This window comes from Esox lucius, chromosome 13 (genome assembly GCF_011004845.1).
Source record: "Esox lucius isolate fEsoLuc1 chromosome 13, fEsoLuc1.pri, whole genome shotgun sequence".
Classification (NCBI taxonomy): Eukaryota; Metazoa; Chordata; class Actinopteri; order Esociformes; family Esocidae; genus Esox; species Esox lucius.
This window is the reverse complement of record NC_047581.1, coordinates 27,912,831-28,051,766: the sequence shown is the minus strand read 5'-3', so window position 1 is coordinate 28,051,766 and position 138,936 is coordinate 27,912,831. Positions and strand designations below refer to the sequence as shown.

At 41.4% G+C, this 138,936-nt stretch overlaps 6 protein-coding genes and 1 pseudogene across 9 annotated transcripts; 3 read left to right on the top strand and 4 right to left on the bottom strand.

Annotated features, from left to right (window-relative positions):
• Window positions 1-32,255: 32,255 nt before the first annotated feature.
• Window positions 32,256-64,285, bottom strand: cemip2 (cell migration inducing hyaluronidase 2). 2 transcript variants are annotated; one of them, XM_010876877.4, is made up of 24 exons: window positions 64,099-64,285; window positions 61,089-61,438; window positions 59,844-59,984; window positions 59,107-59,674; window positions 53,964-54,133; window positions 52,630-52,818; window positions 48,828-48,997; window positions 47,386-47,595; window positions 46,984-47,189; window positions 46,351-46,420; window positions 45,971-46,099; window positions 44,685-44,773; window positions 43,440-43,571; window positions 42,904-42,939; window positions 42,635-42,790; window positions 41,299-41,476; window positions 39,997-40,212; window positions 39,665-39,876; window positions 39,319-39,501; window positions 38,890-39,112; window positions 38,690-38,791; window positions 36,067-36,212; window positions 35,610-35,716; window positions 32,256-35,018 (listed from the first exon to the last, which is right to left on the bottom strand). In XM_010876877.4, the coding sequence occupies exons 2-24, from the start codon at window positions 61,417-61,419 to the stop codon at window positions 34,825-34,827; spliced, it is 4,158 nt and encodes a 1,385-aa protein (XP_010875179.2). In that variant the 5' UTR covers window positions 61,420-61,438; window positions 64,099-64,285; the 3' UTR covers window positions 32,256-34,824. The 2 variants fall into 2 exon arrangements, with proteins under 2 accessions (XP_010875179.2, XP_010875180.2); XM_010876878.4 differs by having other exon boundaries at window positions 61,089-61,435.
• On the bottom strand, window positions 64,236-75,515 carry LOC114840684 (annotated as a pseudogene).
• Window positions 75,516-76,855: 1,340 nt separating this feature from the next.
• Window positions 76,856-90,713, bottom strand: abhd17b (abhydrolase domain containing 17B, depalmitoylase). 2 transcript variants are annotated; one of them, XM_010876875.4, is made up of 4 exons: window positions 90,303-90,713; window positions 88,184-88,663; window positions 83,207-83,386; window positions 76,856-79,166 (listed from the first exon to the last, which is right to left on the bottom strand). In XM_010876875.4, exons 2-4 carry the CDS (start codon window positions 88,648-88,650, stop codon window positions 78,941-78,943), a joined length of 873 nt encoding a protein of 290 aa, XP_010875177.3. In that variant the 5' UTR covers window positions 88,651-88,663; window positions 90,303-90,713; the 3' UTR covers window positions 76,856-78,940. The 2 variants fall into 2 exon arrangements, with proteins under 2 accessions (XP_010875177.3, XP_010875178.3); XM_010876876.4 differs by having other exon boundaries at window positions 88,184-88,660.
• A 3,234-nt stretch (window positions 90,714-93,947) lies between these two features.
• Window positions 93,948-98,525, top strand: c13h9orf85 (chromosome 13 C9orf85 homolog). Its single transcript, XM_010876874.5, has 4 exons — window positions 93,948-94,638; window positions 94,856-94,962; window positions 95,506-95,619; window positions 98,150-98,525. The coding sequence occupies exons 1-4, from the start codon at window positions 94,537-94,539 to the stop codon at window positions 98,364-98,366; spliced, it is 540 nt and encodes a 179-aa protein (XP_010875176.1). The 5' UTR covers window positions 93,948-94,536; the 3' UTR covers window positions 98,367-98,525.
• A 4,790-nt stretch (window positions 98,526-103,315) lies between these two features.
• On the top strand, window positions 103,316-117,762 carry gda (guanine deaminase). The gene is made up of 14 exons (XM_010876869.5): window positions 103,316-103,505; window positions 104,999-105,087; window positions 105,210-105,381; window positions 105,984-106,071; window positions 107,001-107,106; window positions 110,124-110,151; window positions 111,246-111,353; window positions 111,539-111,646; window positions 112,232-112,329; window positions 113,786-113,853; window positions 114,317-114,463; window positions 114,951-115,072; window positions 115,533-115,560; window positions 115,709-117,762. The coding sequence occupies exons 1-14, from the start codon at window positions 103,377-103,379 to the stop codon at window positions 115,777-115,779; spliced, it is 1,362 nt and encodes a 453-aa protein (XP_010875171.1). The 5' UTR covers window positions 103,316-103,376; the 3' UTR covers window positions 115,780-117,762.
• Window positions 117,763-118,191: 429 nt separating this feature from the next.
• si:ch211-214j8.12 (uncharacterized protein LOC100000539 homolog) lies at window positions 118,192-122,994 on the top strand. The gene is made up of 5 exons (XM_010876870.5): window positions 118,192-118,445; window positions 119,060-119,380; window positions 119,671-119,837; window positions 119,925-121,051; window positions 121,354-122,994. Exons 2-5 carry the CDS (start codon window positions 119,158-119,160, stop codon window positions 121,748-121,750), a joined length of 1,914 nt encoding a protein of 637 aa, XP_010875172.2. The 5' UTR covers window positions 118,192-118,445; window positions 119,060-119,157; the 3' UTR covers window positions 121,751-122,994.
• A 3,607-nt stretch (window positions 122,995-126,601) lies between these two features.
• On the bottom strand, window positions 126,602-131,962 carry zfand5a (zinc finger, AN1-type domain 5a). 2 transcript variants are annotated; one of them, XM_010876868.5, is made up of 6 exons: window positions 131,740-131,962; window positions 129,381-129,545; window positions 129,108-129,210; window positions 128,915-129,000; window positions 128,617-128,730; window positions 126,602-128,176 (listed from the first exon to the last, which is right to left on the bottom strand). In XM_010876868.5, the coding sequence occupies exons 2-6, from the start codon at window positions 129,541-129,543 to the stop codon at window positions 128,028-128,030; spliced, it is 615 nt and encodes a 204-aa protein (XP_010875170.1). In that variant the 5' UTR covers window positions 129,544-129,545; window positions 131,740-131,962; the 3' UTR covers window positions 126,602-128,027. The 2 variants fall into 2 exon arrangements, with proteins under 2 accessions (XP_010875170.1, XP_010875169.1); XM_010876867.5 differs by lacking the exon at window positions 131,740-131,962 and adding an exon at window positions 131,629-131,733.
• Window positions 131,963-138,936: the final 6,974 nt, after the last annotated feature.

Genomic DNA, 138,936 nt, shown 5'->3' with positions numbered 1-138,936 from the left:
GGTCAGTTAGACCAAGAAAGATTTCAGCCAAAACTGCTAGAAGAATTCTTCGAGATACAAAGAAAAACCCACAGGTAACCTCAGGAGAAATGCTGGCAGCTCTGGAAAAAGACAGCGTGGTTGTTTCAAGGAGCACAATACAATGATACTTGAACAAAAATGAGCTGCATGGTCGAGTTGCCAGAAAGAAGCCTTTACTGCGCCAATGCCACAAAAAAGCCTGGTTACAATATGCACAACAACACCTTGACACGCCTCACAGCTTCTGGCACACTGTAATTTGGAGTGATGAGAGCAAAAAATGAGCTTCATGGTCACAACAATGAGTGCTATTTTTTAGAGCGGGGTCAACAAGGCCTATTGTGAACAGAATTCCATCCCCACTGTGAAGCATTGTAGTGGCTCACTGATGTTTTGGGGGGGGGTGTGAGCTCTACAGGCACGGGGAATCTTTTGAAAATGTATTACAAGGTGAATGGAGCATATTATCAGAAAATACTGGCAGACAATTTGCATTCTTTCACATGAAAGCTGCGCATGGGACGCTCTTGGACTTTCCAGCACAACAATGACCCTAAGCACAAGGCCAAGTTGACCCTCCAGTGGTTACAGCAGAAAAAGGTGAAGGTTCTGGAGTGGCCATCACAATCTCCTGACCTAAATATCATCGAGTCACTTTGGGGAGATCTCAAACGTGCGGTTCATGCAAGACGACCAAAGTCTTTGCATGACCTGGAGGCATTTTGCCAAGACGAATGGGCAGCTATACCACCTGCAAGAATTCGGGGCCTCATAGAAAACTATTACAAAAGACTGCATGCTGTCATTGATGCTAAAGAGGGCAATACACAGTATTAAGAACTAAGGGTATGCAGACTTTTCAATAAGAGTAATTTCATTATTTTCTTTGTTGCCATGTTTTGTTTTATGATTGTGCCATTCTGTTATGACCTACAATTGAATGCGAATCCCATAAGAAATAAAAGACGTGTTTTGACTACTCATTCATGTTTTCTTTACAAATGGTACATATATTACCAATTCTTCAAGGGTATGCAAACATTTGAGCACAACTCTATAAGGGCTTTGTCGACATAATGTCAGAAACACCATTACATGAATGCCATGACTAGTATTTTCATTGGCTAAAATTAAAAGACGACAAATACTTTACTCTGTAAGATCACACCCATTGAGTTTTATGTCACTACTTGAAAGGCCAACTTGTTGTCATTCAGGTCATATGCAATAGCCTGGGGAGAAGGTTACTACTCCACAGACTTTAGGAAAACATTGCATTTTAACAAGTTAGCCGGAGTCTTTCGGGCAGTGTACAAAAGGAACTGTGAATGCAGTCAGGTGGAATTGGGTGAGACCTTGGTATCAATTATGAGGGAATGATGAAGAGATTAGATGAAGATGGCCTGGGGGGGGGGGGTTGATTTTCTTCCACCACCACCACTATCATCCCACTGTGAGACTTAATGATTATCATTAAAGTCAAGCACCATCAGAGAATATGTATGTGCTGCCAGCGAGGAATCTGACATTACAATCACTAACAGTAACCAAGGGAGATTCCGCACTACAAACACATCCCACAGACACAAAGGCACGAACACACAAACACACACACACACAGACATTAAAACCCAACAATGAACACACTGTTTTTTTCAAGTAGAAAGAAACCACGGTATAGTTAGGATCTAATGTGCTGAGCAGAAGGCAACTGCGCCACACAGATGGTTGAATGAACTGCAGGGCATTTTCAACGAGATGACACAAAACTGAACAGACACATTTATCATAAACCCTAATGATGTGAGGTCCCCGAGCTGAAGTAGCAGAGCTTTGAGAGAATCACTATGTGGCCCATATCCTGGCAACACATTCCTCTGGGGCTCACACACCTACAGTAACATCTGAAGGAGCTAATGTGAAAGGTGGCGGTGCAGTGTTTTTTACCACCGCTCCCATTCTTATGCTTCTCTGTAGGCCAATCTATCCCTGTCCTGTGAAATGGACTGAGGCTGTTGCCAGATATCAGATAGCCCTGTAGGCTACCTAGATGATTTTCTGATGACCTCAATTTGAACAACATCAACACATTTCAAAAATAGAACGGAGGGCCCAACCCCAGAACCGGATCAGTCTTTCTGGTAGACCGGAACGCTCATGGAGCCGAACCATACACACTCGGACAAACACACAGGGTGAACGTGCCTTTTTCACAGAATGAATGTTTATAACATCCTTATTTTATTATCGTTTAAACTACTACTAATGATGGATGTACAGTAGCTTTCTGCTTTCCCATTCATAGTCACACAGGATAGCAAACTCAAACTTCACATTTCACCAGTAACAATTACTTATTGTAAGAAAGAATATCAAAAAAATGCATGCAAAATGATCAGTTTTTGTTTGCAAAGCAGATATCACAGTGGCAAAAGATATGGTGAGCTTAACTGATATCCTCAGCCCATATTATTCTCTTTCAAACTAGGCCAATCACTACAGTAATCCCTAACTAACTAGCACATAGACCATACATATCCTCTTTCCATACAGCAGATTCTACAAACTAACGCCCATTCTTCCACCCTGGGATCCATCTAATGAATAATCTTTTGGTGCCCATATTGATTGAGCTCAGAAATGTTTGGTGGCTCAATATGGCTTCTGTAAGTCTTACCGGTGGCTGCTGGGAGTTAAGCGGACCCCTCTTTGTGGAGCCCCCCCTGGAGCTAAGCCTTTTCCAGGACTCAGAGAAGCGCCCTCTGGTGGTGGGACGTCCCGTCCCTGCTGAGGATTCGTCCCGTGTGGAAAATGTCTGGTTCCTTCGAATGCCATCTCTCCGACTTTCACCCCACTTCTTCGTAGAAGACATAAAGAAGACTCCAAAAACCAATCACCCAGAAGAAGCTATAGCCGCAGGTCTGAGAGAGACTCAAACTGTTAGCTGCTCGGCAACCAAGACTCTTAAACCTGCTACAGGTGTCAGGTCATCTCCTTTCTGTTATCTTCTTAATTTGTGGTCTTCTTTTGTCTTTTTCTCTTGGAGAGGGGACAGTTAGCTGTCTGCACCCTGTTGCATGTGCTGCTGATATCTCTGTTCTTGCTGTTTCTCCGCCCGGAGAGGTAAAGATCGAGATAATGGAGGGAGAGAGAGAGGCAGGGAGAGAGACAGCTTTCTTAAACTGTGTGGCTTCTTCTTTTGGCGCGCGGCTCCTCCTGTTCAGGGGAGTGCAGCGCTGGTTCTTGTGACAGGCAAACGCTGCATTCAGTAAGTCACTCTCTCGCTCTGAACGCCTCCTTGTTCGCCCATTCACTCACCCCTCTCTACCTCCCTTATCCACACACCCCTCTCTACCTCCCTTATCCACACACCCCTCTCTACCTCCCCCATTCACTCACCCCTCCTCTACCTCCCTTATTCACACACCCCTCCCTACCTCCCCCATTCACTCACCCCTCTCTACCTCCCCCATTCACTCACCCCTCCTCTACCTACCTCATTCACTCACCCCTCCTCTGCCTCCCTCATTCACTCACCCCTCTCTACCTCCCTTATTCACTCACCCCTCTCTACCTCCCCCATTCACTCACCCCTCTCTACCTCCCCCATTCACACACCCCTCCTCTACCTACCTCATTCACTCACCCCTCCTCTGCCTCCCTTATTCACCCACCCCTCTCTACCTCCTTTATTCACACACCCCTTTCTACCTGCCCCATTCACTCACCCCCCTCTCTACCTCCCCCATTCCTTCTACAGTCCACACCACATCCCTTTTACTGCTTTGGTTCACAGCTTCGGCTGACGCTCCATCTCCATTGTTTCAGAAAATGACGGTGTTACATTAAACAAGGCTAATTGTTTCGCAGTTTTCCTCTATCTCACTTTCCATTTCCTAATTTCCCTAATTATTTTAATGGACTACTATTCAGAAACACAGGGACCCATGAGAACCTGAAGCTCAGCGGCAGTACATTAAGACCAAAGCAAACCCATTAACTCCCTAGTAGGGTCGAAACCTTGGACGAAACCTAGAGAAGAACTAGACTCTGAATGTTGGCCTGTCCTGACTGTGTCGACTGTAACAGTATCACCTTTTTGGGCAACATGTTCAGATCATACAGGTGTGTTGTGTCCAGAGATTTTAGGCTAAATCCAGATCAGACAGGGTGGGTATTCAGATGCACTGTGGCATCCTAGTGACATAGTAGCTACGATCATTTAATGTCTCTGTCTGTCTGGCTTAGTCTGTCTGTTTCATCTGTCCATCCGGCCTTTCGATTCAGGCAGCCTTGTCTTTTAGTTTGGAGCCTCACTGTGGAGATTCAGAGGGCACAGGTCACTAATGGTAACCAGCCACCACACCTGCACCCGGCGTGTAGCAATCTTTATATTACCTCAGGACAGTGATTCTACATGCTACACCATAAACTTAAACAAAGCGTGCAGTAGAAGCTAGTAGATGATCTCTTCTGGAGGGATCCATCAACGACCGGGCATGTAGGGGTATTTGTATGGACTTAAATGATTGAACTGGTTGACCTGTACATTGTGGGCGAAAACAGGTCGGCTAATCTATTGATTTTGTTCACAAAACATGGTCCTTCAAGGATACATTATTATGTTTCTCTTTCTTTTACCTTGGATTAACCATCCATCAATCTTTTGTGGATGTATGTGGATCAAAGAAAAACAGTCAAACTGTTTTCTTGCTGTTCTACATTTCCCTATTCACACATGTGCCGATGTAGTAATTACTAATGACTACTGGAGGAGTCTTTCCATTCCGTATTGCACAAGTCACCCAGACGGGGATTTATCAGTGCATAATGAAGCACCTAGCTAGATGAGACAGAGAGAGACAACAGTCTCACATAAAATATCAACCTGTTTGTCTAACTAAATGAATAATAAATAATAGTCAGCACATGTTGCTTTGGCAATTCAATTAGTTACTACTCTCAATTTCATTCTAATAGATTATTTTGAATGTTACTGAATTGACAGCCAGATGAGGGAGAAAAATGGAAAAAGAAACAGAGAGAAGAAAGGGAGAGTTTTGACATTGGCCAACAAGCAAAGCACCATCTTGGATGTTATTTTGAAGGAACACCCACAACGGGAGATCTCCGTGAACTGACGGCTTATAAAAGACATTCAAAAAACGCAAAATGACACTTAAGAGTCACAAACACACTTGTGTTAACATCACACACACAAAACTTATTGGAAAATGATCATCACCGCACAGGAATGTAAATGGGGTATAAAGTAACTGAAAGGCTCACTTGATTCAGTGAAACCCTTAGTGTGAAAGTTAGTCTCAGTTAGGTGGTGTTTCAGTCCCTCCTATGTATTCCCAGGAAGCCCTCTCCCCTTATCACTCCCCATGTACCCCCATTTAGGATCCGCCCACTCAGGGCCATGTTGTTGCCATGGTTACTTCCAAGAAAACTTTGATCTTGCATCTTCAATGCTTTCACCACAGAGGAAACGCACAAATGTGCACGCACTCACACGCACACACGCACACACACACACGCACCATATTAATAATCTTGTCACTACCTGGCACCAAGAAAAATATAGCAAGTAAGATATACAGTTTATCCCGCAACTATACTCCCTTGGTAGGCATCATGTCTGTACAGGAAATATCCTCAAAACCAAGCGACTTCTAGTGTATCATACCACACACCTGTCGACTAGTGGATCTTTTATCTTGTAAAGGCTGAAGAGACAAAAGGAACAATAAATTGGTGAGTCCATAAAGCTAAATGAAATCTCCACTTGCTTTTGGAAAAGAATGATTTACAATCCCCAGAATATATTGCTTTGAAATGTAATTGAAATCACCTGTAATATTTTACTAATATCATTAAAAAAAAGTATCTGTCAAAGAAAATCGTCAGTCTTCCAATGAAGCTGCTGTAGGTTGTCAACCACAGGCTGCATGATGCAACCGCGTACTGGATGCAGAAGTGCAGTGGAGAAGCACTGAACACAGAGTATTGGTGGAACTGTGTTCTGAGCTATTTGTTGGGAATGCAAGCAAATGCTTTCATCTTCACCATGAATGAGTACAGAAATACAATTGAAGTACAACAACAGACTTTTTCTGATTAATTGGTCACTGAAACATAACTTCCTGAAGCTGGATTTCAAATGTTTACAGAGGATGTAACATACTGCCTTTTAGGAGTTGTTGATAGCATTCAATCAGAGCTCCTCACCTTCCTGAAATTCTACACTGAGATCATTACTTTTTTCCATTTTGAGTGTTGATTTCACTTAGCAACAAGCATCTATTAACATCATCAGTAACATGAAACGACAGCGCAGTTCCCATATCCAATAACATTCCAATGACATTATCATGCAGGTACATTTTAAATTATACAAAGTTTAAATAAATCAAATTCTGGAACATTAACCATCAGGCCAGTGAAATGCATAATCAACTAGCTAAAATGCCACAGATTTCCATATTGTGAAATTCTTTAATTCTGTTTTCTACCATATTAATCTGTAATATTTTAACCTGAATATGTTTACCCTAAATTTGTCTTAAACCTTTAGGGCTGGTTTCGCAGAAAAGTAAACTACACCTCAGGATTTAGCAGATAACTTAACATGACTAAAAAACGAATATGTTTACTTTTATTTATTTATTTAAGCGATTGGCTATAGCAATTATTCATGAGTGGGGGTTGAATATTTACAAGCAACACATTTCAGTTTTCCTGACAATATGACTTAAAACGAATGGATTTTAAGTTTCAACGTTTTCCAATAAAATGTAAAACAGAACAAAATGTCAATGTAAAGATGAGTTTCAGTAATAAACGAAAATGTATCAGTGGTTTACAACCAAAACAAAATCCAACCCACATCTTCAAGGGTAGCAACAGGACTTAGGGAAGTTGTCCACCAGATCTAACTGACACGCCTAAAGCAGATCTTAATCATGTTAAGAGGAGACCTTCCCTAGCAAGATGTGGTCCAAATTCATAAATCAAGTCAAACCTGGACCATAAAGCAAAAAGTGCCAGCCCGCCACCAGTATATACCTTCCAGATTCAGACAAGATCTGGGTTCTAATACGAGCTGTGATTCCAGATCTGGCCACCATTTTCTGAAGAGTGCGATTGCTGCAAACCCAACAGATCATTGGATCATTCTTACGACAGCCTGTCATCAGAACGGTTGCTATCTGGGAGGGAAATACACAGCAGAAACAGGGAGGGGGTTCCTACCTTCATCTCTGCACACAGTGGCGTCAGAACTCTTCTGCTGTGGGCTTTTCTCGTCATGTCTCTCTGAAAGAAGGACAACTACAGATGTGATCAGAAGCCAGGGTAGACATGTACAGTAGCTACTGCATTTACAGAGAAAGCATTTGTGTCTAAAGACATGAATAAACATAATCAACAATCAAACATTTGCCAGTTTTTCCTCACACCCTTTTTCGAAATAGATTTTTAAAATAAACCATGTGTTTACTTATTTTTCAAAAAAGCCCTTGTCTTAACGATATTCACCATTTTGATCTCTTTAGGTCAGGGCTGCCCAAAACGGTTCTTGGAGATCTACTGACCTGTAGGTTCTCTTTAACCCCATTTGTGAACCAATTGAGCTTTTCATCCATCTTATTTAAGAATCAGGTGAGCTCAATTAGAGTTGGAGAGGAAATGTACAGGACAGCAGATCTCCAAGAACAGGGTTGGGCAGCCCTGGTTTAGGTCTTTCAAAACTTGAAAACACAATGCTTCACAGGCATCATACTTACATTCTAAAGAAAAAAACGATAATCTGTGTGTGACTGATTGTGTCTGCTGTGGGGGGGGGGGGGTTGTCTGCTGTGGGAGAGAGTGTGTCTGCTGTGAGGGGGAGTGTGTCTGCTGTGGGGGGGGGGTCTGCTGTGGGAGGGCGTGTGTCTGCTGTGAGGGGGAGTGTGTCTGCTGTGGGGGGAGTGTGTCTGCTGTGGGAGGGAGTGTGTCTGCTGTGGGAGTGAGTGTGTCTGCTGTGAGGGGGAGTGTGTCTGCTGTGGGAGGGAGTGTGTCTGCTGTGGGAGTGAGTGTGTCTGCTGTGAGGGGGAGTGTGTCTGCTGTGGGGGGGAGTGTGTATGCTGTGGGGGGGAGTGTGTCTGCTCTGTGTCAGCTGTATGTGTGTGTGTGTCTGCTGTATGTGTGTGTGTTTGCTGTATGTGTGTGTGTTTGCTGTATGTGTGCGTGTGTCAGCTGTATGTGTGTGTGTGTCTGCTGTATGTGTGTGTGTGTCTGCTGTATGTGTGCGTGTGTCAGCTGTATGTGTGTGTGTGTCTGCTGTATGTGTGTGTGTGTGTCTGCTGTATGTGTGCGTGTGTCAGCTGTATGTGTGTGTGTGTCTGCCTTGGCAGTGAAGCTTCCCCACTTGACCTGAAAGTGATCCAATCCTAACTTCCCTCGATGATGACACTGAATGAATTTTATTGTATCCCTGATCTTATTACGTGTGTTTGGCTTTTCCGCCACCGTAGATTTTGCTGCCAGGCCTCTGATTATTGGGCACTGACAAGTAAATGTGTTTGGTTGGAAGAGAAAGATCACTCAAGCAAAACAAAGGGGGAAAAATATGAAAATGTTTGTATGTCTGAGGCTGTCTGATAAGGGACTCAAATTAAAAGATGCCCGATCTTTTCACTCTGGTCTTCTGACCTCAGCATTCATGAGCCAAGCCCATAGAAAAGAAGAGAAAGAGAAGAAGAGAGAGAAGGAGATAAGAAAAGAAAAAAAAGAAAGCCATGAAGCAGGCAGGAAAAATGACAGAGGGTTAGGAGAGAAGGAAAGAGAGTGGGAAAAGTAAAGGTGTAGAAATGAGTAACAGGGGAAATAAAGAGGACTGCTTAACAGATAGTTAGTAATAATATTACAAGGGAAACAATGAGTGGTGAAGCTAGAGGGGCACTTTAAGTAGTCCCATGCAATCAGATGTGCAGGTCCAGCTAAATGCTGGAGACGTTGGGACGCTGCGTAAAATGCTAATAAAAACAAAATGCAATGATGTGCAAATCATTTATCTCTATATTAAATTGAAAATAGCACAAAGACAGCATATCAAATGTTGAAACTGGGGTCAGGGTTAGACGTTTATTGTTGTTGGAAAAAAAACATGCTCATTTTGAATTTGATGCCAGCAACATGTTTCAAAGAAACTGGGACAGGGTCATGTTTACCACTGTGTTGCATCACCTCTCCTTTTAGCAATACTCTGTAAGCGTTTGGGAACTGAGGAGACCACTTGCTGTAGTATTCTAAGTGAAATGTTTCCCATTCATGCTTGATACAGGTTTGCAGCCGCTCAACATTTCGGGGTCTTCATTGCCGTATTTCACGTTTCATAATGCGCCAAATGTTTTCAATCGGTGACAGGTCTGGACTGCAGGCAGGCCAGTTTAGCACCCGGACTCTCACACTAGAGCCATACCGTAGATGGCGCTGTAGCGAATGTGAATTGCACATAAGGCAAGAAAACCGCCATTTTGTAAGATAGGAATCCCACGTTCTAGTAATGCGAAAACTGGATTATTTTAGTGATTTGGTTCGTTAAGTCTAGTTCAGGAAAAGGAACAACTCTTTTTCGAAGGGTGTAAGATATAAGCTATATGCTCAGAATTGGACAATACAACATGTGGATTATGACATTGAACTCCCTACAATTTGAACAATTTGAACAAACGAAGATTATGAAAATGTAAAATTATTTAACGCTGAGTCACGTACATAGCTATGGTGAGTTCTGTTGTTAGGTTACTGAGTAAGAACGTAATGACTGTTTTGTATGAAACAATGACTGTTTGCAATATTATATTAACATTCAAATTCTTTAGTCAAGTTACTGGTAGCTGGATGCAAGTTCTAAACCATTGATGGGAAAACAAGTTATAGAAACTGAGCTTGAACAAAACAGCGTTGGCTTGAAATGATATACCCACAGTAACCCCTATGTTTCTTTGTGTGTCCACAAGTTTGGTTGCTTAATATTTTTTGTTTCTTTGTTTATCCTCAAGTTCGGATGTTTTGTGCTTCTTCGCGTATCAACAGTTGAACAGATATGGTAACATCGTTAGCTAACTTGTCTAAATCATGTGTTTCTTAGTGTTTCAACAAGTTATAATGTTATAAAATATGTGCTTATTCCTTGTAACTTTTATCAACTGATACATAACACTAGCTAAATCGTGTTTCTTTGTGTAACATTATCCACATCATGTTGATAACGTTTCTCTTGGCAGTAACATTTAGCTAGACTAGCTAAACCTGCACTTGTTACAGTTCCGTTACTGAGGTGTCGTGTGTCTTTGTGTATCCACAATGTTCTTAGCTAGCCTGTGTGTGTCTTAAGCTGCCGTTTTTTTAAACCTCTTTTCTAAACATTGCTTTAGGTGATGATGTTTCCTGTAGTTTTGTTCCCGGAGGAGGATGACTGTGTGGCAGTAGTTCCACACCTGTGGCTCCAAGGGGGACTTTGATACTGGCCACCACACAGCATCACCAGCAGGAAATCCTTTATTTTTAGGATGGACCAAGCACAGTACTCCAAGACACCAGAGAGGTACTCCACGCTACCATGTGCAGGACTGCTATATAGGTATGTGTGGGTTCATTCACTTAACCCATATGCTTAACTTGTTATTAAAGCATGTTGCTTCCTATTTTATTTGTCAATTATTTTTTAGGGCAAGAAGTCAGAGGTTGGGGGATGTTTTGGCTCTGCACATGAAGGGAAGAATGAATGTTTTGGCGGACACTGCGATTTGAGTTCTGATTGTAAAATAATCAGATATTTAGGACTGAATAATTAACTGTCTGTCTTTACTTTCAAAACATTTGGAGAAGATCAAGCGGCTGAATTAAGAGAAGGTCGAGCTGAGGGCACAGCTCTACACTCAGATAAAAATAAGACTATAGTTGAGCTAGCATGTTGTCTTAATGAAACATTTCATTTGTCTTGAATGTCATGCAAAATCATGTCAGACCATTTAAGTACAATATCTGATTACTGTATTACAGGAGCCATAAGCAAGACTCCTTCCAGCCGGGATGTCACTGACGAGGCTGTCCAGAACCAGGTCCCCAGGTACCAGAATGGGGCAGCTGACCATGTATGTGGGAGAAGACGTTTTGGCGGTACAAGGGACCTGCCGTGAATATGAATGACATCTCCAGCACAACCAATATTGCTGCTAATCTACAGTTTTGGTTACTCGTCGGCCTGTCTCGTCTGTTCCATTGTGAACGGTGGCAGCCCATTCATCAGTTCGCTTTCGCATTTTCTGGATATTCTCCTTGAAACGGGTGAGCGCACTACTAATCCCAGATGCATCGATGGTCCGTTTTGGCAGAGTGTTATAAAAAATATCAACATCTGGTATAAGGAAGAAAAAAATTACAGCAGCTGCAGAAAGGCTCGGCACCAGAGTTTTTTTGACAGGCTGTATTCTTCACTTGAATTGGCCTCATCCCATCCTGGTTGTGTGCGTATGTTCTCCATACACAGGAGCAGCGCAGCGCGGTTTTCCCAAACTGCATTGACAGTTCTACTTTTAAAGTTCCATCGTACAGCGGGTGGCCATGGAATGCATCTCTGTGTTGCATCAGCAAGTGGCGCAATATGTTTTGGAGCGCCAGAGAAAAAGGTGGCAAAAGTAGTTAAATCTGCAAAAAACACCTTCAGGATGCTCATCCTTGCTGAACAAATTTAAAACTTTAAAAAAATACATATATACTTTTACCAGCAGTTTGAGTGATGACAATATCTCGTGGCTGATGGGCACCAAGTCACTTTACTTAAAGTTTCTACTCCAAATGAAGAGTTTCAAACCGGTGCTCGAGTATGAAATCCACTTTATTCATTTTCTCAAGTTATCTGGCGTTTGTCTTTGCTAACAAGCTAGCTAAGACAATCTACCCTCCTCGCTCTTCTTGGCGACTAATGTTGGCGCCAGACAGACGGACAGCCAATCAGGTCTGAAATACGAAATGATGCTGTAGTGGGGCTACCGGCTGTCAGCCCCACTTTGTATCAAATTCTAACATTCTGAACATGCGTATTAATATTTTCACACGTACAATGTGCATTTCATTGTGAGAGAGGGGCTAGCCCCACATTCACGCTTAGACTATGGCCTACTATAGCGAACTTGAATCGGCAGAACGCAGTCTGAAGCAGAAAGGCAAGAACCAATGAACATGAAATAAAATCCTAACACAAATTATATGCAATTTAGGAAGATTCTATATTCATAGATATTAAATTAGGAAGTAATCTTTGGGAAATAAAAATAACATAATTTTGTTGCAGTTCTTTCTAATTACCAGTCGCCCCTGCGAATCAGAGCCAAACAAACAACTGCATAGAACTGCGTAGCAAAGCAACAATTCTCCTCAAACCTAAAAGCGCCTCCCACTCCACCAAACACAAGCACGCATAATGACCAATATGCATGCATAAGCGCATACATGTGCTCGTGCATTAACGTCCCGGTTTGGGGGTTTGAAAATGTTGTCACCCTAGGCTCCCTTTTGCCCCCGTTTGGCCCCAGGCCTGCATGTCTTCCAGCATATCTTTCTAGCTACAGTACATATGCATCTTCCGACCATGTCTTCCTGTATGTCTTCATGTAGGTTCTCCTGTAGGTCTTCATGCAGGTCTTCCTATGTCTTCATGTAGGTCTTCCTATGTCTTCATGTAGGTTTTCCTATATGTTTTCCTGTATGTCTTTATGTAGGTCTTCATGTATGTCTTCCTGTGTGTTTTCCCTCCATTGCTGTGTAATGTATCCTAAGAGGACCTTAGGGTTAAATCTTCTTTAGCTGTAAGTGACTTCATAGCAGGACTGAAATAATGCCCCTCAACTATTGTTTGCAAATACCTGTGCCATGAATTCAGAAGCATGTTCCATTCATTGCATTGTGTTAAATGCTTCTATATCATTCCAATGAGATTCCTTTTATGTGGTCTATTTCACTCAATTTCAGCTCTTTTGTTTCACATGGTTCTTCACCTTATCTTTTATCCACTCCAGCTGTCTCACACTCCCTATTTTATTTGACAATTGTCCTCTTTCTCCCGTTTCTAAATCCAAACAAAAGCAGTGGACGGTGACTCTCATTGTCATTCCTGTCATCCGTCTTGGGTAGCAGTTAACCAAGAGAGAAAAAGACAATCTAGAGGAATTATGGACTTCATTGCCCTTTGACCATGTGTGCAGTGCTCTAAGTCTCTCAGGGAGTGTTGTTCAGTAGCAGGACTTGTGTATTTATACAAGGATATTAACTGTCGGTCTCCGCTCATACACCAGCACTAATTGGCACTTGATAGAAAGGTTGTGGCTGCATTTTAAAGTAGGCTGTAACCATCAATAATTCACACAAAGAATCGACAGACAACAGACATGTATGTGTGTGTGTGTGTGTGTGTGTGCGCATAAACAAATGTTGAAATTAAAATGTTTTGTAATTTCCAAAAATAAGGTGGAAACAGAGGAAAAGGCAATAACTCGGCTTCCCGGGTTTCCTAAAGCTCACAGACAGATCACTTCTCTTTGTCTGTCAAGATGCCATTCAGGTACTGAAACTTCTCTCATCCGCCTATTCTTTTGAAAGTAACCTTTTCTGAGGAAATGTAGCATCACAATAGAAGGGAGAGGTTCAGGCGATGAACTACTGCCCTATTCATTTCACTGTGATGAGCTAATAGCCATCTAGCTGTCACACTGCAACCTGATGAGACACATACACAGCACCCCACTCTGAGAAGCCACCCGTGTATTTCTACAGGTGAAACTATTCTGTCATCCTTCAGCAAAGCCATGTGAAATTCTATCAAACCAGTAATGCATCTCTTTTTTTCAATGGTCCAATTAACCAGCTGGAAACATTTTGTCGCACCCCCTCCCCAATTTGGCTCAGTTGAGTTAACATGTGATTAAGAAATCACAGTTGATTACTAGAGCACCCCGAATTGAGCCAGTAGGTGTATTGCAATTATTCACAATCAATTTCAAGCCAGTTAAAGTTCTAGCCTTTTGCCCTAGCCTTTTGGTGGCCCTAAGTGAAATTTGATTGCGGTTGGGGGCTCCCTAACAGTTGGGGCCCCCTGGTTGTCGGGGCCCCCTAGTTGTCGGGATTCCTAAGTGACTGATTACATCGGGCCCAGTGGTATCTTTGAAATGTCATGGTATAACTACACTCATTCCCCTGAATATATTAGCCAAATGTCATCACTCTGGGCCACATGGCTCAACAAATACAACCTGTGCCTGTTATAGCAACAAGATGTGGTTAATATGAATGTTCTTTCATGAGTCGTGACTGTGCTTGCAACATTTGTACTCAATCTTGTTGCAATGCAGGTATCCTTGACTGATTTATATGCACTAAATTAATGAGATGTAAAAACAGTTGATTAATTATCTGGAAAATATTGAGCCAAGAGAATTCCCGTTTTGTGCAGATTGCTTAATCCAGGGATATTCAGCTCTTTCCCTCTGAGGTCCAGAGCCTGGTGGTTTTACCTCATCATTAATTGCCCCCACCTGGTGTCCCAAAAATCTACAAAAAAACAGAGTAAAACTGTCTTCAAGGCCCTGAGTTGAACACCCCTGGCTCTTTCGGTTTGCACAGTGGTATTGGTTTTATTTGTATATTTCATCAAACATCTATCTTGGAAGACAAGGGCATCATGAACATTGGTATTGTTGTCTGTAATGTAATGTTTTGTAATGTAATTTTTTTGGCATACAATCTACACACAATACCCCATAATAATGACAAAGCAAAGACACATATTTATAAATGTGCGCTAATTTAGTGAAAATATAAACATTAACATTAATATTCAGATCCTTTATTCAGTACTTTGTAGAAGTGCCTTAGGCAATGATTACCGCTTCAAGTATTCTTGGGTATGCCTCTACCAACCCTACACACCTGGATTTTGGCATTTTCTCTCATTCTTCCTTGTAGATCCTCTCAAGATTTGGTGGGCTGTGTCGGTTAACTGCTATCATCAAGTCACCCCACAGATTTTCAATCACTCAAGAACATTCACAGGCTTCCGTTGTATCCAGCATTGGGCTAATTCGACAGGCGTAGCACTTGGTATTCCTGTCTCATGGTTTGATTTTGTCTCATCAGACCAGAGAATATTTTTCCTCTGAGTCCTACAAGCGACATATCATTTATGCCTTTTACTCAGGAGTGACTTCGTTCTAGCCAATTTACCATAAAGGCCTGATTGATGTAGTTTTGCAGAGACAGTTATCATTCTGGCAGTTTCTTCTGTCTTTGCAGAGAAACTCTGAAGCTCTCTTAGAATGGCCATTGGCTACTTGGTCATCTCCTATACCAAGGCCCTTCATGTATGGCTATTTAGTTTTGCTGGACAGGCAGCTCTAGGAAGTCATGATAGTTCTGAACGTTTTACAATGCTGGAGCCCACTGTGCTCCTGGGAAATTCCACTGTTTCAGCGTTTTTTGTAGCCTTCCATTTCTGAGGTCCCTGGAGAGTTTCTTACACTTCATGGTTTGTTTTTTGTGCTGCCATGCACTGTGAAATATGGGACCTTATACAGATGTGTGCCTTTCTAAATCATGTCCAACCAATTCAATCTAAGACTCCAAACTCTAGACTCCAAACACGTTCTCCAAATATCTTAAAAGATGATAGGAGGACACAGGATGTCCCTGGGTTCAATGTATATTTTTGTACATTGAATATTTCGTTTTTTACATTAAATATAAAAATTGGCGCAAATTTCAATTTTTGTTTTTGCTTTGTCATTATAGGCTATTGTGTGGAAAGAAGGCAAACAAAATAAAAAATAATATACAGTGGATATAAAAAGTCTACACACCCCTTTTAAAATGCCAGGTTTATTTGATGTAATAGAATGAGATAAAGATAAATAATGTCATAACTTTTTCCACTCTTAATGTGACCTACATTGGGGAGAACAAGTATTTGATACACTGACGATTTTGCAGGTTTTCCTACTTACAAAGCATGTAGAAGTCTATAATTCTATCATAGGTACACTTCAACTGTGAGAGATGGAATCGAAAACAAAAATCGAAAATCACATTGTATGATTTTTAAATAATTAATTAGCATTTTATTGCATGACATAAGTATTTGATCACCTACCAACCAGTAAGAATTCCGGCTCTCACAGACCTGTTAGTTTTTCTTTAAGAAGCCCTCCTGTTCTCCACTCATTACCTGTAATAACTATACCTGTTTGAACTCGTAACCTGTATAAAAGACACCTGTCCACACTCAATCAAACAGACTCCAACCTCTCCACAATGGCCAAGACCAGAGAGCTGTGTAAGGACATCAGGGATAAAATTGTATACCTGCACAAGGCTGGGATGGGCTACAGGACAATAGGCAAGCAGCTTGGTGAGAAGGCAACAACTGTTGCTCAACTGGGGCTCCATGCAAGATAACACCTCGTGGGGCATCAATGATCATGAGGAAGGTGAGGGATCAGCCCAGAACTACACGGCAGGACCTGGTCAATGACCTGAAGAGAGCTGGGACCACAGTCTCAAAGAAAACCATTAGTAACACACTACGCCGTCATGGATTAAAATCCTGCAGCGCACGCAAGATCCCCCTGCTCAAGCCAGCGCATGTCCAGGCCTGTCTGAAGTTTGCCAATGACCATCTGGATGATACAGAGGAGGAATGGGAGAAGCTCATGTGGTCTGATGAGACAAAAATAGAGCTTCTTGGTCTAAACTCGACTCGCTGTGTTTGGAGGAAGAAGAAGGATGAGTACAACCCCAAGAACACCATCCCAACCGGGAAGCATGGAGATGGAAACATCATTCTTTGGGGATGCTTTTCTGCAAAGGGGACAGGATGACTGCACCTTATTGAGAGGAGGATGGATGGGGCCAAGTATCGCGAGATCTTGGCCAACAACCTCCTTCCCTCAATAAGAGCATTGAAGATGGGTCATGGCTGGGTCTTCCAGCATGACAACAACCCGAAACACACAGCCAGGGCAACCAAGAAGTGGCTCCGTAAGAAGCATCTCAAGGTCCTGGAGTGGCCTAGCCAGTCTCCAGACCTGAACCCAATAGAAAATCTTTGGAGGGAGCTGAAAGTCTATATTGCCCAGCGACAGCCCCGAAACCTGAAGGATCTGGAGAAGGTCTGTATGGAGGAGTGGGCCAAAATCCCTGCTGCAGTGTGTGCAAACCTGGTCAAGAACTACAGGAAACATATGATCTCTGTAATTGCAAACAAAGGTTTCTGTACCAAATATTAAGTTCTGCTTAACTTAGTTGCATCTCAGAGCAAAAGAGCAAGAGGCCTACAGCAACATTAAAGTAACTGCAGGAATGTCTGGCAAGTACTGTCTGTGTGCTACATGTGACAACAATCTCCTGTATTCTTCTATAAATGGGCTATAGGGTAGGTTGGCAAGACAGAAGCCTTTTCTTACAAATAAAAACATCCAAGCCCGGCTGAAGTATGCAAAAACAAACATCAAGTCCCCCAAAAGCACGTGGGAAAATGTGTTATGGTCTGATGAAACCAAGGTTGAACTTTTTGGCCAAAAACATCACTGCACATCAACCAAAGAACACCATAACCACAGTGAAGCATGGTGGTGACAGCATCATGCTTCAGGGCTGTTTTTCTTGAGCTGGACTTTAGTCAGGGTGGAGGGAATTATGAACAGTTCCAAATACCAGGCAATTTTGGCACAGAACCTTCAGGCATCCATTAGAAAGCTGAAGCTGAAAAGGAAGTTCACCTTTCAGCACGACAACGACCCAAAGCATACATCCAAATCTACAAAGCATGGCTTCACCAGAAGAAGATTAATATTTTGGAATGGCCCACCTAGAGCCCAGACCTGAATCCAATTGAACATCTGTGGGGTGATCTGAAGAGGGCTGTGCACAGGAGATGTCCTCGCAATCTGACAGATTTGGAGCGCTTTTGCAAAGAAGAGTGGGCAAATATTGCCACGTCAAGATGTGCCATGTTAATAGACTCCTACCCAAAAAGACTGAGTGCTGTAATAAAATCACAAGGTGCTTCAACAAAGTATTAGCTTACGGATGTGCACACTTATGCAACCAGGTTATTGTGAGTTTTTTATTTTTCCCCCTCAAAGATTTCAGTTTGTTTTTCAATTGAATTGTTCACGTTTTAGGTCACATTAAAGGTGGAAAAGTTCTGACATTATTTATTTTTGTCTCATTCTTTTACATCACAAGAACCTGCCATTTTAACAGGGGTATGTAGACTTTTTATATCCACTGTATATATGGGAACATGATGTATATTTCAGACTGCATGTACATTGCTATGCTGGATTTGAATTAATCCCAGCCTCGGTCTCTGCTTGACAAAATCTCTAATTACAGCAAGCTAATAACACAATGAGTAGAACTGAAAGATGTCCGTGCATGTCCAACAAATTTCAAGTTTATTTATCACATGTACCAAATAACACAGCATCATCCTTCACAATGAAATTCTTATGACATGACACCAGACATCTACGTAGTGAGAACCTACCATCACAAGGACAGACAAGGGAAAGCTTGGTGGTCAGTGTTAAGCAGCCAGATACACACACCCAAACTTATTGCTAAGGCAGCAAAGGTAATGAGATATTATACATTAAGGACAGACAGGGTCATGTATCAGTATCAAATGCGCTTTAATCAAATACATTTTCAATTATTATTTGTTGGAATACATCATAGACACACGTGTTAAAAGGGATGGGCGGTATTTATGATACATGTATTTAAAATACATATTTCAAATATAAAATAGGATTTAGTCATTTGCATTTGATGGGATTGATGAAAATGGCTTCATATTTTGTATCAAAATACTTATTGTATTTAGTTTTTTACATACTGATACTTACTGTTTTGTACAGTTTTGTGTTTTGTTGTTTAAAAATACTGTAAAATACTTTGTGAGAAGTCTACTTGATGACATCCTAAAAATGCTGCCTCTGATTGGTGCCTACTCAGTAATTTGCCCAGTCTTGTTGAGATCAGAACAGAAAATGTATCCATACCCAAAGATGGTCAACGTGAAAAACGTGTAGGTTTCCAGATTTCTGTAGATTTTCAGAATGAATTGCTACAGTTTTTCACAGTTCATGTACCATTTTGGTGTTTCATTTGAGTAGCCTATGCTAAATCGTTTACCAATTTTTGTAATGTTCTGGCTAACCATTTGACCGGAGTTGCAGCTCTCACAGTTAACGTTAGCTTGCTACTTTCAGCCTATGTTATGTTACTGTTGGTTGTACACGAAGATATGAGATAGGTTATGAGATAGTACCCTAACTGAAGTAGCTGTTTAGTAGGATCATGATTTTGTATACCATTGCATGAATGACTGCCTGACACAATTTATTATTATATTCATGATTAACAATCAAATGATTAATTACTTAGAAACTAGTTTCTATATATAAAGGTGCCATCAGTTGTCTTCTTATGAATTACTTGTTTGTCATTGAGTCAGTGTTGCTGATGAAAGTAGGCCCTTCATGACCAAGTAACTGAATTAGGATACAGTGATTCGTCAGTGTCCTGGTGAAGGGATAGATCAAATAGGCCGATAGATGGAAGGATTACAACGGGATTTCATGCTCCCTTGTAAAAGTATTTTTAGTATTTTTAAAATACTAAATATTTTGATATATGGTGTGGCTGCTGTATTTTGTCATTTATTTTGATACACTTAAAATGAAGGTATTTGGTATCTTATTTTTAAATACATTTGTATGTGTCTTTGCCCATCTCTGTGTGTGAAGTAATCAGACGCTGCAGAGCCGATATACCTAAGTAGTGAAAAAGTCAAATGTTGAGGGAAGAAGAAACGATTATTGTGGTTCTTTTCAAAAAAGCACTTATTAGCTTGTTATAGAACATAAGAAAATGAAAAAGACAGTGAGAGAGATAAAGATAGAGATCGAGAGAGGATTGTCAATGATTTATGAAGAGCATATTATAGAGCATATGGTACATCCAACAGCCAACAGATGGAAATTGAGATGAACCTATAATTTATTAACCACACCAGTAGTCCCACTATGTCCAACCATGACCTGTTTGGCATCGTTGGCATTGTAGATGTGTCATGATACAACAGGAGGCGTTAGATATCGAGCAGCATTAAATCCAGTGCTTTGGACACATTTTGGGCATGTTAGAAGATTTCGGAATAGGAACAGTAGGGGACAATTGGACCATGGACTCCTCCTAACTTGCTAAGAGAAAGCTAAAGCTCTTCATTTTCTGATGCTCCTTCAACCTCATCCCTTGACAGGTATGGACCCAGAACGTAAGCCAACACCTGACAAATTACACAAGACTTTAGTTCTGGGTCAACCAGAATCCAAAATCCTATCGCTGTTATGTGAACTTCATTAACTGTGAACATTTTAACCACAAACTACAGCACAGCTAAATACGTACAGTGATCATTTAACAGACCATCATATCCACTAAGGAGAGTTTGTAGGGGAGTTTTCAGCATCAGTTAATCATGTCCACATACCATCTGGACTTAAAAATCCAATATAATAGCCCCAGCAAGTTAGCCACCTGCACATAGAGTGTGGCTAACCACTGTCCTTGAATTACTGTCAGTCCAAGCAACCAAGATTCAGCTTCCAGCATGACCTGCTAAACTGCCAGAATAGCCATTCATACATGGCTCAATAGTGAATGACATTCCCTAATAAATTAATTGATTTTTTTTTACAAATAAATATAAACATTTTATCATCTGAAGTGATCAGTAGACTTATGTTTGACCACTTTGTTGTCAGTCAAAATGAAGCATTCTTACCTTTTAAATGGTCTGCGAATGACTGATTACTTTTCTCCTTGCTTGTTGGGAGTGGCCTTAAAATATTATCACAGAACAATATGTTACTTGGCCTCCAAGAAGAATGCCACTACACTTTCAGCAGAGAGAGAGAGTGGGTCAGTGAGAAGATGTCTTTGTCCAAGAGCCATAGGTGAGTAGTCCCACGATATCCACTCTTCTACTGGGAATGAGCTGGAAAACCATGCATGCTGTGTGTAAAACAGCCACACGGGTTTCCCTGGACGTCAGTGTATCCCCTCCTTCAGGGTCACAAAAACTCGCCAAAAACCAGTGCACACCTCTCCACGAAAAACCGGTCCTCAGTTCTCCTCAACACTGGCAATCTCATTAAAGAAAAACAAAGCCCAAGAGAATGATAGTGAGGACGACACTGATTATGCTGATCCTGTCACTCTTTCTCAGATGATACCATAAGTCTGTACACCCTCATCCATCAGGTGTAACCTCTTGGATAAAGTGACGCAGGCCAAAGAACTCAGCTTAAAGAAAGAGTAAAGAAGGGAGAAAGAGATCACTTTTCGTGTCTGTATATCAGCGTCTGCTGGCGTCGGACATTACTAGCCTGTGACACGCAGAACGTCACCTGAGTCACCAGCCGTGGCACCACCCTGTTCTGGGGAGGGCTGAGCAGGGTGGAGACGGAGGTGGGGGTGATGGGATGTGAAGGCCAGAAGGGTCCGGATCCTACGAGTGTCTCCCCAGTGCAGGTTGCTAGGTGAGGGAGTTCTAAAGCTCCCCATGATTGGGGGGGGGTAATGATGGCAAATAAAATAAAGTCAACAGTAGGAGGCTAACGAGCGCTAATTTAACCTGCGTTCCATTATGAATTAATGACGAGATCCCAATGACGCCAAGGGCAACATGGGGATAGGTGGTCTGCTGTGGAGACCGAGGGGCCCAGGCAATCACTTTAGTGCCAGGGTAGAGCTCTGTTGTCGGGATACTCAGGAATGATGCCCCCCTCTCCTCTCCATAAGACAATACAGAGGATATCTTCCCTCAACAATGTCCCCCATCGCTCTTGATTTCTGCGCTCTCTTCTACTGGATGTAACATATTCAGTTACTTCTCATGCTGCAACAGGTGAATCATCCTGTCATTTGTATTAGGTCTCTTCTTCAACCTTCATCCACAACCCAGTCATTCTGTCTGGCTCCCACCTCCCTCATCCCATTGTCACAGGCTGTCGGCTCTCTGGCAGGTCCACTGCAGACTGATTTGAACGCCTGTTAGCTGTCACAACTGGAACTCAGCGTTAGGCCGATTCACTGTCCCGCTACGCCTTTAGAGCCATTAATCATCCTCAAGTGCAACAAATGCCACAACTTAAGAACTACAGAACTGAGACCTTAACTAAATAACCGAGTCCCCACTCGCCTTCACACAAGTAGATAATAGATACAATTTAGCAAGGTGTGTCTGTGTGTGTGTTTGTGTGTGTGTGTGTGGGTGTGTGTGTGTGTGTGGGGGGGGGGGGTTGGTGTAGAGAACAGATATAAAAATCTCTCCCTAATTGATGTCTTAACTTGCTGACGAGGTCAGTTATTCACCGGAGAACCACAGAAACATGAAGAGATTTTAAGGAACAGATGACACCACCTTTAAGTGTAACAATATACAATCCAAGTATGTGGCAACAGTGAGGGGGTGGACGTCGTGATCACAGCTTCATCCATGTTATACGGGGAATGAGGATGAGAATCATTACACAACCCACCATTTAACATCCACGTCCTTCCACTATATTTAGTACAATATTAAAATAGTCCACTAAATACATTCTGTTTGGTTCAAATGCAATATTTGGTGTCCACTCGTCCAATGTATCTAGACATGCCATGTATTCGTCTTAATGGTATGTTTTGGTTTGGATTTTGAGAAAATGAATTATGTTACAAATACAGTTAATGGATTATACATTTCAGAATGAAACTGGTAAAGAGCATACAGTAGTATGCATACAGTAGTCTCCGCTTGCCTGGATGTTGTTATACCTCATAGCATGGGTTTTGTCAATTTATATACCAATAATTATTCAGGTCAAATCGTCTAACAAGAATTCACTTAACTTATTCACGAGAAATAAAAAAACAAAATGGCAACCCATTAGAAATGTTGCAGTGTACACTTTGGGGAATGAAACATTTTACTTATAGAAATAAAACAAATTATACTAACAGTGTCAGGTCGCTCAGCACCACCTAGGCTGGAAGGATGTTGGACAGGGCTGCCTTGTCTTGTTGTGCTCTAGTGACTCCTTGAGGTAGGCTGGGCAACTGCAAGCTCAACTCTAGTTGTTGACTCGATGATGTGCTTTCCTCTAATCACATATGTACCGGCAAATACTTCCTGGTTGAGTAAGCTGTTTAATAAGAAGCAAAACATTTGATCTTTGACATTCCTACACCTGCTGGTTTTTGCAACCAGGCAATGCCAAGAACATGAATTTTACATCAAGAAATTGGGATGAGAGGAAACAAAACTACGACTGTGGTTGCAAAAACTCCCCAGACATTCTATGACTGCAGACAGTCGTGTAATCCAGTGTAGTTCAATGTACTGTAGATAGATCCAGTTTATAAGTGAGATAAGTGTTGTATACATTACTATAGACTGTACTTTCAGAAAGCATTCCTTACTGCAGAACCCTTCCACCCAGCTCACAGTTATGGGAAATAAAGAAAATAGAGTGTTATCTCTAAGTTCTACATACATCTTCTTTGTAATAAATATCAGATGGCCTACAGATCAGTGTGCTCCCTTTTTCTTTTTTTCCCAGGATAGTAGCCTGTTAAAGAGTCCTTTGGTAAGTAAGGTTGTTTGAATCATCAGGTTGATCATGGCCATGGGAAGATGTTTTGATCAGGGAGTGCTGTAAACGGTTTATCAGCAGTCCTACTTCCCGCGGCTATGCCGTTGATCACCAGATTTTCTTATTGTTATCTTTCTGCCATTGTATTCCTTTCGTCTTTGGATCAATTCATGCATAACTTCCTATACTCCTTTCAGTCATCAACACGAAAAAGTAGTCTTAATATATCCAGGGTTGTATGGCGAGAAGCTGGCCCATTGTGGCTTTGTGAATAAGAATCATCTCCTGCCCATTATCCAAAATGGGGTTGTGATGTTTGGAATAATGATGATACAAAGGCCAGAATGTCTTTACTCTGGGAGCTGATTGGTGCTTCAGGAAGGAGAGGGACCTATATGGGACCTATATGCTCTCTCCACTATTTCTGAGACTCATCTAAAGCTGGAGAAAATCTATATCTAATCTAGAACAGGTTTGATGATGGACTTCACTGAGGCCTATCACCAGAATTGCCCCCCCAATCACCATTGTTGGGTTGTCATAGCAACTGCCCCCACTTAGGCAATCACTTGCATGGCATCACAAGGCAGTGGATCATGAAACTCACTATCACATTTTCACTGATATGATCACATTTTCAGCTTGGGTTTGGGATGAACATACTTCAGCTTGTAGTGGTCTTGGGTTTGGGATGAACATACATCAGTTTATAGTGGTCTTGGGTTTGGGATGAACATACTTCAGTTTATAGTGGTCTTGGGTTTGGGATGAACATACTTGAGTTTATAGTGGTCTTAGGTTTGGGATGAACATACTTGAGTTTATAGTGGTCTTGGGTTTGGGATGAACATGCTTCAGCTTATAGTGGTCTTAGGTTTGAGATGAACATACTTCAGTTTATAGTGGTCTTCGGTTTTGGATAAACATACTTCAGTTTATAGTGGTCTTAGGTTTGGAATGAACATACTTCAGCTTATAGTGGTCTTAGGTTTGGGATGAACATACTTCAGTTTATAGTGGTCTTAGGTTTGGGATAAAAATACTTCAGCTGAGGTGGCTATTAAAAATTTCAGATTGGATTTACAGTTATGATGTTTTGGAATTGGAAGAAGGCATTAATCACACAAGTGACATAATATCTTAGATTTCTCATAGAAGAAAAAAAATTTATGTCAACAAACAGTGGTGTCAAATAACAAAATGTTTATTAAGTCACTTCTGGCCCTATGTGATTTCATCTTGTTTAAGAACAGGGTAAAGAATTTACACACTGAGCCTTTTTCATTTTCAATGGCTGTGCTATACGTGTCTAATGCCTTTCCATCAGCAGGTAGATAAGGTTAATGTACTGGCTAATGGGTTGGGAGACCTGAAGCATTTGAAGTTAAAGGGTAATTGAGTAGCCCTGTCACTCTCTCTCGCACAAATAATTAGTAAACAGAATAATAGATCGTAATTTAGCCTATTGAGTTCTTTTTAAATACTTAATCAATTACATTCATTTTATTAAGCTATTCATACATCAGCAGTGTGAAGAATGATTCAAAGGAGACTTGTCCTTGGAAATCATTTTAAGTGACAAGGTTTTAACCATTCCTCACATTGCATGTTTGCAAATATCTCAGTTGACTAAATTATAATTTATTATACTGTTTATAAATTTTTTGATTTGAGCAAAGATAGTTAGATAAGTGATCCACTCTGACATTAAGCAGAGAAGAGATTTACATTACCCCTTAGTGTGGCATGCCCACGGGTGAGGGGATACCATGGAAACGCACCCCTGTGTTGCTGTCAGAATCGTTCAATTATTCAGGCCCTAACACATCAGCTATAAAACTCAAAAACCACTGCATTGCTGACAATAACAAATATGATAACAGAATAACAACAATCTGACAACAAATACACCCACTACTAACCTATGGTATAGAAATAGCTTAGATGTGAATACCACCACAGGTGTGGCAATATATCAGTGTATCAGTAATAAGGAGCTTATCTGCAATAAAAAAAAAAAATCACTTCTACTCTATGTCCAAAAAAATACTAAGCATTCATTGAATGTATGGCAAAAAGGTTTTTTATTGTCTGACCCAGCCTCACAGTCAGCGGTGTCGTTGTGAGACCAGGGCTCTAATTCTGATTGTGGGTAAGTCCAAGGGGGTCCCATAGATCGTGATAAAATTGACAAGCAATGCCGACATTAAGTCACTAAATACAGTTGCCTTTCCTTTTTGCGCTCTAGCAACTTCTTGTGGCAGCTTGGGCTCCTGTGACTATTATCAAGGTTTGTTAACAACAAGGGTGTTAGATAACAATTGTTGCATCCCAAATAGGTATTTTGCTAAATTAACAGCGAAACGTAGTTTTAGCCAGGGATGGGCAGTATTTATGATAAAAGTATTTAAAATATGTATTTCTAATACAAAAATAGTATTTTGTAATTTGTATTTGATTGGGTTGATGAAAATGGCTTTGTATTTTGTATCAATCAAAAAGGATTTTGCGGCATCCATTACATGAATGAATGCCTGATACATAATACATTTTTATATTTATGATTGTGGTGTAAAAGAATGAGACAAAGATAAATCATGTCAGAACTTTCCACTTTTAACGTGACCTATAATGTGAACAATTCAATTGAAAAACAAACTGAAATCTTCAAGGGGGGAAAATAAAAACCTTAGAATAACCTGGTTGCATAAGTGTGTACACCCTCTTATAACTGGGGATGTGGCTGTGTTCAGAATTAACCAATCACATTCAAACTCATGTTAAATAGAAGTCATTTGGAGCAAAAGCCATGGTCTGCAGAGAGCTTCCAAAGCATCAGAGGGATCTCATTGTTGAAAGATATCAGTCAGGAGAAGGGTACAAAAGAATTCCCAAAGCATTAGATATACCATGGAACACTTTTCTTTTCTTATGAAGAAAAACATCCAAGCCTGGCTGGTTTGCAAAAACAAACATCAAGTCCCCCAAAAGCATGTGGAAAAATGTGTTATGGTCTGATGAAACCAAAGTTGGACTTTTTGGACATAATTCTAAAAGGTATGTTTGGACAACAACACTGCACATCACCCAAAGAACACCATACCCACAGTGAAGCATGGTGGTGGCAACATTATGATTTGGGGCTGTTTTTCTTCAGCTTTAGTCAGGGTGGAGGGAATTATGAACAGTTCCAAATACCAGGCAATTTTGGCACAAAACCTTCAGATGTCCGTTAGAAAGCTGAAGATGAAGTTTACCTTTCAGCATGACAACGACCCAAAGTCCACATCCAAATCCACAAAAGCATGGCTTCACCAGATAAAGATTAACATTTTGGAATGGCCCAGCCAGAGCCCAGACCTGAATCCAATTGAACATCTGAGGGGTGATCTGAAGAGGGCTGTGCACAGGAGATGTCCTCGCAATATGTCAGATTTGGAGCACTTTTGCAAAGAAGAGTGGGAAAATATTGCCACATCAAGACTCCGCCATGTTAATAGACTGCTACCCAAAAAGACTGAGTGCTGTAATAAAATCAAAAGGTGCTTCAACAAAGTATTATTTTAAGGGTGTGTCTTTCATTTTCCCCCTCAAAGATTTCAGTTTGTTTTTCAATTGAATTGTTCACGGTATAGGTCACATTAAAGGTGGAAATGTTCTGACATGATTTATCTTTGTCTCATTCTTTTACATCACAAGAACATGGCATTTTAACAGGGGTGTGTAGACTTTTTACATCCACAATATGTCAGATTTATCACATGACAAGTTAGGCAGAGAAAAGCGCAGTAAAGTACAGTAAAGATTTTGATCTGTTATAGATTTCGTCCATCGAGACCCGTTCTGTGATTTAAGTGTTCCCTTCATTTTTTGGAGCAGTGCATGATCTAGTTATGTGTGTGAACTAACCCTTTAAGCTTGTTTTAAAGGAATACGGATAATTAAAGCATTCTAATTTGAACCTTAGCAACTGCAAATTCACAAATAGGAGGACAATTAGACTACAGATGAATGAGATCAGTTTAATCTACCCCTTGTCTAAGCATCGGGCTGTTACCATGGTTACCACATGGATAATCAGTCTGAAACATGTTGCTTGAGAAAATACATAATTATCTCTAGCCAGAATGTTGAATACAATTATTTTGTAAATGTACTATAACGGTTCTCTGACCATTTTGTCTTTTGGCCGATAGGAAGGGAAGATTAACTATACCAAAGTAGTAGTAACTGACATTTATGGGCCCCTGGTCTGTATAGTGGTCCATCTCTCTCAGCTTTGGGTTGAATTTGCAAACTCAAGACGTGATGCAGGAGATGCTTTGATACACAATATGTAAACAATTAGCTGAAAACTAGTAACAAAGCTCCTGAACACAAATGAAGTTCCTGGAAACAAGTGACAAACACAGGTGATCAAGTTCCCAAACACAGGTGATCAAGTTCCCGAACACAAGTGATTGCGTTCCTGAAAACAAGTGACCAAGTTCCTTTACACAAGTGACAAAGTAAAGGAAAGTGAACAAAAGAAACAAACTTACACAATCTGATGTAGGCCTACTGTTGCTCACAATAAAAATTGGGAAAATCATAATAGTTTAAACATACAGTGTTGCATTGCTCCATCGCTGCTCTCAACATCATAATTGGTTCTCCCTTCAGCAGGAACATCAGCAGAAACACTCCCCGCCTCTCCCCTTGTCACTGAGGGGTCGGCTGGTAGTTCTGCTGAATCATTCAAATCCCTTGAGACCACCATATCCCACAGTCTCTAGCTCAATCTCAGGCACACCAGTGAGTGCATTCAGAAAGTATTCAGACCCCTTCCCTTTTTTCACATTTTGTTACGTTACAGCCTTATTCTAAAATGGATTTAAATGTTGTTGTTTTTTGCAATTTGCAAAGATTTCTAAAAACCTATTTTTGCTTGGACATTATGGGACATTGTGTGTAGACTGATGTGGAACATTTACTTATGTTTTAGAATAAGCTTTTAGAATAGGCTGTAACATAAGAAAATGTGGAAAAAGTCCAGGTTTCTGAATACTTCTCAAATACACTGTATGCTCACAGCCATTGTATGGGTGTGTGAACACACTGTGTATATTATTGTCAACTTTGTGTAGATTGTGTTTTCTATCCTTGTGTGTTGACTACCACTAGTGGCACCTTTAGACAATGTACAATTTTATGTGTAAATGTGCATAGCATTAAAGTGATTCTAGTAATAGCAGCCTGCTCCATCTCCTCCCCCTTAGCATACTAGTAGACAATAAAAAAGTGCAGTTCAATTAAATGGGTATAATTCATAAGCACAAACGGAGTGATAAATGAGTAAGATTGGGCAAAATGTGTGTAGTAGAAAACACAACCATGGCAATATTATACATTTGCCTGATCACTAAATCTTTGCCTGGTTATCCAACTTCCTTTTTTCAACAAAAAACGATGCTACACCCATCAAAGTTCTCAGCGGGGACTCGGTGTCTGAACACTTCCTGGGAACATTTGATTGGTTCTAGAAACCAATGAGTTGTTTAAGATCCTAATTAGTCCCACAAACCATTCTAAGGTTAAACAATAGTTGCTTGAACAGCTGGGCTACAACCTTGGGTCAAGATGATGACTGATCTGTTTTGTTTTCAGTTTTCCCACTCCTTGTTACAGTGAGTGCTTTGTGTCACTCCCTTGTGACATCTGTTCTCAGAACCCACATATTTAAGACTGTCTCTTTACCCAGAAGTGATTTTCCATTTCCTTTGATTACAATGACTCTGCTTGCTTCACATTTGAATGAGCACTTGACTGATAGTGATTCCCTGGAACAATAACAGTACAGTTTTCTCTCTGTTTTAAGTGCATATGATTGACACCAGGTTACCTGGCTTCAACTGTTTTTAATATATACTCGTTACATAGCTTGTAGCACCTGAGTCAATCAACAATCTCAGTGAAAGTCACCGAACACAAAGGTAATCTGATAAATTAAAGTAATTATAATTAATGCCAAATGCAAAGTTACATCAGTCTTCAACATTTATCCACCCTGTCAATTGGAGCCCCTTGTGTGACACACCTTTGGGAAATGGTCCATTCCATTTAATTTGTGACACGTCTGCCCCCATGGGGATTACTTGGGTGTGACCTATGTGACCACAGCTGTGACACTGTTTCATTCCATTTTTGCTGTTTCAGGTCAAATTTATTGTTCTGAGGGAGACAACAGAAGAGTCGGTCAGACAAAGAAAACTAGCGTGTATTGGAAAGGAAAGACAAAGGATGAGGGATTGTGGTCTGTAGTTTTCTATACCTTAGGAGTGTAGGTTGTGTTGGTTTCTGAGGGAGGGGAACATCTCGGCTCATCCTGAAGACAAAGGGCATGCAGTCAGTGGTCAGGAATGAGTTGAAGAGGGAAGAAGTGGAGAATGTGACCTGAGACGATATGGGAAAGGGAAGGGGGGGGGGGCGAGGAGGCACGGTTGTCAGGCGACTGTTACTAGTTGCAGGATTTCAGGGAGTGGAGAAAAAGCTGTTAATGCACAGGCAGGTTTGACGTGTGAGGGGCCAGGACTGAGTGAAAATGGTGCAAATGTCACCAAGCAAGGCATATACACCTGGAGTAAACATTGTGTGTTGTTTAAACCCCAACACTCAACACCACCTTTCAGTGGCACTCTGCTCAGGAGAGCAATAGGAAGACACAACCTTCATCACGAGGTGTGTAACACAGTGTCCGTTCCCTCAGAGAGGAAGACATGAAATCAACAAAATCCCCTTTCAAGATACTTTGAATTAATAGTAGGTCACACAGCGTCTTCACCCAGCTTGAAACCTTGTGTGGGTTAGCAGTAGACACATTTTCACCAAGAATTAGCTCAGGCTTAATCTTAATTGAAATACAGCTCAGACTTCTTTTGTGCACCTGTCTGTACTTCTTTATCCTTTCTTTGGTCATGTTCAGTTTTCACTAAACGATTCCTTATTATGGAGCAGCGTGTAACCATGAAAATAATTATCTTATATATTGCTAATGAATGCCTGTGCAGGTTTACACTGATCACCGGACTTTCTTGTTCAAAGTGATAAAACATCATACACCAATTTTTAATGGCATTTGCATAGATGTTTGTTCAAGCCAATGTCATGTTGTTGTGTTTTTGGGTACCAGTTCTGTGTTTAGCCAATATTTCACTCCTTGGCCTTCCTGTTAAATCGAAAGAGTCTGGATTTCTGGCTAACTTGGCAGTAAGGAGTAGGAAAACACTGTTGCATAGCAAAGCCTAATTATAGTGCTGAAAATATATTTGTAAAAACATGACGTGTGCCAGTCCAAATATCAGTGACACCAGTATCATTGTGAATATGCCTCGACTACAGTCACAAGACACACCAATCAGAAATGAAGCCTGTTAACGATTTAATGAGGGACTGGCAGCCATGAGAGATCTCTTCAGCCAGAGATCACACATCTGTCTTAATTTATTCTCTGTGTAACACCTTGTTGGCAAAGTGGCTGTGATATAAAGCGATACAGTAGTAGTTCAGCTGGTTTTCAATGAATTTTATAGGTCTAGTAGTGTCCCTGGATGAAGACTGTACCAATCACTGTATTTCCGGGCAACAGGGGCTCGAGCTTCATCTTGGTCTCTGACCTCCCTGTGCCCTTCTCGCCATGTTTTCTCCTCTCTTCCTTCCTAGTGTCCGAACATTAAAATACAAACATGAAATGATCAGCAAAAGGACTACGTGTCTTCTAAGTTTCAGTATACTGCTTTGAACAATGAGCGATCTCACCTTAAGTCTATATGCGAGTTCACTTAGTACTTTTGTATCAGAAGCATGAAAACTCCTGTTACAGAAAAACAGCGTGTCTTAGAGCTATAGAAGACAAGCCTGCCACCGTATGGTAGATTTGTCAAGTAGCAATACATCTTTCCAGAAATCACGCGTGGACTCCTATGTCAACTTGGCCATCAAGCTGTCCTATTAATCACCAACTAATTCTGAGAACACTTCCTTAATTCACACAACATTGGAGGAGAATTTGACTTGTTCAAATTGATGTTAGATGGTTTCTCACTACAGGCCAAGAAACTGTCATCTATGGTCCATATTCCTTGAAGTGAGCTTTGCCATTGTTAGAAGATAATAAATGGCATCGATGTGTGATCATGCTTTTTTGGGGATCCTGAAATGAACCCCAATATTTGTTACTTATTTAAATGAGATTTTGCCGTTAAAGAAATACACATGTTCAAAGACACCCATTACATTACTGTGCAAAAGTCTTAGGCACCTGAAAGTCAAACTAGTCATTTATTTGCATGTTAAGTGTTTAAATAATAATAAAGTGTTACAAATAAACATTTACAATCCAAATAAATAACTTTAGTTTGACTTTCATGTGCCTTTTGCACAGTACTGTACAAGAAATACAATTTGGGAAATTTCAACAATACGTGAGCTAAAATAACGAGAAGACAACAATAAAAGGACACCTTTTATCACAAAGTATAAATGGCTATCAACACTGCAATTTCATAAGAGCACTGAGGATGTATGAAATGTAAATATAAACATTAGATTAAACAAAAGCTCATGAGCAATGATTTAACATCGCATACTCACTCCATATTGAAAGGCAGTCGTACACACAAACACCATTAACAGACTCTCAATATATTCATCCACACCACCAACATTCTTGGAAAACTCATTCCTATTAAAAAAGCTCAAATCTTGGTTTGTGCATCCTGAAGGTACTGAGGGATAAAAACTAGCATAACAAAAAAAAAGGTCTTATTTACAACAGTACAGTGGTTAAAAAGCAGGTACGTCTCCATGCAGGATATCTCACAATAGTTGCATTCGACTACGTTTGCCCGGAGCAACGCATTTGCAGAGTTGGCAAATGTTTGACCATTGCTTTGGACCTCACATGGCGAGTTACAATGAATACACATAGTCAAGTCCAAAGTTACTAATCACCAGCACAGTTGGGGAGCCCTGCACAAACCACCAACAAGGCCTCAGAGGTACAGTAAGACTTGGGTTTGGTATGGACTATCAGTTTGCATTTGATGAACGGCAATATTACCTCATTAAAAGCCAGCCTGACTCTTGTAAAACGCATACTTTTGGCATTGATACCTTTTGGCATTTGTTAACAATTCAAAGGTGTGATAATGCAAAGAACAGAAGAATAAAAAGCTATCTTGGCTGTGGGCATAGACAGCACACAGGGTGAAGTGACACTGTGTAGCTATCAAATAAATATGTAACAAAAGCAGACATCTTTGGAAAAGAGGTTTGCTGAAAATACACGCTCAACGGTATCCCATATAAAGTATTTTCAGTAAAATACAGCTGCACTTAGATAACTTATGAAGTAAAACCCAGTTGTAACAGATCTAGTGGCTGAACAACATGCCACCAGGGACGTGCAAAAACTGCTTAGAAAAGGAGCATGGGAACAGACAGAAAACAAGAACATATGTAAGTGTTTTTCTTTGGTTTGCTTCACCAATCTTCTTATTGTTTTCCCATCTTTAATGTGGTGAGCAGCAGACTGGTCAAACTCTGGCCTGAGACAAAACATCATCAGGGGGAACTGAATAATTGCAGCCAAATATACAGACCCTCTTGATGATTGAAATAAAATCTGAATTTTATTTCAATCTGCATTTTATTTCAATCATTAAAAAAAGTATTAATGTGTTTATTAATTTGTAAAATTTGTTTTTGTTGTAGTTTTTTTCAAGACAAATGAGAGACAAAACGATGGACATCTGGGAGCTTTAACTGGGTGCACAGACTATGGCCAAAATAACTGAATAAATTCTTCTTGCAGCCTCAAAAGAGGTTGTTGCACCTTTCTCCTGGCAACCTGGTTGACATTAACAGCAAAACGATCCGATTCTTCAATGCCTAAGGGGGGCCGTCCACTGTATGCGTTTTTTCAGTGATTGCCATGAGAATTTTTTATGAACCATCCCAGGGTGCTTTAAATGATGTTGTCCTGCTGAAAGATAGAAAACCTCCAACAGGCATTTTCTTGGGACACTGGGTTGCACGTTGCACTAATTCAACAGCCCAGATCAAGAGTCATCCAACCAACACCACTGTATTGTTGCGCTTTCAGTGTAAGTTATTACGGACAGGGTTTCCTTTTCTTTGGACAATTAATTTGGTCGATGGTAAACATAGGAACTTTAATATTGGGTAGTAGCTGTGGGGTTTCTGTTACAGTACTGGGGGGCCCTGAATGTGTGCAAGGCCTTGTGAAATATTAATAAGAGTCCTAGGTCCATAAATGGTTAAGAAGAATTATTGAACTGCTCCAAAGTGGGCAATGATGGGTTCCAGAATCAGATTCATAATATACTGTAAGGACAAAGCTGAAAGCAGCATGTGGAGTGGGACACTGAAGAATGTTAGCGTAGAAAGTATGACAAGCAGTGATGGCCACAAAAAAAATATCAGCATGCAGTTACAATTGCTTAAGGCTGTGTAAACAAGTATTAGGTTCTGCAGTGCTGAAAACACAATATAAAAAATAAGGTAATTATATAACCAAGTTTTAATTAAAAATTGCATGTATTTGGTAACAAATTGTGTTTAAAAAAATTATATATATATATATATATTTGGCTGCATTTATACTTCCCCATTGATTTCCAGTTCCAAGTCAGTTTCATTTTAATATGGCTAATGTGTAGGGTCTTTGTATTGGTTTTCTCTGATATACATGGGCTGTACTGTTTATGAATCCATTGCTCTGTGAGATGAATGGCTGATATGGCAAATTATTTGCGTTTAGGAAAGTGCATCTTTTCGTGGCTCTACAAACCCTCCCCAAGACACACACATTCGACACTCGACACACACACACCCGCACACTCACACACGAAAACACACACACACATACACGCAGGCACCCTCTCTCTTCCCACCCAATTAGTAAACACCTTTGCCAAAACAATAATAAATAGAAGTTTAGTAGTTCACATTCATTCGCTGGTTGGTTGTGTTGTGGGTTAAGTCGTTTTCACATTGGTCACTGTGGTTTGGTGGTGCTCTTGAGTAGCTCCAGGTCTCTGCGCGTGCTGAGCTGCGTGCAGCCGTAGGCCTCCAGACTGAGGGGAAGGTAACGCTCCAGGGTTCCCAGCTGTACTTCACCTTTCCCAGCCAGGATGGAGGCCCATGGAAGGGGAGCCGAGCCACCCTGAAACCCCCAAAACGCCAGGCTCTCTGCATGACAAAAACACAGTGTCAGGGCAAACTCACTGTGATCAGGTGAGCAGGGAAAGAAGTGAAAGTACATTTTGCAGAGACCGGGCAGGAGGCGGAGAGCCGAGCGATGCTGGCCCATGGGGTACATTTTTGTTTATGGTCAATTGTCTTGTGAACTCTATTTTAATATGGTCAGTCTACAGGTCAACCCTCTTACAGACAACCTATAATTTTAGACCTTGTTTAACTTTTTGAGACGTTGGATGTCAACCCAAACAATGGCAGTCATGGAAATCTGCGGCTGTTATTTGTATGTCTACATGTTTCTGTATGCTAGGTAAACAACCAGCTTATACAATGCATCCAAATCGGACTTGAGTCCCTACATTGTGTGTTACCGTAAATTCATTGGAATGAACCAAAAGCCACTTGTTTGACCAGGTCATTTGACTCTGTGTCAGTGACAACGACCTTCCTTTACCCCCCCGGTCTGTGTTCCACTGACCTCTTTACAAAACCCAAAAGGATCGAATTTTGTGGAACAACCCAGGATAGAAAAACCAGACCTTGTATAATTGAAATGCACCTGTGAGAAGGAACCACACTAACCTTTACCCTGCAGATCGGCTGCTTTGGTCATGCCCAGGGGCACCAGATACTGTGCTACACCTTCCAAACCATGAGGTTTTCCTCGTGTTCCCAGAAGCACTATTGACCTATGCATGGGGGTATTAAACAAATGATTAATTAAAACAACAAAAATAAATCTACTAGACTAAGAAATGAATTCTTAGAAGCCTAGAATTGTCTTACATAGACCATTTTGCAACTGAGCAATTCCTATATACACAAACCTTTTTAAATGCTTCATAAATGATCATGTCCAAATGTACCATATGCTGCCTTGAAAAGAATCAAGCCCCACCCAGCTGGCACTCTGAAGGGCTAACCATAAACTCAAGTATGTGAAAGATGTAACAGACTGTAATTGTATTTGATGCCAGGTCAGCAACAGACCAGTCAAGTTCTAACTCCATCCAGCAAGGACCTTAACCCTCCCTGTCACCTTTTTGGTATTCCAGTCTTAAGATGCTGCTCCATTTTGGTGTCCATTTTGGAGAAAGAAGACTTCTTGGTCACTTTTCCAGAGCAGGCATCAACAGAAACCAGGAAGAAGCCTGGCTGTGTGAAGGACAATGTCTCACCGTTCACCTGAGAAAATGATATATTGCGGAGAGGTGGGTGGGAAACTTCCTGGCACACGACAACTACCAAATAATGGCCGGCACTTTCACATTGAAAAATACTATGCAATTTCTTATCAATAAATGGGTATTCCATCCATAAGCATCCATAAACCTTTTCATGGACCTTTCTAAAGAAACATATGTCGCGTTGAGGACAGAAAGAAACAAATTGTCAACACACAAACAACACTCCCTTTGTACACCAACAATGCAGCGACGGGACCTGTGAGAAAGTCTGAGGTAAATATATCACACATTTTGACTATAATGTGAGATCAAATGCAAAACCTCTGTAAACTTAAAGGGAATTTGTCTCCTGGCCCCTAAAATGGGAAAACTGCCATTTTTTTTCTTGATATGGAGGAAGATATCCTCAAATTAAAGTTGACAACTAGTCTTCAACCACAGACGCTCTTTTATTTCATATTGCTGCAGTACAGATCCAAAACAACAAAACCTTCTCATTAAATGTAGCACATACTGAACATCACAGTAACTAGAGCATGTGTGAAAACCTATCTGGGCAAATAGCTCAAAACTTCTTATTCTTTTCACAGATTCTTGCGTGGGTTTGAATCCCTTATGGGATGTTTACTTTCATCTTTGAAATGTTGAATTATTTGCGTAGGTGAGAAGGGAATTCAACAGCGGAGAAGCGAATTGCAGTCAACGCCAGAATTCATGTAAAAAGGCGCTATACGTTTTAATAGCGTGGTAGGAAAACACACTGCTAGAGGCATAGTAATTATATACAGTACGTGAAAATTTCATTTATAATCATCTAATCTGTCATAGACATTATTTGACTTATTATTTGCCCAGACATGTTATTTCTCCAAGTAGAAAACATTGCCATGGCATTTATATTACTCTGGGCCTAAGCTTTGCTGTCTGTGGCAGTCAAAAAAATATAATAATAATAAAAGGTCCCCATAAAAAAAACATATAATAGTGTATAATGTAGTCATGAACATACAGTGGTTCTCAGATGTATTCACCCCCTTGGACTTTTCAACATTTGATTGTGTTGCAACCTGGTTGCAACATGAAATTAATATTGATTAAATTAGGTGTTTTTGCCACTGATTGACACGAAATAAGTCCATAATATCAAAATGCTAAATTTAAGTTAATAACAAATATGAAACAGAAAACCATTTATTTATTCTTGTGTTAGTCAGTGACAATGATCTTCTAAATAAATCAATGTTGACTTGATCTTGTAAAAATTTGCAAATGTCCAAGGTGGGTAACTACATTTGATAGGCACTGTATTGTAATAAATACTTTATTATTCTGTAATACCTTACAGTTCACAAAATAAAATGTTGAGGTTTGAACCCTCCCTCTGGTGGCCAAGTCGATCTAATTAACAGACTGGATGTGGCACTCCCATGAAAGGTCTGTGACAGGCTGAATCTTTATTCGGTTAACAGATGTATGCACTCAGTTGGACCAAAGACCTAAACATTGGGACTAAGCAAAGGCTTGTGACTTAGTTCCTTTAAAGGGGAACTGTAGCCTTCCACAAGTTAGTTTACTTAAAATCAATAGTTCCATTAGATATTGTACCAATTTATTTTCGTAATAAAATGCAACTTTGATCAATGCTTATTTCTGACTGGGCACCACCATTAAAGTTGCCATGGTAACAAACCAGAAAAATACCAATATTATACTAGATCCCAGTGCTGCTCTACCCTTAAAAGGCTGAAAAATGTCCACTTTTCAATAATTCCCAGCCTGCCCAGAATTTTCCAGACTTTTGCAGAAATAATTAGGAAGCACCTGAGTATTTTGTATAGAGTATCGTAATCATACATCTCTAGGGTCACTGTATTCAGAAACACACAACGAAACCCTGTGTTGCATATTTTATCTTTATATCTGTGGTAGGAGCGAAAATCTGATATCAAGTTTTGAGGGCACAATTACATCGCATGAGCAATTTTAGATTTTTTTCTCATGAGCAATTTTTGAGGGGGACACCAGAAGTAGTGTTGTAATACTGTTTTAGTTTGCACCATTGGTTTGCTTGCAAATGTAGCTCTGAAAATGCAGCTATTGTGTGTGAACCCTACCAACATAAAACACATTTACTGGATCAGCCTCACGTTAGCTACATGAACACTGTCACCTTGCCAGCTAAGGAGCACTACATACACTGCAAGCTTCTCATATTGACTCAAATTCAAACAGCTGCAAAAGCTGGTTGATGTCACTGTAGCTTGCTAGCAAATATCTGCTAACCGCTAGCTAACATAACCAGTGACCTGTAATTCAATGCAGAGAAAATGAAGGCCGGTGACGGTTAGAAATTGCATAGTTATGTTTACATTTATAAATTGGGGGGGACCAATCATTGTTTTCCCCAGGATGGCGGGGGGGGTCATGTCCCCCCGTCCCCCCCGGGAAGTCCCGCCTATGACCTGTGGTACTCACATTGATAAATGACAGTGTGTCTCCGCTCTGCTGCTCCTTGTTGCTGAGCGACTTGATCTGAGTTTGGAGATAGGAGTTCCACGGGTCACTGGAGAACACCAGCTGAAAGAGAACGCATGGTCAATGTGGGGCCTGCTACAACATCATCACATCCCTTTTCTCAGCGGCATCGCAGTGGAACGGCAACAGCGTTGGCTGACCTGAGAGGCCCCACAGTCGCGACACGGTTGGGTGTTGAGGGTCGGCATGGGGACTGCTGCAGAGGGAGTCTTGGTGTATTTGGGGTAGGCTTTGGCTGTGCAGTTACACGTCAGCTTGGAGGAAGACGTGGTGGCCGTCACCTTCACTCGCTCGCAGCCTTTCACCGAGCAGTAGCTGTGGCCATGGCGCCCATGCCTCGCCCGCAAATACAGCCACAGCAAACTGTCACAGAGGAGAGGTCAGGGGCGTCGTCGGGTAGAGCCGTGAGGTTCGAGAGACGGGGAATGGCGAGTTAGGGCAAACTGTCACTTAATGCATTAAACCCATGCCCACGGCTTTCCATGCGTGACTATGTACATACTGTAGATGGGGAGAGGTACAGTGAGCTTAGTAGGTACAGATACATATGTTAGCATGGTGACTCTCACCCAACACTGCGGTCAAAGAAATACTTCCTCTCCAGGAGCTTCTTCTCTAGCTCGGTAAGGGAAGCCACCGTCCCATAGTCGGTGATGTTGTCGAAGGTGTTTTTCTGCCGGTCATTGATGTCAGCCATTACCTGGAAGGTGGTGTCGGTGGGGTAGCAGAGACCCACCAGCACCCAGTCACCTCTGGAGAGAGGAGGAGGAGCCAACAAGGGGTTAGAGATCCGTCTTCCGCCTCGACAGACAAACACAAACCTCACCTCTCATTGCACACACGTGACGAGGGCGGTTTCCATGGGGACAAACCAGGCCTGGTTCTAGACCAAGACCCATGCGGTGTTTCACTCACTGGTTGAAGTTGATGAGCGAGAGGACGATCTCCCGGGGAGCCGGCCCATTCCAGTGCAGGGTGTAGCTCTTGCTCATCATGAGGACAGGCTGGTACTGCTGTGACAGCGCCCCCTGGCTGTTGATGCCCCTCAGCAACAGCGGAGCCTCAGGGTACTCATCTCTGCTGATGGATAGAGTGCGGTTGGGGGCCCCCTGGGTCTGGATGTACACCTGTGGGGGGGGGGGGGGGGGGGGGGGCACACGTTGTGACTCAGGGTTTGATGACTACGCCGTTTTGGATTGTGAGCAGTGAATGGCGTCCGTGGTGACGGGCTGGAGGGGAACTGTGACCTGGGAGTAGCTGCCGCTGCAGATCACGGCACCCCACTGGGTGGCGTTGGCACAGTCAGGGTGACGGATCAGGTAGTTGTCCGCTCTGCCAACATACGTGTCCCTGTAGCCCGACACGGAGCCGTCCACGTCGTGGAAGATTGAGTTCTTGTCCCCGTCCAGATCATTGTCTTCGAACCACTGGCCCGGACGGCCAAAGAACGCCTTCAGAGTCACCTGTGACGGACAATGGGTTTCATAATGCAGAAACAACAACAAACTGCCTTTGATGCGTAGAAAATGTTTACTAACTTTGATAATGTAAGTCTACGGTCTTTAATGTACGTTCGGGAAATATTCATGAACGCACATTGTAGCAAAACAAATTCTGGGTATTCCAGCTTTCAAAAGTCCTTTCCAAGACATTTAAAAAAAAAAAAAAGCTAAGTTCGAAGTTAAAGGAATAGTTAAATAGTTAAAAGACCTAGATTCATATTTCAGAGAAATAATGCTTACCTTGAGTTGTCGAAGTCCCATGGAGTCATTTTTCACAACAATCCATTATTCCCCTCTCTCCCAGCTTGGAATTAGCATTATTAGCATCGTCCAAATTCATGAATTGAAATTGTGCGTCCCGATCAACCAAAGCTGCATTGCAAAAAACCTACTCCTAAACACTTCCAATTAAGAGTAGTGGTGTTCCCTTAGTTGGAACATCAAAGATGTGTGTAGTGACTAAAGAAAAAAGGTTTGAAGACACCAAATTCTTCCAGCTGTGCCATCGGTATGCTAGCACGACAGACCTTTTTTCTTTACTTAGTTCCCGCTCGCAATGCAGCTTTTGCTGCTCAGGGGACACAGTTTCAATTAATGAATTCGAACAGTGCTGATCATGCAACAGCCAGGCTGGGACAGATTTGAGTAACAGCTTGTTTTGAAATATAACTCCATGGGCCTTCAAGAATAACTCAGGGTACGTGTTATTTCACCCAAATATGAATCTAGGTTGAACAATCACTATAAGTCAACCTTGAAAAGTTTAGTTGAGGTTTGCATCACATCCCTGCGCCACCAGAGGGCACTCCAAATGTAAATGTAAGCATAAATGACACTAAAACTAAACAAGTGAATGTGCAAACACGTACATAAAAGTTACATATGGTTATTTTGCCGATTACACTGTAATATTTTTGTCAGTGACTATTTTTATTCACTATTCTGAAACTAGGGGTAGAACCCGAGAAAAAAAGGAAGTGGCTCTTCCTGGAATGAAAGAATGCACACTTCTAGGATTAAAGGAGAAGGGAATTGCTAGTTACTCACCGTGGGCTGAAAGCTGAGCTTGGACAGGTTGTTGCGTGGTGTCAGTTGCCAGGTGTTCTTCAGGTTGAAGCCCACAGCACTGGTGAAGCGCTCTGTCGTTGGTACATAGTTTCGGAACGTGCTCTGGGTCAGCTGCACTGGACCATCGTAGATTTGGAAGCCACGGATCGGGAAGGTCCTTTGAAAAATAAGCCATGACACAACATCCAGTCACTTCCAAATGGAACCTTTGAAGTACATGGCTGTATAAACAAAGCAGGTGTATGTCCCTGTGAAACAGTGTCCTTAAGGCTGAGAACGAAAAAACCTGGATTTATTTTGTAAGAATCCTTAGGGGTGCCAATCATTTTGAAACCTAGCTTTTCAAGAAAGACAAATGTATTCTCATAGAAACAGTATAATTCTGCCAATGCCAAGCTAAAACCAAAAACACATTCAGAAATGTCTTTGTCTTTGAGAACGGATCAGCTGAACACACAAGGAATGTACAGATATTAATAAATTGAAATGACAAGGTCAGCTGCTGCAGTTATCAGCTCTGTGTGTTATCAGTGGGAAAAATCTGCTGTTGCGGTCTAATTAGATGACAGAAATATCTAAATGGGAACAATGTTGTGTCTTGCTGTGGCATAAAACTTGTGGAATCGAAGGTAACAACCACTGCTTTAACAATGTGGTCAGAAAGTGGTTAAAAGAGCTGTCATGAATGAGGGCGTAGACAATGAGTACAGGGCCTGCAGCAATTGGTGGATCCTGTTTTTTGTTTTATGGCAGGGGTTGGGAACAGCCAGCCCTTGGCTGAATCTGGTCTGCTATAATCTTTTTGGCCCACTTCTGATATCTTTTTGGTAAAAAAAACAATACTATTTTGTTTTTCAGCCACTCAGCAGAACGTAGTTGCCAACCCTTGTTTAATGGCCTGCAGAGGGGGGGCGGTCACAGCCACGGATACCCAGAGGAACCATAAACCCCCCTGGCAATGGGGAGATGACATGTTGGGCTTTGCACCAGATGGTTGGACCTTTTGATGTCAGCATTTATATAGCATGTAGTATTTAGGCAGTGTTTACAATAGATTGCTATGTAGTTGTAGCTGAGGTCAAAGGCTGACCAATGCCTTTTTTTTTATTCCTAATGAAACATATTTGAAAAATGTATCTAATCCTCCGTTTGGTCAAAAAAGGCATGAAGGAAATAGGAAACAGAAGTGACACTACAAAACCATGAATCATATTAGAGGAAGTAGTATTTCCTCTCTAAGAGCAACACACGTCCATCTTTACAACATTATAATTTTCACTAATACACACATACACACACACACACACACACACACTTGTTCCTGGGCAGTGTCCTCATCTTGCCATCTGCTCCTCCCTGTCCCCAGTACTTATTTTGGCCCCCGTTGGAACCACGGTTCCGGCTTTCACCCACAAACAGCGACTGGGTCACCTCCTGACTGGAGCCCTCGTCCTTAGGGTAGCTACCATCACTGAGGGAGGAACAGGATGTGGATAAGCGAGTGTGTGTGTGCGTGGTTGGACATGTTGTGAATTTACAGACACACGCCAATATTGAAACAGACAGAGCAGCCTTGATACAGACCTGGCAAAGGAGAGTCCCACCCCATTGTCTGCAAATCTAGAGGCAAAATAAATAATTGTATCAGTCATAATGCCCTCTTCTACATAGAGCACATCTACCAGGAGGAATTTCAAACCTTGCATTTTTCGGATTTACAATAGGGGCAGCAGGGTGGGCTATGGAAAAAAGTTAAACAAATATCTCCTTTTGTCTCTGAGAAAGCAGGTTAGCCAAAATTCCTCCCAGGTCGTTGCTGAAAATAAGAAAGGATTCTTAGCATACCGAACTGGTAAAATAATAGCAAAAAAAGTCAACCTGAGTCATTTACATATTAAGGTTGAACTGTTTTCAGGGGCATAAGAAAACAGGAACATGAACCACATAGGTTTGGCAACCCCTGTGCTGCACTATTTCCTCAGTTACTTATCAGATCTATGGGAATCACACAGAAATAAGAGTGGACCCTTGCTATATCATTACTGAACAGCCCATTGCTGAACACTCAAAGAGGAACCACATTCATCACGGGCTCAATGGGATGACTTCACAGCACTCACCCAGAGTTTTTCACAGTGATGTCACCGCCCCGTATCCAGGCGCCAAGGTCGTTGTTCTTGAATGCAATGAGTGTGTCGATGAGAGCCGCCACCCGCGGACGGTTTGGGTCTGCATTCTCATGTGGACGGAATCTGAAGCAGACCCAAGGGTTCTCCACATTTGAATATATTCTTGATGGGCTTTATTTTTTATTCATGTTTTCTACATTTCTTTATTCCACATTTAGCAGGGAATAAGTGCTCTGAATATGAATAGCAATGATAATCATTATAATTGTAATAATTATTTTTACAATAATAGAAGACAAACATCAATGTATCTCTCAGACAGATGCCATGGGTAGAAAATACCCAAAGACAAATGTGACATAAAAACACCCACCCACCCACCCTCTCTAAAAGACAAAAAGCACTCTCAGAAAAAAAACATCAACATACACCGCAGCATTCTTAGAAAATACCCACAGAAAACTCCACATACACACACACACACACACTCAGTGGGCAATAGTCTCAGGAGGGCCTAAGTTATTTTCCATCTGTTGAAGCTAAGGTTTGTATTCACTTCAGTGTGGAAACCTATCTGGGTAGCCTTGTTTTCTCTGTCAACACAACCCTCCCAAACACGACAAGCAACATACTACTGTACAACAACATCATCATGTATCATACAACTACAGTGCAGTCCAGTACAGACCCTACAACTACAGTACAGACCATACATCTACAGTACAGACCATACAACTAAAGTACAGATCAGTACAGACCTTACAACTACAGTACAGATCAGTACAGACCATACATCTACAGTACAGACCAGTACAGACCATACATCTACAGTACAGACCATACATCTACAGGACAGATCAGTACAGACCATACATCTACAGTACAACTACAGTACAGACCATACATCTACAGTACAGATCAGTACAGACCATACATCTACAGTACAGATCAGTACAGACCATACATCTACAGTACAGATCATACAACTACAGTACAGATCAGTAAAGACCAACCAACTACAGTAGAGACCAAAACCTGAAACATCAACCAGCTAACATAGGAATCAAGTAGCTAGATTAAGGTTGAGGCAAAACACCTGAGGATGGCATGTCTCCAGAATTAGGGCTGAAGAGACATGGCATACGCCATCTAAAGGTACATGTACCCAGAACAGAACAAATGACCCCTTGTTAACATTGGTTATGCATTCTAAACTCTAGTTTAAGGTGAGCTTACCGGGCATTGTTGTCCAGACACAGGTACTCCCGAGGGTCAGAAGCGCTGGCATTGGTGGTCTTCACACGTTTATCAATAAAGAGCCCAGCCTGGGTAAAACAAACAGGTATGAAAATTACACAATCCTTCATTGCCTTTCTAGTTTGACAACTGGCAGCATCGGAGTCCTGCTGCTCACTCCAAATTCTGACTCAGCACTTGTGGGGCCAGGCGAGGTTTCTCCACTCCTCAGTTGTGTAGTGTTGGGGATGGCCTGCCCACTGGGGACGCTTCATCTTTTTTAGCTGAGAGGAGGTGAAAACTGGTGTGGCCGCCGGCTATAATAGCTAAAGGCCAAAGAGTTGGGCATCCGGAGATGCCGTACAGCACAGCATCCTCATTATTACTACGACTGAACCTGTTAGCTTTCGTAATTCATGCCGTTCTCCCTCAGACCTCAAACTAGATATATCTAGGCTTTGTCTGAGATACCAGAACCAGCTTGCCTGGCATAGACAATCATACCACACTTAGAGACGCTTAGGTCACCTGCTTCGCCCAGTCTAACATTCAATGAAATGGTAACTAAATGCCTCAATGGCGGTCTTGTCTTTTTACATCAAGCCAAAGACATGTGACTCACCAACTGTTGCAGCAATCCGCTTTTGTGGACCTAATAAACTGGCTACTGGACCGATGTCTTGAGAATAAGTACATTTCTTATGTGAGGGGCACTTGCGGTTGAAGTGGACAAAGGACTCCCAGTTCACCTGACCTAATTCCTCTACAGAGTTGGAGAAACAGAAGCCTATTGTAAAGGCTACGAGTGCCGGCTGGTATCGGAGCTGTGTGTTTCTTAATGACAGCTAGCACACCGTCTGTGGGAGAAAGCCCTCTACACTAACATGTGTATTGGATCCCTGCTGTGCTCTTAAAATGAAACCAAAGTGGGTCAAATTTCCACATCAATATGAGAGACTGATTGAACATCTACAGAAAGCATTTGGGTGCACGAATTGCACACAAACAGATATTAAGTGCAAGGGGCACTCGTGTGGAAACATGATTTGTTGTAGCAAACCATAAGTTATTTGTTCACTACAGCTCCCTCCACTTAATATAAGGTTTTGGGTTAAAAATCGCATTTAGTGGCAAAAACATAAAAAAATCGGATTTTGCTAAAAGTGCCCTTATTTCACACCAAGTGCTTGGCATAGCTGGCACCACATCTGACCAGCAGAAATACAAACTTTTCCAAACAGTACCTCAGTGTGTTTGAACACCTCAGTGCTGCCAGGGAGCGGTACCTTAAAGTTGGAGTGCACACGGTTGTTGTAGAAGATCCCCAGTGGTGTCAGCTCTGCCCGGGTCTCAGGAACCAACCCATGGGAATCCCCTGTGGATGAGCTATGGAAGACATACCATATCCCAGCATCCTATGTGGAGAGGAAGGCGGGGGGTAATGATAATGTGGTAAACATTGGACTGAAAGCAATTATCCCAGAGTAATACATCTGTCATTAAATATGCACATGTGCCTAAGACAGAACACAACATCTCCCCAGAACTATGAGGTCATCAGCTGAGATGAACAGGTAATCCCCACACTTAAATCTTATGAGTGGCTAAACCGTAAAGCTGAAGTTGGTTATACATAGTAGCCAGAGATGCATATTAAGGCTTTTACCTGAGATCCAGCAGCTGCGTTGCTTATGAGGTTGTTATTGGGGTTGGCAATCCAGAACGTAGACACTGCCCTATGTCAAACACAGCAGATTATAGAGCGTTACAGCACATCTCCTTCCGAACCGCCTGTTACTATCAGCTGCTAGGAATTTAATAACAAGCAGAAACAGAGCAATAATTCTTGTTATCTACGGAATGATCCACGTCTCCCACATACATCCGGAACCGGGACATGTCTGCCAACAAAAACGCACGTACACCTCCCGAAGCCAGCATCGGGGCGCTCCACACAAACCTTCCTTTCAACATCTTCCAGAAACAAAACAGATCCCGTGCAGCGGGTGGTTGTTATTGTATGGATGAAACCAGCTACCACGGCCCTCTACTCTCACAGCAGACATTAAACCCAATAAAGCCACACACACGCGCTCACCATGTCTTACTCACATGATCACACACACACACACACACACCACATCTACACATTAGGAGGCTTGATGCTGCATTATTTATTTATTTTCCTCTGTCCATCCATCGCCAAACCCTTTCCCTCTGTGTCACTCAAAACAAAACACACACACACACACAACCCAATGTCATCATGGGCAAACACCCGGTCATGGTTTTGTCTTACTTGCACTCCATGCTGGGTGAAGGAGTGTAGTTCTTGAAGACTTTGTCACGAATGCTGGTACACATGGTGTCGTTGCGGTCAGTGGGCAGGAGGGTTCCCGGTCGGGTCACCAAACCCAGATTGTGGAAGAACGTGTTTCTCTGCTCAATCCCATCCTCCAGGAAAAAACAGTGTCCCAGGGTGTCATAGCCCACGGTGTCTTTTACCTGGGGACGGAAAAAGGCTGCCATTAGAACGACGACACTCAAAGACATCATTATCCAACATACATGCACCGCGCACACAAGCGCCACACACACAAGCACCGCGCACACAAGCACCGCGCACACAAGCACCGCGCACACAAGCACCGCGCACACAAGCACCGCGCACACAAGCACCGCGCACACACGCGCCACCCACCAGCAGGCCGTTGGTGGCGTGCACGCTAATGCAGCGGGAAAAGGAGTGGTGGATGGAAAGGCCATCCACGTAAGCTGGTTCCCGGTAGCCCCCGCGCCAGTCAACGTCCCCACAGCGATGGAAGTGGAGCGGGTAGCGGCCCTTCTCCTGCTGGCCCATGTTCCTTAGCTCCACATGAGACAGGTGCACTGAGGTGAAGTTACCAAAGATCTGAGGAAAAATGGTGTAAAGAGTTGAGCGGGCCAAGAGTAAATAATGTTGGGTGTTTCAAATTAGGCAAGTATTAACTGGAAGAAGAAAAAAACACATAAGTTAAAAAACTGAAGTTAGGAAGATAGTCTTGAATCGGGTGAGAAAACGTTGCTTGTAACTGAACAGTGACGTTTCATTACGGTACTCTAATTTAGACACGAGAACACATCTGAACAAGCCTTATATTTTTGTTTTGAGGCTTACACAACTAATTCTAAGAATTAAGTTGTGCCTGAATTAAGACTTTTTCACTCGCTTTCAGAATTGTTTGTCGTATGCCAAATTCTCACCCCATTCACAGATAATCTTTTTCTTTTGAGGAAGCAGATCAGCGTTCATGATACTGATTTTTAAGACAGACAGAGTAAAATAAGGGAAGTCTGTCTTGGGCTCGGCCTTATCCACAGGTCTCGTTTTCATACTGACCATCCCTCAAGCTAACTGTGTCACACACACACAGACACACACAAATATCTGAACAGAACTCTTTACAGTGAAAGAACAAGGGCTTTTTAAAATGTTCCCATGAAGGGTTGCTTAGTGCATAGGGCGGCTTACACAAGACAAGAGGAATGTTATTCTTCTCCATCAGGATAGAGTGTGTATGGAACATTATACAGGGCAGATATTTGTATATGACTGACACAGACAATGTGTGAGTGAGAGGTCTGCGTGTGAATGTTAGTCTGATTAAAGCTTCCAGAGAGTGACTATTGTGTGAGGTTTCTGTGTGCTCGGGGGGTGCTATAAACAGAGAAAAATAAATGAAGTACCCCCTACTGAACACAAACCATTAGGACCAGGGAGTGTTGTTTTTCCACGCTTCTCAGAGGGGCACCTGGGTTGCGTTCATCAGGGCGTGCGACAGAAAACCATTCGCAATAGAAAAATGTACATTTCTTACTGGAAAAGGCCCGCAAGTCCCTTCCTGTTTCAGTCCGTTTCGCCCCGATTTGCTGCCTAGTTACCATTACACACGTTGTTAAAACCCGTGTGAATGCTGAATGCCCTCACTCATTCAGAGCCATATGCATGCCATACTGACCCTCCGCAGCAAAACGGGCACTCTCGACATAATTCCACCATTAAATAAACTCCAGCCGAAACACGCACGGTCGTCTGGCCGCAGGTTCAACTCGTCTCCAACACAACCCCACAGGCAGACAGACAGGAAGCAGCCCCCCCCACACCTTGATGTGTCCGCCGTACGTGTCGTGACCAAAGAACTGGCACCAGTTGTCCCCGTAGCAGGCGCTTTGCATCTCCCCGTAGACCAGTACGTTCCTACTGAGCAGCGCCACCTCGGCCCGCATGTCCACCCCGTCCACGATCTCCCCGATGTGACCAAACTGGGGTCTCCCTGGGGAGGAAAAACAAATACATTTCTCATACTTGTCTCCCAATATGACCAGACAGCTGCCGCCCGGGGGGGCAACAGGAAATGTGCTTCAAGCGCGCACTCGCACACATTGAGACTGAAGGGGAAATAGAGAGACACACAGAGCTGTTTCCATGTAAAGAGACCATTGTGTACAAAATGTAAACTTCAAAAGGAGGACGTCATATTGGGAGTGAAAAGTTATGTTTTTTTTTTAACAGTAAGTCATTAATACATTTTTCATCCACTTTCCATCTTAAAATATAGGTATTAGTAAAGCTTTGATTTGTGGTCTAACAGATCAGAGGCTGTCTATGACAACATCTCCCAGATAGGTTCTTAAATAGGAAGTGTATCAGAAATGCATCCAATAACAGCAACACCTACACTTACTTTGGGAGAGATAATTTCCCTTCTTTCAGAAACATTGCCTTGTGCATTGTTATTCCATTACCAAAAACCCACATATGTTTAAGATCTTTTCTGAGGAGGATAATAACATTTCACAGGGTTAAGTGAAGGGCGACCTACCAATTAGTTAAAGCGATTTTACTGAAAACATTTAAACCCTTTTCTTTTTGGTCCTTCTCAAGGAAGGTATGAGAAGCAAGGCAGTCAGAGACTGCTTTCTCCCTCCCATTACTGAAACTGACTTGGGACAGGCTCCGCCACTGGATACAAGTAAACATTTGAATACATAGTGCCCTCCAGAATTATTAGAACCCTAGGTAAATATGAAAAAAAAAGTGGTTATCGTAAAACAAATACTTATATGAATCTAACCTTTTATAGAGCTATAAAAAAATAATTATAAAAAAGGAATTATTAAATTATTAAATTACAAGGAATGATTATATTCTTGGAAGACATGGGTGCTGCAATTATTGGCACCACTTCAATATCATATGAACAAAATATTTTCATTACGAACTTTTAAATGATCCATGACATCCTGTTTCAAAGGTTATGAATATGAAGTGACAAGCGGAACTCCGTTAGTCATCCATCAACATGGGAAAGGCCAGAAAACACACAAATGAAACAGGACAAAAGGTTATTGACCTTCACAAATCTGGCAATGGTTGTTCAAAGATGGCTACATTGGTGCAATAATTAAGAAAAGCACTGGCGCTGTGATAGACCTGCCTGGAAGAGGATGAATGTGTATTTTAGGCCCAAACTTGTCTGTCTCTGCCAGGACAGTCCACAAGCTAGGACCAAGAACTCTGGATGATCTGGAGAGTATCTGTATAGATGAATAGTGTATTTAGATGTATTTATAAAGCCCTTTTTACAACAGCAGTTGTCACAAAGTGCTTTTACGGAGACACCCGGCCTTAAACCCCAAACAACAGCAAACAACAGTAGTGTTGAATTTCAGTGGCTAGGAAAACCCCCTAAGAAGGCAGAATTTTAGGAAGAAACCTAGAGAGGACCCAGGCTCAGAGGGGTGACCAGTCCTCTTCTGGCTGTGCCGGGTGAGATTTTAAAAGTCCAATTGGAATAATTAATAAATGCATGTGGGCTAAATCCAGAGTCTATTTAAATTTAGACTAGGTCAGAAGTATGACCAGATGGAAATACCCTTCTGGTTTGTCAGAAGGGACAAACCAGGTACTCCGCAGGTGTGGACTAGGACCTCATGTCCTCCTAAAGTTTAAAATGGGAGGAGACTGGGAAAATTCAGAAAATGCATTTCTCATATCAACAACGATTTATGGTAGAGAAGGAGAACTTAGTGGGGAAGGAGAACTGACTCAATCCCCCAGCACAATAGTATAGCAGCGGAAGACCTTGGAACCCTAGGTCTTATGCTGGGTTTGATCCCTTCCTATATGTTTTCCCACCTAATCAAACATTATTGGGGATGGCTATGTTATGCCGGCAAAGAAGGGTGCATAAACTACTAAATGGAGGGGTGCCAATAATTTGAAGTTTGTAAAGTTGAAGTTTGTAAATATGAACAATAAACTGTTTGCCAAGGTAAGAACAACAATTACAATTAAAGCTTTGATAGATTTCTATGATTATTTATTGTGCCTAGTCCAATGCTTAAACACCATTAAAAAATGATCTGCTTATAATGTTACAAAGAACTGTTTTTTTTGTTTTGTTTTTTTTCAGCAGTAGGTCTCTTCCTTTTTCTTCTTAGCCCAGAAAACTGTGGTGACAATTGGCATAAAGAAATTACTTATATTGATAAATCATATATAACCAAATGTTTAACCGAATGTAGGATATGTCTGCATACCGTGGAATACCAACCTACCTACCGGGATGACCCCAATACAAAAAACTAAATAAGGCCATGTCGGGCCAGTGGGGGAACCAGTGTGAAGACTCCAGAACCTCTTTCCATTTACCGAATCCTCATCATACACTGAGCACCAATCAACATTACATTATCTGTGACTGTTCAAAAGTAGTTGAGATTTAGTTTCCCTGGATTTAACTTTACTTTTAAAACTCACTGCAGGCATGCACAGAATATGTACAGTATCTCACAAAAGTGAGTACACCCCTCACATTTTTGTAAATATTAGATTATATCTTTTCATGTGACAACACTGAAGAAATTACACTTTGCTACAATGTAAATTAGTGAGTGTACAGCTTCTATAAGTGTACATTTGCTGTCCCCTCAAAATAACACAACACACAGCCATTAATGTCTAAACCGCTGGCAACAAAGGTGAGTACACCCCTAAGTGAAAATGTCCAAATTGGGCCCAATTAGCCATTTTCCCTCCCTGGTGTCATGTGACTCATTAGTGTTACAAGGTCTCAGGTGTGACTGGGAAACAGGTGTGTTAAATTTGGTGTTATTGCTCTCACACTCCCTCATACTGTTCACTGGAAGTTCAACATAGCACCTCATGGCAAAGAACTGAACACAACAATATTAATTTTGTTTCCTTTTCTGTGTTCAATATTTATCTCTTTGATATTATAACAGTATTTTGTTCATTTGTAACCAAAGTTTGCAGTTACACACTTCTTCCCCCCTGAATGTATACTTCTTCCCCCTGTAAAATGTTAAATAGAAACTGAATAATTCACCTTGTGTATAGGGTTGTATGGTGTGTTAAGCTTCAGTGTGGAATACATTTTAAAGTGAAAACGAATGGGCAAAGCGTTATTCAGTTACCATGGAATTACCCCTAAGTAAAAGTAGGGATTCAAGCAGAAGGTTTACATCGGAGCAGTTGGCCAAAAGAAGTGTTGACAAACTGGGGGCTTTACAGGTTTGCAATACCAGGCCAGAATGTCACATGGCTTCACACACCCTCTCAATGTACTGTACTGTTGCCCTGACACAATTCCAATGCAGTGTTGTTGGACTTTCTACTACAACCACACATAGGAATTACAAATCTCACAAACTCTGTCTACTGTTAAAACTGAGATAAACGCCTGGCAATCAAATGGAGAAAAAAGTTGAAAAAACCCTAACTACCCCAGTCGCTTCTCAATGGATATTTACAGAGGTTGTGCAATAAAAGGCTATGACTAAGAATTTAGAAGAAATTCATCATACTTCTTTCTATACACCCTTCAAGTTAAAACATACAGCCCACATTAATATATAAAGACTCATAATTGTTTTAACTCACCTTGAATTCTAACCTGCCTGCTGGTGCAGTGGGGGCATGGGAGGAGGGTGAACTCCTCTGCCTGATGCATGGAGTAGTCAGTACTGGCAACCACAATCCGGTTCCCAGGTTGCCAGGTGTGCACATCATCCTGAAGGTTGAGGACTACCTGATCCACAGCGTCGATCTGGAAACCAGAAATGGGAAAACCTGGACGAGCAGAAATAAGATCGGTTGCATTATCCATTTTGTAGAGTTTATCAAACAGCTAATGGTGACACCGGATGTAGTCACCACTCTACGTAATAAACATAAATACTGTACTTTATTGGGCATATAATATATTTACATGAAACTGAGCCTTATATTTTTGTTAGAGTGAATAAAACAATAGATCTTTGTTGTAGTGTCAACTGTCTGTTTGACATTTCTCCCCCAAAAAATTATCTTGGATCCTTTGAGGACATAATTGTAGCTATTTTGTAGATTTTGGGTTGTTTTGAGAATCAGTAAAAAGGGAGTGAGTTCAGGTTGGAAATCCTGCTAAATCTCTGTAACCCAATTCCTGTCGTTAAACCTTAAATGGGAATCATACCGAACAGCCGACATTCAAGGCAAATCTGGACCAAAAACAATAAACTTCCATAGTGTCTCCCGCCATTGTAGCTCAGCGACGTCTGACTATGGTTGTATGAGCAGAAGCATCCCAGCTTCCGAACGTCCTACTGGGCATGTGCAACTGAACCCCACCCACACATGCTCAGGAATGTTCAGTCCATCTAAATGAGCCTGTCAACATTTACCACATCAACCCTACACACACCTTCCAGGTAGAACTGAAGGATGTGAGAGCCTGAGTCTATGTTTTGTTATGAGGGCAACTTTTCTTCCTGGGTCCCTGCTTTTCTTTTCAACTGTTTCATATTGTTTGCTCTGTGACGTTTCAGGCAGGTTAGGCACTTTGTCACAGATGCTGGTGTGAAAAAGGATTAATAAAATGCATTTAAATCAAAATGAATATGAAATGCAAACAAACGCCTAAAATCATGCTGCTCTCCTCAGACCAGAGATACCAAATCCTACCCTATGAGGTCTGGAGCTTGCTGGTTAGAGGGGTGTAATGACTAAATGGAACTGGCTTTGAGGTCCAGATTTGAATACCACTGCCTCAGACAATACCATGTGATATTAGGTTACTAACGTGCCAACACTGCTTGAGTAATGCACTCTAATGGGATTACAGTAATGTAGATACATTGGAGACATAACTATAAGCCATATAATATGACTTACAGGTTTTAAACAATCAGCAGGCATTGGATGAAATGTGAGCCAAAGATGTAATCCAGACTCACCATTCCTCCATTCACTGTAAGCTGTGACAGAGAAGCCGACCCCATCCACAGTGGTGAAGTTCTGCCGGGCCAGCGCCTTTCCCCCTGTGTCATGGTTCTCATGTTCCCGCACGTCCTCGGAACACGAGCCATTGCCTCCACCAATCACAGATACCAGGGCCCAGGCCTGCCTATCAACAGAAAAACAGAGAGCGTGAGAGACCTTGGTGGTAGTTAAGAGATGAAGGTTAGACTTTAAGCATCCGGGCAGATACTGCGTCATACCATGAGCTAATCAGGTATCAGCAGTTGTGTCATCGTGTATCAACACTCCTTATGAGATGGATAGAGGACATTATAAAATAGTAACACAGTACATACAGATTATATAATAATATAATCATAATACACTATTCACAGATAATACATTTTGCAGATGCTTGATCCAAAGAGAAAGTAAACTAGCATTCTTTAAGTACAGTTTTACTCAAAATGGCTCCATTACATGATTCATGTCATTTACAAATACAGCGGGACAGTTGAAACAGCCAAAAGTGCCCAGTTTAACCAGTGTGGCAGTTTTCACATGTTTATCTCATCAGTGTTCACCACTGGCAGCTTATCCCTCACTCATCACTCACTAACCGTTGGCCCCAACTTTCCCCTCAAGGCTTGGCAATCTTTGCTGTACTTGCTTTTTTGGCAGTGAGAGGGTAAAACCAACCAATAAGTCAGACCGTCCCGTCCAGGTATCATCACACAAAGCAAGGTGATTGACAGTCCAGTTTAGAAAAACCTCCACTGTTCCAGGGGGCCTTGTCGAATAAGACAACATCTTACTAATGTTATTTAGGTAGCGGGCGCAGTTCTGGAGAAGTTCCACTGGAGAAAAAGTCATCAACAGGAAATTCACGTCATTCCTGGCAGATGTATAAGGGCTAGTCAAATGAAGGGTGCGACTGAAGATGAGGACAGCGCACAGCGTTTGTGTGTGCGAGTCGTACAGACTGTCAATCCCCTTGTTGTAGGTCTGGGTCTGGGTGTGGAGCAGCAGTCACGACCAGGTTAGAGGTCAGTCAGTTTGTCAGCATCAGCACAGCCTCAAAACAATGGCAAAACGTCAACAACGTTGGAGAGACCGTTTTATGTTGACAGTTAAATCAGCGTTATCTTGCGTCATCAGGCGACCTTCTGAAGAATTCACAATCACACAATCTTAAATCCTCACATAAACTCCTCTGGACAGATAGTCTTTTAATACAGTTTGCCTGGTGTTGATGGACGGCTTGAATGTCAGCTATCTGTGGAGGCTGGTCCTAATGACACAACTGAGGACAAACATGCCTTTCAGGAGATCAAAGGGTCTACCATCTACACGCTGAAATAAAAAACAGGAACCATCTGTCAAATCACCCTGCATTCCCAGCAGCCATAAATCAATGTGTGTGTCTGTGTGCGTGTTTACACAAAATGGTAAAAACGAAATGTCCTTTTTGTATTTCCTGTTGCTGCCATACACTGTGTCCTCTCCTGGCCTCCAACCAGGGTCAAGTCCATTAGAAACCAAAAGGAAGGCAACAGAATGAAACCAAAGGCTACCTGGACTCCAAATAGGTTTTGTTTAAATTTTTTTGGTTAAAGAACACAAGACCTGCCTAGTACTTTGAGTCAAGCCTTCCTCACAGAGTGCTAGAAATTAGACAGATAGCAGTAAGAGTGCAATGAACTGACTCAACATGGTGAAAATAGCCTATACCCGCTAGCTAGCTCCCACCTACAGAAGGACACTGACACACACTAAGACACACGAACACACACACACACACACAATGCACAAACAAAACAAAGACACTAACAGATACTACCCACAAATGAAATCAGTCGGTAATCAGAAAGCATAAAAGCCTCTGTTTATGGTGCCTGCCAGAATCTGACTGGTGATCCTTCTAGGACGTCGTCACGCTACAGATCTGGGGCTGGAGGCCACAGCGTTGCCTTGGCGACAACTCCACGTGAAACGTGACACTGTGTAGTGGTGTAGTTTGGGCTTGAAAGCAGCGGCCCAGGCCAGCCGTGCTAACCCCTCAGAAAGAAAACCCAAGACTTTACATTGGTGTATGTACGCATGCCAAGCATGCATGTGTGCAATAGTGTTTATGTGTGTGTGTGTGTGTGTGTGTGTGTGGCAGGAACAATAATGTTTCCTGAGCCATACATCTAAAACATTGCAATGTGCAAACTAGCCAACATGAGTAGTTTAACAGCAATAAAAGACTATTTGGTATAGTAAATTGTAGCCAAGTCACTGGCATTGGTAAAGGTCTTTACTCAAACTGGCATGATGAGAGTCCATTGCTGTTCAAAGGACACAGTGGGTTTTTACATCTGTCCGGAGACTCAATGCAAAGGTACAAGTATCGAAGCAAATATATTTGCACAAATCCAGGAAGAACATCTGATTAAAACTCCGGCTGTGTGCTTCCTGCTTGAATAAAAACTACGGAAATTTGGAAATGCCTCAGAATGTTTCACTTGGAGGGGCAGAATGAGATGAGACTGATGGCAACAATTTTGAAAAAGGGGCGTTTCATTGAGATGTGGAAGATCAGGCATGACATTGAAGGATGGAGAAGAACACCCCCTCAGTCACCTCCACTGCGGTGTAAACAGGTAGACTGCTCCAGAGGCTGACACGTGTGCACGGAACAGGTAGTGCTGTTGACACCAACAAAATCTGATTTCACAAAATGTATATGTTACATTCAATCACCTGAGAGCTCTGTCTAAATAACTAGAATATTTAAGGTCTGTAACAGCACATATTCATGACAGTAGGTCGGGGGCTCTTTACGGATAGTTTTTTTTGCATTCGTTAAAATGTGTTAACATTATTCGTTAGGCTAAAAATCTATTACATTTCTTGCAATTAAGTTAACGAACATCTCTCTAAAGTTCTCGTTAGATGTTTATTCATGTTACCGTATAAAGTATACGTGAGACTTGCGGCTACACAAACCTAAACTACATCGCTTTAATAAAATGTCATAAATAGCCAAGAATACCCTACTGCACATGCCCAGCTGGTTCACGCGTAGTTGGCCCACAGAATGATAGCCAGGGTTGGTTAGGTTACTTTTTAAATGTAATGCGTTACAGTTAAAAGTTACCTGTCCACATTTGTAATCAGTAACGTACATTTTTGCTATTACTTTTTTATTACTCAAACTCAGTAACGTAATCTGATTACTTTGAATGACTTTTAGATTACTTTCATATTAAGAGGCATTGGAAAATAAAATATGAATAGCCTTTAACCAACTGAACACCTTTTGCGGGATCAATCAATGTTAGAGTTTACGTAGCTGGCAAAAAACAGAATTCGGATTTTACCTTATGAGTTATGTAGGCTACAGGGCCTTTGGAAATTGGTTTCTAAACCATTGCTTTTTACTTGGGCTACATCTCTACAGGAGGTCTGTCAGATATTCAGTCATTCCAATTAATCCAATAAACCTCGATCTTCCAGAATCTGACTTTCGATCTGAACATAACCCAAAATCTAATTATGCTTAAGCCTGTTCTGCTATTTGTTTTTTATTCATGTTTTTAATTGCTTCAAAACATTGTTGAAAAATTAATGGCAATTACTCGAATTTGTTCTATAACATTGACATTGTTGTATATAAAAATTAAGATATCCACAGCTTTTCGCGCAGAAACAAAATCTGCAGTATTCTGATGATCTGCTCCACAACCAACATTGTCAAAATGTTGCAGTTACCCCCGGCACGCGAATGCACGTTTGCAATCGTGAACACCCGCATAGAAATAAGATTTACCCGCGCAAATGTAACCTGCGATTATTATGACAACCAGTGATGGATTTTCAAAACGCAAATTAAAGAAACAAACTCTGATTATAAACCTGCACTCTTAACTTAAAGTAAATGATGTCAGCAGCCAATGATAACCAATGAACACAATTTTCAGAGATACAAAGCAAGCAGAATCACATGGCCTACCTGTACGGATGGAGTTGATGTGGCCGTGTCAAATGCAAATAATCATCCTTTGGCTGAGTGCTTCTCAACACACATTTTCTCCTCAAATGTCGTGGTAAATTCCATATAAGCCTAATGTTTTATTTTGAAGGCAGCGCCATGTTACAGCTATCTAACAAATAGTTGCCTAATCTATTAAACAATTCCTGTAAAAGTTATTCGGTGCAGCTCGTCCTGGCTGTGTTGTTCAGTGCATTTGACAAATATACCTTGAAACTTGGAAAATATATAACACCAGGTAGGCCTATTGCCTATCATTGTTCTGAGAATTATGCGTCGGGTAGATAACTAAATACATTTTTATATGACTTGGCTAATATTATCGAAGATATACTCTGTTTTAACCAGCCATCCAACCAACCAAAATCGGAGAAATATTAACTAGCGCTTCCTCCGTCACTAAACTGGTTGTGCGCGTCCACCTTTGCCCGCATGATGATCACACACACAACTGAGGCACGCTATTCATATTTTGGTTAAAATAACAATGTTTTCATAACATGAAATAATAAACTCAAACATACAACGTGTCATAATTATTTCGCGCACCTATTCTTTTTCAAATGAAGTAATCCAAAAGTAATTAAAAACAATTCTAAAGTATCTGTAATCCGATTACAATATTTTTGTTGGTAACGTAACGGATTACAGTTTGTTTTTTTGTTTTTTGATGACAGAACAAACCACTTGTGGACCCGCCTGTACATTTCATTCCTTACTATTTGCATTCTGCTTCTGCAACATAAATTTGCTCAAAAGTTTGATCCAAAATCATTACAGTATCAGAGCATTTTTTTAAGCCACTTGGTGTAAATAAATATTGTCCTTGACATCACACACACCCAGAGTATTGATTAATGATCATACTGAAACAGGAGAGAAGCCAATCTGGATGACATAGCGATATTGCATATATTCAGCAGTTACATATTACCTCACGCTATCCATATAAATCATTTATTATAACTTACCAGTTTCTCACAATTTTTCAGGAAAAGGAGAGAGTTTAGGGGGCAATCCCGCGTATCCCCCCCACAAAAAAAAAACGTATACTACACAAAATTCTATCGCTTATATTTTTGTCATATTCATTTGACCATTACCTGTATTTCAGGTCACAGACATAGGTACTGGCCAGCAGACTCTGAATGGTTTTCTTGGTCTCGTCCAGCAGGTTCTTGACAGCTGAGTCTCCCACAGCCAGAGTGACGATGCGCCCCGCCGGCAGCGAACGGAGCAACTGCGAGAGTCTGCGGCTGTCGTTCTGCGACTCGTGGGTGTCATAGCGCTCGTAGAACAGCAACTCTGCCGTGTCCTGGTCGACGACGCGCAGGTTGATGCCACGGCTGAAGTTGCGCTGAAAGGCGTAGCCCCCGCTGGCTAGTCCTGAGGGGGGAACTGTGCGGGTCAGGAGGGTCCAGGACAGTCTCTCGGTCCCGTGGAGCTCGAGCGTTGCACCCCCACGCACCCCGATGAACTTGCGCCCCAGTTCGGGTACCTCAGCTACAGACTTGTCGTCGGAGCGGCCCACCAGGGCGATGGTGGCCCGGGAGCGGTAGCGGCATTGTGGGGCGCCAATGTGCAGCGCGCCCCCGTCTTCAATCAGCACATGGCGCGTTTTAACCGTGATGTTTTTGGAGCCCTCCTTATTATCGGCAAAGACCACTAGGCCTGTGGGGAGATATAGGTCAAAACATGACAACCAGGCACCTAAGGGTAATCATTCCCAACATCCTCTTTAAACCCAGAGTCACATGTTGTCATATACTTCCAGCGTGGACGTGTGTCAATCTGAACTAACCAAAAACAGCCTTCAGATCAGTGAAAGAATCTAGCCTACCTCCGGACTGAATGGTTAGGGAGTAAAATGTGGCAGAAGAGTCCAGTCGAAACAGATCTCCCCTCCGGACCACCATGGCCTTCTCTGGGTTGTGTCCTGGGTTCCAGCTTCTCAGTAAGGTGTTGTGGTCTGGACAGTTCTCTGTGAAGTCAGACACCAACCATGAAAGAGAGCATGACACCGCTGACAACACACACAATGTAGAAACAACAGGTAATTATTGTTTGAACAACATGAGAAATTCTCGTAACTTTTTATTGTATTACTGTGTATTTATTCTAGTGTTATATAGTGTTTTCATAAGCAAATACACATATATATATTAGGAAATGCATATACATACATATATACACACAAGTCCGCTTCTCTAACCACTACGCTATTTACCAAGGGATAGTCATTCACTCACTCACTCAGTCAGTAAGAAACATTCACTCCTCCACTTACGCGGTCCGGCAAAAATATAAACATCCCTGTGAGAAGTCTTGGTCAACCTAAGAATTTCTTTTAAAGCTATAAGCTAAAGTGGAGAGTTCCTTGGACTTCGTGGCTTAATTTTTGCTTGGACATGCACTGTTGTGTGATACTAGTAAGCCTATTACTGGCTAATAAGCTGTTAAAATGGCCAGTGGCAAAAGCAATACAGTTCATAGACGCTATGGTGGAGGTAAACTTAATAAGACGTGACGTAGTGGTTAAAGACAGTGCCTCTCGTGTGGAAGACCAAAGTTCGAATCTATTAAAAGCAATGTCATTTATTAATTATTTCTGGTAGATTCCACGATTCTCTCGTCTTTTCACTTGATGAAAAAGTTATTGTCGCCTTTATTGATAGTTACTGTGTAAATGTAATTCAGGAATGAAAGAAAAAAGTATGTTGTTTTGCCATGAAAGAAAAAAATACGTTCTTATGCTATGAAACATTAGTCAGTTTAACTGTATCAATGTAATTTACCAATGGCCAATTAACTATTAAATCGGCCAGGGGCAAAAGAGGATTTGTTCAGGATATACAGATGCCGAGTGTCAGTATAGACAAGAGGCTATAGTGACACCCAGCAAATGCACAGCTCTGTGGTGTAGTGGTTAACAACACAGCCTTTCATGTGGGTGACCCAGGTTTGAATCTTGCGATGGCAACACTTTCTATTGCTCTTTCAATATTTTTGGGAGTTACAAACACTGTGTCAAAATGAATTTTGGGGGACACAGCTATCGGCTCATAACATGCAAACCCACACTCACCATCCAACACTTCTCCACTGCTGAGGCTGAGGACGAGGATTAGGGTCAAGAAGAATGCCCCCAGGGAGCATCCAAAGCAGATGAAGGTGTTCCTCCTCTTCTCCAGGCTCTGAGCACGCTCCCGGCGCTGGCTCTCCTCTGACAGGCAAAAATTTGGCCGACGGTCAGGAGGTGGGCCAATGGGCTTCAAAGGGGGAGGGGGTGGGGACTTGGCTGGAGGTGGGGAGCGGACGGGTACGACTCTGCCGTGGACGTATCCTGGCGATCGGTGGTTACCATTGGGCGGGGCCACAAAGACAGGCCCACGACTTGGGCCAACACTCATCTGCATGGTATCTGTCTGCTACCTACTGAGAGAGAGAGGTGAGGGGGCAGGAAGACCAAAGAAAAGTGGAGAAAGAATGTGATTGTAACCTAAGAGAAGGCAATGAGCCAGGCTTTTAGTGTTTACCCTGGGGAAAGCCATGGGGAGTTTATCTGAAATTGACTATTAATCTGTCCGTCCAGGACAATCCCCTGGGATTGTTTCTGTGAAGAGAGTAACCTTGGCTGTCCTTTTTCAGAATTATTGACAATGTGATGGACATCTGTACTCTGAAGCCACATTAAATAGCACACAGATGGCACCAATTAGAGTACCAGAGAAAAATGCTCCCTTGCAGACACACAGAGGAGAAAATAACACTGTAAAAAACAAGTCTGCAGTCCAAAACTAAATTTTTGACACACCTGAAAAGCCATGATGTAGCTTAGATGTCGGTCGAAGCCTACTTCAGCACCAGTCCCTACATGAGTATCCAATTGTCTTTTTTCAATTGAGAATAACATATTAACTATGAGGACTCTATGTGCTTCATACAATCCATTCCTCAAATCAGAAATGAATTGTCAGACCACCCACTTAGTATGACCACCACAGATGATTTATGAGACTTGGGTACAAAGAAGACAGTAATGGTCTGAAGTTAACACGTGCAGGCAAATCTCTCTGTGACACTGTTCTGACCTTGTAGCCTTGCTAGTTCGGCTGAAGTGGTCAGAGCGGCACAGTGACTCAGCCTTTCAGTACTTTAGAATAAGGCTGGTAAACCACACACTAAAGTGAAGATATACAGCTCCGGCAAAAATTAAGAGACCACTGCACCTTTTTCTTTCCTTTACAAAAAAGTTGAAAAGGCAACTTTTGCGTGAGGAACATAAGCGTTCCATTTGCAGTGGTCTCTTAATTTTAACCCTTCTGTTCCCCACTCAAAACCTTTTTTGGAAAGAAAAAGGTGCAGTGGTCTCTTAATTTTTTCCTGGAGCTGTAGCTTTGAGCTCATTTTGTGAAGTTATGCATTGTGTTTGTTTACATTCCTGTTTTGTTTTTATAAAACATTTAAGAGGTAATGAAACCATTAAGTTTTTGGGGTGTATGAAGATAACACTTACACATTCTTTTACAAAGGATTCCCAAACCCCAGACTGTAGCTTCAGTCACAATAGTTATCAAGGGAACGAACCCTCTTGGCCAATCAGTGTTAACTGCAAGATCTAAAAAAAATTATAATAAAAAACTTGATCCAAATTGTGTCAAAGTTGTGCAAGTGGTGTCTGAAACATTGCATTGCAAAACAAGACTTGTGTCCTTGACTATGTAAGATACATTTCATAGCTCTGATTCCAAAAGATCAAGAGATAATTATGAGTCTGTTAAAGTGCCACAGCATATCAATATCCTTGCAGCATGTTTACTACATTTTATTTTACAACTGGAATATCTGTGAATGATTTGTATGCATTTATGTGAAAGACCATACCATTCTGCATGTGTATTGATCAACTACTGCCCTTTTGCTTCAGGTACTAATCGGGTACAAATTTTGCCAAATGGTAAAGAGAAAACTGATTTTGCAGCTTGACTGCGATTATAAATGTAATAAGAACAACAACATAAGAACAATTGGAAGATGTAATCAAATCTCAATTACCCTTATGCCTTAAGCTGTTGAGTAACGCTGTTAACTGCACCACAAAGCAGAATATCTGTTAGGCAATGGCATAAAAGCAGTCTGAAAAGCTACTGGGTGTGGCTTTTGATCCAACGCTTCCCAAACAATCAGTTTATCAAGGTGTAGCTTAGAAGTTTTGTTTCAAAAATGTTAAAACCTGTGGCTCTCCTGGAGGATGGTTGACCACCCCTGAATTGTAAACATTGCAAACTGACAACCAATTTAGAAAAGTATTCAAGCATTCAATGAATCAAAGACCAAATGGGTGTTGTACATTTAGACAAAAAAAAAACGTTAAATAAAGTAAGCAGGTTTTCTTCAGGACATGCACCTTTTCCAGGTGAGTCATAAGAGTTAAGCCCACTATGCAGGTTGAAAATGTCCTACACAGTGGATCCCCAAATAACTTGAATGTTGTGCAGCCACTGTTGTTCAAATAAAGGCTACATCTAAGTGTTCCCTAGGCTTACTGTTCGCGATTCACATAATTATTATTTTGATTCGCATAACTCGGATCACTGCAATTTAATGAGATTATGTATGTCATGGTTTTGCAGTAAATAAAGCGAACCTTCTGCTAACACAGATAGATGGTAGAGAAGACACGTAGCATCACTGAATAGGGGGCGAATTTCATATTTACTAACTTTTGAACAAGACGCACATTTTTGAACAGCGTGAAACTTTTAAAGATCACGAATTGCGAAGTTTTAAAAGAAAGAATTAGTCGTTTTGCAAAGAACACAAGACAGCACTAGGTACCCGGTTTTATTGTAATCAAAAATTATTTTCTGTTAAATCGATCGGTATAAGCTCCGGAACACAAGCTGGCGAGTCTGTTAAGATATCAGGCTGTTGTTATTGAGTCTACCTAACTACTCAATGTCCAGTCTTGACAAACTACATAGCCCGTATAGGCTACGGACACACTGTTTGCTAATACTTTATGGACATCTTCAGTGATCACTGGGCAGATAGACGTAGCTTCGGAAGATTCTGAACAATGTGATGTATCCTACCTTTCACACCAGATTACTATATATCTTCAATGGCCATTCGCTTTGGTCCAAATAGCAATAGTTGTCCCGACAAATGGACTGACGGAACGGACAGTCAGGGAAAACAATAGATTGCGTTCAGTGTCCTTTTTATACTTTTACATTGTCTTTTCTTTCGGGGCTGTAGACCACCAGCCCCTGTCCCAGGCGCGGCTTGAAGAGAGGAAGTGACAGAGGAAGGGGGAGTGCACTGACTCGTGGGTGGGGCTAGAGTGACTCGCGCTGCCGCCGCCTGCTGTTGCACGAGACAAAAAGGACGCCGCACGGGGCAAACACAGGCCAGCTGTAGGGGTCCATGCACCTGGCTTTCATCTGATAACATACTCTCTATTTTATTGAAGTAAACCTGGCTTATCCTATAAAAATGTCTTTCCAAACCTTTTTAATATCCTTATGTACCAAGTGTTTGTGTTGTCCAAAAATCTATTGGCATTTTTCTCACATTATTGCAGGCGGCAGCCAGCCCTGAAACCCACCAGGTTTAACAATAAATATTGGCTGCATTTATTCAGACCACAGACTACTTTTACTTAATTGGCTATTTCATGCATGATCCTATAAGGGCATACAGCAGAGGGCAGTGCAAGATGGAAGAGTAGGACTAGGGCTGCTAAGTCTTGTCATTCTCTAACAACTACTTGTGGTAGTTTGGCGCCTGCATGCAAAAATGTCTGTTGATGCCAACAAAATACTTCCTGGTTGATGGTTTAAGAAATGCATTCTATTGTTTGTTCTATTGATGATCAATTCAAGTGCCAATCTGACACCATTCTGGACTGGGGACATTAAATAGTTTGAGTCATAATCCCCCAAAAACCTGGATTAGTGTCTCTTTTGGTTCTTACACCATTCATTTCTTCCATGGGGATTTTTAGATCCACTTCTAATAAGGTCTGTGTTTTGTGCAGTATGTTTTCAAACAACAAATAACACCTTTTCCTAACAAGATTTACACGGTTGCCAAAACACAGAGCCAGGGTGTTTGTAGATTTCTATAAAATGTTGTAAACTTGTAAGTAGCGAGTCACAAATACATACAATGAGTCTATAAGAAATATATAAGCATAGCTTGTAGTTTCACAAACATATGTCAAAATCCGAAAATCCAATTATGACTCATTCACAATAACAAAGGATGATTAGCAAATACATGTAAGACCGTTTTTTATATTGAAACTGTTACAGCATTTGTTACAACATTTGTCACCTGCATTTTATAGATTTGTGACTTGCATTACACTTGTAAGTTGCCTTACATATGTCTGAGTTGCTACAAATATTTGTGATTTATGTTTACACATTTTACAATTCAGCATAATTTTAAGCTGTATGTTGTTGATTTCTACAGCTCACCAGCATTGTGTGTAATTTTGAAACAATCATGGCAAACATTAACTTTGAACATTGGCGGATGGAAGTCATTGCAGGTGACTTTCAAGTTTCCATCACCTACTCAATCAGGTCACCTAAAAGACAATATAATCTGTAGTAGCCTATATTGTAGTATATTATACTGTATATTATAGTTATAGATATTAAGATAATAATAGTATTGTTGTATCTGTTCTATATGTATGTACTCTAGTCTGACCCGGAAGCAATCTAGTGACCCAACTTGATAAACTGTTCCAGTCAAGGCTGAAAACTCTAGGAGGACTGATTGAACAGAGAAGGTGCTTGTCTGCTCAAAGAAGAGCACTGCTCTGACCTGCTGTTTTGGTCACACATAATAGCGGTCTCCTGCATGCATACTGTTTTCGGCTGTTTCTGTCAACATAACCCTATACGTATAGTAGTTAATGGTTCACTTGTTTCTTTTCAATAAACATTTATTCAATCAGACTTACATTTTAGTACCAATCAAAGATGTTGTGTGATAAGAAGCAGAATTTCTTGGCTAGATGTGCATCAGAGGACAGACACTTCTCAATCTTTGATTCTCCCGAATATGCCGGATGATTTGCAGTGAGGCAACTATGAGGCAAAGCCATAATCGAATTGGACATCATGAAATAGTGAGGAGATATAGACAGCAAAAAAAAAACAGCTAATGTACAACTACATTTCTGATATTCCACTCAATTAACTCTCAAACTGACTGAATAAATAAACATGTGGTTGACTGATACTAATATTGTGTTTGACCCCCTTTTGCCCTCAGAACTGCCTTAATTCTACTTGGCATTGATTCAACAAGGGGCTGAAAGCATTCTTTAGAAATGTTGGCCCATATTGATAGGATAGCATCTTGCAGTTGATGGAGATTTGTGGGATGCAAATCCAGGGCACGAAGCTCCCGTTCCACCACATCCCAAAGATGCTCTATTGCGTTGAGATCTGGTGACTGTGGGGGCCATTTCAGTACAGTGAACTCAATGTCATGTTCAAGAAACCAATTTGAAATGATTCGAGCTTTGTGACATGGTGCATTATCCTGCTGGAAGTAGCCATCAGAGGATGGGTACATGGTGGTCATAAAGGGATGGACATGGTCAGAAACAATCCTCAGGTAGGCCGTGGCATTTAAATGATGCCCAATTGGCACTAAGGGGCCTAAAGTGTGCCAAGAAAACATCCCTCACACCATTACACCACCACCACCAGCCTGCACAGTGGTAACAAGCGATGATGGATCCATGTTCTCATTCTGTTTACGCCAAATTCTGAGTCTACCATCTGAATGTCTCAACAGAAATCGAGACTCATCAGACCAGGCAACATTCTTCCAGTCTTCAACTGTCCAATTTTGGTGAGCTTGTGCAAATTGTAGCCTCTTTTTCCTATTTTTAGTGGAGATGAGTGGTACCCGGTGGGGTCTTCTGCTGTTGTAGCCCATCTGCCTCAAGGTTGTGCGTTTTGTGGCTTCAAAAATGCTTTGCTGCATACCTCGGTTGTAACGAGTGGTTATTTCAGTCAAAGTTGCTCTTCTATCAGCTTGAATCAGTCGGCCCATTCTCCTCTGACCTCTAGCATGAACAAGGCATTTTCGCCCACATTTCGCATACTGGATGTTTTTCCCTTTTCACACCATTCTTTGTAAACCCTAGAAATGGTTATGTGTGAAAATCCCAGTAACTGAGCAGATTGTGAAATACTCAGACCGGCCCGTCTGGCACCAACAACCATGCCACACTCAAAATTGCTTAAATCACCTTTCTTTCCCATTCTGAAATTCAGTTTGGAGTTCAGGAGATTGTCTTGACCAGGACCACACCCCTAAATGCATTGTAGCAACTGCCATGTGATTGGTTGATTAGATAATTGCATTAATGAGAAATTGAACAGGTGTTCCTAATAATCCTTTAGGTGAGTGTATGGGCAACAAATACTGAGGCCTTTGTTCATCCCTGACATAAACAATGTTCCAAGAAGACTATATAATATTGTTATATCTTAGAGTTTGTGCTGCCAAACAGTGCCAAATAAAGCATAAAATAAATTATTAATGCTATCACCTCACTCCAAATCAAAACCAAACTCATTGTGGCACATAACAGATCAATGAGATTTTCATTCCCTTACAGATTTCTAATTATTGGATATAGCCAGGTTGACAGACCCACAAAAGGAGAGTACCAAGAAAGTTGGACTCCTAACCCAGGTATTATCAGTCCAACCCATAAGTTAATACACCCTATCCAACCCATGTCTAAAATCAAACTCAAGGCCGAACTTCATTTACAACTATAACCTTCTCCCATGTCAACCCATTCCTCCGCTGTCCAGTTCAGTTCAAGTACGCATCCACTACAAGAGCATGGTGCTTGCCTACAGAGCAGCTACGAGAACTGAACAATACTTTAAGGAAAATGTTTAACGCTCATATCCCTACTCAATCTCTTTGTTCGGCAACTGGTTCCTCATACATTTGGCAACAGCTGTAAAGCAAATAACTACACTCCTGAAAATGCCAATCTCCACTATTTGGAATACAATTAAGAAATCTATATCAAGTAGAGCTGTGATGAACCTGGCTGGAAGAGGACATAAGTGTATATTGCCCCGATGCATAGTAAGGGGAATGGATTTGTAGGAGCGGAGGGGTGTCCTTTGTTGTAGTTAGGGGGACAAATAATGTCAGTTACATGTATATTTATGATATTACTGTCACTATCCCAGAGGCAAGGGTGTAGGAGCCGGGGGGGACGGAGGGCACATGCCCCCCCCCCCCCTCCCCATATTAGAAATGGGTTAAAGTCTCCCCCCCCTCCCCCCCCCCCCCCCCCCCCCCCCCCCCCCAATAATGTTGTTTTGAGTAATACTTTTATTTTGAAAAAGAATGACGCTTTGGAAATTGTCACGTCTCTGTTGCGACCGAATCCAACATTCTCCTTCATTCGTTCATGACGAGCAGTGTGTGTAGGCTGGCTAAATGGATGACTAAGTTTTTTTTCACAGTAAGTACAACGTGTATAAACGATAGTACATTTTCATAGCTATAGAACAAACTAACGTGATAAAATCTTTCTACTGGCTAAAAAAATTGTTACGATGTAGTTAGCCAGCTATCTTTATTTTCAAGTTTAATCCAACAAACGTTACAGTAGCTTGCTTGCTAGATAACACTGAGTAGTTCATATGGCTGTGTGAAAAATTAATAGTGAATGATTTGAAAGGAATAATGCCGGCTAAAATGTTTTGCACAATCTCTGTCTTAGTCTTCATTGGAAAATTGAAAGCTGGACTAATATGCCTGACTGAGATGTTACCTACATCATTGTAGTATAGTCATTTTTGAAATTCCCTCTGGTTACATTATCATCTACCTGAAATGCCTTTCCAACTGACAAGTCCCACCATCTCCTCTGGTTACATTATCATCTACATGAAATGCCTTTCCAGCTGAAAAGTCCCACCATACAAAAAAGTCACACAAGGTATAATTTACCAGTGCTAGTTAGGACTACTTAATGTTCAGAAACCACTACTTTCTAAAAGTTAAACTGGAATTTTCACCCTGAACGCTTGAGTCCTATCAACAATCAAGGCATCGGTACAGAAAGCATACTGAGTAGACAACATAGTTTGGGGTAACTATCCATTTGCTAAAACCTTTCCAGACATAATGAGTATTGCAAGTCAGCGTTGTGGAAACAATTATTGCCCCCAGTATTTTCAACCAGACTACCTCTGAGCAAAACTGTTTCAGGTGCACTGGTCCTATTCACACTTCAATGGTAAATAATGCCAACGCCTTTTTTTAACCAGATCGTTTTTATATCAAACGTAGTCATGGACAAAGGGAATCAAACTAGAAGTGGATTCTAGTAGTGGAAAAACACACACATTCACACAAATGTTCTCTCTCTCTGCTGATTCCCACCATCTAACAATTGAGGTAGCTGGTGTTATAAAGCAACATCCCAGGATGGTCGTGTCTAGCAACTTATCCGTCTCCATGGAAATGGAGGAACAGACAAGCAGACAAACAACATGACATTTGATAGTCTTTTTTGCTCATTACCAAGAGGGACAAAGTAAGTAATAAAGTGTTACTAATTAAGTAATACAGGCCAGAATTGTTCTGTTTCAATATCATAAAAAACTATTTTGAAATGTATGAATGTTCTTTTCTGAGGACTGCCAACTGCCTCAAAGGCCTGAAAATCACATGAATTTCAGATTTTCTTTTCAATTTGTAATTTTTGCACTTTCCCCTTGGTTTCTTTTCACTGACCCATGGTTTCACTATCTTCTGCTACCTAAACAAGCATCTTTTTCATACTGTTTATGACTCTCAGAAACAGTAAACATTAATAGCCTATGGCTGCTGCGTTTTTCTGTGGGTTTTATTTGGATAAGTTTGAGCAATTTCCTGATGCACTGATTCCCTAATCTTGCCAACATAATGAGTAGCTGTATTAGGGTGTAAGGTGATAAAAAAAGTGGTTGTATTCTATTCTGCAATATAGACCAAATGTATGTCATAAGGAAGGGTTCTCTGCTCAGACATTGCTGCCAAACAGATCCTGCTTAGGGCCCCAAAAAGGAAAGAGGCGATGTTGTGCTTAAGATTCTTCACTGCATCTTCAACACAACCCTGTTGATTATTGTTCACTTTGCATTTAAATGGTCCAGAAAGCATTTTCGATTTTTGTTTAAACCTTCATGAATAATGTATTGTGCAAAATATTCATATTAACATTATATAACCCTGAAGTAAACACAAAGTAACATTACTCCAATAAGTGGTAAGTAAGAAAAACACTTAAAAGTTGCAGTCAGGCAACAGTGTACTTCTCACCAATTCTTGTTCTGATATACTGGTGTCTTAGTGAACCAAAATGATCCCACATGATTTAAAAATCAAGTGCCATGGATGCGTAACCTTAGGTGCTGACCATGACGTGATTAAACAGATATTTTTAGCTGTGCTGCAGCTCCCTCTATTGTAGTTTCAGGACCCAAACGTTTTACGTCGACGGGACGGATGAATGTAACGAGCATCACCACAGTAGGGCTCAAGTCGTCTGTCTCAACAAGGCATGCGTCACTACTGCGGATGGGCACGCTTCGACCTTTTGTCAGGCACAATGGCTACGCGTCGTCAGTCCGTTTATTCATAGCACCGCATCTTCAAAAGATCTTCCCGTGGCTATGTCCTGGACTGGGTACGGCTATCAATTAACATGTAAACAGCGGTATCACTAGAGTTAATCAGTGTAATTTTCCCGTAGAAAAAAATAAACTTGGAAAACATTATGGAATTAAGCAAAGAATCTGATGAGAAAATATTGCTTGTAACAAGACAGAATATTCGGGAAAAACAAGCTACATAGTCAAATTCAGACGCAATGACAAATCTGAACAAACCTAATATTCTGGTTTTCAGACTTTACAAATGTTTTATTGCATGACTCAAGTCTCGTTACAATAAAAAAAAATCTCACCCCATTGGCATTTTTGCAGTGTGTTATTTTGTGGCACATTTAGGTAATGTACCATGACCCGAAAACAACATTTCAATGTTGTGTTACGCTTATGCTACCGCATCATATGGCTATGTAGTTCATACATTGTGGTATTCTGTGGTATTCTGAGTGGTATTCTGCCAGGGGTCCTAAAGGAGATAATACAGGAGACCTTGAGCTTAAACTTGAAAATGGAGAACCTGAAAAAAATGATTATTAATCTATGTGTAGAGAGAGAGATTTGTGCTGAAATAACTTCCTGATTGGTTTAAAAAGAACATTGTTTATTTGGCATGACTGAAAATGCCAAATAAACAATGGAGATTCAGAGATAATTATGGTTTTAATTATCTCTGAATCTCTACTTTTAGAGAAGCGTGTTACATAATGAATAACCATTTTTGGTGAGGATCTCGAAAAATAGCAGAAACTGCAATCTTTGGACAGGGATTTCGTAGGTGAAAAACTCACTAATTGAACATGTGTTGTAGAATTAGGCTAGTGTTGTAGGGAAATGGCAAAGGATAATATTTTTATTTATTTTTTATTCTGATATATTTTTATGGCATTTATGCTTTATTGACAGCAACGTTGGACAGAGGACAGTTTTGTTGAAAGCGCTATGATTCAAACCCACACTGCAACAGAACATGTGCAGTTGAGGCAGCGTCCCAGACCACTGGATAGTTCTAGGCCGCATACATTTTTCTAAACTTAAAGAATTCAGCTGAGACTGTCCCTGAAGATTATTAACAAATGCATACATGCATCGCCAGTAGAGGGTGGTGCGTTCTGTTTCACTGTCTTTGAATCATCGCGTTGCTAAAAGCAGGGCTAACTTTCATACAATCAGTCACAGTTGCACTCATCAAACCTGTGATTTTCCGAGTGATAAGTGACCCAAACATACATCCAGCTACCTGGTGTGTAGTCTTTCATGGTATAATGCCAAACGTCTATTTCCTGAGAGGGGTTCTAAGCACCTGCTTGGAGGAGTTAATGACTGGGAGTTCCAGACCATTCAACTTCCACTTCCTACGCAAAGATTATGTCATCATTCTACAGAGCCAAGGGCTCATGGCGGATAGAAAAGGCTACTTATTTTTTTAAATGTGTGTTTATTGTTCACTGCATATCACAGGACAATGTGTCACTGTGGCCATGGTCCCGCTGAAATTAACCTGGAAATAAAGGGGTTAAATCAAATTAACCTGGAAATAAACAGTTTAAATAAAATGTCTATGTGACCCCAAACATTTGAACGTTAGTGTATGCATTACAAAGTTTTTGACTGTGTTGTTATTGCATGAATTCGTGCTTGGCTATCCTGGTTTCAGTCGGGAAACCTTACCCCACATGTGGCTGCATGTGTGAAAACACCACAGTTGTTCGAGTAGCAATATGTGACATGCACACACATTTACATGGCAGAAAAGAATTGTCTTCCCTCCTGATGTGGATTATTGAACTGAAAACGGAAGCCAATTGTCACAGCAGGGTGTAAGCAGGACACGAGGCACAGAGCTAATAAACATATTTTTAATTGTGCAAACAGAAAACAACAGAAGGAGCGATACAGACCTTAAACTGAAGAGCAGAACAACAACACACTTACTCCAAACAATGACAGACAACTAGTGATGGGACGCGTGAAGCCTAGTCTCTGGGGCTTGCTTCGAAATTTCAACACAGTTTGCTCAAAGTGAAAAGGCCGAGGCTTGCTTCGGAGCAAAACAAATACCACGTGATTGTTTTAAAAGACAATGCACTTTCCAACTTGTAGGGCATTCCAAGCCTTTTCGGCGAGCATGGTCATTGTAGGAGACGGGAGCCAAACAAATTTACATTAAGTGCAGCAATTTCATTGGGCTACGGTCAGTCTCATTTTGAAACTCAATTTGCAGACATTTTCATAATACAGCTGCTGTCCAATGATCAGTATGAATGTGTGTGCATGTTTCAAGGTGAATTTGTGTGTGCATGTTTTAAGGTGAATTTGTGTGTGCATGTTTTAAGGTGAATTTGTGTGTGCATGTTTCAAGGTGCCACGAGTGTTCATTGGTGAGGAGTGTGTTGGCGGGGGCAGTGACGTTTCAGCACTGGACAAGAGTGGGAAGCTGGAGGGAATGCTTAAGTCAATCGGAGCGCTACAGTAAACTTCAGGTTGGCTACTGTGATAAAACATTATTTCACACAGTTATGTACAGTGCTTTTGTATTGTAACTGTATGGATATCACTGGTGGCTCTCTTTCCACACAGCTTTCCTCTTCACCACTCTGCATTTAAGGCCACATACACTTATATCTGCATCATTTGGAAGACCCCTTACCTGTCTGCTGAACTTAAACTGAGATACCAAACATTGTGCATACCTACAACAATGATGTCCTTGTTGAAGTTAAAGGAAGTCTTCTGTCCCATGTCTTCATGACAGTATATCTTTTCCCTCAATGTCTTCTGAGATGTTGGCATCAAAACATCAACTAAAATAATTATATGTTTAAAAAACCCTGTTCTTTTAAAAGGCTTGGTGGCATAAAATCTTTACAGTTGTGAGTACCTATTGCCGCGTTTCCACTGGGTCTTTACCCCGGTACCTGGGCTACACCAGTGATTTATGCTAATGTTGGCTCTAGACTTTTCTGTTTCCATTATACATTTGGTACCAAGGTGTGACGCATGCTGGTACCCTGGATGTGCGTTTGTGTTTTTCCCCTCCTGCCGTTTCCCCAGGTGTCCCTTATGTTCCTGATTGTGCTCCTTGGTGAAAAGGGGGTTCTTAGCAAGTCGCCTATGGGCATACACAACCCGTAGGAAAACGTTGTCTAAAAACAGTAGTTAGAACTGAGGGGACCACCCGCTGTATTTTTGTATTGGTTACTAAGCGGTTAATAATAATTGGGAATAATGTAACTGTACAAAAATAGAGCATCATCAGATTTTTTATTTTTTTATTTGAACATAAGGGGACAATTATACAGCTGCCCTGGAGAATACATAAATATCTTAACCAGATTATGCTTTGAGCTGATGATAGGGAAGCTTTGTGTTTTGTCTTGAAATAGTCCTGTAGCTCCCTTATAACATTCCCAAATGCTAAAGAACAAATTACCAGAACAAATTTTACCCTCCAGACAGTCACCTTTGTGTCATTTTTTATTCTTAGGTTGGGCCATATTCATAGTGGTCCTGTATCTCAGTCTGGTAGAAGTCAGAGTCAATGGGATCTGGCGAGTCATTGATGGTGAGATACACATTTTTGTTGACTTCTGTGACCTTGTGAACCCTCTGTTTGACCCCTTTCGATCGCCAGGTTTGTTTGGGGGGTGTAGCCGAGGGGTTCACCGCCTGGTACAGCCCCTCGCCTTCCGCCAGGGTAATCTTGTACTTGTGCCACGGACACACAATGCAAATCCGCCCGTCAAACTCCTGGTCACATCAGAGTTAACTCATCATAATAAACAAAAGAAACACAGAAATAGTGGACATTAGTGTTTACATCTACATTTTAGTAACTTAAAAGACATGCTTAGATATGAGAAAGGGATGAAATGAGTTGGGTTCTCTATGTCAACTCTTTTTTCCTTTTAAAAACGCAATGCTGAATAATGTCCTTAGACTGCGGTCTGACATTATCCACCACAGTGTTTTTGCTGAGGCAGTAGTTAGTGTAGTTATTGAGAGTTGGAGACAAATAGCAGCCAAAGCAGTGCAAGGCAGCTTAGTTAAGATCATTCAGATACAGTTTGTCCATCACAGACTCAACAGTCACATAATAGCAATCAGCAGGGGAGAGGGAAATCCAGATAATTCACCCTCACCTCCATATCTCCCTCTTGCAGTGGCCCACCGGAATCTGTCCAGACAGGATGAATAGAACCTCAATATACTACAGCATCACTGGTGGTTTTTAATGTCTGGCACAGAAATGGTTCTATAACAAATCCTCTATTATTTATTTCAAATTGCTTTGACAGGTCTTACAAGTATGCTGTCCATTGTATGACAAAGGTAGTGGTAGTTCGAGGTGTGGAATCCTCTAGTCCCAATTTGTTGTTCCCCAACATTCACTACACACAACCTACATATATTTTTGTCCCAATCCTTACGGCAGCAGCGCATGTCCGTGGCGTGGAGCTGGCCCTTGTGGCAGAGGACCAGCACATCCCTTCCACCGACCAACCTGGTAACATGCTTGGCCAGGACCAAGTATTCTGCTCTGGCATAGAATGTTAGATTGACAGTCTACCACTCGTTTTTATTCCATTTGTTTATGGTTGGGTAGGAAAATGCCTTTTATTTAGACAAAAGTGTTCAGTCATGTTAGAAATCAACCAACATTTTCTACTTTATGAGGAAGCGGTCTGCACACAGGTAGCAGACAAACAAGCAGCGTCAATGCAGGAGATTGTGACTGACAGTTTGGGTTGCCTAGTGACATGTTCGTCCAACGTCAAATCCAGCATTTCTTTATTGACAATGATAATAACGACACGGTGCCAGTTAGAAACCATCTCCAGAGGGAGTTTTGCTTTCCCCGGAGCAAACAAAGGTTTAATGCCAGTTTGCTGTATTTTGATTTGCTAAATTCAAAAGATGACGAATACTTTACTCCAATAGACTGATATGTTAGTAGATACTAGTAAGCCTATTACTGGCTAATAAGCTGTTAAAACTGCCAGTGGCAAAAGCCATAGTTCATAGACACACGTGGCTCACCTATTTCAATCCAGTCTGCTGGAGGCGAATGGGCGGAGGCTTGTATCCGAGCAACAATATCACCTGATTGATGACGTTTGGGTTTTTTTAAAGACATGGTGCTTTCCAACTATGCTTTGAAACATGAAACTACATTAGTCTACAGCCTAGTTATCAAGAACTAATGAAATACATAAGCTGGTGAATGTCAAAACATTTATACTACACATCATTCGTTATCACTAACACACGGGTAGGCCCAATACCTATTGTTAGTATTGTCTTGTAATTTCGGTAGGGCCATCACCTGGCCGGTGGCTCAACGTGTAGAACTGTGGAATATGGCTATGCAGTTAGTTAAGAAAGCCCGGTTTGAGTCCCAATGATTACTTTCTCTTGTGTAATTCCCACATCAGGAATCTTTGCTCATCAGTTTTTAATATCACATCTTAAATCAAGCATTGGATCCACCATATTTTATGAATGTTTTAACTCCAGCATTTCTCTAATAGAGATGTATCATCAGATGTATGATCACGATTAATGAGGTCCGACGCTTTGATCTCTACTGACAGCATTTACAAGTGCTTCTCATATATTGGATAGCTAGTATCCTATGTAAAGTAGGTAATTAGATAATAAGGTGACTTCACTGTCACAGTGTTGAATCCAGTTTTAGTTTAGGTTTTATGTGCCAGCACACTTATTGAAATTATTTTTAAAAATGTGTATGAATTACGTTCATATTTTCTCTTCCGCAGCCTCCATAATACCAAGGACGCAAACCGAGACTCGTTTGATCACATGCTTTTTCCAAAGCCGATTTGTAAAATGAAGCTATGGCTTCTGTGGTAATTTTGTTCAGTGTTGCCCGATACCAAGTACACACCCTTTAAGATGTGTTAAATGACTTTATTGAAACTTTTCCTTAATTACCACAACCAGTGTACCATGCGCCTTAATCAGCGAATCATTACTTCAAATCAGTGGTTCATTATGAATTAATACTCAACACGGCATGACTGTACAGAAGTGTAATCAGTCCGGTCATCATTGTGCTCTGGGTCAACATCCCATTCACCCCATCGGCATTAAAATCAGACATAAATTAAATACAGTTTTTATTGTCTATAGCATTTTATTAGAACTATTATCAAGATCATATTTTATAATTTCCTTCAATAATGAAACATATCTTAGAAAACAATAAACGACATCGGTCTGCATGACCAGACTGAGTTCAACAGTCATCGGAATAATTCACAACAGATGGATGCCTAATTCTAATGTTAACAGTTAACTTGGTAATAACTTAAGAATAACAACAGACATATTAGGTTTGTAAAAGAAATATCTAGTGGAAACATTATTTACAAAGTAAAAGTGTGAAAGCATTATCAGAAATAAAAGCAGTACAGAAGTTAAGTACCACAGACAGTTAAATGACACGGTACCTAACAACAGGTACAGCCAATCCTAACAATTCTTGATTAATCTATTAACAGCAACAACCAATCCTAAAATGTCGTTTTTTAAGAACGTACCAATCAGACCTTGAGGCTTTTGGTAGCATCCACAGGCTAGACCTAGCCTAAATGCAAAAAAAATACAAAAAACATTAGCCTATCATGGCTTGAATAAGCACTATAATATCAGATTCTATAGACTTAGTGTTATTAATATAAACCTGGTTCAGCATAAGTCTCTCTACCAGAAAAAAAGGCTTTGAAATACCATGCAGTCAGTCTGATACTGATAAAGGTTAAGACAAAAGCTTCTGTATTTTTTTTTTTTTAATTGTGCAAATAATTAAAAAAATGTCCAGATGCATTATCAGTAAAACCAAGTGGTCTTTCAAACATCTCCCAGTCACACAATGACGTTTTTTCAACACCTTATGGCATTAGTGGAATCGGTCCTTCAGATGCAATCTAGGACTATCGAAAATAAGCTTTTCTTAACCCTCCCATTTTTGGCTGGATGTATAATATTGCACACATATGTGCACAGTTTATGTAGAATCACCATCATACCTCAGTTAACCATGAAAATACACGTTTGAAAGCGAGCGATTTGGATGACATGGGGCACACTCGCAATTTTCTGAACTTTCTTTGGCTGGATAGTGCCACTTTTACAACCAAAAGTTCCAGAATGCATTTTTAACTGAACAATGTATTAAAACAACTACCAGAGGTACAGGCAGTTTGTATACAAAAGAAATCTAGAAATATTATTTCCTGTAAATTGGTAAATAAGCTTTAATATTACAGTTACACGTACATTATATATTTAAATATGAACCATCTAGCGTTTCATTGTGGTCTGAAAAACAGTACAATGATGGCTTTGTAGTAGAGCTGGGACAATAGCAGATTTGTGATATGTGTTAATGTTGTGGAAAGGAGACAAAGTGAATTTAAAATACTTAGGGGGGGAAGGGATGACCCTAATGTGACCCCAGACCCCATTTAAATCCTTTACCAACTAGAATATCTGTAACATTTAAATCCTTTACCAACCAGAATATCTGAAATATATAATGCAGGTTATAATAAAGCAGTTTTTTTTGGTGTATGCCTTTTTGCCATGGATAAAAACTGCAACCCTGGCATTGTCACAGTTCCACTACAAAGTTGCTTTAATGAAAGAATACATGAAACATAACATAGTAAAAACACATTTAAAAGTTGAATATAACCGGAGATGTTTCAAGGATGTTTTTCTTACAATATTGTTGCATGCTGAACATTTTTTTTGGCAACACTGGCTCTATATTAAAATGTCAGAGTTTTGTCTCATACAGTTCTCAGTCACGTGATACATGCAAATGGAATACCATATAAAAATAAACAAATACACAACTGAATATCCATGTTGACCACAATGAAACAGACTTGGCTCCTGAGTCAAGACAGACTAGGATGAGTGTCGGTCCAGTATTCCATCCAACAAGGCTGATCCACAGGAACCTCTCAGATATGCTAACAGCTCCTTCGAATGGACAAACCTCCTGAAAGGCATCAACAAAAATGACACGCGCACACTCCTCAGCATATCAGATCAGTTATCCCTCCGCATCACTCTCACAGACAAGTCACCATACTGTGCAGTTTTAAACTAGACATAAAAAAAACAAAAAACAACAGTCTGAAGTTCACAGTTGGAGCAGGTGGGTGACTGTGAGGTGAAGTCAAGCTGATAAGTTGACGAGCTCGTGGGCCACAAACTGTTTCAAGCGCTCCAGGTACTGTCCGTACAGCTCCACATCATTGTGGCCGGCACCCTCCACCCACAAAGGCTCCACTGGCCTCTGGCAGCGCTCGTATAGTGCCAGGCCATGGGAGAAGTCGATCACCTCATCCTCTGTTCCGTGGATCACCAGTACTGGGGAAGTCACTTTGGAGATCTTGTCAATGCTGGGGGCAGAGTTAAGAGAGATGTAGAGACAACACAAAACCGAGGAAGGGAAGTCAGGCAAGTTCAACTTCCAAATTGATGAAACAGTTTAAAATGAACCAAAGCAGCCCCCATTTATCCACTGCCTATAGTAAGTCTCCATGACCTGGCGGAAACCAGTAACCTCCAGTAACCACTAGATGGAGCTTCTGAGTCAGGATTGACTACAACATGACCGCTTTTAAGACATGTGTTTGACATTACGTGATGAAACATGGTGCCAGAACTTCATGGAGAAAAAATGCTTTTATGGTAGGCTTAGGGATTAAGATTTAAGGTTAGGCAAAAAGGTTAAGATAAAAGGAAGGGTGAGAGCAAATTAATGAACATTTCGGTCCCCAAAGTAAACCAAGCCCACCTAGCATTTTATGCTCTCTCACCTAATGAAAGCCCAGTGAAAACACTGTGTGAAAGCTGGTTCAAAATAAATTTTTATTGCAAATACTCAATGTATTTTGCTGTGTATAATATTTTTTAAAACATAGCCCAAAACAATTGACTGAGTATTTGAATGTTTTTTTTGGGGGGGTGGTAACAATTAGAATGTAAAATCTTATTTTCAAGACATGTTGAATATATTGCTGGAACACAATTTAAGACCCACTTTATATACTCACAGAATGATTTTAAATACCTAGCATTCTTCTCTAAAAGCTGTCCCAATGTACAAGTCTAACCACATTTAAGTGTTCAATTAATAAATCATAAAAGTTACATTAAAAGATGCAATCACCTCTCCTGGGTTTCTGTAAAACACTGGAGCTAGTAAACTGCTACCACTCATGAATCCTATTCAGAGCTGTGGATGGAAGTTAAAAAAACTAAACAAAGAGAAAGCCAATTCAGACCCAAGGAATACTTAAAAATAGATTAAATCAAGAAGCTTAAGTAAATGACCATATAAGGATGTTGGGCATCATGTGTTAGGTTGGATCCAATCAATTTACAGAACGGGTAGAGTCAGTGCCAAATAAGGGGACTGAGCTCAGCTGACAGTGAGGAACCAAAAGAGATAACGGAATATAAAAGCGTCCTGCCTCAGCAATTTTGTTGTATTTTTATTAGAATAACAGATTTATATCTGCATTGACTTTGGACCACTGCTTGTCTGAGATGTGACACACTGCCATTTTTCTTGTTTACAGGTTGAAGGGACTGTTGATGGCATCACCAGTTTGCCCTAACAACAACAATAAGATTCCCATAAAAGCCAAACTATAAATATGTTGGATAGAAATTCCATATATTGCACAGAATGTTTTTTCAAAACACTGTTTAAAGACACCCTTCATATAGTATTCAAACCCTTACACATCCTCCACATTTTGTTGTGTTACAGACATCATTTATAATGATCACGTTGGTAATTTATGGTGGCTGGGCAGTTAAAAGAAAAACTGAATTGCGTTCCTCTTTGCCAGGTCAGTGCCTTCTTAAAGGTAAGGAAACGTTATTAGGAACTTTTTTTTACTTTGTGTGTTGTAGTTTCTTCCAAATCCTTAAAAATATTTGCTGATTATTTAGCATAATCAGCTCAGTAACCAGCAACTGAAACAAAAAGTACAACAGCCTTGGTAGGTTAGCAAGATGCCAAATGAATGCCTTCAGAGCACCACATTCATTTGGGATCTTGATCATCAAAACTGGATTAAGGCTGTGTTTGATTATATGAAAAATTATAATAATCCACCCTGTAACCAAATTTCAGCAAACATAATATATCAATACTCATGAGTTTGCATGGAACAATGTAGACTGTGGATAGAGCTCATGGATTTTAATCAAACCCACAAATTGATTATTTCCCTCTTCTCTTTATAGAGATTGTACCCAAATGTAATTTCTGTGCCATTAGTGAAGCAATACAATGTTTCTGGCCAAACTGCTACCTACTAGTACTTGGTTGATCTTCATTGAAATGATACATTTGGCTACTTCCTACAGGATAGGAATTTAAACAGTGTTTTGCTGGCATGTTAAGTTCAAAGGCCCCATATTGGAGAACACACTGCCAGTACAAACAAAGACCTTGGATCTCTTTAAAAGGGGAAGGTCTGAACTAAAAATTGTTCCTTCGGTTGTCAAAACTGATAAAGTTAACGCTTCACACCAAGCTATGTAAGCCAAACCAGATACTAGCCCTATCAGCCTTGGTCTTCTAGACTTACCTCAAACTGACATGGCACAAAAATACCAAAAAGGCTACCCTGCCAACATCCACGACACTGTCAAAACTCATCACAGGAATTCCCCAAGTGTGTTTCAACCCAACAAATGTCCTTTTGGGCACACTGGATTCATGGACCATGTACTGCTGCATGTACCAAGAATGACATGAGGATTACTTCATCCCCCCAATTCTTCCACCTACTGCTGATCCTCTAAAATGTGGAAAACAGTTAAGACATAAATCACCCTGATTGTTACTGCTGAGCACCTCACCTACATGTCCCATCATTCTCTGAAGTGGTAAAATAACTGCTGAGATTGGCTGAGACTATTACCTTCTGAAACTATTACCTTCTTTTTGGCATCTTGTCTAATGGCCCGAGGCCACGCAATGAATGAATCATTGCATCTTGTCTTATCTGATGAGACACTAATGTAAATTATGAGCTGCACACTCTAGGTAGAAGTGAAATATTCTACATGTAATATTTTGTTTCTCTTTTCAAAGAGTATTTAAAATTATTTTGAAATCAGTCTGTTCTGACACTTCAAAAGACACCACAGTTATTCTACTGAGATTTCAATATCACACACAGATGATATTTTTCTTAACACAAAATACGGGTTTCAGGCCTGATGTCCATCATGGTATGACAATTTTACTGTATGTCACTTCTCTGGACCAGACCGATCACAATCACAAGACCTTTCTCCAGCAGTGGTTTAGAGCAATACTCATTGCCAAATTGGTTCAGCTTCCTCAGTTACTCACAAAAATCCTAACCTCTTTCTTCAAGCCCTTAAACTTGAAGGTATTGTGATTTTCTAAAGACATAGCAAGTACGAAAATTATTCATGAAATCATATTGACTAGTAATATTCAGGCAAACATAATAAATTGTAATAAATTGTGTGGTGAATAATGAAAGTCTTTGTCAGACCAAACCAGGGGATATTAAACACTAATTTGGGTATGCACAACATTGCTGATGACCGGTCGAAACATGCAACTTTTTGGTCCTGAACAAATACGTAGACTGTGTATTTATTTTATACATATTTTACAGACAGCCTAATAAAGCTATAGGCATGGCACAACAACACCCTGTCCTGTAAGTGTTGGGTCAACGCACCCAGGCGAACCCCCTGGCCCCGGGCTGCAAAACAGGGCACTCAAACAAAGCAGAGCTGCCACCCCCTGACGAGGCAAACCTGCAGTCATTGGAGGATAAAAGGGCCCCAGAATAGCAACCCAAGGACGCAGAGGAATAACCGGAACACGTGATGTACCTGCAGAACGGCAGTTGCGAGGCTCTCCAGATGACACCGGTCTCACCACCCCTTTTTGGTGCTTAACTTTTATATTGTCTGCTATTTTTGTCTGTTAAAAACATCCACCAAGGGACAGAACACTGGCACTGTGTCCGTTTCATGTATGTCTCCCTGTTACAGCAGCTCACTCAATTATGTATGAACATTAAATCATACATTAATCCACACTTGAGAGAAGGACCCTCCCACCAGCCTAAAAGTATAGACTGAGACCCAGGTAGGCCCAGGGCAATGCCAAACACAAGACAACTGCTGCAAAACACATTGGTGTCAATGACCACTGATTAAATGGGGGCGTCTCGATTTGAAATATACAGAATATACTTAATACGATATGTTTAATCAATAGATAAACATAAACTTTAGGAATAAACATATTCCTAAAGTTTCCAAATACATTTCAAACATTTAAATACCATTTGAAAGTGTAGTATTTTGAACCCAGGTGTGCGCACGCCGCACGTGTGTGTGTGTGTGTGTATATATATATGAGACTCACTTGGGGAAGGCGTCAAAGCAGTAGGTCTTCTTGGTGTCTGGGAAGGCCACTCTCATGCCAGAGGTGAGGGGGGAGTGCAAGACGACGGCAGCGCTCTCGTAGCGTGCCGCCAGGTCCACGGAAGGGACGGTACCGATACTCTGACCGTACACAATCACCGTCTCAGGCCTAATACCGTACCTGGGGACAGAGACAAAGACCACAGGATCAGCTGCAAAGCATCACTTTCCGGTTACTAAGACAAAAATAAATAAAAGGCAGGATTATGAAGTAGCCACAGTCACTAGCCATGATTTAGTCACAGCACTAAATGTTAACTGTATACACCATTCTGTATATCAGTCATTCCCTGAGACTAGCCCAATCTCTAATACACTACATCTTAGGCTTTGTGGCCCAGGTCTATTTTCTTTAGGTAGTGACTGGACTCCTACAGTGAGTTCCTATACTGACCCCTGCAGTACAGATGAAGACAACACTCCTGCTCACTGAAGGGAAGAGTGTTTAAAAAAGTGTTCCAACATGAAATGTTAAGTTAGTCCAGCGACAGTGTTCTTTTGTTTTGGGGTCTAATGAACACAGCGGCCCAGGTCAACATTCTTCGTGCCACCTGGGAGGAGAGTTGCGTTAGTTTACAGGAATCCACCTGGATGTTACCCATTTGGCAGAAAGAAAGACAGAGAAGAGAGAGAGAGAGAAGAACAGAAACACTGACAGACGATGTCAATAAAAAGGAAGCAGTTATTCTATAAGGTAACAGGAGTCTTGGGTGCTTGGTGTTCTGCAGTCATATTTTTAACTGAAGGGAAACCGCTGCAACATACATTAGGCTCATAGTAGCCCTGGCCTTTCAGCGCCCGGATATACTGGTCAATGGGAAATAAAGATTGAGTGGCTAAACTCACTCTGAGGACAGGACCTCCATTGCATGCAGGGCATTATCATCCTACACCAAATGAAACCGCAGGTTTAGAAACCGGTCGACGTCCCCGGACACTCTTTGGCCACTCAAACGTGGAGCTCTAGGCTACAATTTTGTTTTGTGCTGCCTGCTGAGGAGACACTAATTTCATTCCCAATCAATATTATCAATGAGGAAGTTTTTTTGTTATCACGGCATAGGGCAGAGGCTGTTGTCATGGTTGTAGCTCACGTACAAGTCTGAAACCCTGATTGGAAATCGGTTGCTAGGCTACAAGTCAATATTAGACTTGGGAGGATTGACTGCTGGAGAAGCTCCAAGTAAGAGAAAATTATACAGCACTGTTCTATTGGAGTAGACATCCCAAAGCCACAGCAGGCTCAGACTGAGAACACAAAATCCCAACCCCTCTGGTTCCAAACACAGTCCCTGTCCCTCTCTATCCTACTGACACACAACTTGCACACACAGAATACTCTTTGATTTTCAACATGTGCAGTCATCTGTCCCATCATGCCTTTCTGCTTTTCGATGTCCCCCCGCCATCGCTCTCTGGGTAGTGAGGAGAGCAGATGGTGTTTCTGGTCACACTCCGGTCAGGATCCTCGATGCAATAACACTGAAATATTGGCTTCACTCCCTTCTATTCCCTGACGACATATATGCATAAATAAACAGGTCTGTGTGTGTGTGTGTGTGTGTGTGTGTGTTAGTGAAACACCCTGATGACAGTGTGGAACACCCCTACTGACTCATGACTTAGTCACCTGACCACACAGGTAAGACAAGGCCTCACCCTGAACTAGTACAAACAGGGTGAAAACACACATACACACACCCCACTGTTTGTCACAGTATCTACTGGCCTCTTTCAACAAACAATCCCCTACAGCTGACAGCTCAGGGTGAAGGGCAGAGCCCCGGACAGCCTTCCGATATGAGGAACAGAAACAAGATCATTTCAGTCAGTCAGTTAACCCGCCTCTTTCCTTCACACAAACACATCATCTCAGATAGCAGGCCGTGACCTGTAATCAACCAAAGGCCACTTACATAGTCAGACGGGTTTTTGTTTTTTGTGAATCATACCAGCCTCCGGGCATTCCCGCTGCCCCGGTACTTCAGTTGGTTCTATGACTGACTGTGAAGCGATCAGGAGACAACATGTCTCTGTAAGTGAAACCCGGGACAGTGAAGCACGAGACCTAGCTGAGCCATGTGACTTAACAGGTCAGGGCTCCCATCAGAATGGAGAATAGCATCACATGCCAGGCAAACACTTTGTAATGGTAGAGGCTTGGGTCAAAGGCTGCAGGGTTTAGGTAGAAGTATCCCCATGGCTGTAATTGAAGGTGTCTTTCAGCCCCCCTTAGTTGGTTAGGAAACAAAATGTGTGACACAGTTGGGGTAATCTTAGATCTGCCATTAGGGGCCACTTCTACCATGAGGGTGTCACACAGCCAGTTATGGGCCAATACTGACAGGGATCTTTGGATTACTGGGGAAAGAATGGCACAATACCTGGCACAGAGTGTGTAACACAATGTGAAGATGGAAACAGCAAGGCCTGGGGTGGCTGAAAACAAGGTTTGAAGCACCCAAATCCAGAACAGCGCTAGGCTACACTAAGCCATGGGCCCAATTAAAAGTAGCACAGTTTCGTCTGGCCTGAAAGAGGAAACTAGGCTGCTGTCAATCAACACCAACCCAAACATGCGTTCTGCTGCCTCACAGTTCTCCCCTCTGGTTCCGGTCAATTGGAGCCCACGCTGGTATACGGTCCGGCCAATGACTGACTGTTGATGCTGCTTTCTTCTGCATACATAATGAGGGTATGGAATTGTTAATGCAAAGAGGAGGTCTGTCCCACAGTTGAGTGTGAACATAAGCTTCCCTGTTGCCGTGACGTAAGCATCCCTGTTGCCGTGACGTAAGCATTAAGGCAGGAGAACTGGAAACAGGCTGCGACTCCACGGCGTTCCTTACTCACATGCAGTTCACTACACCAGATAGAAAGTCCTGTTGATCAGTGTCACAAGAGCCAAACATTGACAAGTTCTATTCAATACTGGCCTAAATCTTCTCATTGGGCGTCAATAAAGCTACACTGAAGACAGACATGTGGAAAGAAATGTTGCAATCACAAATCCCCCTAATAGATAATGGAGGTTCACCGTTTCCATGTGCAATAGTCTAACACGTTTCAAATTGAGGTATGGAGTTTTAGACTGTAACTACTCTCAAATACATAAAATAGATTTAATATAATATGAAAATTGAGTGACTTCTAGGCCTACTGGTCCCATTACAGTACGGAATCACAATCACCATCTCATCATTCACAAGGATGAAACCACCCACCAAAACCTAGAGTCAGAAAAGATGCTTTTTCTTCCAGTCCAATGCAATGTTTGAAAGGGTAACCAATATGGATATATGCGGTTTTACAGTAGGGAAATAAGTGACGTTATCCAGACAGTTTACATAAATTATTATAATAATAATAATAATAAACCCAAGACACATGATAATATCCTGACAATACTGACAGCAAGTTCTTATGTGTTGAAAATCACAAGGCCTACTAGTGGCATTAGCACCCAATATCTTCGGCTAATATTGGTGCAACAGTATATCGGCCGGGACACCAAATCCGCAGTATAAATCTGACCCCCCGAAACAGCATAGCAGAAAAAGGCAGCCTCAAAAAGATATCACTGAGCAGCATATTAATCAGATTTCAAAAGCAGCAGAAAATCAGGTCAGTGTGTTCAAGAAAAAACGAAAAGAAAAAAACAACTGTTGGCCAGCAAAGGATTTGTTGATTTATGATCCAACGCTGCTCGAAGATGTTAATGTTTTGACTCCTCAATCACTCCAAAGCCCCACACCCACTGACAGCGTGCATTCTATATTGGAGGATAATTCAATCAAGGCTGATTATGCTGTGCTCTGACAAAATTACATTTTAAAGCTGATTTGATGAGCCCCGGTCACGGGGGGTGTGTGCGTGCGCGCAAATGCCACAAAGCACAGGCGAGCAGCCTCCACATCCACAACAGCAATGTGTGTAGGAGGGAGCCCAGGAACATAAGAGAAAGGTTCCAGTTGGCTGGACAACCACACATGCAGTCAGACAGGTTCCTCTGGCCAGGCTACAAAACATCCTGCTCTGTGTGGTATCGGTACGGCAACCCTGCTGAACTAAGGTCACAAAGGGGACAAAAATGTGTGGCCTTTGATTCTACCTGGCACTTTATTGCAGTCTGTTGTAAAACAGTGAAGTCTGAATCAGCCACATATTTGAAGATTTAAAACCTAATGTGTGTCAGCCCTCCGGGACCAGACCTGCTGTATGATAATTGTTTCCTGTTCAAATTTACTCTCAGACATCCTCCATAGGGGCCAGAGGTGCATAAATGAATGCCACTGATTCAATGTTAAATCCATTGCCATAGGCAACTTGTGGCACTGCGTTAGTCATTCAAATCGGTTCCTCTCCTTGTTGTTTCGGCTGTTGCTTGACTCCTTTGTTTGCTGCTTTGTTGTGTCAGTCAAACAGAATCTGCAGTCAGAACATTTTGTAAACGCACACACCCAGACTAACAACTCAACTGAGCCTGAGGAAGGATGGGGGGGGACACGTCAACCCTGTCCAAATGATCCACTCAAACCACAGAGGGAACCTGTGTAGGATCCCCCCCCCACACCTGGGACCCAGAGCACAGCTGCCAGTAGAAGTCAGAGACAGAGAACAGACTCGAGGGGGAGGGAAGGTCAGAGAGGACAACAGGAGGAAGGAGAGGACGGAAAGAGAGGCGTGTCGGAGGCTAGCAGCAACATGGGGATTTATGTACTGATAGAAGGCGGTCCAAACGGAACACGAGAGGAACCGATGAACAGAACACACGAACAAGAGTCCATGGGCGACCAGGCACGGTCCACCAGCCTACATGCATGTCGGACCCGTCAGTCAACGCAGCCTTTCCCGTTTCACCTAAGGGCGTCCAGGCAACGCGTTAGCCCCGCCCGCCGGCCCTTCGGTCGGTCCTTACCGTGTCCTGAGGGCCTGCCAGGCGGCGTCCACGTCGGCGTACAGGTTCTTCTCCGAGGGCTTCCCGGAGCTGGCCCCGTAGCCCGAGTAGTCGTAGGAGAACACGTTGCAGTTGATGCGAGAGCCGAGGCCGATGTAGAAGCTGCTCATCTGGCCCAGGTCCACCGCGTTGCCGTGCGAGAAGAGGAGCGTGTAGCGGGCGCTGGGCGAGCATCGCACAAACATGCAGGCGATGCGGTTGCCGCGCGCCGTGCGCGTCATGAAGCACTCGATGGCGTCCTTCTCGCGGGCCGAGTACTGCCAGTCGGCGCGCTCGGACAGGTGCAGGGTCCAGCGGCTTCCGCTCTCGTCACACATGAGGGTGTAGGTGGGCTCCGGGGGCAGGAAGGCCAGCTTGGAGGCAATCTTGCTGGGGCACGGAGGGCAACAGAACAGGCAGCATAGCTCACTCAGGGACAGGTGGTTCATCCTCAAAACACTGCTGCGGGGGAGAGGAGACATTACCATCCACTGTTATTAAAGGCTTATTAAGGGGCGTGTGGTGTCGGTGAGTTTAGGCAACTGTACACTTCATTTCCAGCCCAGAGCGGAGCACAAGCACAGCCAAGGTATTGATGGCATCTTGAAAATATGCTCAGACACACACCACTTGGACTGAAACTCCTGATCAAAACTCCAAATGTCTGCTTCTGCAAACACTGGGAATCAAGTTGAAATCTAAATCCATTAAATAGTCTAACTGAATTAGGCTACTAGGCTGTTGTGCACCGATAATCAAAGTGCAGCCTGCCAGAAATCTTGGTAAGTGGGAAATGCACTTCATCGCCCATTGGCATACACAGAACAGAGCTGGCTTTATATGCACTATTGATTCTTCTGCATGCATGGCCTTCCTTGGCTCTAGGATTCTTTCACAGCTATGGCACAGATACGGCTTACTTCAAATTTCCTCAAAGTTCTTGCTACGTTATGTGCCAAGATGAGCTTTTCCTTCCTGGTTCCAAGCTTTCATTCAGGTTCAATTTCTGGTTGGTAAGTAAAATAACTTGGGACAAAGTAATAAGCTACTGGTTAGTTAGGCAATACCCTGTTGCTCGGGGTCTACGCAACGTCTGCCCGCTAGTTTCAATGATATCATCCTAATTTCCCCGAGATGACACCCTAGCTATTTTACAAATGTCTTCCGTGAACCAATATGCCCCAGATTACACGTTGATATAATTTATATTCTATCCCATCTCAGTAACGGTGTTTCCGTCCAACCACATAACGTGGATGAATTACCTGCAGCATACATTTTTTATGACCGGGCTGGTTCTCATCCATAGAATTATATAATACTGTAGCATATACCGCGCTGGGGCACGTGCCGTTCAACAGTTAACAAAACTATCCATATAGTAGAAAATGCCATGAAAACATACGTTGTTCGATTTGTATTCAGGGAAGGAACAATTATTGTAATTTATACAAAACAAATTGGAACTAAAACATTCATATTAACTGTCGCCAATTGCATGAAAACTTAACTGGCAATTGAGTTCAATCTTATTGACATAAGCCATTCCTCGCGCATAAGAGAATGGGACATCGCGTTTAAGTCCCTACCAAAGGTTTAAGATAACGTAAATGTAAGAATGTTGTACTTACAAAATACTAACATTACAACACACAATATTGTATTGTGTATTGTTGAGTGTAAAGTGGCGTAAATATTAAACGTGTCTAAACTAATCTCACGTAAAAACAGTGAGTCTACTTCAGACATGGCATTCCATCCATAACCTATTTTCATATGGTAAATACTATGGGCAGACACGAATCATGCTAAAATATACTATACCGTAGTCGTTTTGATTGATATTAGCTAGCAGGTTCAACTTGAGATTTGTCAATCCCTATCGAGAGATGCTTACCAGAATTGCATTTTATCGATTTACTGTAATGTATCGGCATGTAAGACTATGACCATTAAAAAGCAAAAGGTAAAGCTAATGTATCTACTATAGTTAGTAACTAACGTTACGACCACTCAACAGAAAACCATTTGATAGTACTGTACTCTAGCTAGCTAGCTTGCTAACAATAGTTAGGCGACCCCAAGCCAGGATCACACGTACCTGGTAATGACGTTGCGGCTTGCAGCTAGCTAGTATTTCGGTGATTCAAGCGAGAAATGGAACCAGTTGAATGTAAACAAATAGCTAGCTAACGTTAACCGGGCAGGTTGATTCGAATATCCCTTCGCTTATCTTCCCTTAGTCCAGGCACTATGGGGCACCCCACATAGTCTCTATGTAGAAGGGTAGCTATGATCGTCTTGGCGTTTGCACGACTACCCAAACCAAGCTCCGACTGCTTGCGACTCAATCTTGTCAACATGTGGTCCGGATAATAACAAAATTGCCTCCACACGACTGATGTAGAACAAATATGTTATAATGTTTATAATAGCCTCTAAACACTGCAGACCCACTAGCCGTCTCCGTTTCAATGCAACCAAGTAACGTAACAAATAAAAAGAAACCGCAGAGAAGAGGTGATGATTGGATTGGCTTATAAGAAAACCAATTAGAAACTACTATTTTCTTACCATTGACCAATCAGATTGTTCAAGGCGTTGCCAGAGCTTTAGGAACACAGGGCCACATTCAATTACACACGGTTGCACAACGTTCTCAAAATGCACAAATAGAGCAGATGTGATTCCTAATTAAACCTGTCGAATAGACATGTTTAATCTATATGCAATTATTCTATCTGAGCGTCCCTGAACGTAAATACACAGCTCTAAATTAGTACTGGAACCGAGACCCCTGGAAAACACGACCCCATTATTGTTTTATTAAGAGGTTGAGTGTTGCTGCTTTCTGGAACTAATGAACAAGCCATACACAAAGCGCTCTTGAACTTAGAATGTTTTCTCCACTTCAGTGGATGTGACAAGGTGTGGCTTGAACAAACGTGTGACGTTTTCAAAGAACAGTGGCCAAGTTTAAATCACTCCCAAAGCACAACCCAAAAGTTTCCCATTTTTGAACTGGTTTTTCATGTAGAAGTGAGTATAGCGAGAGCTCTGTAAGGGATGAGTTGGTTTGAATGCGAGCTGGTGCTAACTTCCACAAGGTGGGAACAAATACGAGTTATCACCTTGAAATTTGCATTTTTAGTGAGGGTTTCATAACAGTGCCAATGATGTTATTAAAATAATTAATGTAATTTCACATGAAATCCCCTTAAATATATATGAGAAAAAAAATATTTATATGACATTGCAACGTTTAAAGTCAGTGAGCTCTTCTGTGTAATTGTACTGGTAATGTTTGTTTATTTAGATTTCATGGCTATGTGCTGGATGTTGTGCACCTGTGAGCAATGGGTGTGGCTGAAACACCTGAACTGAGTAAATAGTAAAGGTGTATACTTTTGGCCATATAGTGTGTGTGTGTGTATATATATATATATATATATCCATAAAAAATGTAAGAGACCACTGCACCTTTTTCTTTCCTTTCCAAAAAAGGTGAAAAGGAAAGTTTTGAGTGAGGAACAGAAGGGTTAAAATTAAGAGACCACCGCAAATTTAACGCTTCTGTTCCTTACTCAAAACTTTCCTTTTCGACTTTTTTGGAAAGGAAAGAAAAAGGTGCAATGGTCACTTATTTTTTTCCGGAGCTGTATATATATATATATATATATATATATATATATATATATATATGTATATATATATAGATATAGATATAGATATAGATATACAGTATATACAGTGGGGAGAACAAGTATTTGATACACTGCCGAGTTTGCAGGTTTTCCTACTTACAAAGCATGTAGAGGTCTGTAATTTTTATCATAGGTACACTTCGACCCGATACCGGATAAGCGGATGGGGATGAGATGAGACACTTCAACTGTGAGAGACGGAATCTAAAACTAAAATTTTTTTATAATTTATTTGCATTTTATTGCATGACTTAAGTATTTGATCACCTACCAACCAGTAAGAATTCCGGCTCTCACAGAACTGTTAGTTTTTCTTTAAGAAGCCCTCCTGTTCTCCACTCATTACCTGTATTAACGGCACCTGTTTGAACTTGTTACCTGTATAAAAGACTCAATCAAACAGACTCCAACCTCTCCACAATAGCCAAGACCAGAGAGCTGTGTAAAGCATATCAGGGATAAAATTGTAGACCTGCACAAGGCTGGGATGGGCTACAGGACAATAGGTAAGCAGCTTGGTGAGAAGGCAACAACTGTTGGCGCAATTATTAGAAAATGGAAGAAGTTAAAGATGACGGTCAATCTCCCTCGGTCTGGGGCTCCATGCAAGATCTCACCTCATGGGGCATCAATGATCATGAGGAAGGTGAGGGATCAGCCCAGAACTACAAGGTCCCCCTGCTCAAGCCAGCGCATGTCCAGGCCCGTATGAAGTTTGCCAGTGACCATCTGGATGATCCAGTAGAGGAATTTGAGAAGGCCATGTGGTCTGATGAGACAAAAATATAGCTTTTTGGTCTAAACTCCACTCGCCATGTTTGGAGGAAGAAGAAGGATGAGTACAACCCCAAGAACACCATCCCAACCGTGAAGCATTGAGGTGGAAACATCATTCTTTGGGGATGCTTTTCTGCCAAGGGGACAGGACGACTGCACCGTATTGAGTGGAGGATGGGGCCATGTATCGCGAGATCTTGGCCAACAACCTCCTTCCCTCAGTAAGAGCATTGAAGATGGGTCGTGGCTGGGTCTTCCAGTATGACAACGACCCGAAACACACAGCCAGGGCAACTAAGGAGTGGCTCCGTAAGAAGCATCTCAAGGTCCTGGAGTGGCCTAAGCCAGTCTCCAGACCTGAACCCAATAGAAAATCTTTGGAGGGAGCTGAAAGTCTATATTGCCCAGCGACAGCCCCGAAACCTGAAGGATCTGGAGAAGGTCTGTATGGAGGAGTGGGCCAAAATCCCTGCTACAGTGTGTGCAAACCTGGTCAAGAACTACAGGAAACGTATGATCTCTGTAATTGCAAACAAAGGTCTCTGTACCAAATATTAAGTTCTGCTTTTCTGATGTATCAAATACTTATGTCATGCAATAAAATGCAAATGAATTACTTAAAAATCCTACAATGTGATTTTCTGGATTTTTGTTTTAGATTCCGTCACTCACAGTTGAAGAATACCTATGATAAAAATGACAGACATTCTTTGTAAGTGGGAAAACCTGCAAAATCGGCAGTGTATCAAATACTTGTTCTTCCCACTGTAGGTGTGTGTGTGTGTGTGTGTGTGTGTGTGTTTACTACTGTTCATTCTTGGGAATATCTACATAAGCATACAGAGGCCCATTATCAGTGACCATCAGTCCTGTGTTCCAAAGGTATGTTGTGTTTGCTAATCCTTGTTTATCATTTGAAAAGGCTAACTGATCATTAGAAAACCAGTGTACTATTTGCGTGTACTATTCATTAAATAGTACACGCAAAACACCAGTCTCAACGTCAACAGTGAAAAGGCGACTCCGGGATGTTGACCTTCTAGGCAGTTGCAAAGAAGAAGCCATAACTCGGACTGGCCAATAAAAACCCAAAGCACAGCTCCAAACTACGCAAATAACAATTATGGGAGAAGCAGTCAGCTGATGTTTGGAAATATACAGTGGGGCAAAAAAGTATTTAGTCAGCCACCAATTGTGCAAGTTCTCCCACTTAAAAAGAGGAGATAGGCCTGTAATTTTCATCATAGGTACACTTCAACTATGAGAGACAGAATGAGAAAAAATCACATTGTAGGATTTTTTATGAATTTATTGTTAAATTATGGTGGTCAAACCACCCGGTTAATAATTAGAGAGTAATTCTCAGGTCACATACTTTGTAAGGATTATTATCACATTCCTTTTGGGGATTATTGCTGTTGATTTTTTGTTGCACATAAGGAGTGGTTTAGAGACGGGAGGAGGCTTAGACCAGAATTTGCCTCCAAATCACTAGTCTCTAATGGGGGAATGTTTAAAATACAGTCTTACTGTATTCTGTAAAGCCATTATAACCGTTAATTTATCTGGTGTGATGTATGTTTTTCTTTAGCAATAAATGTCATTCATGTAGCCTAGTGATTAGAGCCTGTGACCAACTGAAAAGTTGCAAGATTGATTTATTGAGCTGGACTGGCGGATTTGTTGTGTATAAAACGGTTATACCATTGATTTAATAAAATTACTTTTTATCCAACGTCACTAACGACGAGACCATATTCTTCCGGGTTATTTTGTCTTTAGTGCCATGTGTTTAGCGGTACGGATATAATCTGAATTCATTATAGATCTCTAGCTAGCTATGTTTACATCAAAATGAGTTCTCAAAAAGGCAACGCATCTCGCTCGAGAAAACAAAAGCACCAAAATACGATTGCATACAAGAATGACAAATATGGAGCGAGTGTTCAAGTAAAGGTAAGTCCTTAATGTTAGCTAGCTAGCATCATGCCAACTAAATGAACACAATAAAGGACTATAGCTACTTAGCCAAACATTTCTCTAGCTATCAAAACATTTGTAATAGTTGGCAGTTAATTCTACCATCCGTATGGAGAATGCTGTACTGAGATTGTATCTCTACTAAGGTTTTAGTATTTTCTGTTAAAATCTAGTGCTGGTGTTATTGTTGCAGATAGCAAACTCGAAGGTCCACGATGGGTTGTGCAAACGCTGCAAGGATGTTATTGAGTGGAAAGTTAAGTACAACAAATACAAATCCTTAACCCAACCTCGAACTTGGTAAGTGTATGAACGCACACACTTGTTGTTCCATCCTTACAGGGGCCAGAAATCTGATTTCCTATTTCCTAGTGTAACCTAACCCCGATACGAAAACTTAATACAAATCCCGAATTTGAACACTAACCCCAATTGCCTTTTTCTTTGTGGGGACATTGGGATTCTTCTAGATGTGACTTTTTCTTTGTGGGGACATTGGGATTCTCCTAGATGTGACTTTAGTTGTATCTGGGCATCATTCTACAATGCAAACTGCATTCTGAATTAATCAAACCCAAACATGGGTAATATCCTTCAATGTGGAAAAAGCATAAACAGGAAAAACAGTTTGGTAAATAACCCATTAGGCAGAGCAAAATTGCAGTTTCACTCAGTGTAGTACCTGGTCTTCTCGCTTATACACTTAATTCTTTGCATGCTATTTAAATTGTGTTCCTGCAGGAATGCCATGTGAAGCATTTCTTGATTTGGGCAAATATTTTGACTACAGAAAGGGTGTGAGAAAAAGTCACTGGTATTTTTGGGTGGTTCTTTTTATTTCAGTGTGAAATGTTCTCAGAAGACTGTAAAGGATGCATATCACGTCATTTGTAAACCCTGCGCCCTGATGCTGGAGCTTTGTGCCAAGTGTGGGAAGAAAGAGGACATCGTAATTCCGTGAGTGTTCCTACTTCTCTCTCTCTCTCTCTCTCTCTCTGTGTGTGTGTGTGTGTGTGTGTGTGTGTGTGTGTGTGTGTGTGTGTGTGTGTGTGTGTGTCTGAAGCTCACACACATAGTAGGCTAAACTGGCAGAATAGTTGCTTAGGAACAGATGCTGTGCAGCATAATCTTAGCTTTTCAAAGGCTGCCATCTACTGGGTGAAAACAAATAGACCCCATTTACCAATGTAAACAAGGGTTTCCAAAACCTCTTTTCAAGGCCCCCAAAGACATTTGACATTATTATTTTTAAACAAACTTCCCGTTTAGGTCTGGATATGTAAATGTTATTTATGTGTGTAATCGATAAGTACAATGATTATTGAACCTCTACGACAAATTATTTTTATTACAAGGTGGACATATTGGCACATGGCTATATGGAAAATCATAATGAAAATCCTCCTTCATCCATATTTGCATTTGTTCATGTCTCCCATTTGCACAATTGTCCAAAAGATGGGAAAGCTAAAACTGTCAAGGGTTTTGTGGTTTATTAGACCCTGCTGTTGCCCTTTCTGGCAAATGTTCAATAATTTAGCCTGCATGAGGTGGATTCCCTTAAAACAAGTTATTTTTGAGCTTGTATAGGTTTGCCTAATAATGACATGTGCATTTGTTTGTCTGATTTCATGAGAGAAACATGTAAATGAAATATTCAATTGTTAATGAAGTACAGTTGTAAATATGTGTTCCTTGCTCATTTTATTAATTAAAATTAGACTATGACTTGTTTTATTTAAATCAGGAGTGTGCCCTAAAGTTGTCAGCTACTTGGCACTCTGAACAAGGATTTAAGGCATAGGAGTTGGATTTGGACTTGCAGAGTGTACAACATTTTTAGGAATGTTTTTTTGGCTCAACAGTGCCATTTCTACAACCAGTGGCCTAAAATTGCAGTGAGCATCTTCAATATACGCTGATCAGCCATAACATTATGACCACTGACAGGTGAAGTGAATAACACTGATAATCTCATTATCATGGCACCTGTCTGGGTGGGATATATTGTGCAGCAAGTGAACATTCTGTCCTCAAAGTTGATGTGTTAGAATCAGGAAAAATGGGCAAGCATAAGGATCTGAGCGACATTGACAAGGGCCAAATTGTGTTGGCTAGATGACTGGGTCAGAGCATCTCCAAAACTGCTGCCCTTGTGGGGTGTTCCCAGAACATTTGGTCAATTTTCTGCTAGGAATCCTTGGGTCCTGACATTCATGTGGATCTTTCTTTGACCACCAACCAAAAGCATTGTTGCAGACCATGTGCACCCATTCATGGCAACGGTATTCCCTGATGGCATTGGCCTCTTTCAGCAGGATAATGCGCCCTGCCACAAAGCAAAAATGGTTCAGGAATGGTTTGGGGAACACAACAAGTTCAAGGTGTTGACTGTCCTCCAGATTCCTCAGATCTCAATCCAGTCAAGCATCTGTGGAATGTGCTGGACAAACATGTCCGATCCATAGAGGCCCCACTTCGCAACTTGCAGGACTTAAACATCTAATATCTTGATGCCAGATACCACAGCACACCTTCAGAGGTCTAGTGGAGTCCATGCCTCGACCGATCAGGGCTGTTTTGGCAGCAAAAGGGGGACCTACACAATATTAGGCAGGTGGTCATAATGTTATGGCTGATCAGTGTATGCATCATACGTTGACTGACTAATATAGCTGTGCAAGTTTAGGGTTTTAAAATTAATGAAAATATGAAAAGCTTGGCAAGCCAAAAGGGGCTTAGGGAAACCCTGTTTTTAATTAAATATGTACTATATTTTTACAAGAGAGCCTAGTGGTTAGAGCATCTGACCAGTAACTGAAAGGTTTCTAGATCAAAACTCCCAAAGCCGGCAAGATGCAAATCTGTTTTGCTGCCCCTGAGCAAGGCAGTTCATCTCAATTGCTCCCATGTTGTGGAACAACAGCAAGGATCAATTTGTCTTAGTTCATAAATGGCTTGAAATAATTGATTGACCGTCTGTAATCTCCAGATCTCTCTCTGAAGGAGAGCCACATTGAGCTAGCATTAGAGCAGCGTTAGAAGGGTGTATCCCCTTCATTCCACTAAAGCAATTTGAAAGAAAATTTTGAAGTAACAATTATCTACATGAAAAGAAGTGGAGAAAATTAAGAGGTTCTCCATTGAGTTAGATGTTTTTTTTTTTTTTGTCCGCGACTAGGATGAACCTGTGTCCGTCAAACCGGACCATAGAGATTTAGATGCCAGCTTTGTTATTATTATATCTCAGGGAATACATGAACCAAGCATGTGATGCTTAAAGTCAATATCTATTTACCAAATTAGCCAACCAGACCATTAACGATTTCAAAGTTGATGGTTCTCTGATTTTAGTTCTGAAATAACCCTTACATACAGACCACACCTCCAGCATATGTACTATATGAGGCACCAGTCATTTCAGCCTGTGAAAATATCCAGGTAAGATATATGTCAATTTATTTTTCTATTCCACTTCCTCCTATAGGGTTAACTCTCCGACGCAGGTAGACGAGAAGGAAGAAGACTCCGATCAGAAGAAGACAAGACACAGTCGGAGGAAGAAGGACCTGGATGGGTTTGACAGTGATGATGAATTTGGTGACTTGGGCAGTGACGATGATTTTGCTAGTAGCTCGGGTCCTGAGCAGGGGGGAAGCAAGGCCCCAGGCCATGACGAGGCACATGTTAGTTTCAAAGACTGAAGACGGCTTATCCAGGAACACTCAAAATGTACGTGTCATGCATTCATTTTGTGTTATTAATCTACTACTAATCTACTCCACTGTAGATTTATTCATACAATAGGCCTGTTTGTTTTTTTGCGTTGGGTCATTAAATGAAAAAAAACAAAACAATTACAATGAACTGTTTTGTACTAAATCTAGTGAGTCATACATTTTGTCATGCTTTGATGGGAAGTATTATCGTATGGTGTTGTTGAAGCGCATTTAAGAAGATTTAGATGTTATATTGGGGGGGGGGGGGGGGGGGGGGGGGGGGGGGGGGGGGGGGGGGGGGGGGGGGGTGGGGGGGGGGGGGGGGGTGGGGGGGGGGGGGGTGGGTGTGTGTGTGTGTGTGTGTGTGTTGAAGTTGGAAGGTATCTTAAACCATTCCTCCATACAGAATATATCCAGCTCTTTGAGATTTATTGGTCTACACTTTTTATTACTTGGGTAATTATGCTAAGAATATTTTCTAAAATTGCAATAGCTTATTACTTGTTTGTTATATGCAGCCTTTTTGCAAATCTTTATTAAGGGTTCCATTGGTTTGAGTCGTTCTATTCCAGGGATTGTAATTTTGGGTATGCTGTTGCCAGACTTCAAAGATCTCATCCCTGGTTTTATTTAGTGATTTTCTTCATGCTCACATGGGTTTGTTCTGCTTATTTAAATACACATGATCGAAAGTACTGTGACCTGCTCAGTGCCCTGTTAAACTAAAGGGAACCGTGTACTAAAGTATCTCAGCTATGTTTCTAACTAAGCCATTATTGAAAGCGTAGTTTGATATTTAAACATGTAATACTTTAAGACAGCGATATGGAAGGAGATGCTTTGAAGGCTGTACTAGTGTCAACTGAAGCTTTCCCATTGGAATATTTTAAATGAAACCAGCACATTTCTGAATGGTAGCTTTTTTTTCATTTTTAATGTCAATTGTATTTATATACAATATTAATTGTATTTGACCTATTTTAAAAATTGTATTTCATGAGAGCAAGGCAAAATATCAGAAAGCAGCTTTACCCAGTTTTGAATAAGGCTGGGTATCTCCAGTAATAACTGGTCTTGAGCGTGTTTGGTAACTTGTTCTTCTAACAAATGTTCATGGTATGACAGGCAGTTTTGTTCTTGACACCTTAGATAAAATCATCAACCATTGTCTCGCCCTTCTAGAGGTCAGGGGGTCCCAGCCATACAATATATAATGGACAGTGAGGTGTGCAAAAAGGAGTGATAGATATTATCCAGAGATCCAGAAGCATGCGCATATACACCTATGAGCCAAAACATTGTGACCACTCACAGGTGAAGCAAATAACATTGATCATCTCCTAACAAGGGCTCTTGTCAAGGTCTTGGTAGATCAGATGGTAAGTGAACAATCAGTTCTTGTAGTCAACGTGTAGGATGCAGGAGAAATGGGCAGGAGTAAAAACCTGAGTGACTTTGAAGGGCCAGATTGGGTCAGAGCATTGCTGAAACAACAAGGCTTGGGAGGATTTACGGTCAGCGGTGATGAGTACCTACCAATAGTGGTTCCGAAAAGGGACAAACCACAAACCAGCGACAGGGTGTTGGGTGCCCAAGGCTCATCGATGCGCAAGGGTAGCGATGTCTATCCGGTCTGGTCGGAACCAACAGAAGGTCTACTGTGGAACAAGTAACAGAAAATGTTAATGATGGTTTCAGGAGGAATGTGTCACAACACAGTGCATCCCCCCCTGCAGTGTATGGGGCTGGGTAGCAGCAGTCTGGTCAGAGTGCCCATGATGACCGCTGTTCACTGTCAAAAGCGCCTATGATGGGCACCTTGGAGTAGTGGTAGAAGGTGGTCTGGTACGATGAGTACTGTTTTCTTTTCCATCACGTGGACCGCAGTGTACAGTATGAGTGCTAGGAGTGTCACGATATACCGGTATTGATGATAACCGTGATATTTAAAAAATGAAATGGACATCATGTTAATAATACACATGCTAATATCGTATTCACTAGGTGAAACTGAAGTTGTGTTGTTCCAAAAAACCCTCTCGGTTTCTCGCTACCTTATGTCACTTATAGACTAACAATGCATGTGCTAATACAAGGAGACTGGACCTACGCGCTGGCGTTGAAATCAACTCATTAGCCCCACTAGAACCCCCGGGAGGGATCCGCAAAGACGCGCCATTCAAGTAGCCTATTCACATGGAAAAAAGGATGTTGTATTTTTGCAAATACTCTTGGTTTCTCCTATAGAACAAACAATGCATGTGCTTAAGCTATGAATATTTTTCCTAAAACTCCTCTAGGTGTAAGGCCTTATGGATTGTTTGTTTATCAGCTCATCTGGTTACCTTTTTAATATCCATTAAGTGTAATTGTTCTTTTTGTAAGCTTGTATTTTTTTAAATTGTACAGTTATGGTTACAGACTATCTCCACCTCCATAGACTCCATAGACTTGAGTGTAAATCATTTGCCAAAAAAGAGAAAAAAAACACATTAAACAAAGTTGAAGATGAATTTGACAGACTTTCCTTCACATTTTCTATAGATACTATATTTTGGCCACGATAATCAAAATCTGATATTGTGACAGCCCTGACGTGTGCACTATTTACCTGGGAAAGTGATGGCACCAGGATTCACTTTGGGAAGACAACAAGCCAGTGGTGGGAATGTGATGCTCTGGGCAATATACTGCTGGGAAACCCTGGGATGTCAATTTGACACGTGCCACCTACCTAAACATTGTTACAGAACAGGTACACCCCTTCATGGCAATGGTATTCCCTGATGGCAGTGGCCTCTTTCAGCAGGATAATGTGCCATGCCACACCATGCAAACATTATTCGGGAATGATTTGAGGAACTTGAGGAAGAGTTCAAGGTATTGCCCTGGCCTGCAAATTCCCCAGATCTCAATCCAATCAAGCATCTGTGTGATGTGTTGGACCAACAAGTCCGATCCACGGCGGCTCCACTTAACAATTTTCAGGACTTAAAGGATCTGCTGCTGAGGTCTTGGTCCCAGATACCACAGGACACATTCAGGGTTCTTGTAGAGTCCATGCCTCAGCGGGTCGGCACTGTTTTGGCAGCACACGGAAGTCCAACAGCATTTCAGGCAGACGGTCATAATGTTTTGGCTCATCAGTGAACTGTATAGCATACCACCATAATCTAGCAGGGACAAGAAACTTGTTTGAACAATATATTTTATGTTGACACAAAAAAAACTAATTATAATCTGTTGCTTGTTCACAAACTCAGTAATGTGTGTTTTAAGACACATTTTAATTTTACCAAATCCCAGTCTGAAAGAAAGTTCTATAAAAGGAACGTTTAGTGTAGGAATTTTAGGGTCATACAAAACTAGTTTCAGTGATCTAGAAAATAGTATGTACTTAGTTTTATTTGCATGTATGACTAACTCATAATTTTTGGAAATCAGTTGGAAATGAGACTGCAGATGTGTAACAGCCTGTGCAAAAGCTAGAGCCTTAGTGTTCCGTTCCGCAGCATCAGCATCAACATGGAATGTACCATTTCTTACAGAGTTACTGATTTCATATACAGAGTGAACAATATTGGATCCAAAATCCCATCCTGTGAAACTCCTTTGTGGACTAGAAGAAATTCAAATGTAATGTCCTTATTTTCAATTGCCTGGATTCTGTCGCTAAGGTAATTTTGAAAAAAGGGGTAAGTGTCTTTGGCCATTCCCAACAATGACGGCTTTTTCAATAAGATAATGCAATCTACTGTATTGAACGCCTTTGAAAGGTGAACCCGATTTAAATCTGTTCAAAATGCTATTTTCAGCTATAAAGGAATGTAACTTTATAAACCAATGATTCCAGGGTTTTTACAAAGGGATGACATTTTAGAGATAGTGTCGGTCAATAGGGCCACTGGAGTTCCCAGCCATGCTGGGAACTTCAGGGATAAAGCAATTATAACTTCAGGGATAAAGCAATTATTATTATTATTAATACACTGCCCTGCATAACCCCTCTATTGTTTAGTTGACCCTTTTTGGGGTTCTCTGAGCTCATGATCCTCCAAAAAAATATACTATTTGCCAGCTCTGCAAGGGCTATGTCAAAATAAGTTTTTTATTCACCACAATATGGAGTTGTGTATTAAAGAAATATACAAAATAAAAACTGTATCTTGTTTATGTCAAAGGTATCACCTTCAATAAAAACACTAGTAATATCATGCACAGGTCAACTTATAGCAGCTGTAGAATATGCCCAATGATGATGGACAGTGTATATATTTTTAGGACCCAATTTGGAAGATCCATAAAAATCCTGTTCTCTCCCTTAGGTACTGAGGTGATAATGCTGGTTAACCTAATTACGCTTTTAAAACAGAGGTGGGGTATATTATTCATGACATTCATATGTCCCCCTTACATTTGTTTCTTACCTGAGTCCACACGAGGTGTGGGAGGCGACTTCACCTGTCACGACGTCTACGCAGTCATTCTAAAGAATGTAAACATGTCTTTCGCCTACGTCAAACACTGTAGCGGGTGAGGAGTGTATTTCGCGCCTATGACAAATATGAATGTGCTATTTCTGATAATTGAGTTGTTGCTGTATAGCCTACTCTTTAAAACAACTGATATTAACAAATAAATACAGCAAAGTTTTATGATTTTGTTTGCGCCCCCATAAGAATTTGTTGTAGTAGCTAAATACCTGTAAATAATCGATGAAAATTATGAATGTGCCATTTCTGAGCACAATAAACTGTTTCTGTAGACTCCTTAATAAAACAGATATAAAGGCAGCATTGGCGACCGCTTTAGAGTTTGTTTTAGTAAAGACGTAAAATAAATCCGGACTATGACTACCGCGCCGACGCACGCTTATTGGCCAATCGAAGTGTGCCCCCAGGTGAGTCCCTCTGGGCGCTCCAGATTTCCGCCCACTTGCCAGAATGAAACCCTGAAGCAATTCAATGTCACAATCAAACTGGCAACTTTTGGAACATGTCTTGCTCTAACAACTCTCTTGTGAATATTGCCCATGTCTACAGAGGGACATTTGTGCACTCCACATACAACACAGCGTTGGAGATTTTGGAGGACAGGCTTCTGGGGGTAGATGCGGATGGAAAGGTATGTTAGATGCGAACCGAAACAATGGAACCGAAACAGTTTTTTCATGTTTATTATGAGCAGCGTAAGTTGTCTGTGTATTCCCAAAAAAGGAATGCTCTGTAATGTAATGGTCTTTTGTACCTTGAAATATAATTTAAATGTTAGACTATATTTTGCCGGAGTGTACATAGGCTACATGTAACAGTAAGCTGTCACAGATGTCTTCCAGGAGAGAATATGCATTGTCATGTGGCTAGCCCTTTGGGCTACACAAATAAACTTCATCCAATTTTATGAAAACAAGTAGGGGAGACCGGGGATGGTTGGAACATTTTGGACATTTCTGTCTGTATCTTGAAGCCCTTTTAAGCCAGTGCATTCCAAATGGTATACAAAGTAGTTACGTGTCTGCTATTAGATGGCGTAGCTGTTATATCTGTGACACAAACATAAAATGTGTAGTTTAGTCTCAAACACAAGGAGTGAAATGTTACAATTCACCCCATAGCCTGGGTTAGTTGTAACATACCCTGGGGTGAAATGTAACATTATGATATACCCTGGGGTGAGTTGTAACATTATAAAAAAAAATATGATTACAAAAATGTATATAGAAAGCTTTTATTCAAAACTTCATTTACTTTTTAACAATTGGTGTGTGTGTGTGAAATATGTTAGTTACTGTCAGTCATAGTAGTAAGACATTTGAACATAATACATTTGAACTAAATGAGCATTACTGAGTATTAGTTTGTGTGTTTGTGCTTGTTTGTTACCGTCAGTCTAGGCATACTGAAAAAAAAAGAAACGTATATAGGCCTACAACAGAAATGTTGCATATAGTAGGTTGTAACATTTTAATTGTTGTTACAACTAACCCAGACTCTTATTGTTACAACTAACCCAGACTTCTATAGTCATAAACTAGCTTATCTTACAGCTACCTCTCCTACATTTATACAACCCAGAATGTTTGTTACATTAGTTTTATACCAGAAAGTCTGGTACAAAGGTAGTCCATCTGATGCCACACCTTGTTGTACATTGTTTGTCATTACATAATCAAAACCACTTGCTGTCATATACTTGGAATGTCGTGTTTCCTAATATGCGGTGCCATCTGGACCAACATAAATACAAGAAATAAATACATAATATTTAAATATATTTTCCTATTTCCTAATATATATTTAATATATTAAATGAGAAATGCTATTTGATGTGGCACCACATAGTAGGAATGAGCCATCTAACTGAGTTATAACAGTGATTATACTAACAGTTTACAAAGCACATGGAAACCACATATTACACACCCAGCCTGAAATGAGCAGTTTAAAATATATTCCAAAACAGTCCCGGAATGCATCTTTTATTTCCCCTGATGTTACAATAGATCAATAACATATGGATAAATTATATTTGAAGGAACTCATTGTTCAGTGTAGATTACTCCATGTTTCTATCTTGCACTAATAATCAACATCTGTCTCTGGTTCTCATGTTGATAGATTGCCTTCATTGAGAGTGGGCGGGAAGTGGACAGCCTTTCACAGAAGTGGGGTTTTGAGGCCTCGGCTGTTACACATCTTGGACAGCAGTGAGTGAAGAAGAGTCCTTCCCATAGCAATAACATCCACCCACAACTCTTTCCGTCTGCATGTGAACGAATGCACGCAAGTTTTGATACTAAAGCCCATTTGATGTTGCCATTATCTGCAGTGAGTTCTTCATGCCAGGGATGGTGGACACCCACATCCATGCGTCTCAGTACAGCTTTGCAGGCACAGCCCTGGACATGCCCCTGCTACAGTGGCTGAAGAAATATACTTTCCCAGAGGAGGCCCGCTTCAAAGACCTGGGGTTTGCCTCCAACGTCTATACCCATGTTGTGGTGAGCATGTCTGGGACAAACTAACACGCATTGTACCCAATAGGTCATCAGCGTTGTGTTCACTTGGCACCGAGCACAATAGAATACACTGAAACTGGGAGAGACTTCCTGGATTGCTATTGTAAAGAAATCCTCTCACAATGTTTTAAAACAAAATGCACTAGTAGAAATCCAATTTTCATAGATGATCTATCAATTCTCATCCCTAATGCCTATCTAACATGTTCATAGGACAATGGACAGGCCAGAGCAACACATTTTGATCCTGTGCATTTCTGTCACTTTATTTTAATTCACTGCTGCGGAGAGAGAGTGTGGTCAAACTATTGTCATTGGTTGGATGTTGGGACAAAGCACTGCCGTAAACCAACTGTTATGGCCCTTAGCTAAATGTTAAATGAATAGTTAATATCTTTTATGCTTTAGCCAGCCGAAGATAGTTAACTTTGGTGAACATTTCGTGACGTTTTGAAAGTCCATGTAGGACATTGGGATGAAAAATCGGATGAAATCCAGATACATTATTCCAAGGCAGATGACTTTGCAGTGAAAGTCCTGTGTAGTACGGGGCTGAATACTAACACAAGCGTTATCGATTTCAGAAAAGAACCCTGAGGAATGGTACCACCACTGCTTGTTACTTTGCCACAATACACACTGATGCTTCTCTCCTGCTGGGCCAAATTGCAAGTAAGAAAATATACATAGTAACCCATTAACATGCACTCACACGTTACTGCTATACTTGTACATTTGTATTGTGATTTAAGAGAGAGGGGTTGTACGTTTAACTTTGACCTTTTGCATGTGGTCTCCCCTCCTGTGGGTAACCCTGGTGATTATTACATAAGTATAGTAAATTGTTGAGAAGAAAATGGATAGAGGAAGAGCAGCTTGTGTAATATAATGACAGTTCATTGGAAGTTATCTAACTGACTGCAAACATTAACTTCAGTCACATATTGCACAAGGTTTCCTGGAATACACAGATACAGACACACACCATGTAAAATGATATCAATCCCTTTTGAAAAGGAATAGAACTGTTAAGATATAAATATAGTTGGCTGACCATGGATTCAAACCAGTCACCTTCACAGTCTATCACTGGAATCACTAGAATATTATGAAACTTGTTTATTTATTTACAACGTATTTACAGCATAATGCACAGTTACATTTTTCTTCTTTATTTTATTTGTGTCACTTGTGGTAGATTTCTTTCTTCCATCTAATTGGTTATAGATATTATTTTTCATGTGGGCTTTCAATAACCTGCATAACTACAACATGATTGGTTCCATAGAGATTACTTTTTCAGCATAAAAAGCAACACATAATTAATTACTGCACATCAAAGGTACTTTTTCACCTATGTTTTCATTTACAGGATAAAACATCAAAGGTTCCACTTCCACTTTTTTTTGAATCAACACCAAGTATTTTAAATGCAGCTACAGTGTTCACTGTGTGTATCTGCATATCACTGAATGAGACAACGTTTTTTTCATTTTAATAACATGCTTTAGCTTATAACTCCACACTGATAGTCTCGACCAAGTCAAGGTGTGTGTTTTGACCAGTTCGGTGAGCTTTGCCTTTATTTATTTTCATTGCAGATGATTTTGGACAGCGTGCCCTTGTGGGGAAGGTGTGCATGGACAGAAACAGCTTCCTCCGAGAATACAAAGAAACCTTGGAAGAGTCCCAACAGGAAACCACCAGGTATGTGTTAGGTAATAACACGGGCAAGGCTGTGTAAAACAATGCAGACCTGAGCCCGGTTTCCGAAAGCACTAAGATGACAGTGATAAGGAACACAGTTTAGGGCAATAATGAAACTGAACAGGTGTCTGTGCTCCAAATGAGAGAGAGGGTGTTGGATCTCACTCTCCAGCTGCATGTGTGCTGGACAAAAAGAAGTGTGGTAATCAGGGGAAGTAAAATTGTGAAATTAATGTTGCTTGTATGACCAATTTCTGGGAAGCTTTGAAATTTGTGTTGAGTTGTGGTTTTCCCATGGTATTGCGAGTGACGGTCTCAGCAGAAGCCTCCTCTAGGTTGTTCTCATGAATGGATCTTAACAGAGACAGGGCCGTCTTACCAGTGTGAAGCTCAGTGTGGCGGTACAGAGTGGTCAGCTCAGACTTCAACTTTTCCTCGTTTCCTAGAGGCCATAGTTTCACTGCAGAGTCAAGCTCAGATGTAGGAAATGACAGGACAAATTGTGGGAAGAGCAAGCTGTCAACCAGCTTGGCAGCGATCAGGTGGTCACTTTGTGAAAACCTCTGCTCCACCTGGGAGATGACTGTGTCGCATGCCTCCTTCATCACCGCCGCTGTGTTAGTTATTCGTAGGCATTCGCCTTGAAACGGGTGAACGCACTGCCAATCCCAGATGCATCGATGCTCCGTTTTTTGCAGAGTGTTGTATAAACATCAAAAAAATAAATCCAGCAGCTGCAGAAAGGCTCGGCCCTAGAGTTGTTTTGACAGGCAGTATGCCTCAATTATGGTGGCCTCATCCCATCCTGGTTGTGTGCGTATGTCCTGCATACACAGGAGCAGCGCAGCCCGCACCATCATAAGTCTGAGCTATCAGCTTTTCTCCCAGCTTCAGTGGTTCCAGCACACCCTTACATACATACAGTCTAACTGTCAGGCTTCGAAGAAATGAGGAGCAGGAAACGTGGAGTCGCGTAGCTTACTGTCTTTTAATGACGGCGTAGCACAACAATGCTCACAATGGCGAGACAATAACACACAAAGACCAGGGGAGCAGAGGGAACATATGTACTGGGGGGAATGATTGTAAATGAGGACCGGGTGTGCTAAACAAGACAACAGGTGAGATTAACTGATGGGATGGGCGGTGGTGTCAGAAGGCTGGTAACGTCGACCTCTGGAGCCTGCCTGCTGCAGGTGGAGGAGGGGCAGTAGAGGGCGTTGTCGTCACACTAACAGTTCGTTTTGTACAGTGCTAGATGTCCCTTTGAAGATGGGGTGAGCGTCATAGTGCCTCTGAAGTCTCAAATCGCCCTCCACCTGTTTGTTATGCTTCAAAAACCACTCCATGTTAAATTCGCGGTTACTTTTACCAGCAGTTTGAGTGATGATAATATCCCGTGGCTGATGGGCACCAAGTCGCTTTACTTCAAGTTTATCCTCCAAATTAAGGGTTTCAAACCGGTGCTCGAGTATGATATCCACTTTATTCATTTTCTCAAGTTCTGTCATTTGTGAAGCTAACAAGCTAGCTAAGACAATCTACCCTCCTCGCTCTTCTTGGCGACTAATGTTGGCGCCAGACCGACAGACAGCCAATCAGGTCTGAAATATGAAATGACGCTGTAGTGGGGCTACCGGCTGTCAGCCCCACTTGGCATCTAATTTGTGTCATCTAAATTGATCACACTAATATTCTGAGCATGTGTATTCATATTTTCACATGTACAATGTACATTGCATTAAGAAGAGAGGGGCTAGCCCCACATTCACGCTTAGCCTATGGCCTACTACTGTGAACTCGAATCGGCAGAATGCAGTCTGAAGCAGCAAGGCAGGGACTAATGAGCATGAAATTAAATCCCAACACAAATGATTTGCAATTTAGGAAGATGCTATATTCATAGATAATAAATTATTGGAAGTAATCTTCGAGAAATAAAAATAACATAATTTTGTTGCAGTTCTTTCTGTTGTCCCTAATGACCAGTCGCTGTATCTTGGCTGCGTCCTTACTAAGAAAGCTTACTAATAGTCTGTTTCTTGTTTTTCATCCACTGTATGGCCTGGTATATTCAACAACTTGGTTACTGAGGATTGATCAGTAACACATTACTTATTATGTTTGAATAGGAAAATTCTTAATTTGTTTGTAACATATGGCTGTTACCACACAGTCAAGACTGTATTAGCTTATATACAAACACATAAACATCTAATTAATGGCTAATAGGTGTTCCTTAAAATCAAGGGTTACTCGTATCCTGCCCCACCATGCATTAGGGTTGTTTTCACCTGAAAGCAAAAATTTATGTGACAGCCAAAAGACCAGTGGCAATAGAAGGAAATCATAAGGAACGTACCTTATTTGGTCAGAAATATATTTTTTACATTGTTAAACACAAACGTTTAAACAAGCAAGCACACAACAATAGATCAAAAGCAGGCACATTCCTCCTAAAGAACAATTTCAAGGAATGCTTTAAAATAAGGACACAAAGCATTTGAGACCAAGCTATTACTGCAGCTCTTTCCACTTCCATGGGCCTTTCAAATTGATGGTGGTTTTATTTATCTCGGATGCTTCCTTGGTGTTTCGTATTACTGTCCAACCATGTGGTGTTGTGCTGTATGTATTGTTTACATACTGAGAGGCCGGTCCTTCCTTTTCATACAAGATGCAATGATGAGTTCTATGTTTTTCGTTTTACACTTGTGTGCTAATAATGCATTTACATTTCAGTCATTTAGCAGAGGTGTTTCCCTAAGGCGATTTGCAGTAGCAGTTATGGTCAACTGTCTTCAACAAGGACAAAATGACAGACATTTTACCTTTTCACTCTGGGATTCAATCTAACAACCTTTTGGTTAGTGGTCAGATCCTCTGACTGTTATGGGTTCTGTTGATAATTACAGCTGAGCAGTCTCTCAACTCCTACCAGTAATGTCTGGTCATTTAGCATTCTTTTGGAAATACGAACAAAAAATGATCTTAATTATTGTTTTGTCTTCCTCTAGGTTCATTGGTGAGCTCTTGAGGAAAAGGGTAAGACCAATTTTAACTCTAATACAGTATTTTTTTAGCATTCACTTTCAAACTTGGAATTTCATTGCTATCTGACATATGCTGGTATGATTTCACCTACAGATTAATCTCAAATAAACATAATTTTACACATCCAGACCAGGTTTAGAAAATACAATTACTTCTAAGGAATCCAAAGTGAAAACAAGTGGCAAAACAATAGTTACACAACTAAAGTCAGAATTGACTTAATATTTTTTTTAAATCATCTTCAGACCCAACCCACTCTCATATAAAGAGTACTGGCCTCACTATCCCTCTGCATGAGAAAAATAGTTGCTTGGACACACATGAATGGTTTGTTGATTTACCTAAGGCAGGGGTGTCCAAACTATTCCACGGAGGGCCGTGTGTCTGCAGGTTTTCGCTCTCTCCTTGTACTTGATTGACTAATTAGGTTACTAATTGGTTAGTTTCTACCCTCAGCTGGTTGTTTAGGTGTGAACTGGGAACCAATTTATAGGAAAAACCAAAAGCCTGCAGACACACGTCCCTCTGTGGAATGGTTTGGACACCCCTGACCTAGGCCTGTACATAGATAGGGAAAAAGGTTTTCAATTTCTCTGCCTGTTGAGCATGGAATAAGCTTTAAAGACTCCTGAAACTATAAAAGCTTGTCCCTTTTAAATAGATGATGTGGTCACATAATCTTCTTTTAAAGTCTCCTTCCAGCTAAAAAGTCCCACCTTGTAAGCCAATCATTGGTTTAGAAGACATAATAAGAGTGACAACCATTTATCCCATTGAATCAGAGCAGGGCATCTCCCTTCCCAAACAAACTGCTGTGCAGCTCAACTTTATTTGGATTGGGATTGATGGGGTTTTGTCTAATTGTCACGATTTGTGTTTCATGCTCTCATTACGTCAGACACTTCTTATGCAACTGTTGTCAAGGTCTCTCTTGAACAAAACATTCGTAACCTCAACGAGATCAGTCTCGATACATGAATAAAATATACTTAATGTACTGTAGGTACAAGATCTCTTCACACAAAACTAATATCTCATAAACACATATATGTTCAGAGGTAACAGTGTTTTCCTGTCCTGTGCAGTATCCGCTTGTCAGGCCAGTGGTGACCCCGCGCTTTGCCCCATCCTGCTCTGCCATGTTGCTGGACCACCTGGGAGAAATCGCCCAGAACAACCACCTTCACATCCAGGTTAACCCTAGCAACTGGTTGCCAAGCATCCAAGTCAGGATCCCATGGGAGTGTTGCTTTGTTGTTAATACATCTCTGTCTCTCCCTAGCCCCTTCTATGGCTCTCTCCCACTCTGTTGATTTCATACACACAGATAATCCCCTGACGATTCAGGCACCTCATTGCTAATATATGTGATCCACAGAGTCACATTAGTGAGACAAAGGAGGAAGTGAAACTGGTGAAGGAACTATTTCCAGACTGTTCCTCCTACACAGACGTTTACCACAAGCACAATCTTCTCACAGACAAGGTTAGCCCCACATACACACACGCAGATGCATGCACGTACACATACACATACACACACACACAGACTGTTTTTTGTGAAATGTGGGGACCAGAAAAACAAAATTCCATGCTCCCTTGCCCTAACCTTAACCCTAACCTTAACCCTAACCCTAACCTTAACCTAACCCTAACCTTAACCTCAATAAAGTAACATTTATGGCTAAACTTTACCTAGATGTAATGCCTAACCTTAACCCTAAACTTAACCAACAATGCCTGGACCTTAAAGAAACCCCAATTCTAAGTCTAAAGTTAATTGTAAGTTTGACCCTAAAACTAAACCCTGAGACAGAAAATGACTTTTGAAATGTGGGGACATGAAAAATGTCCCCACAAGTCACATTGTTCAGGTTTTAGTATAGTTATGGGGACAAAATGTCCTGACAAGTCACAAAAACAAACACATGCACGCATGCACATACACGCACACACACACACACACACACACAAAGGTGATCGTTATTAGGATTAAGATGTTGATGATGTCTGTTGATGATGATGACTATTGATAAAGATGATGATTGTGATTGTGATGATGGGGGTTCAGACAGTGATGGCTCACGGTTGTCATTTGACTGATGAAGAGCTGAAGCTGTTCAGAGAGACAGGGGCATCCATCGCTCACTGTCCCAATTCAAACATATCGTAAGTGTTTTGTTTGTTACCCACCATAAGGGTATATGTACCTCTTTACATCACGTCACATTCCCTTTTTTACAAACGTGTGTATAAATATATAGGGGAAAAAGAGTTAAACTGTCTTCTATTTTTTATCTGACAAGATTTGGGTGCGTTTTGTTGCCATCTGATTACTGAATCAGCTTGCTTGTTCTGGGCGAACTATAGCCTTAAAAGACATGTCAATGGAAATTAGTCATGTTAGGATTGACTGTACTTGTCTGTTTCAGCATTACATTTATTTTTTTTATCCAAGATAATCAAACCACTAAATCAAACCATGCTTCCACTGTGACATTTGAGAATATTGGGTGACCAAGAAATATAATTGAAATGACACAGTTGAATATCCACATCTTTCGTTATTGGTTTCAGTTCAGGTTTGGATTTCATGGTTTGATTTGTTCCAAATACAATGCTTTCGGATATATTCTAGTTTATTTTGAATCAGCAATTCTAAAATTGACTGCAAATAATTTTTATGGTTTCAGTAAATTAACTAGTTCTGTCTACTCGTGTATAATATGTATTACCCTTAATGCAATGCAACATGTCCAGCTAGGTTTGACTGATTATGGTGCATCATTCAGAAAAGTTGTTTGATTTGATTTTGATGGAGTGAGGTGGGATAAAATTATCAGTCTTAAAAGCATTTTGCTTTTTATTCCAATCAATGGGAACCAGGAATTGAAATGAATGACAACCAAAATAGGTGTAGACTTTAAGAGTGTGATTTCTACAGGAGCACAGATTACTTTTGGAATAGCAGATATTAAGAAGGGAGCTATTGGGTTGGGCGTCTAAAAGGGACTAGTCAATAAGTTATTGAATGAATGAATAATGAGTTCAAAGGGGAGCTGGTGACAAAGCAGATGGCCGTCTGGTTAATTACATCAAATATATTTAAGAGCATTTCAGCAGCAAGTCTTTCACCTACAATGCCATAGTAGAGGATTGGCAGATTTGGTCATATTGACTAGTGTATTCTAGGCAGTGTGGGTCAAGGTTGCCTTGTTTCTGAACAATAAAGCAATCAGTTCTGGATTTCAATTCTCCACTTCAGAATGAAGGTGGGTGATAAGTGTTAAGCTACGTACCAACGTGTTTGTAGGTGTCAACATACTCAGACCTAGTCAGGTTCAGCTAGGCTCCGACTGATGAACATTTCGTCATGTTGGTCTTATGGAGTAGATGAATGACAAAGAAAAAAATGTATATTGGCAATTTTTAGCCCTTTCCCCAGCATCTTGTTAGAGATTGACATGATGTTGATGAGGAAAATGTTCAATACACTCTAGTCTATATTACAGAAAATGTGACATGTAAATCCATGGGTTAGGATTTTGAACACAGGAGTGACAATATCATGTCATCGTTCAGGTTAGCCCTGCCCATCTCCCTGCTCTTCTGTCTTTCTCTGCAGATTGTGCAGTGGAATGCTGGATGTCCGCAGAGTTCTGAACAAGGAGGTAAAGCTGGGGCTGGGCACAGGTGAGTGTGTGGCAAAACTAGAAAACCAAACAATGCACCATTATATTGTTTTTAGCCTGCATTTACTGTCCCTGAATTGTCCGTATCTCAAATCTGTAACTAAATCTCGGGAGATTCTCAGTTATATAACCTATAATAAAATACTGCACATATTTAATCAAACTAAAAACTATAGTCTTTAAATGGCACAGAATATATTAGCTAAATTAAATAAGAGGCCTATTCATATTCTTCAAATTTGTGTTTTATCTTCATTAGGATTTTTGATGATTCAAATAGAGAACCTCCATAGAACCTGATAATAAACTGGTTTGAGTATGGGAAAACGCGAAACGCTTATCTGTTTAATCACACAGATGGGTGTCATTTTAAGAAACAGTGTCCTTATTCCCCCCTACTGTCTCTGTGTTTAACAAAAGGTATCGTTTTATCTGTGTATCTGCATGTGCCTGTGTGTCTGTAGATGTGGCCGGAGGCTACTCTCCCTCTATGCTAGATGCTGTGCGGAAAACACTGGCCACCTCTAAAGCTTTGACCATCCTGAACCCTGAGTACCAGACCCTCACCTTCGAGGAGGTCTTCAGACTGGCCACACTGGGGGGCAGCCAGGGTAGGAACTGATTGATTTGTTACATGATGATTTATGAAATGGCCCTGATGCATGTATAAAACCACTCTTAACTTGACTGAGGTTTGTAAGTAAAGGATAACATAAGATACCTTAGAGATACATCTGAATAAATCAGTCAGATACATTGATTTTATGAAGCCCTTTTACATTAGTAGTTCTCACAAAGTGCTTTTAAAGACGCCCGCCTGAAACCCCAAAGAGTGTGAAGGCGTGCTCAGTCACCACTCCCATGACCACCTCGGTTAGCTTTGCAGGAGCAATAGCTACCAGAGCGTGTTGCTGGAGGGCTATGAGACCAGGAATTCCCTGCTGATGACCTGTTTCTCCTCCTCAGGCAATGTTGGCCAAGCAGTTCTATTTTGGCCTTCACTACAGTCAAAAAACTTAATGTAACCAAACATCAAACCGTTTTTACGTGTTTATTTAATTCTTGGCCTTAGTTCTGGAATGATTGTTTGGTTTGTAGCCCTGTCCCTGGATGAGCAGACAGGAAACTTTGAGGTGGGGAAAGACTTTGACGCGCTGCGGGTGAACACATCTGTGGTGGGAGGACCCATTGACCTCATCATTCACGGGGAGGAACCTAAGGTAGGAAAAAATACCAGAAAACTTTGACCAATCTGTTGCGCCTCTTGGCTTAACATGGTGTTGAAACCTCAATGCTGTTATCTGTTGAGTCCATCTTTATGTACAGTGACTCTCCTGCAAAAGGCTGAGCAAAAGGCCTGTATGAAATAAAACAAGACAGTCAATGAGATGTATTTTACGGCAAAAAATATGTGAAAAGAGAATCATTTTATACTAATAAAGTTGCTCAAAGAAAACTTTTGGGGGTAATATTTTACTCAAAAAGATAGCCATTAATTGTGTATTTTTTATTTCATCGAATGTGCCAATACTTTCAGATCTAAACCAGGCTCAGATATTCAAGCCAAGTCATACTAAACGTGTGACTTGAATCAGACGTGTGACTTGAATCAGGATTCTAGGACAGTTCAGGAAGTTACTTCCTTATCATAACAAACATTTTGATTCCATGTAATTTCAGGTACTACTGGAAAAGTTCTTGAATTTGGGTAAGATTTCCATTTCAGTGCCTCTCACGAAAGGTTGCATGTTTTCAGACTATGATGGATTGTACCGCGATGTGTCATGAATACATTATTGCAAATTCAGGTGTTGTGTTTTTTCCATCCTTGCCCCGCTCTTCTCCTCCTCCATCAGGGGATGATCGGAACATTGTGGAGGTATATGTGGCGGGGAGGAGAGTGGTCCCATTTGTAGAGAAGCCATAGTTTGGGGATTTTCTGCTGGCTTGTTGTCATCTGTCCTAGTCAGAACTCTACAAGAAAAGAGTCAGTCACCTCCCCAAACAAAAACTGCAAAAAAAATATACTTAACAATAAGCACTTTTTTATTCAGGTACTGAATATGTACTTCTTACGACTGTAATATGTGTTGGTGTCAAACTATGCAGAGTCATTTAATTTTATTGAAATGATAATATTTAACATTTGAGACATTTGGCTAGCTGCTATGTTCAGGGACTAAAATTACTTTTCCGCTTGCCAGCTCAGGATTGGATCTAGTCAGATGCTGTACCACTATGCTAACTACTGTCTGCCTGCTGCCCCTGATAACTAACCAGCAAATGAGCTTAGCTTATTTTAGTGTAACAGTGGCTCTTTTCATTTGATTGGATGATGCAGAGGAATGGTTACTGGGCAGAGTTTCTAACATCAGCCTGTGAGGTTGCAGTGCCTGCCAGATGCATTCCAGGGCAACTAGAGGATGCAATATGCAGTAATGGCCTTAGTATTTTGATAGCGTTAAGTTAATTGTGTTATTAATAGTGGAATAGTACTCTGTACTCCAGCACACTGGATTTGAAATAAAACCACGACGAAAAGGTTAAATTGCAGACTGTCAGTTGTAATTTCAGAGTATTTGCATAAACCATGAACTGTGTCGGAATTACAGCTCTTTTAATACAGTCTTCCCATAATCTTAAATAATACATCATTTTAAAGGCATTTTAAGGCATTTTGTTGAATCTGAGCAGACAAGATGTTTCTGTACACTTCAGAATTCATCCTACTGATACCGTCAGGAGTTACATCAGCAATGAAGTGAGCCAGTTTCAGTGGCAGCCAAACATACCCAAAAACATAACTCCCCTCCATTTGCCAGTTTCTGTTTATTCTCCACACTTTCTTCTTGTCATCACTCTGGTACATTTAATTAATATCTGCCTCATCTGTCCACAATATCCTTTTTGCTATTCAACTGCATCATTATTCCTTATCTTGTGCAATTAATGTAATGTCAGAATTTTATTGTGAAAGGCTCATATAGCAGTTTAAACATATTTGTATATGCTTTCAAATACTTTAGTGAGTTATTGTCTGGTACAGTTAAAACAAGAATTCACCAGTGAAGAGCACACTTCTCCAGTGCCAGTGGCCATCCCAGGCATTTGGTCACTGTAGCCAGTTACAAGGTTAAACCTGCAGACAGGTCTAAATCCTGGTGGGATGACATTCTTATGAGCTTCCCCCTAAGATCATTTCTGAAAGATTGTTGCAGAAATTCTGTGGAAATTCTTCCTCAAAATTTTGAGACATAATGTTGTGTGACAAACCTGCATATTTTAGTTTTACCTTTTACTGTGCCCAGCAAAAGGTTCACCCGTGTAATGATGATAATTCATCACAAATGTCAGGTGTGTGGACTGACTTGGCAATGATGAAATGCTAAATAATAAGGATGTACACGTGTGCAAACACTTTGGGGAAAATATGCTGTTTGTGCTTATGGAAAATGTATGGTATCTTTTATTTCAGCTCATGAAACATGGGAAAACCCTTTACATGTTTTGTTTATATTTTTGTTCAGTTTAGATGACAAATGTATTGTGTTTGGTAATACGAAAAGTGAGGTTTTTGTGTATTGTACTCTACTGTGGGATTTTGTGTGTTACTGAGATTTCTAACAACAACATTTTGATTATCTGTTTGGAATTCTGTACTATGAGTTGCAAGAATGTACCACATAGTTGTGAAATATTGCCAAAGCAAGGTTTGTGTATCTCGACTGGTTGGTCCAAATCATATGTCAACTGTGTTATGTAATTAGCTATGCTTGCAGATAAGGGAAGTTCCCAACTGTCAATTATTCTTAGTCTAGTATTGCCATGCAAGTGATTACAGCTCTAGTCACCACTGAGCTGTGCATCTTTTATCTGTTTGTCACACAATAAACCATTCATCTACTGACAACGCTTTTTGGAATTTCGTAACTCTATGTCAAAAGAGTAAGTTCGCATCTATTACACCAACGTGTCCTTTACTAACACTATCTCAGTTCTGTTTATTGAGTAATGAAGCTCACTGATACAGAAATTAATTGACTTGAACGGCTTAATTGGGCCAAAGATACATAGCAAATTAAGTTTTCAATATTCTAATAATATCTAATAGATTTGTAATACTATTGTATTGCTTTTATACATAGCTGGATAAGCAAAATCTAATGCAGGCGGTACAAGCTAACATAAGAGCTCGGAAGAATGTTTCGCAACCATACCTAATGTATCGGTCTCAGGAACCAATCAACATTCGGATTAAGCAGTTCGTGATCGCTTGGTGTTCTTGAACCGTACTCTTGATAACAATATTCCGGAAGCCCTACGCACATCCGCGTAGCTCAAATAGGTGTAGCAGGTTATGGGAAAGGTAGGTTATTACGTGGGAAATCGCCATTGAAGGTTGTACTGTAGATTGTAGATGTACTGTAAGCACTGTTTATTGCTGAAGATAGCTATAAGCCAAAGGTTGCTTTAGCAGTTGCAGCATGTGAGGTCTAGCGATGAAGCTGATTACTTTAACAGCAAAGACATCCCCTTTTGTTTTCCGAACTATATCAGTGGTTAATGTGAAACTGTAATGTCATCTGTACTCGTGTAAGTTTTATTCTGTTTTAAAAATGTACATTTTAAAAGTGTTTCTCTTTTTAGATATCGCCTGAGTTCGGTGTGTCGAGAATATTCTGGTAGCGTTCAATCGACTTGAATCAGGAAGTTACAATGGAAATTATTACGCAAACTTATGAATGCTGCTTGTTGAAAATAAAGGAACTGCATGCTGTGAATCAGTAGATAGATTCAGAAAACGAAACTACCCAAGTGTTATTCGCTGAGTACTGAACTAATCACGAGGCGTGTTTTAATTTTGAAAAATCATTGAAAACATCAACTTACACTGTAATATTGCCAATGTCGGTGTACGGCTGTGGAGGAACAACACTTCCTCTCCAGAGCTTACACTGGTGTTACAAGATCGTTGAACAAAGCTAGTATAAGCACAGCTGGTCGAATCTGTCTTCCAGGCTGAATTTGGAAATGTTTTCGGCTAAGACCAATTAGGGTTAACTGCCTTGATCAAAGAACACAGTAGTGTCACCATGTTGGCTCAGGTATTCAATTTAACAACCTTGATTACTGATAAAAACCCTCTGTCAGGGGCTAAGCGTGTTTTGTATATTATAGTTAGAATGTTTTACTCTTCCCTCCAAAAGCTTATATTTACCATAACTGCAAGAACATAGCAATGCCATTATTCTATGTGACACGGAACTTCGAAGCACCGAGACGGTGATTCAACCGAGCGTTAGAGATGCCTCTATTCCGGGCCGTAATCGAGCCTAGCGCTGGCAAACGGGGAGTCAGGAAGATTAAAGGACGAGAAAGGAAGGAAGATGGTCACCCTGCCTCACTGACCCGTCTGTGTCTGTGGAACCTGGTGGAGAACATGAAGGAAGTGTGGGTCAAAGACTATGCTGACAACTACATGGACCAGTACGTCTTCAGATACATCATGGGTCCATTCAACCTGCTACGTGAGTCTGTCACAGCTATTAAGTGTATGCTGTCATATTTGTTCTGTTTGTAGGTTGGCACAATACATTTTGGGGGGTGTGCGCGTGTGTGGATCCGTTGTAAAATGGCTTACTAGCCTTGAATTGCCGCAGCTTTGGTGGAGTGACATAGCTATATGTTCATAGGGTCCCTGGTTCAAGCATAGATGGTAGAAGGGAATGGGATGTAAACACAACTCTTATGTGTGGCTGTGTGTTTGTGTGGTTTTTAACACACTGTGTGTCCTCCTCTGCCCCCTTTCAATCTCTAGCGGGTGAGCTGGTAGAGGAACTCCTGTCCGTCCTGTCCTTCAGGAGAGAGTTGTCCCGTGCGGCGCTGCACCTCCTGCTGGTCCCCCAGCTCAGGGCCCTGTCTCTAGGGGGCTACCCGGCCCTGGTCACCCCCAGCCTCTGCACCCTCATTGGGACTCGATGCCAGGTCAGGGCAGGCCAAGCTTCTCCCCCACTTGTCTGCTGCGTGGTGACGAATGTGTAACATATTGCGCTCGCTCTCTCTGTCCCTAAGGGCTTGCAATCCATGGACCTCTCCGGGGCCCAGCAGGCGTCTGCCCGGGTCCTGTGTGACCTGTTGGGTTGTCTGCCCTCCCTGGGCTCCCTTTCTCTGGCTGGAACCCCCTGTGACCGAAGCGTTTTGGCAACGGTTGCCCGCCTCTGCCCCACTGTACGCCACCTTGACGTGTCCCGCTGCCACCTCTTGCCCCCTGCCGGCCTGCTCTGCCTAGGGGGTTTCTCCAGCCGTCCCCTGCCCCGCCTCTGCAGCTTGTTGGCTCTGGATGTGGGCTTTGGGGAGGGGGATGGGGAAGGAGCAGCCACTGCAGCCTTCCTCCTGCTCACCCTGCCCCGGCTGGAGAGACTGGCCATGGAGGGCCTGGGGGAGGCATGTGGCCTCATACGCAGCAGGGACTTTGTGGGGACTGAGGAGCTCACAACCAGAGAGGGTCTGCCCAGTCTCTGGAAGGTGTGGATGGAGAGGGGACTGGATGAGAGGGCTGCAGACACAGGCAGGAGATCAGGAGCGGAGGAGGAGGAGGAGGAGGAGGAGGAGGAGGAGGAGAATGTTAGTTTCTCCTGTGACAGGGTTTGGCGTGGGAATGAAGCTGAGGGTCCATCAGAGACTGGGAGACATGATGATGGTGGTGTGGGTGGGGGTGGAATGAAAGGGAGGGAAAAAGAAGGGTCTCTGGGCAAGGGCCTTACCCTCCATCTGAGGGAGGTGCAGGGCGTGGCTGCTAGGACTCTGGCGTCTGTGAGTCAGCTCTGCCCCAAGCTGCACTCCATATCACTGGACTGTGAGGAGGAGGAGCCCAACCAGGGGTCTCGTCTGGCTGCAGGCCTCTCCAGGTGGGCGGGCCAGCTGAGGAAACTTGCTGTGCACTTCCCACTGCCCCTAGATGAGGTGCTGCCTGCCCTGCATGCTACAGGAGGCTACCTGGTTTCACTCACCCTGGAGGGGGTTAAGACCAGCCCACACACACCCATGATGGAGCTACTCCACGCCTGTCCCAGGCTGAGGAGCTTCATTGTCCATGCTGAGCCTCCTTTTAGCCACCAGGAGCATGAAGACGAGGAGGTGGAAGAAGACAACCCCAGGAATATTCCCTGTCTGCCTCAACTGGCCTCTCTCTCCCTAAAGTAAGTTAGCAAGCAGTGACTGCGTCACGTGCAGGGTTAACTAACAAAGCTCCACCAGCTCGTCCATTGCATTACAGTGAAGGATGTTAGGGTCACATGCTTACTGAGAATCCCCAGTCTGTTTCCCCTTTAGCTCTTTTCTTGGTAAGGGTCATGCAGTCCACTGTATCCTCAGGATATCTGTCTATAGTGTTGACCTTATCATGGAAATGATTTCATCAGTGTTAAAGCTGCTCTACTTCTCTAATTGTTCAATATGTTTTCCTGTTCAGTGCTCATCACTGTCTCTCTGTATATTCCAGCTTCTCCTTTGACCAGCCCCAGATAAAGACGGCCATGTCCTGGAGGTCTCTTAGGGGAGCAGTGTGGTGCCTGATGTCTGGCTCTCCCCTCCTGGAGACAGTATCCCTAGTGGCAGTGCCATGTCCTCTGGAGCCTGTGTTCCAAAGGCTTTTGAGTCACTGCACTTCCGCATCACCGGGGGTGCCTTGCCCGACACCTCCACTACAAAAACTAGTCCACCTTAACCTGGGCCGCAGTGACGTTTCCATGGAGACGGCTTCAGGCCTGATGACTGCCTGCAGGCACCTGAGCAGCATGGACCTGAGCGGCTGCTGGGCAGTGAGCCTGGACAACTGGAGGCAGTTGCAGAGGACAGCCACAAGGAGGCGACAATGTATCACTATTACTTGGACATGATGCATTTCATAAGATTGCCAGCAGGGGACACTCATTCACATGTACTATGTTAAACCCAATCACTATACATTGGCTCTCGAAAGTATAAATCCCCTTGGAGTTTTCCACATTTTATTGGTAAACATGAAATCAGAATGGATTGAAGTGAAAAATGAAAACAACAAATGGTTTTGAATAATTTGAAATACAAAACATGAAATCATTGGTTGCTTAAGTATACATTTTGTAATAAGAACAATTTGGAGATGTTGTTTTTTCACTTTGACATTACTTGGTCATAGTAAACCAAATTACATAAGTGTGACAAGAATACCATTGTTATAGCCATTTATTCAATAGTTTTAAGATGTAATGAAAAATGTGCTGTACATACAATATTTGAATATGTTGGTGATTTTGTGGTTAATTATCTGACTGAACTTTCCCCAGGCAGGCCATTTGCAATAATATTCTCCACTGTCAAGGTAGTCGTGTTGTTACAACACATTTCACAATAGTAGTTTTCCCTTCCCTGCTCAGCCATTCTCATGCCTGTCAGTCTTCCTGTTTGCATCCCAGTCCCTTTCCTTTCTTTTTTCTTAGTCTCCCTCTGGCTCTTACACTGATAACCAGCCTGCAACCCAAAAGAGCCAGCACCAACAAGAAATTGACACACAAGAGACTCAAAAGAAACTTCCCACATGGCTACAGATGCTTTAAACTGAGGGAAATGGCATGACTGCAAACCTTGCACACGTGTTCTGAAGAGGGTGAAACAAGAAGTGAATGGGTAGATGTCGGAAAGCGTTTTTCTAGCGACTCCTTGGGGATGGTTCGGACACGTACAAGCTCAATCATGGTTGTTGGCTGGCAGAAGGCATTCACCTCCATGTGTCAAAATGGGGGATATCCTCCTTTAAGTGGTGGGATTTCTCTTTGCGGAACTGCTTGAAATTTTGGCTTAATGTTGGTTGTGTATAACAAAAGGTCTATATATTTTCCTCATAAATACATAATCTTACCAGCACAGCACACCCAAGGAGAATACATTACTTTCAGCATAGTAAAAAAAACTAGATTACATTTCTCATTATTTAAATGGACCTACAAATGACTTTGTAATTACGTTAATGAGAGGCCTTTAGCTCAATCTGCGAATAATAGTACACAGTTAATATGATTCAGCAAGAAATCACAATGTTGCTAAAGGTCGTTCATGTATCTTTATGTGAATAATGTAATCGAAGCTCTTATGCTTTTCCCAATATGAGCATTTTGTCTGATTTGATCATCAGAAGGTCATGTGGGTTTTAAAGGGGTATTTGATAATAGGAATCTCATTCCCAAGGCAGATGATCAAATAAATGTTCTTAAAGTGCTTATCCAAGAACTATTCTAGATGAAACATCTTGTGACTAAAACAATTTGCTGTAGTGTTACAATAGTTTCACCCGGGCAGAGTTTCTTTGAACCAAATGACATGCAAATTAATTCAGTTTCAGAGATGAGTTGCTAAGGTAATGAGAACAGTTTTTTTATAACATACACTGATCAGCCATAACATTATGACCACTGACAGGTGAAGTGAATAACACTGATAATGTCAGTGGGTGGGATATATTAGGAAGCAAGTGAACATTCTATCCTCAATGTTGATGTGTTTGAAGCAGGAGAAATGGGCAAGTGTAAGGATCTGAGTGACTTTGACAAGGGCCAAATTGTGATGGCTAGAAGACTGGGTCAGAACATCTCCAAAACTGCAGCCCTTGTGGGGTGTTCCCGGTCTGCAGTGGTCAGTACCTATCAAAAGTGGTCCAAGGAAGGAAATGCGGTGAACCGGCAACAGGGTCATGGATGGCCAAGGCTCATTGATGCACGTGGGGAGCAAAGGCTGGCCTGGGTGGTTCGATCCAACAGACGAGCTACTGTAGCTCAAATTGCTAAAAAGTTAATGCTGGTACTGATAGAAAGGTGTCAGAACACAGTGCATTGCAGTTTGTTGTGTATGGTGCTGGGTAGCTACAGACCAGTCAGGGTGCCCATGCTGACCCCTGTCCACTGCCAAAAGAGCCTACAATGGGCATGTGAGCATCAAAACTGGACCACGGAGCAATGGAAGAAGATGGCCTGGTCTGATGAATCACCTTTCCTTTTACATCACGTGGATGGCCGGATACGTGTGCATCGCTTACCTGGAGAACACATGGCACCAGGATGCATTATGGGAAGAAGGCAAGCCGGTGGAGGCAGTGTGATGCTTCGGGCAATGTTCTGCTGGAAAACCTTGGGTCCTGCCATTCATGTGGATGTTACTTTGACAGGTACCACATACCTGAGCATTGTTGCAGACCATGTGCATCTTTTCATGGCAACGGTATTCCCTGATGGCATTTGCCACAAAGCAAAAATGGTTCAGGAATTTTTTGAGGAACACAACGAATTCAAGGTGTTGACTTGGCCACATCTGTGGGATGTGCTGGACAAACAAGCATGGAGGCCCCACCTCGCAACTTACAGGACTTAAAGGGTCTGCTGCTAACGTCTTGATACCAGATACCACAGCACACCTTCAGAGGTCTAGTGGAGTCCACTTCGGAGTCACTCAATGGGTCAGGGCTGTTTTGGCGGCAAAAGGGGGAGCTACACCATATTTGTCAGGTGGTCATAAAACGTAAACATTTGTACGATATATGGACACTACAGACACCTATGTAAGTTGTTTCAGTATGGTTAAAACACTCACAAATTAGTTCAGAGTTGCCGGGGTCTTGTCACCATTTTTTTTTAGCCATATCCTGCCTGATTGGCCCTGTACAGGGTTATACTCTGACTGAGTCACGGCGTCTCCAGACCCTTCAGTCCCTAGTTTTTATGCTGCAGCGATTTATGTGTTGGGAGACTAGGGTCAGCCTGAATTCTATGCCTAGGTGTCCTTTTGGAACATCTCAGGATAGGTAGAATTTCACCCAAATATGAATCTAAGCCGAACAACATTGTTCTTGAAGGCCCATGGAATCCTCTTCCATGACAAGCCATTGCTCACTTCTGTTCCAGACCAGAATTAGTGTTTCTTAGCGTCCTCCAGATTCAATAAACCTTGTATTGCAAGCTTTTGTTTTTCCAGCCCTATTAGATAGTTTTTCCTAACCAATGTGAATCAATTTCTTGTTGCTTGCCCTTTTAAGGGTTTTAGGCCAGGTGTCTGTACAATATAAAATATTTCTGAATGCGATTTATTTATTGGAAGAATGTTTTACAGTGTTTCCTTACACCAACAGTTAAGGACAATGTCCCTGTTATTTAGAATCTTAAATATAATTTATTATAAGGACTAGGCTGTCCACCATTGGACCAGTGATGCTAACAATTGGACAGCCAACCTGTTAGGTACGCCATGTATTTTGTTTTGTCTGTTAAGAGAGTTGTGGATGATGGATTGTGTTTCATTGTTGGGGTCAGGCTCCGTCTGATGTGGTTGTGCTCTGTGAGCTTAATGTTACCTCAGATCACCTTAAGCCAGTCTATTTCTGTGTTCACTGTGAACTCACCCCGACCTCTCAAAAACGCTTCCACTTTCTCCCATGGTGTTCGTTGTGAGTGCGCAATCCCTCCCACGAATTGAAAACCAACTGCTGGCACCTCCGGTAGACGGGAGAGGATCTCCTTTCACAGCTCTCCACGTGTTCCCTCACAGCGTTCCTTATTCCCCACAGCAGACGAAGGGACATTTGTCTCACAACATCTGTCGCCATCAGTCACAGTGATGTCGTTAAGAGTGAGGCGCTTTCAAGACACGCACGCTCACTTACAAATGGCAAGTGAGGCATCCATTAGAGAAATGCATTAGATTAGAGGATCTAATCTGGAAGCCCAGTGGTGATCTAATCTGGAAGACCAGTGGTGGGCTACGTGACCTTGCAAGCTGGTCCTGGATCCGATAGAATGTCAGTTTTCTGATCCCCTGGCTCACATCAGCTGTGATCTTTTCTCTCCATGCTCAGGAGGGAGAAGGACATTAAGGAACTGGGGGGTGGGGTTGGTGGAGGGTGTAGTACTCCCTCCTGGCCTCAGCTGTCTGTGCAGCTGCCAACGTGTCTGCATCTGCTGACAAACTCCCCCAAATCCACAACAGGTGTGCAAGAAAACACCTCATTAGGAAACAGTGAGCCTCCAAACAATTTGACTAGTCACCCGCCTCAAGCCAAATAATCCCACCACCTTACACAAACCCTTGACTGTAACTAACCACCATCCTAACCACTACATGTAACGGTACGGTAAGGTTGTGCTTATGGGAGCAACAGGCTAGATAAAAGCTCAGGAGAGATTTCCTGTTGGGCCCTGTCTGGGGCCTCCCCCAGGTCAGTTCCAAGGTGTTACGCTGCTCTATTATTGTGCTGGGGGATATGAGGAATGCACTTTCTAACTTTTCTCAGTCTCCTCCAGTTTTAAATTGTACCTGGTTTGGGGGGCCTGTTGCTGTCCCTGTCCTTGTCCACCTGGTCATTCTTTTGACCTAGTCTAGAATCAAATAGACTCTGGATTTAGCCCAGAGAAATGTATTTATTATTCTAATTGGACTCTTAATATCTCACCCGGCACAGCCGGAAGAGGACTGGTCACCCCTCTGAGCTTGGGTCCTCTCTAGGTTTCTTCCTAAAATACGGCCTTCTTAGGGAGTTTTTCCTACCCACTGAAATCCAACTCTACTGTTGTTTGCTCCTTGGGGTTTAAGGCCGGGTGTCTCTGTAAAGCACTTTGTGACAACTGCTGTTGTAAAAAGGGCTTTATAAATACATTTGATTGATTGATTGAGAGATCACAATCTAAAAGTCATTGTAAACAAGTGAAGCTGCAATGCAAAACAACAAGTCTGCGTAATGTCTCTAGACACTCTTTATTTAAATTACACAATTCTGTTGTAATGCTGGGTAGCAAGATTATATGTAAAACATAAATAGTTTGTTTTTTGTACAAATTTGCATATAACTAACAATCAAAAAGGAAAACTGAAACGGATAACTTTCTGCTAAAAACAAATACCTCACAGTAGAAAAAAAAATCATAATCTAAAACAGGTCACACACACACACACACACACACACACACACATGCGTGCAAGCACGTCTTAATGCCTCAAACAGCCTAGAAAAGGCTCAGACACACACACACAGTCCAACTGGATCCAATTCAAACCGTAGCTCTGACTTGCTCTTGCAGCTTTGTAAACATGTGCTGTTTCACCCCAATAGCTTCACACACTCAATCTTCTTAACACACAATATCAATACATGGCATTGGTGTCTCACATACCATAACTCCACATTTGCATGGAATACATGTACTCATGTCAAGACTAGATTAATATATAAAAAGTGTCTCTGGGAGTAAAATAATCACCTAAAACGAATCGACCGATGCCAATTCAGTAAGATATTACACAATTTTAAACTGACAAACCCATGCAGTTATCCCACTTATATGGTCCATAGATCTGCAAAAACAGTAGGGTAGTACCCAACAGTCACCCAGAGAACTGCACCAGGGACAGTGGAAGGGACCCTCGGCCCGAGACTTCAGCTGGGGAAACTGACCTCAGAACATTGTCTTGTGTCAGTGTTGATTCACTCTCCACTGACTCAATGAGAATACACATACGTAATGATGCAGACTGATGTCTGAGGTCAGTTGTTCTACAGGTCCAGGGTCTCCATGATGAAAGGTTCTGTCCAAGGTGACAGTTGGTCATTTAAGGGTTTTTGGAGGAGAAAGCCTCACGTAGCCGATATGAGGAGATACATCCTGCTGTGATAAACGTGTTTTAAACAAAGCCCATGAGCATTTTTGGACGGTGTAGCACTTCTTTGACCAGACCGACACTAATGGGAACGGAAAGTGGACTGCCATTTGGCAACAAAGTGGCTAAACAGTTCATAATGCTGTGATCCAACATCCGGATAGAAGCAGGTTCTGCAGGTCAGACATGCCTCTGAAACGTAGAGGGAGGATTCCTCTCTGCACTGTTGCCCTCTGGCATTTCTATCTGCAGTGTTTTGTTGACTAGTACCCTGGCCTGCTCTAAAAGACAACACACATTTTTTTATGAATTTAGAAAACAAAGAAAATGTGGTGGTTCATGCATCTCCCCATCGGAAAGTTTTGGCCTCTTGTCAAGGTTGTGGTTTAAAAATAACAATAAAAAATAATAAAAATCTGATATCCTTTTTTCACTCATGTCAGTGTTCATGTCAAGGGTCCAATTCTACTTCAGTCTTTTTGTGTTAAATGGATTTTAACTCTATATTCTCTGGATCTTGTCAGCAACCACAACAGGGTTCTCCTTGCGAATCTTGGCAGCTGCCTCCGCCTTGTAATCGTAAGGGCAGTTGTGCTTGTCAGAGTATCGATGGAGACCACAGAAGAGGTTCCCACAGCGACAGTCAAAACCTTGGGGTAGAGTTCAAAGGTCAGAGATTAGAAGAGAACCACCCCCTGAACCAAACACTGACTTCACAACAGACAGCCTACACTACAGTTACATAGATTACCAGATCAATAAGTGATAGAGTGGGTTCAGGGCCAACCCTAGGCACAAATGACAAGTGGTCGCTTAGGGCCCCAACTGCCAAATAACATTTTACTCAGGCCCCCCCCAAAAGGCTAAGGCCGGGCATTGAGTGGCTAAAGTTTCAGACTACTTCTCTACTATACAACAGTAGAGAACTTACACCATTACCAGTGTGGAAGTAGTGTTTTACACAGCAGGAACCACATCCACAACACAATTTGTGATATTTTGTAAGAACGTCAATACATTTAAATCATCCCCCAAACCTGTCAGCCTATTGCATTGGGAAAAAAAATACATCCTGCTGTCGCATGCTCACCTGTTAAGCCCACCCTCTTGCGGCACATGAAGCACCTATTTTTCTTTGGCCTGTCTTCCTTGGTGGCGTCATTGCTGTCCGTGACAGGGCTGGAGGCATTAGGCTGAGTCACAACTGAAGAAAACATGAGTCATGTTTAGTGCTCGTGGGATTACATTTTATTTTATGTTATGTTTTAACCTTTATATATACACACACGGGTTGCCTAATTGTTTGCAAATTAGAGAGCATTGCAAACATACATCAGCGCTAACACGTTAAAAGGAGCGAGGATTCCCTTTAAGGGCATGTCTTTTACCAGGTTCTAAGGGATCTGGTGTATCCTCTTTTGAGATGCTCATCTCTGTCATTTGTTGAGTCACTGGAAGAGACCGTTGAATAGTTCTGTGGAGAAAACAGAACAGAGATTTAACAGAGCAAGTAAAGTAATACTGTAGGACACCTATTGGATTACATGCAGGCAGACAGGGACACACACGCACACACCTTACCTAGCCATGTCTGCAGCAGATCCAGGTGAACTGTCTACTTTGGCTAGACTGGCCTCTAGTCTCTGGATGGCTGAGGCTTCAGAGGTAGGACTACTGCCTGCTCCTGTGACACATCAAAAGCAAATAATCAGACTCGGATGGGACACTCCACTTTGGTTCAGCCAGTCGACAACAGCAGCTCCCCAGTGCAGCTTGATGCAGTTTAGGTGAGATTCCCCACTGTTGAATGTGTTGGGCATTCTCAGTCGGAAAGAGGGTAGAGGGAAAAGGTACCTATTGGGCTAAGTTGGCTCAAGCCGCGGTCACTATTCTGCTGTCGGTTCAGGTGTTCCTTGTAGCAGACCGAGCACATTCCATTGTTCCTGGGGTTGCCATAGAAACCACAACCAGTGGCACAAAGCACAGGCGTCAGGCTCTGGTTCGTCTCCTGGGCCATTGCTGTTTACAAATGGAAGAAAAGTGTCCTGTTAGTGTGTGTGTGTGTGTGTGTGTTTATCTGCACATTCTCGACAGTGTATTTGTGACAGGCACATTTAAGTAACACTGTACCAGGAACACTAAGACCTATAAAGAACCAGGACAGGTGCAGAACACATCAACAAAATGTTTCATGACTAGGATATGTCGTAACTACAGTAAACAATGTCAGAGATTTTTCTAGACACCCCTGGTTTGGGAGGGATGGGGGGCAGAATTGCTCACCCCCCTACCATGTTTGTAAAACCACCAATTACATATATGTTAATCCATCTTGAAAACAAACCAATACATTTTCTGTGGAAGTGGTGAAACAAATCAACGTTTTCAGAAAAGAGGACAAAAATGTGTGAATAGAAATGCACTTTAAAATAAAAATGCAGGCAATGTTTTGAGAATTCGTCGTTTTTAAAAAAACAACAAAAAAACGTTTTGTGATGTCACAAAATTACCATCAAAACAATCTCACATTTTTCATGTGATGGGCCACCTTAAGGAATAACTTATTTTTGTCATATAGAGCCTACTCAAATGATTTTGCTAACATTTATGCGGCAGATATGAAAGATTGTTAAAATGACTACAGGCGACAGCAGACTTATCTACAAATAACCTTGCATCACAAACAACAACTCATTATTATTATTTGAAAATATGTCAGTCACGATTTAACCATGATAACACTGTGGGTTACAGTCTCTTAAGTAGTGACAGTATGCACGCATGCGCACCAGTTAATTATACGCTGTTGGACGGGGAAGATATCCATTATTAACCGGTTTTGTGACCAGAGGCAAGATGGTGCATTGGTCTTTATTGTTGCGATAATGTAACCACTATTCTGTTTACTTTCAGTACCTACCACATTTCGATGAGCCTACCTTTAATAGAATTAACCACGGACAAAACAAACATAAAGCTGTGTGACTTGCTAGACGCAAACACAGGTCACTAAATGCCGGCACATTATAACGCTAACCCCCAACAGACCGCAGATCAAAAGCGACAAAGTTGTCATGCTACGTCACACGTCATGATAATCGTCACCAATTCCCCAGAGGAAAGCCAGTGTTCACGTAATTAATGTTAATGATTTTGATCTAGCGCACAGTTGACTCCCATTAGCCATAATGCACCGCGCAGCCTACTGTAAACGTACGGATACAGTGAATTGTAGGTCGACCCTAATGGAAAGCTGGCAAAACAGTGCCTAAGGTATAGGTTTAAATCAGGTTTTATGGTAATAAAAACAATACATCAGTAGACAGTGAACAGACTGAAATACCAAGTCACACATCAACGAATGTGCTCAAACAAGCGCAAACCAAGTTGACAAACCAGCAACATTGTCAAACTCAGGCAACAATGCCATCTTTGTCACACAACGATCGCCTTAAACAAATGATAAATTATTAGCATATAGTCAAGTAAATCAAACAGATTTTAGCTTTGCTTCGGTGTACTTTCTTTGTCTAACTATCTCTTCCGGTTGTTGGATGTCTTGATCGCAACCACACCAGAATACTCTTTACAGATAACGTTGATAGGCTAACTGAAAGTTAAACAGCAAAGCAACTGATATAAAAAAAAGTCAGAACTTGCCCGTCTTGAAAGTATACAGTAGTGTACCTTTCAAAATTAATTACTGCAGTGTTACAAAGGTGTTATAAATGTTTGGACTGCTTAGGAATAGGAACTAACGTTGTTACCTCGTTTTGTTTTAAATAATAGTCATAACATTATCATCACGTAATCAATTTTAAAGAATCGCTCTTTACCCTTTAAGGTTCAAACATTCTAGAAAACCGATAGCTACCTAGCGACCCTCCCTGTCTTGTTTTTTTCTGGCCCAGCCAGACTGGTCACGTTCGAAGGCTTGTGATATTTTCAACGAGGAGGTTGTAACAACTTTAGCTCGCTAATGACTGTTCCTTGTTCACCAACCAGAGGCTAACGACCAATAAGAAATATGACCTCTCACCCTCAACACGATACACATATACAGTATACATATCATTGACGTTCAGATAAAATGTTTTCTTACGAAATTCCATTATTAGCTACTGTATGTTGATGTTCATCCAATTTTCGATGTCCCTTTTCTGTCTTCAATCATTACTGTACACGACAACACGCCGTTTCAATCGATACTCACCTGAACAGTTTGATCGGAATCACTGAAGATGTCTGAACGTAAAGTCGATTTAAAACGAACCCTGTCCCAATTTCTTTATTCCGCTCTATTCTCTGTATCTTCTCTTTATACCTCAACACAAGCTTGCTTATTTCAGTTGCTCTGTGTCCACCAGTGTTTGTTTCCTTCTTTAGTAAGGGGAGTGCCAGAAAATGTCACGGGGAAAATAACGTACAACCATTGGCTACCCCAGAAGCCCGGAGCGCGTGTCTCACAATTTGAGGGGCTGGGTTTGGGTTAGCATGGAGAATAGTCATTGCGCGTTCGTTCGTCATCCACCCACCCAGTCTATGGGTAACGTGACACACCATGATTTGTATTGAGTAATTTGCCGAAAACGGACTGTTTGGAATGACACTGCCAGGCTTGTTGTAACATATGCGTGTTCATTTTCTGTGAAGGATCACAATTATTTGTCCACCGACAGCGGAGGGTGTCGAAATATGTGATCGTTTCCTTTATCCACTTGTTTTCCAAAATCGATTTTATTTTTTCTAACAAAGAACAACTAAACAAGTATAGGTAACAGCAACACATTGGACAAGCATCCAGTCTCGGGAATTGACGACTTTGCTCTTTCAAGAGGTGTTGAGCAAGCGTATTTGTGGAGACAAATAATGCTGTCAAATTTCAGTTCCTTTAATCTGAACACAATAATGTTGTTGACCAAAACAGCATTTGACCCTCACACTATGCTCAAGTATCTCCTTGCATTGATATGCTCCCTTCATGTTGAAAACATGTTTTTGGTTTCAAAGGATATGTATTTCAACATGGGGAGTGGGCAATGGCAGTCTTTTGAGTTTGCCCTGTAGGTACACAAGTCTCTACTACACCCTCTTTTCCATAACGTCACTCCTCTCACAATACAGGACGTCCTGGGCTGAAGATAAACATGGGGGTGGGGTATAGTGTATGTTTATCTGTAGCTGCTTGTTCTATAAGATCAAATATAGTGTGTGTCTGTCAACTGAACTGGTACCCCTGAGACATAATGATAATGAAGTGGAGGTATTCCCCCAGGATTTAAATATCAATGTGAAAGTGTGAAGAATTATTGTACTGCAATGAAATGTTACAGCCTGCTGATTCAATAAGACTCATTTCATTTTGTGGTTTTCTTGCCTGTTTGTCTCAAATGTCTGTAAGCACATACTAAAGTGATGACAAGAACTGAAACACTTGATGTGATGGGCTATTGTATTCAAAATGGTCTCTAATAATCACAAATAGACCCCCTGCCAAACAAAACAAATATTAGAACTGTCTGAAACCCTGCCCCACCCTGGCCCTATTTTAAAGCAGGAATTGCAAATTTCTTCTCCTGAAAAAAGTAAGTAGTTGGGTGTATTTACAAGTAATTTGCATCATGTCTGTAAGCATGATGCAAATTATATAGTGGCCCTTCTGGAATTTCAGTCTGGAGTACATTTGCATACTAAAGGAAATATGGCTAAACAATATTGTGGGACAACCAAGGTTTTAATTACATGTTTATTATTTTATAAAAAATAAATAAAAGTGAAATTGGGCCACAAAGGCTTTTGCTTCTGACACAATAAATCCTTTCAATGGTTCTTGAGAAGACCGAGACTGAAAATGTGACTTTATCAAATAAATGTGGTGTAGTCTACAAACACTTCCATTTCACACACCTCCAAATATTGTCGCACAGACTATCCCCTAATTTGACAGGAGAATGTGAAACTCTGTCTGTAATAGGTGACAATGTTGCCATGACAACACCAACACCATGTGTGTTTGTGTGTTTATTTGTGTATCTGTAAGCGTACCCAGAACTGTCTGTCTCTCTGTAGGGACATGCCCTGAGAGGGTTAGAGCAAGAGAGGGGGTCAAAAAGAAACCTATGATGTGTATGCTTTTTTCTTCAACTTTTTCTTCATTATTTCATCTTTTTTATCTGCAGATATTTCACCATTTGAGGATCAACTTTGACACTTGTGCTGTAAAGAGGGCCACACACGGTTTGTCTTTCTAGTGTAGTAACACTGCTGATGAAGGTGTTGGTAAATGGCAGCTGTGTTGCTCATGATAAGCTCTTTACTGTGCAAGAGCAACACCAGTGCCAAAATAAAGTTATTCCACACCCCCCCTCTGTCCACGCAGCCTCCGTCTAACGGGGGTTATGGGTTGTGGGGGAAACTCAAGGGGTTGCAGATAGGGTTCAAATGTTGTTTCAGAGAGAATGACAGAGCAGATGACGAAAATATCTACATGTGAATTGCTGACTCAACCTCTATACCCACCCCTCCCTGGCAGAGTGTGTGACTCATGAATTTGTTTTTCTGGTATTTTCCAAAAGGGAGGAGTCCAAAGTCTCAGTCTTTATTCTATCTACCGTTCTCTCGTTTCTTCATTTCACCACCAGGACTGGAGGTTTAGGGGAATAACAATGATCATATTACACAGGGGCAAGTTTGGGGACTGCCAATAGAGCAGTTCTGGGTATTTAGGTTGCTAGTTTACTATTCATGTATTTCTAAGCATGCAAAATCTGCATGCTGTCTTTGTTATTTAAAGAAAAAGGCATGAGAACATATATTGTGGAATGTTGCTAATATACCACAGCTAAGAGCTGTTTTTCAGCATGACACAATGTGGTGTGCCTGGGTACAGCATTTAGCCCATTGGCAAAATACCACAAACCCCAATATGAATTATTGCTATTATAAACTGGTTCCCAAACACAATTAAAAGAGTAAAATGTATTTTTGGTCATGCTTTAAAACAAATGTATTTTATAATTATTTTACCAAGTAAGTATGCTGAGAACAGATTCCTATGTACAGCAATGACATGGGAGCAATTAGGATTAACTGTCTTGTTGGGGACAGAAATGCAGTGTTCACCATATTGGCAAATATATACATATTTGTGCAATATGGTGTCCTATCTCACAGCATTCACCCAGTCAGCATTGGTGTTTCCGTGAAAGCCATGGTATTTGCCTGTTTTAATTGTTTTGTTATTTGTTATCATTAATTATATTTTGGGCGATGTTAAATATTTATTCATACAAAAAATCTCTGACATAATGTCCTTTTACTGAGAAGAACATGTAGAAATCAAAACAGCATTCACTCAGCTGGATCTTGACTACGAACACCTTTCTGATGACTCATGAGCGCAAGACTTCCTGGTTAACAGAGCTATACTCCCACAACATTATTACACCTGAACAGACTGCACACCAAGTGTCATGTTGCCTTTCCATTAGCATTGTGTAAATGTGATGTTCTTTCTGCTACACTAGAAATCCACAGAAATCTACGTATTTTGTTCTTTATTTCCGTTCACAAGACAGAATTAATGCACTCGTCAGCTTGAAAGCTACCATTGGATGTGACGCAAAGTGAGTTGTGTAACAGCTGTCATTCATTTCTAAGGAAGCATTCCTCAACATCTGATAGCTGATGGCAACGCCGGCTCTGTTGTAGATTTTCTGGTTAGCTATCCCAATCTGGTTAGCTATCATTTCTGGTTAGCCTCACCACTATCCCAATCTGGTTAGCTATCACTTCTGTTTAGCCTCACCACTATCCCAATCTGGTTAGCTATCACTTCTGGTTACCCTCACCACTATCCCAATCTGGTTAGCTATCACTTCTGGTTAGCCTCACCACTATCCCAATCTGGTTAGCTATCACTTCTGGTTAGCCTCACCACTATCCCAATCTGGTTAGCTATCACTTCTGGTTAGCCTCACCACTATCCCAATCTGGTTAGCTATCACTTCTGGTTAGCCTCACCACTATCCCCATCTGGTTAGCTATCACTTCTGGTTAGCCTCACCACTATCACAATATGGTTTGCTATCATTTCTGGTTAGCCTCACCACTATTCCAATCAAAACCCAATGCAATATCTTATTGCCATCTTTTACAAATGCTGCCCCATCAGACACTGATTTAATTTGAGGAGTAAACAACTTTTCTTACTTGCAGGGTTGATATAACCCACAATTCAATGTAAACTTATGTCAGGTTTTTAATGTTGGTGGTTACAAAGTGCAAAGTCTTGGCACTCCTGGCACAAATATTCAAGTAGCTCGGGTTTGTTTGATGGCCTGTGACCATCCATCTTCGTCTTGATCAAATTCCAGAGATTTCCAAGGGGTTCAGGTCTGGAGATAGGTCTAGCCATGACAGGGTCTTGATCTGGAAGTCCTCCATCCACACCTTGATTGACCTGGCTGTGTGGCACGGAGCATTGTCCTGCTGGAAAAAAACAATTCTCAGAGTTGGGGAACACTGTCAGAGCAGAAGGAAGCAGGTGTTCTTCCAGGATAACCTTGTACTTGCGTCCTTCACAAAGACAAATCTGCCTGATTCCAACTTTGCTGAAGCATCCCCAGATCATCACCGATCCTCCACCAAATGTCACAGTGGGTTCGAGACACTGCGGCTTGTAGGCCTCTCCAGGTCTTCGTCTAACCATTAGATGACCAGATGTTGAGCAAAGCAGAACATTTTACTCATCAAAGAAGATGACCTTGCTCCATTCTTCTATGGTCCACTCCTTATGGTCTTTTGCAAACTTCAGCCTGGCTCTATTTTTGCTTCTCATTGATGAAGGGCTTTTTTCTAGCTTTGCATGGCTTCAGCCCTGCCCCTAGGAGCCTGTTTCGAACTGTCCTCGCCGTGCCCTTCACCCCAGCTGCTGTTTGCCATTCTTTTTGTAGGTCACGTGATGTCATCCTACGGTTGTTGAGTGACATCTGAATGAGTTGACGGTCATCTCAGTCAGTGGACAGTCGTTTTTGCCCTCTGCCAGTCTGTAGCTTTGTTGTCCCCAATGTCTGTTGCTTTACCTTGTTCTTATGAACTGCCGTCTTTGAAAATTTCAGTATGGAATTAACCTGACGCTCACTGCATCCCTCTGCCAGTAAAGCCAGAATTGAACCCTTCTTTTCCTCACTCAAAGCTTTTCTTTTCAACTCTTTTGTCATCCTGAATGGTAATTCATTAATCAAATTACCCTTAAGGTACTACTTGCACTGTTTTTGCCATCCAGCTGGTCCTATTGTAAGAGGATAGTGATGACCACAGCAGTGGTTTTTATACTTTTCCTCGTTAAATTTGATTTGGTTCAGGTAATCACCTAATCATGATGTGTGCCTGTGTTGGAATTTTACAGACACTGGAATGGAATGGCTGCCATACATGTAGAGATGCTGATTTAAAAAAAATTAGGAGTGGTCTCTTAATTTTTTCCAGAGCTGTATATATATATACATATATATATGTATATATATATATATATATATAAATTAATATTTGTTCATAAGTGTGTGCAAGTGTGCATGTGTCTGTGCATGGGCATATGCCGGTGTATTTGTGCCTGTGTGTATATGTGTGTGTGTGTGTGTGTGCATGTGTCTGTGAGTGTGGCAGATGTCCAGTCTGTTCTCCAGACTGCTTGGTCTTTGTTGCTGCTTCCTCGTGCAGACCAAGCCTGACACGTGCGTCCCTGTCTTCGGAGTACCGCCCCGCCTCCTCGGTGTGTGTCAGTCAGAGCCCTCAACGTATGCCCTGCTCCCGCCATGTTGCGTCGTTGCCTTGCTCCCTACACACTCCCTACACGTTGCCTTGCTCCCTACACACTCCCTACACGTTGCCTTGCTCCCTACACACTAACGTGCTGTCTCTCTCCTTCTTCCTCTGAGCCCACTTAGACTACCCCAGTTGTCGTGACAACCGTTTAGTTTAAAGATCGTTAACATGTCAATTTGCTATTCACACTAGAAATGACCCAGCAAAGACCATACTAGCAAGGACCTTCAGGACCCAGACCTCCTAAGTCAGTGTTCATTTCACTCCAGTCGACATTGACTGAAGACTTTGTCTGCAGAGCTCAGGAGCTGCAGGGAATATCTGTTAGAAAAGTGTTTGATGTTGCCTAGGAAGGTGACGTGCGACAAATGACATTTTTACTCGTTTACATCATGACAAATGTCTCTCCGATGTAAATCTGGCAAATCTGTAAAGTCTTTAATTCATCTACATAAAACCACCATAGTGTAAAAACACTATTGAATACAAACTTTGAACAGCTGGAGTCAAAGTAATTGTATTACACTTTTAAGACTTCCACTGACTTGAATGGATATTTTCAATGGGATTTTTAAATGACTTTAATGGGAAACTAATGGTACCTCTTTGACTTGTAACAATTAGGGACAATTAGAAACAGAGAACAAACACTTTTTTTTCACATCTATCGCAATGTAAAATGCTTAAAGGTGATTAGAATATAACAATTTGCATAAACAGCGTAATTAGCATTAATCAACCCCAAAAATATGGTCAGAGATCTTTAAGTATTAAAATAGGGATAGCCTAAACATGTGACACAAAGTTGTTTGGGTTTCTTGAACGCTAGATTGAAAGGTTAAAGAGATCTTTCAGATATTATTTATTGAATATTAATTCCTTTAGTTTATGATCGTGTATCACCTACTGGTCTTTCCAAAAACCAAAACGACAGTGTTTTCCTCATCAGAACTCACAGAAATGACTAGTTGAAGTCATAGTTATTATCACCATGTAATGCCAAGCCCATGTTAGTAACTTGATTCTTTCAACCTGCTTAGAAAGGTAAATAAATTTCAAACATCAATTGTTCTGAATTAAGTATGGTAGCTTCCCGTCCTCCTTCCCCCATACACCTCTCCTGTCCACTAGGCATGTCTCTACCAAAACAAAGTGATGAGTATGTTTGCCTGTGGGCTGTAACACTTCCTGTTTCTTCACCTTTAGTGTCAGCAACTCTGTAGCACTCTGTCTATTTCACAGTGAAAGGTCACTGGTTATGAGCTTCTTGACATGGAAGAAACACACACACACACACACACACACACACACACACACACACACACACACACACACACACACACACACACAGTGTTTTCATGTAAGGTGCAGTGTTCAAGCTACACAGACAGCAGGGTTGTAATCAATGTCTTTGGGACTATAACCCCTAGATTCTGATTACTAACAGTTAAGTTAATCAGTTCATTGGCATGAAATCTGCCATATTCACTATCATTTTTATTATTTGTACTTCTTTTGACTTTTATTTTTGCATGATAAAAAATGTACACACAATCACAGTGTTTATACACTGTGTATGCTGTAT

Excerpts from the sequence above, each read along its gene's own strand:
- abhd17b (XM_010876875.4), bottom strand. The coding sequence starts at position 88,650 with ATGAACCACCTGTCCCTGAGTGAGCTATGCTGCCTGTTCTGTTGCCCT. Across the intron at positions 83,387-88,183 it reads TGGCAGGCCCTCAGGACACG|GTACGGTATTAGGCCTGAGA; the intron begins GTAAGGACCGAC and ends CTCTGTCCCCAG. Across the intron at positions 79,167-83,206 it reads TGCTTTGACGCCTTCCCCAA|CATTGACAAGATCTCCAAAG; the intron begins GTGAGTCTCATA and ends CTCTGCCCCCAG.
- c13h9orf85 (XM_010876874.5), top strand. The coding sequence starts at position 94,537 with ATGAGTTCTCAAAAAGGCAACGCATCTCGCTCGAGAAAACAAAAGCAC. Across the intron at positions 94,639-94,855 it reads GAGCGAGTGTTCAAGTAAAG|ATAGCAAACTCGAAGGTCCA; the intron begins GTAAGTCCTTAA and ends TTATTGTTGCAG. Across the intron at positions 94,963-95,505 it reads TTAACCCAACCTCGAACTTG|TGTGAAATGTTCTCAGAAGA; the intron begins GTAAGTGTATGA and ends TTTTTATTTCAG.
- si:ch211-214j8.12 (XM_010876870.5), top strand. The coding sequence starts at position 119,158 with ATGCCTCTATTCCGGGCCGTAATCGAGCCTAGCGCTGGCAAACGGGGA. Across the intron at positions 119,838-119,924 it reads TCATTGGGACTCGATGCCAG|GGCTTGCAATCCATGGACCT; the intron begins GTCAGGGCAGGC and ends TCTGTCCCTAAG. Across the intron at positions 121,052-121,353 it reads CTGGCCTCTCTCTCCCTAAA|CTTCTCCTTTGACCAGCCCC; the intron begins GTAAGTTAGCAA and ends TGTATATTCCAG.
- cemip2 (XM_010876877.4), bottom strand. The coding sequence starts at position 61,419 with ATGCAGATGAGTGTTGGCCCAAGTCGTGGGCCTGTCTTTGTGGCCCCG. Across the intron at positions 47,596-48,827 it reads CGTACGGCGGACACATCAAG|ATCTTTGGTAACTTCACCTC; the intron begins GTGTGGGGGGGG and ends ATTTTTCCTCAG. Across the intron at positions 35,717-36,066 it reads AAGACTGGAATACCAAAAAG|GTCAATAGTGCTTCTGGGAA; the intron begins GTGACAGGGAGG and ends CCCCATGCATAG.
- gda (XM_010876869.5), top strand. The coding sequence starts at position 103,377 with ATGTCTTGCTCTAACAACTCTCTTGTGAATATTGCCCATGTCTACAGA. Across the intron at positions 111,647-112,231 it reads ACAATCTTCTCACAGACAAG|ACAGTGATGGCTCACGGTTG; the intron begins GTTAGCCCCACA and ends ATGGGGGTTCAG. Across the intron at positions 115,073-115,532 it reads TTCACGGGGAGGAACCTAAG|GTACTACTGGAAAAGTTCTT; the intron begins GTAGGAAAAAAT and ends ATGTAATTTCAG.
- zfand5a (XM_010876867.5), bottom strand. Across the intron at positions 129,211-129,380 it reads GAGCCAACTTAGCCCAATAG|GAGCAGGCAGTAGTCCTACC; the intron begins GTACCTTTTCCC and ends GATGTGTCACAG. Across the intron at positions 129,001-129,107 it reads TCTGCTGCAGACATGGCTAG|AACTATTCAACGGTCTCTTC; the intron begins GTAAGGTGTGTG and ends TTTTCTCCACAG.